At 43.5% G+C, this 139,536-nt stretch overlaps 13 protein-coding genes across 25 annotated transcripts in view; 7 read left to right on the top strand and 6 right to left on the bottom strand.

The window, feature by feature from the left end:
* LOC132453948 (F-actin-monooxygenase mical1-like) overlaps positions 1-2,635 on the top strand; it is a 25,042-nt gene extending 22,407 nt beyond the window's left edge. For both annotated transcript variants that reach the window (XM_060047059.1, XM_060047050.1), the window contains exons 22-24: positions 1-27; positions 886-959; positions 1,395-2,635. The exon at positions 1-27 is cut by the window's left edge and continues 67 nt beyond it. In XM_060047059.1, coding sequence (XP_059903042.1) covers positions 1-27; positions 886-959; positions 1,395-1,594 — 301 coding nt within the window. In that variant the 3' untranslated portion in view covers positions 1,595-2,635. The remainder of the gene's footprint in view (positions 28-885; positions 960-1,394) is intronic.
* Positions 1-34,880, top strand: part of LOC132453960 (F-actin-monooxygenase mical1-like) — a 57,325-nt gene extending 22,445 nt beyond the window's left edge. The window contains exons 1-23 of one of the 4 annotated variants that reach the window (XM_060047070.1): positions 11,385-11,575; positions 13,607-13,916; positions 14,347-14,554; positions 15,836-15,943; positions 16,387-16,482; positions 16,736-16,891; positions 18,504-18,604; positions 19,277-19,534; positions 19,692-19,807; positions 20,268-20,394; positions 20,593-20,662; positions 20,954-21,101; positions 21,376-21,566; positions 21,817-21,923; positions 23,834-24,074; positions 24,553-24,623; positions 24,983-25,799; positions 26,554-26,678; positions 26,798-26,899; positions 32,290-32,383; positions 33,041-33,134; positions 34,005-34,078; positions 34,480-34,880. In XM_060047070.1, the coding sequence (XP_059903053.1) occupies positions 13,659-13,916; positions 14,347-14,554; positions 15,836-15,943; positions 16,387-16,482; positions 16,736-16,891; positions 18,504-18,604; positions 19,277-19,534; positions 19,692-19,807; positions 20,268-20,394; positions 20,593-20,662; positions 20,954-21,101; positions 21,376-21,566; positions 21,817-21,923; positions 23,834-24,074; positions 24,553-24,623; positions 24,983-25,799; positions 26,554-26,678; positions 26,798-26,899; positions 32,290-32,383; positions 33,041-33,134; positions 34,005-34,078; positions 34,480-34,607 (3,690 nt within the window). In that variant the 5' untranslated portion in view covers positions 11,385-11,575; positions 13,607-13,658 and the 3' untranslated portion in view covers positions 34,608-34,880. Of the gene's footprint in view, positions 1-11,384; positions 11,576-12,903; positions 13,007-13,555; positions 13,917-14,346; positions 14,555-15,835; positions 15,944-16,386; positions 16,483-16,735; positions 16,892-18,503; positions 18,605-19,276; positions 19,535-19,691; positions 19,808-20,267; positions 20,395-20,592; positions 20,663-20,953; positions 21,102-21,375; positions 21,567-21,816; positions 21,924-23,833; positions 24,075-24,552; positions 24,624-24,982; positions 25,800-26,553; positions 26,679-26,797; positions 26,900-32,289; positions 32,384-33,040; positions 33,135-34,004; positions 34,079-34,479 lie in introns of those variants that run through there. The other 3 variants (XM_060047094.1, XM_060047087.1, XM_060047079.1) reach the window with 3 other exon arrangements.
* An 8,326-nt stretch (positions 34,881-43,206) lies between these two features.
* On the top strand, positions 43,207-56,364 carry camk1gb (calcium/calmodulin-dependent protein kinase IGb). 5 transcript variants are annotated; one of them, XM_060046936.1, is made up of 14 exons: positions 43,333-43,471; positions 43,844-44,084; positions 45,865-45,976; positions 50,509-50,634; positions 50,894-50,968; positions 51,754-51,892; positions 52,021-52,144; positions 52,294-52,369; positions 52,612-52,724; positions 52,816-52,894; positions 53,142-53,229; positions 53,824-54,167; positions 54,456-54,552; positions 54,693-56,364. In XM_060046936.1, the coding sequence occupies exons 2-13, from the start codon at positions 43,943-43,945 to the stop codon at positions 54,511-54,513; spliced, it is 1,476 nt and encodes a 491-aa protein (XP_059902919.1). In that variant the 5' UTR covers positions 43,333-43,471; positions 43,844-43,942; the 3' UTR covers positions 54,514-54,552; positions 54,693-56,364. The 5 variants fall into 5 exon arrangements, with proteins under 5 accessions (XP_059902911.1, XP_059902919.1, XP_059902928.1 ...); XM_060046945.1 differs by having other exon boundaries at positions 43,432-43,570; XM_060046964.1 differs by lacking the exon at positions 43,333-43,471 and adding an exon at positions 44,221-44,441 and having other exon boundaries at positions 43,942-44,084.
* Positions 56,365-58,788: 2,424 nt separating this feature from the next.
* On the top strand, positions 58,789-65,615 carry taf8 (TAF8 RNA polymerase II, TATA box binding protein (TBP)-associated factor). Its single transcript, XM_060047018.1, has 8 exons — positions 58,789-59,592; positions 59,849-60,005; positions 60,113-60,211; positions 60,402-60,464; positions 60,589-60,713; positions 62,744-62,891; positions 63,280-63,422; positions 65,143-65,615. Exons 1-8 carry the CDS (start codon positions 59,548-59,550, stop codon positions 65,281-65,283), a joined length of 921 nt encoding a protein of 306 aa, XP_059903001.1. The 5' UTR covers positions 58,789-59,547; the 3' UTR covers positions 65,284-65,615.
* LOC132453936 (protein pitchfork-like) lies at positions 65,524-67,459 on the bottom strand. Of its 2 annotated transcripts, none has more exons than XM_060047029.1 (5): positions 66,867-67,459; positions 66,632-66,730; positions 66,421-66,554; positions 66,216-66,333; positions 65,524-65,792 (listed from the first exon to the last, which is right to left on the bottom strand). In XM_060047029.1, exons 1-5 carry the CDS (start codon positions 67,035-67,037, stop codon positions 65,727-65,729), a joined length of 588 nt encoding a protein of 195 aa, XP_059903012.1. In that variant the 5' UTR covers positions 67,038-67,459; the 3' UTR covers positions 65,524-65,726. The 2 variants fall into 2 exon arrangements, with proteins under 2 accessions (XP_059903012.1, XP_059903021.1); XM_060047038.1 differs by having other exon boundaries at positions 66,421-66,530.
* Positions 67,460-67,702: 243 nt separating this feature from the next.
* On the bottom strand, positions 67,703-71,549 carry LOC132453909 (V-type proton ATPase subunit S1-like). The gene is made up of 10 exons (XM_060046996.1): positions 71,380-71,549; positions 71,108-71,228; positions 70,632-70,706; positions 70,312-70,505; positions 70,183-70,220; positions 69,957-70,042; positions 69,532-69,761; positions 69,368-69,403; positions 68,973-69,210; positions 67,703-68,502 (listed from the first exon to the last, which is right to left on the bottom strand). Exons 1-10 carry the CDS (start codon positions 71,499-71,501, stop codon positions 68,290-68,292), a joined length of 1,353 nt encoding a protein of 450 aa, XP_059902979.1. The 5' UTR covers positions 71,502-71,549; the 3' UTR covers positions 67,703-68,289.
* Positions 71,550-72,573: 1,024 nt separating this feature from the next.
* Positions 72,574-79,725, top strand: gdi1 (GDP dissociation inhibitor 1). Its single transcript, XM_060047007.1, has 11 exons — positions 72,574-72,867; positions 73,684-73,791; positions 74,008-74,107; positions 74,366-74,500; positions 74,609-74,807; positions 75,283-75,414; positions 75,531-75,630; positions 75,894-76,065; positions 76,370-76,514; positions 76,650-76,704; positions 76,980-79,725. Exons 1-11 carry the CDS (start codon positions 72,823-72,825, stop codon positions 77,130-77,132), a joined length of 1,344 nt encoding a protein of 447 aa, XP_059902990.1. The 5' UTR covers positions 72,574-72,822; the 3' UTR covers positions 77,133-79,725.
* itih6 (inter-alpha-trypsin inhibitor heavy chain family member 6) lies at positions 79,427-91,364 on the bottom strand. Of its 2 annotated transcripts, none has more exons than XM_060046908.1 (17): positions 90,988-91,364; positions 90,243-90,278; positions 89,156-89,310; positions 86,842-86,952; positions 86,436-86,683; positions 85,969-86,138; positions 84,822-84,938; positions 84,529-84,700; positions 82,439-84,160; positions 82,206-82,238; positions 82,066-82,083; positions 81,931-81,978; positions 81,812-81,841; positions 81,579-81,623; positions 81,357-81,470; positions 80,696-81,079; positions 79,427-80,583 (listed from the first exon to the last, which is right to left on the bottom strand). In XM_060046908.1, the coding sequence occupies exons 1-17, from the start codon at positions 91,099-91,101 to the stop codon at positions 80,297-80,299; spliced, it is 3,804 nt and encodes a 1,267-aa protein (XP_059902891.1). In that variant the 5' UTR covers positions 91,102-91,364; the 3' UTR covers positions 79,427-80,296. The 2 variants fall into 2 exon arrangements, with proteins under 2 accessions (XP_059902891.1, XP_059902900.1); XM_060046917.1 differs by having other exon boundaries at positions 85,969-86,135.
* Positions 91,365-91,676: 312 nt separating this feature from the next.
* Positions 91,677-98,921, bottom strand: LOC132453900 (6-phosphofructo-2-kinase/fructose-2,6-bisphosphatase 1-like). Of its 2 annotated transcripts, XM_060046973.1 has the most exons (14): positions 98,491-98,921; positions 96,990-97,115; positions 96,705-96,801; positions 95,800-95,866; positions 95,539-95,613; positions 95,351-95,407; positions 95,070-95,191; positions 94,413-94,620; positions 93,839-93,985; positions 93,024-93,128; positions 92,537-92,666; positions 92,328-92,390; positions 92,169-92,233; positions 91,677-92,027 (listed from the first exon to the last, which is right to left on the bottom strand). In XM_060046973.1, the coding sequence occupies exons 1-14, from the start codon at positions 98,630-98,632 to the stop codon at positions 91,968-91,970; spliced, it is 1,464 nt and encodes a 487-aa protein (XP_059902956.1). In that variant the 5' UTR covers positions 98,633-98,921; the 3' UTR covers positions 91,677-91,967. The 2 variants fall into 2 exon arrangements, with proteins under 2 accessions (XP_059902956.1, XP_059902966.1); XM_060046983.1 differs by lacking the exons at positions 95,539-95,613; positions 95,800-95,866; positions 96,705-96,801; positions 96,990-97,115; positions 98,491-98,921 and adding an exon at positions 95,630-95,754.
* Positions 98,922-100,049: 1,128 nt separating this feature from the next.
* On the top strand, positions 100,050-101,902 carry birc5b (baculoviral IAP repeat containing 5b). Its single transcript, XM_060060644.1, has 4 exons — positions 100,050-100,297; positions 100,692-100,801; positions 100,910-101,027; positions 101,591-101,902. Exons 1-4 carry the CDS (start codon positions 100,172-100,174, stop codon positions 101,684-101,686), a joined length of 450 nt encoding a protein of 149 aa, XP_059916627.1. The 5' UTR covers positions 100,050-100,171; the 3' UTR covers positions 101,687-101,902.
* Positions 101,903-109,067: 7,165 nt separating this feature from the next.
* neurod4 (neuronal differentiation 4) lies at positions 109,068-111,941 on the bottom strand. Its single transcript, XM_060046896.1, has 2 exons — positions 111,761-111,941; positions 109,068-110,846 (listed from the first exon to the last, which is right to left on the bottom strand). Exon 2 carries the CDS (start codon positions 110,838-110,840, stop codon positions 109,767-109,769), a length of 1,074 nt encoding a protein of 357 aa, XP_059902879.1. The 5' UTR covers positions 110,841-110,846; positions 111,761-111,941; the 3' UTR covers positions 109,068-109,766.
* A 10,173-nt stretch (positions 111,942-122,114) lies between these two features.
* Positions 122,115-130,396, top strand: zgc:153867 (uncharacterized protein LOC337226 homolog). Of its 2 annotated transcripts, XM_060046882.1 has the most exons (6): positions 122,115-122,245; positions 122,628-122,655; positions 124,622-124,765; positions 125,032-125,205; positions 126,418-126,495; positions 129,811-130,396. In XM_060046882.1, exons 1-6 carry the CDS (start codon positions 122,243-122,245, stop codon positions 129,837-129,839), a joined length of 456 nt encoding a protein of 151 aa, XP_059902865.1. In that variant the 5' UTR covers positions 122,115-122,242; the 3' UTR covers positions 129,840-130,396. The 2 variants fall into 2 exon arrangements, with proteins under 2 accessions (XP_059902865.1, XP_059902854.1); XM_060046871.1 differs by lacking the exons at positions 122,115-122,245; positions 122,628-122,655 and adding an exon at positions 122,696-122,867.
* Positions 130,397-134,006: 3,610 nt separating this feature from the next.
* LOC132453845 (complement C1q-like protein 4) overlaps positions 134,007-139,536 on the bottom strand; it is a 12,278-nt gene continuing 6,748 nt past the window's right edge. Inside the window, 1 exon segment of the mRNA XM_060046860.1 lies at positions 134,007-134,584. Within this exon segment, the coding sequence (XP_059902843.1) occupies positions 134,405-134,584 (180 nt within the window). The 3' untranslated portion in view covers positions 134,007-134,404.

Here is a 139,536-nt window from a genome sequence, read left to right as displayed (position 1 = left end):
TTCTGAGGAGTCTGACCTCATGGTGGCGTAAGTAGAATATCAATGATAAGAATAAGAATAATAATAATGAGGTTAATGATGGCGATGATAATCATTTGAAGCAGATGTTATGAAAAGGCTAATAAACAGGGCACATAAAATAAAAAAATGACATGGAAATATATAAAATAGTCAAGGACAAACTAGTTCGTAAACATTTAAAAGGTAAAACACAAAATAAAAAAGAGGTGTAAAAAGAACGAATAATAATAAAGTGAAAGCGTTAAATCCAGGCATGTGAAGAAAGATACAATTAAGAAGTATGAAAAACATAAATCCAGATGAATAACTGTTACCCTTCTGGACACACATGCAGCAAGTCAACAGTGCGTGACTGTGCAGTCACCCTGTGAGCACAACACTGTCTGTGTTGAGGGTAAAAATAGGCAACAGCATGGTCACTGTTTCCTCTTGGAGGGAATGAATAACACGCACACACGCACAAACACACATTGCACCCTGTGAGTCAATGTTGATTGCTGCACAAATGTTTCAAAGGTAGTCAAGTATTGAGCCACCATTTAAAGGTCACCGCCCACAATCAAAGTTAGACCTCCTTCCCATCACTTTGAGACACCTTCAGTAAACACTGCCACATTTGTATCCTGAAAATACTGATTTTTTTCCGTAGGGCTGGAAAATCACAACCGTGATCAAACTTCTTATCACATTGAAGGAGATAATATAAATATAAAAAGCTTATGGTTCCTAATATAGTCCTCCAGCCAGGAGTTTCTCTTGCGTGAATATGAAGGCTAATGGTTGAATAGGATAAGAGCTAGGCTAACCCTAGCCCCTAACCCTTTAGCTGTAAATAAGCCCTTCTGTTGTGGTGCTTTCTTGCAGGTCTCGACAGCTGGAGCTTGAAGACCAACAGGGCATACTGGAACTGGAGCTCAGGAAGTACATGGAACTGAGCGGTATGTCATGCTTAATTGGGGTAGATTGATTCTAAACAGGTCATTCATATTTATATTGTTTATGGGCTTCGGCTGTGAGCAGGCCTTTATGCCCTTGCTTGGATCTGACGTATGAAACAGATGCAATATGGATAAAATCTTTATAAGACTGGTCGGATTTATTGTGATTGCTGCTGTTTACAAAATAACACGTGATTCAGACCACTTGTGCCTGCAATGTTAACATTATTTTTGAATTAGAACATAATATGTTCTAATGCAATGTAATGGTACAACAAAAAACCTTGATAATAACTGTAATCTTCCTGTCTTAATTGTGTGTGTGTGTGCATGTGCTTGTATGCGTGTGTGATTGTGTGTGTGCATGTGCGTGTGTGATTGTGCGTGTGCATTGGTCTTTTTGTGTGTGCGGTGCGCATGGCGCGCGCGTCTCAGACTCTGAGAAGACGGCGGAGCAGCAGGCGGAGGAGGAGCGCATCCTGCAGCAGAGGATGGAGGTGGTGGACATGAGGGACTCCCTGGTGGCCTTCCTGGACGAGAAGCGTCTGAAGGAGATGAGCGAGGAGCAGGAAGCCTTCACCCTCAGGGAGGCCAAGAGACACTCCAAGGCGGGGGCTCAGGTGCACTGGGAGTAAAGGGGCTGGGGGGGGGAGCACCAAAATAGAGAGAGGGAGACACACACACACACACACACACACACACACACACACACACACACACACACACACACACACACACACACACACACACACACACACACACACACACACACACACATTTGGGAAAGGGAGGGGTCCTCTTGCCAGTGACATGATGACAAGCTTCTACAAAAAAAGATGCCAAAGATGGTCCTCACAGGGGGGGAGGGGAGAGAGTGGATGGAGAGATTCCCCCCCCCCCAAACCAGGTTGTGGCGTGTGCACACCCAGATCCCCAGGGATTTGGCCCTTTGAGAAGCATCAACATTCTGTAGGACTGAAAGAAATAATGAAATGAAAAGATGCCAGGATATTTGTATATAAAATGAATGCCATAGAGATCCTCATGTTGGAAGTGTCAGAGCCTGTGTGGTTTTGGATAAGAATGCGATGAAAAATAATCGCATCTGATGTATTACTGCGAGAATCAGTGCTTCTAAACGCTGGGGCGTGTTAAACACAAAAACTACTATTGTTCTTTTTCTATACTACATAGAAGTCCTTCTAGCGGTGACCTGGTCTTAAAGAATATATATTATGTTCTAAATATATATAACAGATGATGTGACAAAGCGTTTAATTCACAGATACTTTTTTATATCTTCATCGTCATTGATGTAGCGGTTCCACTTTCTTTGCTTTTTCAGATGCATGTTTCTAGCTGCTCTCAGGGCTTCAGTTCTCCTGATCTAGTCTTAGGTTTCTTTCACTGATGGCCTTTAACTGTTAGGCGGCTCTTAAGGCTGAGCTAACCCTAGGAAACACAGAGGTTTACAGAGGAGAAAGGGGAAGCTATTTTATTTCAGCGATTGACTATGAGGCTTCATTTGCAGACCAGAACTTTGTTGTTGTTTCTGGTGCACAAAAAATATTTTCAAGCTAAGGAGAAAGACCATGTCATGTTCTTGAAAAGCCTTAAATATTCATTCTGTCAAAGATCACTTCACAACTATATAAAAATAAAGATCATGCACTTTGTGGTGTTTAGATTTTCTTTTTTTTGAGCTGCATCATCTATTTACGGCCTTTGGGATCTGGTTGTTTTATTTCAGTGTTTATGCAAGCTAACTAACTGTCACTCGAGGGCTGTCCTTTGATATGTTATTCAATCGGATCAGTTACCCCTGCTTTTCTAATTATTTACCACTAGGCTCACAGCATCACTTCAACTTCTAAACTCCAGTCCGGATGGGAGAGACTATACTATAACTCTGCATACTTGTGTACTAATAACTTTTGTTATTAGTGTTTCAACATTGAAACAATAGATCATAAGGTTGTATGCTCACACATAGTGGTCCACTCAGAGCCGGCCCTAGGCATAGGCAGTATAGGCAAATGCTTGGGGCGCCGTCACCCGCGGGGGGCGCCGAAAACGGGGAGAAAAAAAAATATATATATATATACAGCAACATAAAGTCATAGCAAAGGCTATTAAATAATGGAGAAGCCTTTTTTCTGGGTGCCTGCCTGGCTCGTTGCTCTGTACCTGCCCTCTGTGAGGGGGGCGGGGTCAAGAGTGTGCAGTTAAAGTGTATTAATGTTAATATTTCACACCTTAGCTTTCACATATCATTCATAGGCTATATATACATTCATTTCACTGCACTTTACTATTTTTTGCACTGTGGTTAGACTGAATTGCATTGCAATGACAATAAAGTTGAATGAATCTCATCACATTTTCATTAGTCTATATTAGTCTCATGTATAGCACACCAAGCATCTGTTTTTTTATTAAAATGTAACATGCAGTCGTCACATATACTTCTCTTCTCCCTTCAGATGCACTTTTAAAATATTTCAGTACCACCCCCAGTGACACAGCATCAGGTGCTGCTGTCCCGTCTACCTCTGCACAGCCCTAATTTTGTATTTTTTTTAAACTTCAGATGAGTGCTTGTTTAATCTCTGGTTAGAACCAAACTAGATAAACCATACTACATTTAATTGTATTTACTATAATTTGAATCTGAACTCTATCTATTATTTTGCTTATGAATGCCTTTAGTAAACATCATGCATTTCTTTGCAGTATTTTGTGCATACTTATTGTATGAGTGATTCATTGCTTGTTACTTGGTTTGTAATACGTTTTGTGTGTTTAATTTTCTATCTAAAATCAATGAGTCTCAAAGACAAAGCTTTGTAGCTTCTCTGAGTTTATGAACATTGGTAGTCGAATTTATTGTGCGATCCAACGGGGTAGGGGGCGCCAGCAAAAATCTTGCCTAGGGCGCCAAATTGGTCAGGGCCGGCCCTGGGTCCACTCAGTATCAAGCACATCCATTATAATAACAACCCTATCCCTCATAAAAGCCAACTGAATTGATGAAAACACCAGAAAATACTTTGGGAAATCAACTGCTGCTCCCTGAGAAACTCTGAAAATATGAGATGAATAAATGTAAGTAAAAAGAAGATGCAATCTCAGCAAGGCGTGAAAGGGGGGGAGGAGAGAGGGGTGACTGAGCCCCTGCCCCTTTGCCTCTGAATGTCCAAGGTGCCCTTTTGAGTGCCCCAAAAGTCGGTTGATTGGTCGACAGAATCGCACTTCCGTGCGACAGGGGGATAATAAAAAACAAACAGATTATCCGCAAGGTATTTCTGGACAACGGCGAAAGCTTCGTTTATTGAAGAAAATATTGCGCAAAAGTTTGCCATCCCTCTTAAACGTCCTACATTGTTGATCTTTGTTCATTGTGCGCTTTCTTCTTTTTCCTTAGATTTATTAGTAGGCAGCTGTCAGGCTGCTATGAGGTCACGATGCTAACGTAGCTGCCGGGGCTATCGCCATCCGGATTTAACGGAGTAACCCCTGACTGCAGCTCGCAGATCGAGGAGGAGCTAAATGTGGGCGGGCTTAAACGTTTAACCCCGCCATCATTGACTCAGTATCATGGTTTTACCCTCTCGGGCGCCATCTGGTGGCGGAGATCCGGCAGCACATTCTCAAACATCAATACAGCACAGCACAGCACAATGACTTACCGGTAATATGGAAAAAGGTTCATGCATTTGATAGACTGAGACATTCCTACTTTTAACTTGTCATTTCAAATGTCTATTTTAGTATAGACACATATTATTTCGTACACTCAATTATATTAGCTAATTCAAATAAACCAAAGACAGAAGACTTTGCATCATTGATTTTTATTTTCACCCAAGGCAAGAAATTTTGATCTGTAAAGAAGAAAAAAAAAAAGCTTCCATCTATGTTTGACAAAGGCAAGTATCAAGGTATTTTTCTGGCCCATAGCAAGCAATGTACACGAACAGAGAGCGGCAACTATGAAGGTATTATTGTAGCAAAAGTCTTTAGCACCTGTAACTGCAGAATTTGAATGCGTACACTAAAGTCACAGTAAATTTGAAGTCGTATATATTTATTTTGCATGTGTACTCTAAAGTCACAAATGTGTAACAGTACATTTGTAGTCGTAAAAAATATATAAATATTTTTTATACCATTGTAAACACAAAATAGGGTCTACGAGTACGCTAATCTGTGTTACAGGTGCACAAATCCTTTTGCTACAATTATTGCAGCGCAGTTGGTGCAAAACACATTCGCACACCCGTGTTTCATAATCTGAGAACATGCCCAAAAGGTGTGCATTCGTAAACCCAAATTTGAACAAATGCATCAGAAGTTGCACATCTGTGAACGCTATGTTAATTCAGCATTTTAATGAGCGAGCACAAAACCATTTTACAACTGCTCGAATCTGCTCCTGCAAGTCTCAGCTGTGGGGTTTTTTGCAGGTTGTTTTGCAACACCCCTAGGTGGTAAATGTGTAGCAAAAGTATTCGTATCCGTAGATGACAGAGCGTCCGTGAGCGGGACAAAATAGTCCCGCCCATAATTTCCTAATCCAATGAAAATCGCCGGCAGGGATGCATTTCTCAAATTACAGTGACGGCTGGTGGTGATTTTGGGTGGGTGGGCTAAAGAATGCATTACATTTATCAATACTTCACAAGGTGACGCCATGAGGTCACCTTTATATCTCTGTTCATAACTTTCATATAATGTGAATGATTTTTAAACAAGATTAAGGTGTAGAGAAAGGCATTTCTTTATTTGAAGCACAATTATAAATAAAAATAAAAATAAGGTGTTTAAAGTGCTTCACTGAGCTGAAATTCAACATTTCGAACTAAACCATTAAGCAAAATAAAACTTTTTTTGTGCTTAAAGTATTACACAATTAAAATGTTGACTGGTCTCCCTTTGCGCAAAATGCGGCTGTAGACGATCACACACTCTTTGGTAGAGACGTCTGTGTCGCCGTCAATCATGAAGGACATGTAGGCCTATGTGGCGTTTCCGACGTCCGCAGCTGTCTTTTGCTTTAAGGTGTCGCCCATTAGGCCTACTGCAATGAATTGTGCACATGCCATCTCATTGCTATAGGCCTACGTCGGGTTGATGTTTAATCCATTTCTCTTCATGAGAATAATTTCGGATTTAAATTGAGAATGGCAACTCCTCTTTGGCAATGTTGTATGCAACATTAAATGAGATCATTTCCGATTCCTTAGAGAACCTTATTGTTACTGCCTGTCGCTGAAATGCAGCTTGGAGAGGGGCCACTATCTCTACACACTTGTCACGTCATGTTGGGTCATTTAGACAGCTTTTTAAATGTTTCGATACGAAACGTAGTTGACCCGCTTACAAATGCACTATTACCGGCCATATTCTGACCGCACTCCTGACAGTAAATCTGTACATCGTTTGGTTGATGTGTCCCCAATCTTTTCACTTCCAATTTTTCCTCCAAAGACATTAAAGAAAACCGATTAGAAAGTAAATAATCCACTTCATTCATTTTCATGCTAACGCCCGCCATACTGCACTTGCGCTACTGTGCTGTGATTAGTCGAAGGACACTGTACTGTAGCTACTGTGCTAGGTCAGCCTTTGGGCTAAACTAATTTAGCCCAAATGGGAAGCATATGAAGGGGGCGTGTCAGGGCACCTGTCAATCAAACGTCAATGGAAGCTTACGCTACTGCGCTTGGGCTGAATACATTTAGCCCATTCACAGGAAAAAAAACGAAGATATATATATCCTGGGTTTTTCTGTCACTTTTTGGTGCTGTTGCTCCTTTAGGTTCTACCAAAATTTAAAACAATATGTTCTAAGAATTTAATAATATATTTTCACTGTAAGAGGGCTTAGCCCTGTTAGCCCATTTATACCAGCCGTCCCTGACTGGGACCCATCGCGTGCCAGCCATGGAGCTATAAAGATCGCAGCATTCTTAGCGCGGTACGTTTCTTTCTGGAGAAGTGAAGAGGGCGTCTTACTGAACGGAGGTGGGTATCCTACATTATGTAAAATGAAATGACTTAGTTCAAGGGAATTCTCCCCAAAGTAGGCCTATTGCATTAACATTTCTGAATTTATGTTATGGCGACCATTAAAATACATTCAAGGACATTTGCGGCATGTTAATGAAATACTTTGGGGGGAATTCACTTGAACTAAGTCATTTCATTTAACATAATGTAGGATACCCATCTCCGTTCAGTAGGACGCCCTCTTCACTTCTCCAGAAATAAACGTATCCCGTGCTGAGTATGCTGCGATCTTTATAGCTCCATGGCTGGCACGGGGTGGGTCCCAGACAGTGTAATTTGAGAAATGCATCCCTGCCGGCGATTTTCATTGGATTAGGAAATTATGGGCGGGACTATTTTGTCCCGCTCACGGACGCTCTGTCATCTACGGATACGAATACTTTTGCTACACATTTACCACCTAGGGGTGTTGCAAAACAACCTGCAAAAAACCCCACAGCTGAGACTTGCAGGAGCAGATTCGAGCAGTTGTAAAATGGTTTTGTGCTCGCTCATTAAAATGCTGAATTAACATAGCGTTCACAGATGTGCAACTTCTGATGCATTTGTTCAAATTTGGGTTTACGAATGCACACCTTTTGGGCATGTTCTCAGATTATGAAACACGGGTGTGCGAATGTGTTTTGCACCAACTGCGCTGCAATAATTGTAGCAAAAGGATTTGTGCACCTGTAACACAGATTAGCGTACTCGTAGACCCTATTTTGTGTTTACAATGGTATAAAAAATATTTATATTTTTTTTACGACTACAAATGTACTGTTACACATTTGTGACTTTAGAGTACACATGCAAAATAAATATATACGACTTCAAATTTACTGTGACTTTAGTGTACGCATTCAAATTCTGCAGTTACAGGTGCTAAAGACTTTTGCTACAATAATACCTTCATAGGCAACTTACCTCTAGGCAGAAAAGCGCGCAGTATCATGGACTCCGTATTTCCGTCTGAGTCCATGATGCTGCGTGGAATTTTCCTTAAATGTGGGCGGGGTTAAACGTTTAAGCCCGCCCACATTTAGCTCCTCCTCGATCTGCGGGCTGCAGTCAGGGGCACTTGGAGTAAACCCCCCCCCCCCACTACCATAAGGGAACTGTCGGCGGTGGAAACGCGAGCCGTAGATGAGCCGCGCCGAACCGCACCTTCACTACTCCACCAAGCCGCACCGAACCGACCCGCACCCTCCGGTGGAAATGCGCAATAAGTAACAGAACAGGTCCACTGACACTAGGCACGCATTCGGGCAGCAAGTAGCCTATTGGAGAAGCCACGCACCAGGCAGAAATGACACAAGGCCATATACAGAAAGCCAGGGCTGGCTTCAAGAAGTGAAATGATCAAACGGCTTACCGTCAGAAGAGTTGCAGGCGAAGGGTTCTGCTGCTCAAACGACTAAGGCCCCGTCCACACGAAGCCGAAACAAGCGAAACCGTTACGGTTTCGATCTATCCGGTTTCGCAGTATCTCCGTAAAGACGAAGCCAAGCGAAACCGGGTAGATCTGTAGAAACGCTGTAGTACACATTCCAGGCCCATAAGGGGCGCTGCTTCTGCTACAGAAATCCTTGTTGTTGTGAGTTCTGAGACTCCGCGGGCTTAACAGTCATTGGCTAGAGGGTCGAGGGGTGGGTCGATGACGTCATGGTTTACGGTTTCAGTCGGTTTCAGGCGTCCACACGAATCCAAAACGAAACCGGGTAGATTTGAAACCACCTCCGAGGGTGGTTTTAGAAGTTTGCGGTTTCGGTCAGCGGATTCGCCAGCTTCGTGTGGACGGAAGGCCGAACCGTACAAGACCTTTGCGGTTTCGCCATGAAATCGGCTTTGTGTGGACGGGGCCTAATAAGTACTGTATCTTTCCATTCGATTAAATTCAATTTTATTTGTATAGCCCTTAATCACCATTACAGTCTCAAAGGGCTTAACAGGCCAAATATCTATGACACCCCCCTTTACCCAGGCCCCCACAAGGGCAAGAAAAAACTCCCTTGAAATTAGCAAGGTAGAAATCTTGAGAAGAAGGGTAGTAGGGGATCCCTTCTTCCAGGGATGGTCAGGAGTGCAATGGGTGCCATAATTGACAGACAGGTAAATACATGCACATCATATTAAATTGGTGATGTGTTGCTGGCCGGTTAACCATGAGGAGAGTCCAGGCATCCAGTCCAGTCACCGCAACACGCTAGAACAGACAGAATAGTGAATAAGAACGGAAAAGTACATTGTGAGGATGTATACTGTATGAACAAAAAGTACAAACAAACAAACAAAAGCACAAACAAACACAGTGGTCTTCACATCGCATCTGTGTCGTTTTCACACTCCTATGTTCCAAATGCAAGATTGTATAGATGCGTTTGAACGTTGCTTTGAATCGAGTCAGCTTCCCTGTTCACTGGTGGCAACCTATTCCTTAGGAAGGGGGCTCGATAGGCAAACGCTCTCTGTCCAGCCAATTTCTTTTTAACCTTCGGCAGTGAAAGAAGGCCAGCTCCCGAAGACCGGAGGGACCGAGAAGGACTATAAGGAATGATCAGGTCCTTTAGGTAGGATGGAGATAATCCATGCAAGGCTTTATAGGTTAGCAGTAGCACCTTAAAATCCCATTTGAAAGTTATTGGTAGCCAGTGCAAAGAGGCGAGAATAGGTGTGATGTGATCAAACCTTCTCGTTCTGGTCAGCAGTCTAGCTGCAGCATTCTGTTCAAGCTGTAGACTTTTTGTGGTAGAGTTTGGTAGTCTCGAGAACAGTGCATTACAATAATCCAGTCTTGATTAAACAAATGCATGAATCAGTGTCTTTGCATCCGCTGCAGATAACATTGGTCTGTTTCTTGTAATGTTTCTCAAATGGAAAAAGGCAATTCTAGTTATGCTTCTAACATGTTGGTCAAAGCACAGTTGAGGGTCGAACAGGACACCAAGATTTTTGACAGATGGACTCTGGGATGGCGAAGCTATCCAACCACCGTGAGACATCCTCAAATTCTCTCTGGTCCTGCTTTGAGCCGATAATTATCAGCTCTGTCTTCCCAGTGTTAAGCTGTAGGAAGTTCTGTGACATCCAGCTCTTCACCGCAGCCAGACAGGACTCAACTTTCTGGATCTGGGCCGAGTCCCCTGAATCTACAGGAATGAAGAGCTGGAAGTCATCCGCGTAGCAATGGAAACTAATTCAGAAGCTGCGGATCACGTCGCCCAAGGGAAGCATGCAAAAAGTAATGGACCAAGGACCGACCCTTGTGGTACGCCAAAGCGTAGTTTGCGGTGCTTCGATTCCGAACCCTCATGGAGCACAAATTGTGTTACTACCTGTGAGGTACGATTCAACCCAGCCAAGGGCTGTACCCCTGAAACCAACATAGTGCTCAAGACGGTGAAGAAGAGTGCTGTGGTCGATCGTGTCGAACTCAGCACTCAGGTTGAGCTTGTATTTGTATCCAAAGCAAGAAGGATATAATTTACAACTCTTGTCACAGCAGTTTCAGTTGAGTGGAAATTCCTGAACCCCGACTGGAAAGGTTTGAAGAGTTTGTTCCTTGTCAGATAATCAACGCTTTCAAGGTCAAGGTTCAACTTTATTGTCCCCGTGGGGAAATTTGTCTTAGGCACAGTGCATCATTGCTTTCTTAACATACACAGAGTACAACAGAACAAAAAAAACACAACCACAGACACAAACACAACCAGAAAAATCAGCATTTTAACATTGAGAACATGGAGCTTGATAGACTTAAATTGCCCCTTGCTGTATAACATAGAAATCTACAGTATGGTGATAAAGTGCAAGTGTTTATTGCACTAGAACTTATGGATAGAGTGCTATGTGCTAAATTGCTTAATTCTAAAGTGCTATGTGATAAAGTGCTATGTGCTAAAGTGCAAACCTATTATTGCACATTGTTCGTCAGCTTAATGGAGGCTGGGACAAATGATAATTTAGGACGGTTAGATTTGCATAGTGGCACACTGAGTCTTCTCCCTGATGGCAGGGTTTCATATTCAGGGAAGAGTGGTGTTGGGAGTTGGAAATTATTTTCTTTGCTTTTTCCTAACTGCCTGCTCATAGATGCTCTGTATAGGCTCATATTCTTTGCATGCATAGCCTAACCTGCTATGCATGCACAACCAAAATTATGCAATTTCCCCATTCATATATTTTATTTCATTTAAGTTACAGTTTGCACATTTAATATTAAAACTTAAATTAAATTAAAATTAACTAATAGGGTTTTTCTTTTGGCAATGCTATGACCTGTGGTAGGAAGGTCATTAATGACCGCTTGGGGGGGCACGGCCCAAAAATGCCCCACCTCAACACCGAGCAAAGGTTAGAGCAAGGGTAGAACAATAAACAGCTGAAAGGCAGATAATTTTTATTAGTACATGGAACCCAGCTATGATATCAAGGTCCATAGAGAGTGGAAGTAACTTAGAAAAGACACCTAATAAAAGTAGCTGACAAATGTAGAAGCACCGAGGAGTTTGGAGCCAAGACTTGATAGAGACCAAATTACCATGAACGATGTGCTATAGTATAAGGTAAGCAAATTCACTTAATTTGCAACTTGTCTCCTGTGTCAGATTACATTTTAAATGCTGCCTGTGTGTAGCCGTCTCAACATGGCCGGGCTATTCAGAAATGTGAGTCTTGTTCACACTTGTTGTGTTTCTGTGTAATAATGGTTTGTGTCTGCCAGTGGCTTAACAAGGAATTAATTACAGTGGGAGATTATAATGTTTCAGAACCATAAATTGTAACCTAGTTATATCTAGAAATTATGGATTTTATTTCCCATTGAGCTATTAATGACCCAATTTAAACATGGCATATCAATCTTCTGCTGGACTGTTCTCCCTCACTCCTGTCCTCTCTACTCCCCTCCTCTTATTTGCATGCCTTCTCTCTACTCCTCCTTTACTCTCCTCTCCTCATCTCCTCCTCTTTCCGTGTCTGCACTGTGAGTTAACTTCTAAATACAGCAAAGCAACTACCATCCCAAAATCGACAGAAAGGGATAACTACATCTGAGCAGTGTTTCCCCTAGAATTTTTTTTAGGCCCGGAGGTAAGAGCTGATAGTGTGATTTGTTATACATCTTTCACGGGATGCTAGAGTATTTGTTGGTTATTTCCATATAAAACACTTGCTTAGCCATCACAAGTTGATAATGATTCAATAAACACGTTATTAACAATAAACTAATTTTATTTACAATACACTCATTTTATTTACAATACACTCATTTTATTTACAATACACTTATTTGATTATGAACACAGTGAGCATGGCTGGTTGCTACACTTAATCTTTCTAGGCTTTTGGAAGAATGGCTCTGCCATGCTAATGATGATATAACTTAATGCTGTCAGATTGTCCGTTATGATGGGGCATCATCTGCGCACGCGCGACACCGCATTTATTTATTTATTTTTTTAGTGGGCAGAGTGGTATTTTCACTTTCAGAATATAAGATACAGATCATTACAGATCACATCTTTCCAAAAACTCTTTACTGAGGGGCAATGCCACATTAGATGTATCAATGTTCCTGCCTCTCCGCAACCATGCCAACACAAATGGGAGAGGGACTTGTCCATTTTCTTTAATCTGCTTGGTGTTTTATATGCCCTGTGCAAGAATTTGAAGAATTTTGGGTCCCACCCCCTAGCCGGGTTTGAAAATGAGGAGTGCTTGTAGTTTTTTAGAGCCCCCCTCTACACTTCCTGCTTTAAATGACGCAAAAGTGTGGTAGATACGGATTTCTCCCGCCTCTGGGAAAATGATGGAATGATGCAAGACCATTAAAAAGTATGACTGGGTTTCTAACGATAAGATGCTTGATGCAAATGGTTGAAGACAAAGATAAGTAGGGATCATTCATGAATGGCTTAAAGATTTGTATAGAGGGATGTTGATTCAGCAAGACCAATAAGTCTTTCAACCGAGGGGTTTCTGTACAAGTAGATAGGGTAAGCGCGTGTTGCATTTCTAAAACAAATTAGCACTTGCATGCTTACCAATGTTTAAAATGGTATTTTTAGCAATACATTTGTGGAGCACTTGTTAAAAAGTGCTCCATAACATATGTCTGTCACACAGAATGTACTTTTGAAAATAAGGCATTACGGGGGGGAACTGACTGAATATTTATACATCTGATACCAGGTGGGTACAAGTAGACAATACTAGATCATTACATGGGATAATTACAATATTATTATTGTATTTATATTACATTATATTGTATTGGAAGGGTAAAGGTGTGTTCCTGACCCGCCTCCAAGTTGAAATGATTTAATCTTTGACCAATCCAGCCACATGACCACTGGGACCAACCATTAGATGATTAGCTCTAACTCGTCTTTGTCAAATTGTTCCAAAGTTCAGCCATGGTGAGTTGCTTGAATCTCGAATAATTCTTGGCAGCTTGTATCCAAAACTTTTTCTGGCTGGAGACACAGCCAGAAAGACACAGGCTGGAGACACAGGCTTTTTGATTAGCCCCACTGTGTTGATGACCTGCCCGATATCATTCTAACCTTTATGATTTTCTCTTTCAATTTCTACAGCTGACCACCAAAGCAACTAAAGTAAACCAAGGGAAGACGCCTTGGGGTCTCTATGGCGAACCAGGAGCCCACCGACCCCTCGCATGCTCTGTTCGACCTCTTCGTCACGGCTGAATCCTGCAGGGATGTGCAGAAGCACTTTTTGGCGCTGTGCGAGCAGCTACAAGTGGATCCCAAGGACTTCAGGGTCTTTTACTCCAAGCTGAAGGAAAGGCTGAACTACAGGAAGGCCAAAGACCTGTGGGTGAAGATAGATAAGAGGGCGTCACACAAGGACTACCAGCAGAGGAAGGCCTGTGCTGAAAACAAGGTAACGGGTTCCCCTATGACTTAAGCAACCACTTTGGATTTCATTTCTCTATAGCCTATAGAGACCCATGGCTGGCAATGACTTTACTTAATTTGACTTTAGTGCAGCGATGGACATTTTCACTCTGTTTTATATTGATTTGTATACGTTTGGCCACCAGTGTCTGCATATCTACCAGAATCGGTTGACTTGCAACTGGTGGGTTGCAGGTAAAATCGCAGATGATCTGAAAGTGCGTGCATGTGTTTGGGAAGTGCGAGGTGTCGTCTCTAAAGTGCTTTCACATGGTGATCACTCTAGGTGCGTTGACACTCTATGAAGTGTGAAAACCAAACTAAAAGGTTCACACTGTGACTATGAACACAGTGCTACAAGTAGTAGTAGTTTGAGTTCTACCGCTAGGAGTTATGTTCTCGTTCTTCTTGCTCAGTGTCTGGTGCTGGGGGCCGGACCATGTGGGCTGAGGGCCGCTGTGGAGCTGGCCCTGCTAGGGGCCCAGGTGCTGGTGGTGGAGAAGAGGGCGTCCTTCTCCAGGAACAACGTGCTGCACCTGTGGCCCTACACCGTCTGCGACCTCCGAGGGCTCGGAGCCAAGAAGCTATACGGTCGATTCTGCACCGGGACCCTGGACCACATCAGTGAGGAAACACTGGGAATAACTGGGAGCGTGTGTGTGTGTGTGTGTGTGTGTGTGTGTGTGTGTGTGTGTGTGTGTGTGTGTGTGTGTGTGTGTGTGTGTGTGTGTGTGTGTGTGTGTGTGTGTGTGTGTGTGTGTGTGCGCTCGTCACATGGTGTGGTGACATGGGACCATGTGACCATGACACGTTACCAGGTGACCGTCAATCATTCGGTAGATGAGGACTCAAATGTGGTCAACCACAAAGAAGAAACTAGATTACGCGTCACTGTGAGCTTGGAACCAATTGTGTGCATAGACCTGTTGTCAAATATTTAGTTACTGAGGCTTTTCAAACTGTAGCCAGGAGCTAGGACGTTTTTCACACACAATACCAGTCGTGATATATTATCAATATTGTTGATAATACTATAATCGTATTGATTAGAATAATATAATAACCATTATATCATCATTTAGAATAATATAATAACCATTATATTATTCTTATGATAATATGTATCATAATAATGTATATGATAAAAGTTATTTAATTTATAATAATAATCATCATAATAATCTATATGAACATGTATCCTCATCCTCATCGTCATCCGCTTATCCGGGGTCGGGTCGCGGGGGGAGCAGCTCAAGCAGGGGGCTCTGACGGGGGGATCCCGAGGCGTTCCCAGGCCAGTGTTGAGATATAATCTCTCCACCTAGTCCTGGGTCTTCCCCGAGGTCTCCTCCCCACTGGACGTGCCTGAAACACCTCCCAAGGAAGGCGCCCAGTGGGCATCCTTACCAGATGCCCGAACCACCTCAGCTGACTCCTTTCTAAGTAAAGGAGCAGCGGCTCTAATCCGAGTTCCTCACGGATGGCTGAGCTTCTCACCCTATCCCTAAGGGAGACGCCAGCCACCCTTCTGAGAAAACTCATCTCGGCCGCTTGTACCCGCGATCTCGTCCTTTCGGTCATCACCTAGCCCTCATGACCATAGGTGAGGATAGGAACGAAGATCGACCGGTAGATCGAGAGCTTTGCCTTGCGGCTCAGCTCTCTTTTCGTTACAACGGTGCGGTAAAGCGAACGCAATACCGCCCCCGCTGCTCCGATTCTCCGGCCAATCTCACGCTCCATAGTACCCTCACTCGCGAACAAGACCCCGAGGTACTTGAACTCCTTCACTTGGGCTAAAGACTCATTTCATACCCGGAGGTTATAATAATTAGAATGTCTATCATGATAATGTATATGATCATTTGTTTATAACTAGCTGTAACATCCCGTGTCTCTGGGCAGGTATTCGCCAGCTGCAGCTCATCCTGCTGAAGGTGGCTTTGGTCCTGGGGGTGGAGGTGTTGACTGCGGTGGAGTTCCAGGGTTTGGAGGAGCCCTCCGGGGACAAAGGTGCCACAATGTGACCTGTTAGCCTCCTTACATAAGACTGGCTTATTGTTGCTATCGAGAAAACGTTGAAGTGTAAATCAGTAACGTCATTCTGCCGCCATGTAGAATATTCAATTCAATTAAATTGTATTTGTATTGCCCTTAATCACCATTACAGTCTCAAAGGGCTTAACAGGCTAAGAATTTATGACATACGCTTATGGGGTGATACTCATGATACTTCCTCTCTTCGAAACCAGCAGGTGACCCTCATACAAACATAGAGCAATCGCTGGCTTGCTTTTAGACAAATTCAGGATTTTACCTGAAAAAAGATTCAGAAACATGAATGACTGCTACATTTAAACCATAAATGCACAAAGTGTTTGTTTTATAGATACTACGATACCAACTGTATTGTAACTGTTTTTTTCTTCTATTTAAATGGCGCTTTGTCATGTCAGGTTGGACTGCAAAACTGCATCCTAATCTCCATCCTACGCTGGCCTTTGAATTTGATGTCTTTATTTCTGCTGGAGGGGGGAGCTTTCTCCCTGATGGTGTGTGAGACACACACACACACACACACAGACACAGACACAGACACACACACACACACGCACACGCACACGCGCACACGCACACGCACAGACACACAGACACAGACACAGACACACACACACACACACACACACACACACACACACACACACACACACACACACACACAGTAAGGAACATTGATCACTTATTCCACTTATCAAATACAATGGTGTATTAACTTAAATCACTTCCATAACGGTCTCTTTGCAGGCTTCAAGCAAAAGGAACTCAGGGCGACTCTTGCGATCGGCATCACGGCCAACTTCACAAACAGACACACTGTGGCCGAGGCCCGGGTGGCAGAGATCAGCGGAGTGGCCCGCATCTACAACCAGAAGTTCTTCCATGATCTGCTCACTCAAACAGGTGACTAGCCCAGTGTGTGTGTGTGTGTGTGTGTGTGTGTGTGTGTGTGTGTGTGTGTGTGTGTGTGTGTGTGTGTGTGTGTGTGTGTGTGTGTGTGTGTGTGTGTGTGTGTGTGTGTGTGTGTGTGTGTGTGTGTGTGTGTTTCTTTCCAGTATTCTATGGTATAACAATATATTCTGCTCAACAATATCTGAGCAGAACTTACACAATCAATATTGCTACTGGCCTGCTGGAGGTGGTAAAGTGGGGGTTGTAGTGGTGAAACAACTGACCGACTGGATGATTGAATGGCTAAATATTACACTCATCTGAGAGCGAGTGCACTATAGGGATCGGAAGACGCGCGGACAGGAAGGCTGTTTGTGACTGGCAAATGTTGTTGTATCAGAAAGTAGTTCGGCCACAGACTAGCAGAAACCTTCAGGACTACAAAAGATGAACTAAAAAATGTTATAGTAAATTTTAACACTAGTTAAATCACACGTAGAAAAGGGTAAACTTTCCAAACTGATAAGAGCTGCTGTGGGTGAGCTGTCATCATGCATTAACAAAAAATGAGCATCTGGCTATAGCCCAGCCTTCTAAGAAAATGTCCTTCGTTTTGTAGGCTACGAAAGATTAAATTATTCGGGTAAAGCTCAAGTGAGGGAGGCTGGGTCCGAGAACGTAGCCTAAAATAGGCTATACCAACTCTTTAAGTTCATTGTGTCAGGTTGAGATGGGAGAAGTTGGTTTAATGCATGTTACGCCCAAAACACAGCTATGACTGACAATTGATTGTAAAGCATGATTTCTTATGGAAAAATGAATTCCATCTAGGTCAGACTAGGGGGCGGCAGGCATGTCACATTGCAATTTGGGGATGAATAGGACCAGTGGCGTCACTATGCTGTTTTATTCGGGGCTAAAGCCCCGGATCTAATTTGAGTAGCCCCAAATCTTTTATGTTAATATTTTGCTGGAGATGACCAGTGATTGGACTAAAAGCTGAGCTGCTTCCCTTGTGAGGAAGGGCCGGATTCTGCGGATGTTGTAAAGTGCAAATCTGCAGGATCGGGCGACCGCAGTGATGTTTGCAGTGCAGGATAACTGATTGTCCAATTGTCCACACCGAGGTTTCTGGCAGTTGGAGAGGGAGATACAGTGATGTTCTCGTCGGTGACCAGTAAGTCCATTAGGAGGAGCTCGGTTTTGTTGAGGTTAAGCCTCAGGTGATGGGCAGTTGTCCGGGTGCTGACGTCCGCCAGACATTCCGATATGCGTGTTGCAATCAGGGTTTTATCAGATGAGGGGAAAGAGAGAAATAGCTTAGTGTCGTCAGCATAGCAGTGATAGGAAAAGCCGTGTGATGCAATTATCAAGCCCAGAGATCTGGTATAGAGGGAGAACAGAAGAGGCACCAGTACAGAGCCTTGAGGGACACCAGTTTCAAGTGTGCAAGATTTGGACAAGGAGCCATTCCATGTCACTTGATAGGTGCGGTTCGTCAGGTAGGATGTGCTAGCTGCCCACCCTTTTCAATTCCAATCCAGATTAAACTGTTTTTTCCTTTGCCTGCGAGAGTCTTATTGTCTCTCCTCCCTGTCTCCTCTCCCCCTGCCTCTCTCCAAAGGTATTGATTTAGAAAACATTGTTTACTATAAGGACGACACCCACTATTTTGTGATGACTGCCAAGAAAAAGAGTCTGTTGAAGAAGGGGGTCATTAAGCAGGTAACACACACACAAATACGCACACGTACAAAGCCTCTCTCTTACTCTCTAGCCTCCAGCTTGGAGCTGATTAACTGATGCTCTTAATGATACATTTAATGTATATCATTATATAAAATCCCTTTTTTTATCTAATATATATACATAGATGCATGTTACAATGAGTATTGGGGGGTCACCCTACACGTAAGCTGCAGACCACGGGCAGTGAACAAAGTAACTTTTGGTTGTAAAACACGCAAACCCTTAAACTTTATTCGCCCCTAGTTTTCTAAACGCTATCCTGCCAGGGGCCCCTTGACTCTTTCTGGCCCCCTTCGGGCCCTCTTTGGGCCCTCTTAGTGGGCTTCTTCCCTAGCCAAAGAAGGGTTTTACAGGTTCTAATCAACCAAGCCATCATCCCTCGTCCCCCTATCCCCGCACTCTTTTGTTCACCAGTCAATCCTCGACCTGAACAAGGCACATAATCCCAGATCAGATGTACGCTGATGGGCCTTAGATGTTTATTACATTTTATTTTTGGGTCCTGTCTTGATGTCCTGTTTTTGATGTCCTGTCTTGTCTGTGATGTTTGTAAATGGTGCTGCTGGGATGCAGGTCAAATTTCAGAAGTACTATCGTATCATATCGTATCGTATCGTTTCATATCGTATCGTATCGCCCTCCTCCCAGGACTACAGCGACGCTGAGCAGCTGCTGGCCCGGGAGAACGTGGACCATGACGCCCTGTGGCGCTACGCCTACGAGGCGGCCAACTTCTCCACCAACCGCCAGCTGCCTGACCTGGAGTTCGCCACCAACCACGCGGGGCGGCGCGACGTGGCCATGTTCGACTTCACCTGCATGCACCGCGCCGAGCACGCCTCGCTGGTGCGGGAGCGCCGCGGCAAGAAGCTGCTCATGGGCCTGGTCGGGGACAGCCTGGTGGAGGTGGGTCCGTCCGTTCACCTGCCACATCACACACGCCTCACCCCGGTTCAATGGACACTGGCAGCTACTTCTGCCAGACATGTGTTCTAAAGGAAAGAACTATAGGCAGAAGGTTTGGCATACATTCTAATGGTCTCTTTGTGTTTTGGTGATGCAGCCCTTCTGGCCCCTGGGAACGGGTATTGCCCGGGGTTTCTTTGCTGCCTTTGACACTGCGTGGATGGTGAGAAGCTGGGGCCTGGGAGACCCCTACCTCAAAGTGCTGGCTGAGCGGTAGGAGACAGCACTCGAGTCATCAACACCAATCAAATACAGACAACAATAACACACACACACACACTCTCTCTCTCTCTCTATCTCTCTGTCTCTATCTCTATCGCTCTTGCTGTCTCTCTCTCTCTCTCTCTCTCTCTCTCTCTCTCTCTCTCTCTCTCTCTCTCTCTCTCTCTCTCTCTCTTCCCATCTGGGATTAATAAAGCAATTCAATCCATTTGAACCTGGAATCCAAAAGTAAACAATTTCGGATCCTTAACATTTCTAAAATTATTAAAGGTAGAAGATGTAAGATTAGTAGTTTACATAATAAGAAATGACCTTTATCATGAATGTTCAGAATGTGTAAATGAGTAGACACTTTAGACTTTATTTGAACGACGTCTACGTATCGTAGACCATTTAATTTGATTATCCAGCTCTATCTTATACAGTATCTCTTCCCCCTTGTCCCACACAGAGAGAGTGTCTACCAGCTCCTGTCCCAGACCGACCCGGGGAACACCAACAAGAACTACACGTCCTACAGCATCAGACCCTCGACGCGTTACCGGCACGTCAACCTGTCCGCCATACAGGTGCACCAGGTCAGACTGCCCCCCCCCCTCCTGAACAGAGTGTGAACAGATTTGTGTTTATTGGAGTGACACAAATTGCTGCGTGGTTACAATTCCACTACAAATGTAGTGACAAAGGTTTGTCAAAATGCATTGATCAAAGCTCCGTCTTGACTTCTGGGGAGGGTCACCCGTCCACCGTTTCGATGCGTGTCTGTCATTTTTTAGGTACAGCACCTGTACCACGTCAACGACATCCCTCCGAGCAAGGAGAACATAGACGCTCACCTACGACAAGGTCAGCGCTCGGTTGTTTGTTTTATTTGTTTCCCTTGTTGTTGTCAAAAGTGGGCGTGTCCATCTAGATGTGTGCTGGATAGATGAGCAACGTTTGTTACAGTCCACAGAGTAGGTTGGTAGACTGATCTATCCAGCACACATCTAGGTGGACACGCCCACTTGTGATGTCAGAAGAGGTAGAGTTTCAAAACGGCTTGTAACGGCTAATCACACTCACAACTGTTGGTATAATATGGGACCGTTAAGATTCGTCTACCTCATGTAAATGTCTTCCCTGTCCTGGTCCCAGATTCGGCGGGTGGTGTGGAGGATCTGTTGAGGTGGTGTCAGAAGAACACGGCGGGCTACGCCGGAGTAGAAGTGAAGGACTTCACCCTGTCGTGGACCTCGGGCCGAGCTCTGTGCGCCCTGATCCACCACTTCAGACCCCAGCTCATGTGAGTCCAGTTAGCGCGCGGCTCGTAGGATAATCTCCTTGTAGAAACAACACAGCTACTGTAAGAACCTTTACATGGACTGTTTTAAAGGGATGAGACCCTGTGCATTCATCTGTTTATCTGGTTCCTAATTTGTTAGTTTGTTAATTTTGAGATAACCCACAGATGGAACCCTGGTTATAAATGGGGAGATAAGGAATTAATTAATCATTTTTAAAATGGTAATTAATAATTGTCATTTGGTTGTTCCGTTGTGATCCTCGTCTGGTCTCAGTGACATGTCGTCTCTGAATGAGTCCGATGCGGTTCACAACCACCAACTGGCCATGGATCTTCTGGAGCGGGAGCTGAGCATCTCCCCGGTGATGGCCGCCAGCGCCATGGCCAGCAGTGGCCTGATAGACAAGCTGTCCATGGTGCTGTACCTCACCCAGGTCCACGACGTCCTCACAAAGAACAAAAAAGGTATGCCTTCAGAAATGGATCTCTGGCCCTCCTAACAAGATCCCAGCCGCGATAACAATTGAAACAATAATAAAATAATAGAATTTTTTGTTTTATAACAATATTGAATGATCATTTGCATACCCCATATTATTGATAATGATTGATTCTGCTGCTTATTTTGCCGATAGTACAATGATTGATTTTGTGTGCAGCACCGCAGGGAGACTGGTTTGTGTGTGTGAATCCCTCTCCTTTTGTGGACCACCAGAGCCTGCAGACGTCCTGGACCTGCCCAAGCCCCTGACTCTGCCGCGATTGCTGTCTGCCGTTTACTTCCTGAGCAAGCTGAAGCACAACTCGCTGCAGAGACCAAAGGTGAGCCCACTGTTTACACAGCACACGGTATCACCCCTCTATCAAGGGTTCTTGTCAATATGTCAACCAGAGGTAGGATTAAGGTCTTGCTTCTGGTGTTTGCGTCAAGACCCTCGTGTGTGGTGAGGTTGGCTTATGTAGAAGAGACAGGAGAAAGCCAAACACATAATATTAGCGGAAACATATTAAGTCATAATAATATTAGCTGTGTGGTCACCACCAAATTGTATGTAGATTTGGATCTTACCAAACTCTGAAACAGTTAAACAATTCAAAAAAAATAATAATTATGCTCAGATTTAGACGTTATCATCATCCATCAGCATCGACAGAGAATCATCTTTAGATAATTTTGTTAATAGAAATTTTGACTAATTCTGTCACATTGACATTTTCATGTTTATTAAAGGGATACTTCACAGATTCAGAACCGGCGTTCTATCATTATAAAATCGCTATTGTAATATGAAAAAAAGTTTTTTCCCCCTCAGTCTAACCCAGTCATCCCTTGGCCCAGCTTTCCTGATCTAACGTTCTCCTGAGATGACGTCAAATGGTGCGTTTGACGTCATCTCAGTAAAACTTTGCTTGCCTGCTAGAAGGGCAAAGGACTACAAACTACTAATTTTTACTTGATGTCATTATTAGGCTATTGATCATAATTTCAGCATATCACTCTAATGTACAGTCATTTCTTATCAATACAGTTAATATGTTCATTGTTTCTGTCTTCAAATGTGTTATGATATGCGCATGCGCCGAAATCGTATGCATCCCAATAGGGTGGGAAAACCGCCCAATCTGGCAACACTGCCTGAAAGTCCTCAGAATGTAGCCCAATAGGGCGGTAAAAAAAAAACAATCTGGCAACACTGCTGAACGTCAATGAGACCAACTGAAACAAAGCCAATATTAAACTTAAACTGTGATTCTGAAGAAAGAATAAATGATATCGAAATTCTGTTTAGATATTATTGAAAGTACGACTGAGTAGATTTGTTACATTTTTGAACGAAGGTAAAGGGTTGAACAATGATTTAGTTACGATCTCTTAAGTGTGAGAGGCTGGCCAGACGGCTTCAATGGGACCAACTCAAAACGCAGCCGATATGAAACTAAAACTGTTATTCTGAATAAAGTATAAACGATATCGAAATTTCATTTTGATATTATTGAAGTGTCGATTTTTCCATGCTGGCTGTTTTTTTTTCATCTTCCCGCAAGTGAATGCGTCTTGTGTGTCTAGCCCTCTAGGCGGGAAATAGGTTAGATATCTAAAACAATAAATGTTTTTGACTCAAGACATGTCGAATCATTACAAGTCAACGAGGCAAAGTCCGAGTCAAGTCTCAAATCAATAGCAGTCAAGTGTAAGTCGAGTCGCAAGTCATGCGTAATTTTGTCAAGTCGACTTTTAAGTCATCAAAATCTTGACTCGAGACTCAAGTCCACATCTCTGGTCCAGGCCATCAGAGCTAATTACCCAGCACAAGATGGGCAGTACCGTGGCTACCAGGAGACAGTATGAGAAGATGAGCTGTGACTATTTTGACACGTTTTATTTTTGTAAATAGTTCATATTTTTTCATGAATAAAACTTCAAATTCATGTTGGTTGTACTAATTTTGTTTACCAACCCAAGTGCTGTTATACTAACTAGAGTAGGCCTACTGTATAAGATAAACACTTCAACATGGGAGAAAAGGTTGAGTAGAAATACTTGATATGCTGAGCTACTGTAATTAGCAAATATGTTTATGCTGTACAGTAATATACAAGTGATGCGTTCGAAAAAACGACAGCAGAAGTCTAAACTAGTCAACTTATCACAGGGAAACGCATACGACTAAACTGGAGAAAAGAAAATTAAGCATTTTTCTCTGACTTCCAACTTCCTTTGCTTCCCTCAGCCTGCAGCCCCCCCTGTTGCCCCGGAGGGGAACCAGGGCTCCGGTGTGATGGGGGACATCGAGACGGACGCGGCCCCGGCACTGGGCAGCAGCAGCGAGGACTGCTACAGCTGTGGCCAGCGGCTGTACCTCCTGGCCCGCGTCAACGCCATGGGGAAGTTCTTCCACCGCCACTGCTTCACCTGCCACAAGTGTGGACACCCGCTGAGGCTGGGCGGCTACACCTTCCACCAGACCACAGGTGGGTGGGCCACCATTGATCCCTCACACATCGCGGGCTTCAGGGTTTGTATTTGGGGGTTTACGCTCGACACGCACAGATTGGGACGGTGTGTTGTGATGATGAGAATTTCAAGCATTTCATTGTAAGGGATGAAAAGGATTGCCTGCCCACTCGAGGGATTGCTTCTGGGATTCGTTGGTCTTGTTCGTCTTTCAATAGTTTTACATTTACCTAAGATAACACATAATTGTTCCTCATGCATAAGCCCAAAAAAGAGGAACATTAACAGCCGCAGCACCTGTGGTATTAAAGTGCTCAGTGGAAGTCTATTCCTGGTATAATTACACACCACCGTGTCATTTATGTATCCGCATGAATTATTTGGGACATGAAGAATGGCTTCATCGTTTGGATGAATACTGGAGTACTATCCGTTGAAAAGGGCTGCGTTCCTCGTGTCACCTCTCTCCACTCCTCTCCCGTCTGGTTCACACAGGGACCTTCTACTGCGAGCTGCACTCCGAACACCTGGGCCCCGAGAACGGATCCGAGGACTCCTCTGATGAGGTGGGTCCCCCCGGGGAGAGAATTACCGCCGCCTCTCCAGACTAACGTGACTTAACGTCGACCGACAGTCGGAATTAAACGCGCCGATATGTACGAGCGCGCCCTGCCGCGGGATATGATGATGCTCATCAGCTGCTGCAGCTCTGTGGAGTCGGCGCTGGAAAGCTAAAAGAAATATGAGGAAAGCGAGTGAGCGGAGTCAATTAATTCACAGAGAGCAATTTTGTACCAGTGTGGGAATTGTGGGCTCAAATGCCTTCCTAACGGCGCATGGAAGAGAAACGAACGCAGCACAGTTATTGTATTTTCCTCATTACCCTCTGTTGTTGTTTTTACTTTGTCGTTTTGGATTGGTCCAGGTGTGTGCAGGAGGAGACGGTCCAACGGATGAAGAGAACAGCACTTCTAGTGATGAAGACGTTCCCTCCCCCTCAGACGAGGATCTAGAACACACGCTAGACTCTGGACCCACACGGCCACATCCAGTCCAGGGAGATCAACACCAGACCATCCCTGGACCTATAGGGAACCCCCAGTCCCCTGCAAAGCCCCCTCATGCTACCGGGATGGTGGCGCCCATTGAAGAGGAAGAGGAGGAGGAGGAGAAGACCACCATGCCCAACGCGTCCCCTCCTACCCCAAAGCCCCGCGTCTCCAAGAAGAACCATCCCAGCCCGCAGCCCTCGCCTCCGGTCCCCAAGCCGCGAACCCTCCACCTGGTCGACCCCCTAGCCGACGACGAGGACCCCGGAGGGTCCCCTGAGCACCAGGACCGGGGGTCCCCCTGCCAGAAGGACTCCCGGCCCAAGCAGTCTCTGCGGAAGCTGCAGCTGTCGGAGGAGGAGAAGTGCCAACTGGTGAACCTCCAGAGCTTCAGCGCCGACTCGGACTCGGAGACCCCCGGGGGGTCTTCCAGCTGCTCCTCTTCGTCCGCGGCCACGGCGGGGGGGCCGAGCCCCCCCAAGCCGGCGGGGCAGGGCCAGGGCCAGGACCCGGGGCAGGAGGAGGAGGAGGAGGACTACTTGAGCGGCAGCACGTTGCAGCGCGGGAAGAGGAACCGCCGCTGCATCCGCAGGAAAGAGGAGCCGGGCGGCCAGGCTAAGACCAGGGTCCACTCCAAGGTCTCCCCCAGAGACCCCCAGCTCAGCGTCCTCACCCCCCACCCGGGCAGAGTGGGTGAGTAACGCCAGCCCACCCCCCCCCCCCCCAACCCCCTTCTAAACCAGCTCCTTTATCTGCTAAAGTAGGCAACGTTTTTTGGGGCTTAGCATAAGCGGTTAACAAGAGCTAACTGTCAGTCGGCCAAAGCCTCTCTTGCCTCGCTCTTACATGCACACACTTATAAGAACGGGTATGGATGAGAAAACTGGGAGGAGATGCTGACAAACCCTTCACAAAAGATTGGCGTCAAAGTCACACCAAAACATTTGTCAATGGCACAAAAACACTATTATTTAATTTAAATAGTTGTGCTGTAGAATGATGATTGTCATTTATTACTAGAATAACCCAATCTAAGGTTTATCACAACAGGGTAAACTGATGAGATAATGATACTAGATTTGATATATGATATGTTGTATACCATTCGCCTGATGCGTCAGTAGATTTACATTGTGTCCTAGTCGCCTGATAGGTCAGTAGATTTACATTGTGTCCTAGTCACCTGATAGGTTAGCTTTGCGTGGTGTTTCAGTCGCCTGATAGGTCAGTCGCTTTACATTGTGTACTAGTCGTCTTGTAGGTCAGTAGTATACTAGGGCCTTTCTGATTGGCTCAAACCAATAGAGTTCGTAGAATATGAGTGACATGTTATTTCGGACTATGGAATTCATGCGATTAGAATTTACAGTATTAAAAGGGAGCAAAAATAATGGACTATACACACATCAGGTCATCGTTTTTCATCTTTTCCTGTTCTTGTCCATAGAGACAACTTTCAGACATGGCCACAGCACTTCAGAAGATGGGGATGATGAAGAGGAGGACGATGATGACGACGATGAAGAAGACATGAGGTTTGGGAGTTACGACATTGAATTCCCTGATGAGAAGGTAGGCTAGGACTGGAGCAAAGGTGTTCAATTTGGCGCTAACAGTTGCTACTTAAACTATTATTTCAAACTGGCACAAACCCAAGCACAAATACACTGCCTTTCCATTTGCCGGCCCAGCCCTCTGACCCCGTCGAAGCAGAGAAGTTGGAACTGAGGAAGATGAGGACCCTGGAGCGAAGAGCCAAGATGACTGAACTACAGCGCTTCCGTAATGCCCAGGTCAGCAATTATTAAATGCTCATAAGGGACATTCAGCACTATTGCTTTTGTAATTACGACTATTGCAAATAATACCTATACGTGAGGTGTCCGCGCGGTAGTAAAAGGTTGTAAAAAATACAATTTTAAATGAAGGCCCTTGAAAGGTAGTAAAAGGTATCAAACGCAATTTGACTTGGTAGTACATTTTTCACCACCACCTCAATATAATATGAGTTTCCATTTTTTTGTTTACATGTTTTAACTTCATCTAGCCTAAAAAATACAGTATACGGTGCTAACAGGACCTGAACTGAGTAGCCGTTAGAGTTGGCGTCGCTGGTTGCTATAGCGACGCCGGTGTTACACCGAATTCTGCGACCCACCGAATTTATTAAAGGTGCTTAATAAATACATTTGATTGATTTGATTAGCATTTTACAGACCCATACAATGGATAGGGCGTTTAGTAGGGTCCTTCACCGTTGCTTCTTTACCCATAAAAAGCTACAGTCATGGTTAAATTCCGCAGATTTACCTTTGAGCATTTCCTATTATAGGCTACTGTGTAAAATGCTGTTTAGAATTAATGTTAGTATCAAGAAAAGAAAGACCCACCGGAGATCTTATGTTTTATTTATATTTTTTGTTATAATGCACACGTGCATGTTGCAGAAAATGTGCAACTGCGCCCCCTGGGGCCACACTTTTCGGTGGGTCGCAGAATTCGGTGTAACACCAGGAACATTTTCCGCCTTTTCCCCTCAGAATTCTGTACGGCTGAGTTTCTAGCTCTATGAGAGAATGGGTAAATGCAAGTTTTCGCAAACATGGGTTGACGACCCGACATTTAAAGACACTGAAACCCATGATGGGAAATGACCGAGAAGCTTTTTGCTCGTTGTGCAAAAAAACGATCAATGTGACATGGAACGGTATTAAAGCGATTAAATCACACAACGCATCGAGCATTCACCAGCAGCGGCTTCGTGCGAAGGGGGGGCAGCACTCTATTAGAGGTCTGCGGGGGACACAATATTCACTCCCGCTCCCGCCTTGTACAGTGCTGCTCTCACTGCTGCTGCTCCCACCCGCTCCTGCAAAGAGCTGTAATTTTTAGTCCCGCTCCCGCCCGCATCTATGATATTATATCCCGCTCCCGCCCGCAAATGCCCGCAAGGATGGATGTTTACTTTCTGTCTCAGGAAAGGCCTGTCCATTGGCTTGGAAAAAACGAGCGCGCACATAATTCATCAGGCTACCAGCATTGGTAACATATTTATTGGTAAGCCTGCATGTTTTCAACCATACAAAACATTAAATAGGCCTCAGTAACTGAAACACGAAACACATATTAAAAAAATCAAAACTCTGCAGGTCAGTACCAGCACGTCTAAATGAAAAATGAAAGGTAAAAGAATCAGCTGCTGCTTCAACCATGAAGGAAAAGTTGTTGGAAAAGTAGGTTTTGCTTATTGATGAGGGCTTCATGATAATTTGTATATTTTACTTTACCCTCATATTTGATTTGCGGGAGTGCAGTTTATCATACCGCACCCGCAAATGCACCTCTATCATCACGCCCGCGCCCGCAATGAGCTTTAATTTTTTGTCCCGCACTGCACTATTTTGCGTCGCGTCCCGCGGGAGTGAAGACCTCTACTCTCTATGTCGTTGTTTTGCGGTGCTAGCAGCAGCAGCACTAGGGCTACAGGGATCGCGGCAGTGTCACATTTATACCTTATAATAAGTAGTAAGTGGTGCTTTGCATACCCCCCGCCCCACTGCTTGATGTCGTGTTGGTAGTAAAAAAATATTGTGGAGGTAGTAAAAAAGGTAGTAAAAGGTAGTAAATTCATCTCTATTGCCGCTTTTCCACTGCATGGTACCAGCTCGACACGACTCGACTCGACTCGACTCAGCTCGCCTTTTTTGCGTTTCCACCGCGATAACATGGTATCTGGTACCTGAAGTGGCTGCTTTTTCTAGTACCGCCTCGCTCTAGGTTCCAAGCGGCTGAGCCGATGCTAAAAGGTGACGTCGGCAGACGGCCGGCCACTGATTGGCCAGAGTGTGACGAAGTCACGAGAGCGACATGGCAACCATGCTGGTAACAGCCATAGCAGCGCCGCAGCCAACATATTCCACTTCTTCAACATGCCAGCTAATAATACGAACACGAATACCATCGCATCGATGTTCTCCATTGTTGTTATGTGGGTTCTGTCCTTGTGTGGGTTACGTAGGTGTTGTTTGCGTCGCGTACAAAAATTCGTCACGGCCCTTTCGCGCAGCCGACCCCGCCCACGTCCCGGAGGTACTATTTGCGGTGGAAAAGGACCCGCGCTGCTACCGTGTCGAGTCGTGTCGAGTCGTGTCGTGTCAAGTCGAGCTACATGTGCGGTGGAAAAGCGGCATATGATTCCTGCATATACCCATTCCTATAATGGGCTTTACCTTAGCAGGCTCGTACTATAGCTTATGGGGTTGATAACGTAATTGAATAGTTGTCTTTGCAATTTCTCTATCAGATTTTGCGTCGAAGACAGATTAGATATTTAGATGCAAAAAGCAAACAATACTCGTTGGCAATTGGTGGTCAAATATATTTGTAAATAAAGTACGAACAAAGATTCATCACAACATGCATCGACAAACAACAAAACAGGCATGCAATACAATAATCGGAGGCCTCAGATGGGAGTTCGCCCTGCGTCTTACTTCACTCTCTAAAGCAGAGGTCTTCAACAGGGGGTCCGCGACCCCTAGGGGGTCCGCGGAGGTACTGCAGGGGGGTCGCGAAAGTTTTGTTTGATTAGACATTTTTTTTATATTCCCCCCGCATTTTTTCCACAAATTGAAATGCCTTTAATTAACATGAATCCAACATACTAGCTGCGTTTACATGGACACTTTTGATCCGATTTCTAATCGGAACAGATCTGTTCCTATCATGTACTATATATATGGCATTTACAAAAGTGGTAAGCTTACGTTCGTATGTCTCTCGCGCTTGGGCTGAAAGATTTGGGGAAATAATCGAATTGCGATTATTTTTACCAATATTGAGATTGCGATTTAATGCGCGATTTTTTATAATTTCATTAAGTTCCTTATGTTGTGTAGCCTACTATTCCCTAAAAAATAAATAAATCATTCTTTAGTATGATGACCAACACAACATTGGAAGCAGTCAACATGAAACTGCTCTTTCCTTTAGGCCAGGCCGATGTGTTGAGATTAATTTATATTATAAACTTCTTTATTTAACTATTGAATTGTAAAATAAAAATAAATGAATCGTACTGATTTGCAGTCAGTAACGGTAACAAATCACTTTATTTTATTTATTTTTTCACAGCCTTTGCGATTTGCATACCGTGTTCTATTACATCGCGATTTCGATTTGAATTCGATTAATCGTTCAGCCCTATCTCGCGCCCACCCGTCACATCTGGACTGGCTGCGACATTTTTATGCATTTGATTGTAATGAAAGCCCAGCAGGAGAGAGTTTTTCTCTGCCTGCTCCTTCAATTAAGAAGGACAGCACAGCGACGTAAGTTTCTCGTCCGGTCTTTATATCTACCCCCTCCTCCGCCGCAAACAATACGTATTTGGATGAGAGTACGCAGCCAAGACTGTTGGGAGAGAGAGAGTGCTGTTATGTAAGGGATAATGTACAGAACGCCGGTCATTATCGGGAAAATAAGCGATCAGCAGAAAAATAGTCCGCCAAAGACGTTGACGTCGCTTAGCAACCGGACACACTGGGGTTGATAAGTTACTGGACTAGTGGAGTGGTAAGAAAGATACTAACATTTGAATAGCTTTTATGCATGATAAAACAGACATTGGTGATCTTGGCAGGTATCAGTTTATTATGTTATGTTATGTTTATGAATGGCAGTGGCATGGCCACCCTACTCACTGTACCTTGCACATGTTTAGAATAAAAAAAAAATGAACATGAACCTGTGTATTATTTGAATATCTTAGTATTGAAAGCAAAATAACAAGGTACATTTATACATGGCACTATAGGAGCAGTTTAATATACAACCCAATTTAATACAATATATAAGTAGGGGTCCCCGCTCCATCTGTCCATCAGTTTGGGGGTCCTTGGCCTGGAAAACGTTGAAGACCCCTGCTCTAAAGGTTTGCAAGGAGAAGTCCACTGAGTGGCTAAAGTCACTCAATGGACTTGTATAAGAACTCAAGGAGTTCTTATACACTTAGATTGGGTTCTTGAGGGCAGCTGTCCCCCAATAAACCAAAAGCCTTTGTTAACCAGATGGTAATCTATTGATTGAAGTTCCTCAGGATGTCATAAATAATAGGGCCGCGGCCGTGCTATATAACCCTTTGTTTCCCGGCGCTCCCTAGGGGGTTGAAGAATATGCCCAAACCCACAGAAGATAACACGGGAACAGAGTGAGAACAGATTACATCACCAACCACAAAGGTTTACATTTTAGACGACCCTGAAAGAGAGCAGGATGGCAAGAACATACACGGAATAGTGAACAAAACCTAAGTTCAAGAAAAACGTAACAACATGTAGATTTTCCATCACATAATGCGATAACATAATTCATCGACACAGTTAAAGATTGTAAACAACCATATTCCAATTGTCTCTTAATATATATGAATATTATGCCGCAGAAAATGTTTTACTCTACAAAAGTTTGTGAAATATCTCTTCACCTACCCCAATAACAATACCCCCTTACTCCTTATTCCTATGGTTACTTAAGCTTATAAACTTATTTTTTTAACTTATTTTATTTTCTCTTACGTAACTACTTTTATTTTATTACTCTACAATGCATTTTTTTACTATGCCTTTATTTTATTTTACTAACCCTTTATTTATTTATATTTTATGACCATTTTTCTATTTGAAGCACTTTGAGTCTGCTGTGTGTCGCGTTTTTGAAGAAAATAGTCCAATCCGGGTCGCTTTGAACTCACTTTATTTGTTAAAGTATTTCGTAATGGTAACTATGAAGCAAAAGGGAGGGAATTGTATCTAACACGCGTGGAGAGAAGTACCGTAGAGCTACTTCAAGCCCCGGGGCTTAGGCCCGAGGCTCTCTGCGGGTCTCCCTATGTCTCTCTGACCTCAATCTGACTCCTACTATGGTTAGTATCAAGTAGGCGTGGCCTGTGTGACGTAGGCGTGGCCTGTGTGACGTATTGGCTCCGCCCTCCTCACCTGTCCAAGGGTGCTGCCATCTGTGGCGGGAGTAGTTATTGCAGCTTGTGTGTTCGATCCTGCTTCCTAGTGGCTATGTGTGGGGGCAGCTTATGTGCTTAAAATACGTAACACGTGTGTATGAAAAGTGCTTCATAAATAAATTTGCCTTGCCTTGCCTTAACGGTTTGACTTTTGACCCCGGGCAGTCCATCCAGAGGAGGCTGGAGGAGATCGAGGTGACCTTCAAAGAGCTGGAGGAAAAAGGCGTGGTGCTGGAAAGAGCTCTGAGAGGGGAGCCAGGTGAGAGAGCAGCCACACAAGTCTTACTCATCTCAACCAAACTCAGAGTTGTCCTGCGTGTGGAGTCATGATCAGGGAACGAGGACCACTGACATCCTGCTTGTTGTGAGGCAGCTGTTAGTCACACCAACAACCTCTGACTTTGTCCCAAACCCTGACAGGAATACATTGTCCCTGTGAGGTTTAGGGTTTCTGTTAATTCATGTATAGACTGGCTAAGTCACACCCACCTCCCATCTGGAAAAAATGTCATGGTCTCTTTACGCCAGTTAGCTAATGTTGCAATGCCTCACTTCCCTTACAATGTTGTACCCATGACATTTTTCAAGAAATTATTGTTGAAAACAATATCTACTTTAGATAACTTTTCACTGGATACATTTCATGGAGATTAATATTGAATTAAAAAATTTTATGAATTTGAGGCACTCAAATTCACGAACGTGAGCCACTCTTTTGGTTATTTTTTTTGTATGCCCATAACAAAATCAATGTTGTTGTGTAAGAATCTTTGTATCAATAGTGTGACTGTTGCTCTTCTCAATCTAACCCACGCACACCCTGATCTTATACCGTACTCTACCATACTAATGCCCTTACACACACGTGGCTCTATGTTTGCTAATGGCTAACACCATCCTCTGAACCTCTCCACAGGAAGTGGAGGTTCTCCTGAGATGATCGAGCAGTGGATACAGCTGGTCCACGAGAAAAACGCAGTGGATTCTGAGGAGTCCGACCTCATGGTGGCGTAAGTAGAATATCAATGATGATAATAATAATATTAATGATAATAATAATAATAATGAGGTTAATGATGACGATGATAGTAGTAAGCTTTATTCATATGATCTTTTTAAGCAGATGTTATGAAAAGGCTAATAAACAGGGCAAATACGATAGATAGATGACATGGAAATATATCTAAAATAATAAAGGTCAAACTAGTTGGTAAACATTAAAGGTAAAACACAAAAAAAAAGAGGTGTGGAAAGAACGACAGAAAGATAAAATAATAATAAAAGTGAAAGCGTTAAATCCAGGCATGTGAAGAAAGATACTATTAAGAATCATGAACAACATAAATCCAGATGAATAACTGTTCCCCCTCTGGACACAAATGCAGCAAGTCAACAGTGCGTGACTGTGCAGTCACCCTGTGAGCACAACACTGTCTGTGTTGAGGGTGAAAATAGGCAACGGCATGGTCACTGTTTCCTCTTTGAGGGAATGAATAACACGCACACACGCACAAACACACATTGCACCCTGTGAGTCAATGTTGATTGCTGCACAAATGTTTCAAAGGTAATCAAGTATTGAGCCACCATTTAAAGGTCACCGCCCACAATAAAAACACTTCAGTAAACACTGCCACATTTGTATCCTGAAAATACATAATTATTTCTGTAGGGCTGGAAAATCACTATTGTAATCAAACTTCTTATCACATTAAAGGAGATCTCAAATAAAAAGCATATGGTTCCTAATATAATCATCCAGCTAGTTTCTCTTGCGTGATTATGAAGGCTGATGGTTGAATAGGATAAGAGCTAGGCTAACCCTAGCCCCTAACCCTTTAGCTGTAAATAAGCCCTTCTGTTGTTGTGCTTTCTTGCAGGTCTCGACAGCTGGAGCTTGAAGACCAACAGGGCATACTGGAACTGGAGCTCAGGAAGTACAAGGAACTGAGCGGTATGTCATGCTTAATTGGGGTAGATTGGTTCTAAACAGGTCATTCATATTTATATTGTTTATGGGCTTCGGCTGTGAGCAGGCTGGGATACAGGCCTTTATGCCCTTGCTTGGATCTGACGTATGAAACAGATGCAATATAGATAAAATCTTTATAAGACTGGTCGGATTTATTGTGATTGCTGCTGTTTACAAAATAGAAAATAATATGTTCTAATGCAATGTAATGGTACAACAAAAAACCTTGATAATAACTAATCTTCCTGTCTTAATCGTGTGTGTGTGCATGTGCTTGTATGCGTGTGTGATTGTGTGTGTGCATGTGCGTGTGTGATTGTGCGTGTGCATTGGTCTTCTTGTGTCTGCCTGTGTGTGCGGTGCGCATGGCGCGCGCGTCTCAGACTCTGAGAAGACGGCGGAGCAGCAGGCGGAGGAGGAGCGCATCCTGCAGCAGAGGATGGAGGTGGTGGACATGAGGGACTCCCTGGTGGCCTTCCTGGACGAGAAGCGTCAAGTTGTTTCAGGGTGAACTACAAGATAGCAGGATGGGATAATTATGTGAATTGATACAAATCCACCAGTGGCAGCATTGTACTTTGAAAGCTGGTGGGCAGCATGTCTTGTACTACAAGGGCAGAAGGAAAGGGCCTACTCTTGATTTGTAAAACTAAATAAAAAAACCTGGGCCTATCATTGGGCCTATTTTTGCCCTCAATGACTGAAGCTATTGGTTGTAATTTGGCTATGTTCATTGTCAGCTACAATTGTTTCAAGAAAAATAAAGACACAATACCAAAAGTGATGCCATTTAAAAATAAAATGCATCGTGCTCTGAATCATTCGATCACATCCTTTCCCCAATATCAAACAGAACGGTCAGAGTAACAAACAATTAAAAGAACAACAAGATCATTATTTCACTACTTGAGGGGATAACCCCTCCCTCCGGGCTGCTCCACAGCCAGGGCTCCTGCTTATTGGTTCATAGCGCAACCAGGGCTCCAGCCTATTCGTGAATAGACGTAGGCGGGATCCTGATCCCTTAGCTAGTCACACCCACTCAGAGGAGGACTTTTCTCCTCTCTCCCATTGAACCCCATGTTATTCACCGGCCGCCAACACTTTCGGGGAAATGAAGGCTGCGGGAGGAACGTCCTCCCTAAAGTAATTGTCAATAGGCGATAGGGGGGGCTAATGTCCCTTTACCCAGGGAAACAAACATAACATATACAAAGGCATTAAAGTAATCCTATTTAAGGGCATTAATTCATTAAAGTAGGCTGGACGATCTGCATTTTTTATTCTCAACAATGTTAAGGAGGATCTTCCTCCCTCTCCTCACTAGCGAAGCCTCCACTGCTGGAAGTTAAGGGGCTGGGGGGGGGGGGGGTGCACCAAAATAGACACACACACACACACACACACACACACACACACACACACACACAGAGAAACACACACACAGAAACGTTTGGGAAAGGAAGGGGTCCTCTTGCCAGTGACATGATGACAAGCTTCTACAAAAAGCCAAAGATGGTCCTCACAGGGGGGGAGGAGAGAGTGGATGGAGTTAGATGGAAAGAGTTCCCTGCAGTGACCTGGTCTATATTATGTTATAACAGATGATGCGACAAAGATGTGTTTAATTCACAGATACTATTTTATATCTTCATCGTCATTGATGTAGCGGTTCCACTTCCTTTGCTTTTTCGGATGCATGTTTCTAGCTGCTCTCAGGGCTTCAGTTCTCCTGATCTAGTCTTAGGTTTCTTTCACTGATGGCCTTTAACTGTTAGGCAGCTCTTAAGTCTGAGCTAACCCTAGGAAACACAGAGGTTTACACAGGAGAAAAGGAAGCCATTTTATTTCAGCCATTGACTATTTCAGCTGCATTTGCAGACCAGAACCTTGTTATATTTATTATATATATTTATATATATTTAATTATATATATATATATACATATATATATATTTTATTTTTTTAAAGCTAAGGAGAAAGACCATGTCCAAAAATAAAGATCATGCACTTTGTGGTGTTTATATATATATATATATATTAAGCTGCATTGTCTATTTACGGCCTTTGGGATCTGATTGTTTTTTTTCAGTGTTTATGCAAGCTAACTAACTGTCACTTGAGGGCTATCCTTTGATATGTTATTCAATCGGATCAGTTACCCCTGCTGTTCTAATTATTTACCACTAGGGGGCAGGCTCACACCATCCCCTCCCTTCAACTTCTAAAGACCAGTCCGGGTGGGAGAGACTACTCTGCATGAGCTGTGTTCGAAATCGTTCTGGGAAAAACTTGATCAAGGAAATGTAACATTCAACATCAATAGAGTGGCGAAGTCACGCCCCTTCCGGTAGGGCTCATGGGACCTATGAGATCGAAAAATATGAATGGGTGTCAATGGAGAGAAAATAATTATTTTCTGGTCCCGGTCTTTATATGCCCTGGATTACACATATGTTGTTTGTGGATTTAAAGGATAATTTTTCATGCAAAGAGTTTGACCGTTTATTGTGCAATTGTTCAGATAAAGGCTGTAGAGAAAACACAACGAGAAAGACTACACGGCTCGTATGTGACGTCACGCTCCCTGCGACTGGCGTGGAGAAGACCGACAATCTTCCCATCGGCATAACTGAAACTCTGCACGTGCCCCGATTTATAATGGTTTTCACCTCTTTCGATGCTTTTATCCTCCCCTTGGAAAAAGCGGTGAAGTGGGGCAGAGAGATCGCCATCTCTGTGCCGAGTTCCAAGGGCGGGTGTGGTGACGTATATCATATGCGTCGAGAGCAGCGAAGAGCTGTAGTTCACAAAGCGGCCTCACATAAAACCTAAAATTATCAAACTTCTTCACGAACATTTTTAGTTTTCTTTGCATGAATAATTATCCTTTAAATCCACAAACAACATATGTGTAATCCAGGGCATATAAAGACTGGGACCAGAAAATAATTATTTTCTCTCCATTGACACCCATTCATATTTTTCGATCTCATAGGTCCCATGAGCCCTACCGGAAGGGGCGTGACTTCGCCACTCTATACAACCTCCAGCTTTCCTCGTGAGTGCCCGGTTTGTTTACATGATGTGGGCGCATCTGTCTGCGTCACACAAATACCCGGCGCATCATACTGACGCAAATTTCATTTAGAAATGTTCAGCGTAGTGTCCGAATTCTCGTTTGTTCGTTCCCTAACACTGTTGTTTTTTATTGGTCATCATGAAAAAAAACATAAGGGGTAACACTGTTGTTTTTAATTGGTTGTCATGAAAAAAACAAAAGGGGTAACACTGTCGATATTTATCAAATAAAACATAGCCGTAACACTGTCGTTTTTCTTTGGTCGTCATGAAAAAAAACACAATGACACACTTTCATTTTAATCAAATGAAACATGAGGGGTAACACTGTCGTTTTTATCAAATGAAACATAAGGGGTAACACAATGACACACAATGACACATTGTCATTTTAATGTCACTGTCGTTTTTTATCGGTCGTCATGAAAAAAACATAAGGGGTAACTCTGTCGATATTTATCAATTAAAACATAGGGGGTTACACTGTCGTTTTTATCAAATGAAACATAAGGGGTAACACTGTCGTTTTTTATCGGTCGTCATGAAAAAAACATAAGGGGTAACTGTCGATATTTATCAATTAAAACATAGGGGGTTACACTGTCGTTTTTATCAAATGAAACATAAGGGGTGACACTATCATTTTTCTTTGGTCGTCATGAAAAATACCATAAGGGGTAACACTGTTGTTTTTTATTGGTCGTCATGAAAAAAAACATAAGGGGTAACACTGTTGTTTTTTTATTGGTCGTCATGAAAAAAAAACATAGGGGGTAACACTGTCGTTTTTATCAAATGAAACATGAGGGGTGACACTGTTGTTTTTCTTTGGTCGTCATAAAAAAAACCATAAGGGGTAACACTTGTTTTTCTCTGGTCGTCATGAAAAAAACCATAAGGGGTAACACTTGTTTTTCTCTGGTCGTCATGAAAAAAACCATAAGGGGTAACACTGTCGTTTTTTATTGGTCGTCATGAATAAAAACATAAGGGGTAACACTGTCGTTTTTTATTGGTCGTCATAAAAAAAACATAAGGGGTAACACTGTTGTTTTTTTATTGGTCGTCATGAATAAAAACATAAGGGGTAACACTGTTGTTTTTTATTGGTCGTCATGAAAAAAAACATAAGGGGTAACACTGTTGTCCTTGTCAAATAAAATATAAGGGGTAACACTGTTGTTTTTCATCAGTCATCATGGGAAAAAAACACAAGGGGTAACACTGTCGTTTCTATCCAATGTACATTTCTCGCTAGAAATAATAATAATAATAATAATAATAATAATAATAATGCATTGCATTTATATAGCGCTTTTCTAGACACTCAAAGACGCTGTTTACAGGGAAGGGGGAACCTCACTAACCACCACCAGTGTGTAGCACCAACACGGGTGATGCACGGCAGCCAATCTGCGCCAGAACGCTCACCACACACCAGCTTGAGGTGGAGAGTGAGGGAATTAATGAGTCAGCCAATTATACAGGAGGATGATTAGGGGGCCAGATTGAATGAGCCTGGTTGGGCCAGGAAATGTCATTAGAAACACGTTTAATGGTGTATCTGTCCTAAAATATTGGATTTCCCATTCAGATAATAACGATTAATACTACGTAACAATTTCACCAAATGCTAGGAGAACGTATCGCCCCCTTTTGGTGCTATTCCCCCATTCATTTCAAATGGAGAAGAAAGCGTGTTCAGGGTGACGCTTTGCTCGAGCAAAGCGTCACCCTGAACACGCCTTGCGATGTGGACAAACGTATCTATTTTACGCCTTGGCGTGATACCGGGTTGGGCACACACACACACACACACACACACACACACACACACACACACACACACACACACACACACACACACACACACACACACACACACACACACACACACGCACATAGCTGGGCAATACATTTGACCTTTTACATTTCTGCATTTTTAGCAATGCTTTGCGCTTTTCATTCGGCTGTCACTTTATTTGTTTCCAACCATTTACTTTTTCTTAAATGGTGAGCATGTTTACATTGTTTACTCCATTTAGACTTTTGAACTTTTGTTCAATTCCTTCACTTGATTTAAGCCATGTTACGTTTCTTTAAGTCTTAATCAATGTGGCTTTATTAAAATATATTTTCAACCTCACTTTGTACTACAGCACTCACCGCATTTTCTGCAGGAAATGCATTTTCTAATTCTGATTGCTGTAGTAGGCTACATGCCAAATTTGGTAGGATGCTACTTACTACAGGTAACCCTTTGGTAATATCTCTCATTTAACTTCAGTGCATCATGGTGGGGTAAGTTGAATGACTGCCAGTATGTTGAGAGAACTGTAGGTGTTCGACTGATTTCATTACCATTACCATTATTTTCTGATGCACCTTTAAGTGGGGAGAGAGACACAAGTGAAATAGGGTTTCATTGTCAGTCTTGCCCGTCCAATCAGAGGGCTTTCCTTCGTTTACATTCACCATCAAAAAAGGCTCGCAAGTCATTAATCCACTGAGCTCAAATCCTTTTTTTTTTCTCACTCTCAAAAATGCATTGTGTTATTTTATAGTGTAGTGTATGTTGTAGGCCTACACTATGCAATCTTTAATAAATTCCACTTTTATGTCATAAATATAACATGCCTTTGATTACATTTTGTATGGTGCATCTAATCTAGGTCTATCTTATGTTTAATCAAATGGGCTTTGCCCACCCGTTTTTCTCTGTGCCTCACCCATTTGAATATTTCTGTCTACGCCACTGCTTTCATGAAATATTCAGCCTTTTTTTTGGAATAGTCATTACTTTTATAAATGCATCAATATGGAAAACATGTTTACGCAAATGTTCTTGATGACACGGTCCACTTGATGAATGTTTGGGGTGTCGGATGTTGTGTGTTGCAGAGAGCCAGTGTATGGGATGTAAGAGGCGGGACATTAGCCATTAACACATGCCAGCGTAAAAGCCGAACCACTTACAGAAACGGCCTCATTTTGAGAAAATTCTGCATATTTTGGAACAGAATATGCAAAATACCTTTTGACCTTATGGAGGAAGCTTGTGGAGGCTGGAGTTTGTTTTTCAGTGTCCATAAATGGAACGATAAAGGTTATTGCATTTAATGAGTTATGTTAGCACTGCCCACCAGATGGTAATCAGGGGTTGATTACATGACAATAGCTCTTAGTTAATTTAACTTTTGGGAAGTTAGTTTGTTGTTGGATATTCGACAGATATTTGCATATTCATTTCGGGTTCATCAGCGGTTCCTGCCGAGGTTTCAGTCCGTTTTGGCAGACAACCATTAGCGGTTGCTGCAGTGCTGTCAGTCAGTTTTGGGGGACAACCAAGGGACACACACTTGCTCCTGACTGGCTGCCTTTCAAATAGGGACCGTCAATAAATTACTCCATTAATTTCTTATGGAAAATGCTTTTTGCTCAATTGCTTCCATGGTATGGCACCAAAACACCCCAAACCAATGCAGAACTGTTATACTTCGTGCTACTAATTAGACACACAGGATAATATAATTTATTGCACCTACAATTTTATTTGATCTTCTAAAGAATCCCATTCATTTCCTGCGGAAAATGGCTTTTTTCTCAATAGCTTCCATGGTACCAAAACACCCCAAACCAATGCAAATACTAACCACACTTTTGGTCAAATATTTACAACGTACAATAATATTCAGCTTCATACATGGTGGGGGAGGGGGTGCTTATCCTGTATAGCAACAAACAACGCTGGGTATGAATAACTGATGGGATTGTTCGGTAGGGCCTCAGCAGGGTCTGTTATTCTACACTGAAGTGTCTGCAGACTGAGCTGCTGCCCATGTGATCCCGTCCACCCATTAGGTTACATAAGGTGTGACCTTTGTGAGCACTACCAGGGCCACGGGTTAATCCCACAACAGAGACTTTGGTTGCATAATACGAAAAGCATCTTTGTATGTTTTTCGTCTCTTGTTTTGTTCGAGGATAAGATGATTATTCACTGCATTGGGCACTTTTATCAGAGTCATTTAAACAAATATTGGATCGATTGAATTGGCCCAGAAATTTTTTATAGTAAATACATTTTTATGATTCATATCAGTCCATCTATTATTAATCATACAACAAAATACACTTGGGAATAGATTCTGATCAAAAAAGTCATAATAATACACAAAAACCATACACAAACAAATCTGAGTAGGCATTTTTTTTCTTAGATTTCTTCTTAGATTATTCTAGAACTCAGCGATGCAGATATTTATGCTACTGGTTTGGGATCAACCAAGTGATCCTATAGGGTGTATAGGCTGAGAAACGGTTTCCACTGCCCTTAGCCCTCTTGGATAACTCTTTCTTTAGGTAGAGAGAGGGAGCTGTTGCGTGTTGGTGACAGTCATTGTGTGGGGTACACACATGCTATAAGGTAGAAACAAAACAAACACGCGAGACAAATGGCATGGCATTAAGAAGCATCATCAATATAAGCTGGTCACAATGTGACCTTACGTTTTTTGAGGTTTTAGAGGAAAGGATAATTTATTGAGTTAAATATACGAGATTCTAAGGTTGAGAAAACCAACCATCATGTAAACTGTGAGATGAAACCTCTTGAATGGAAGTCATTAATAGTGCAAGCAGTGTAAGCTGAGAAGTGAGAGGTGATTAGAATACCACTCCCCCAATACCTTGGCTGGATAGGATGATTGCATTTTCCTCTTTTTCATTCCTATACAAAAAACGCTGGCCTTGTAGAGGTTTTACGTCTAATCAAACACTTCAGCACACATAGAAGTCCTACATCTGTTACATCATGGCTGCACAACATCCTTCATATCTGCTGAGCAATACCGCACTCAGCGCCCGTTTGTTTCCTCCTGCTGCAGTCCAGCATACTGCATCACAGACCCCCCATGAGGTCTGTGTGGCCACTGGCCACCACTCCCTACACATGTTATTGCCGCATTTGGTTTGTCTTTTGGCCTGTTTTGTTTGTGCTTATCTTAATCAAAATTTATTACAATAGCATTAGTAATGTGCTTTTTCAGGGCACTCAAAGCACTTTGAGTAGTGTGTGTGTGTGTGTGTGTGTGTGTGTGTGTGTGTGTGTGTGTGTGTGTGTGTGTGTGTGTGTGTGTGTGTGTGTGTGTGTGTGTGTGTGTGTGTGTGTGTGTGTGTGTGTGTGTGTGTGTGTGTGTCAGAGAAACAGACAGATACTTGTTTCATGCTTTTTCTGTGTCTAATGTCCCAATTGAAATGACCTCACAAAGCAGTATCCATGACAACATCAGCCACTGTTTCACTCGATCTTATTCTGCGTCCACGGTAGAGCTGACACAGGTAGGCTGCCTGCACAGGCTATGATCATACTGTGGGAGTGGGTGGTCAACATTGTGATCAATAGCCAATCATTTTGATCAATAACAATCATTATGATCAATAACAAATCTTTATGATCAATAACAAATCATTATGATCAATAACCAATCATTATGACCAATAACGATCCTTATGATCAATCATTATGATCATCAATAACAATCATTATGATCAATAACCAATAATTATGATCAATATTCATTATGGTCAATAACCAATCATGATCAATAACCAATCATTATGATCAAAAACCAATCATGATCAATAACCAATCATTATGATCAATAACCAATCATGATCACTAACCAATCATAATGATAAATAAAAATCAGAATCAATAACCAATAAGTATGATCAATAACAATCAGGATCAATAATCATTCATTATGATCATTAACAATCATTATGATCACTAAACATTAAGAATGATGAAAAACAATCATTATGATCAATAACCAATCATTGTAATCAATAACCAAACATTATGCTAAATAACAATCATGATCAATAACAATTATGATAAATAATAATTATGATCAATAACCTATCATTGTAAAACTTCTGTGAATTGCTTGCATGTTTATTCTCTACTGTTCTGTCTCTATAAAAAAAAATAGAAAGAGAGGGGGGGGGGGGGGGGCAGCTAGCGCACATCACACAATCCTTTATAAAACTGCACTTGTAGGAAAGAAAACCTGAACGTGATGCAGGGGCAACAGAAACAGAAGCGAGTCCCTGTCAGCACTTGCGGCATTCTTCTCAGCACCTCCTCTCCGCGTTCTCCAATGCATGTAATCCCTGACTTGACCACAATTAGGCCTCCTTCTTCGGCCCCCGACGAAGTAATCCGGGTAGACTTTAACAAGCTTTTGACAGGAGAGTCGTACCTCAGCTCTTCCAGCGCACAGCCTCGAGGTGAGTTTTAATGGAGCTATACGTTCAATGTTCGATGCCTTCTTCATTCCATCCCATCCATTAAGTCAATGAATGCGAATAGACGGGACATCGAAAACGGTAATTCTGTATAATTATTGGGTTTGTTATGTTTTGATACTAAAATGATGGAGTTAAAAATATACGAGTGCTGCTTGGCTTCCCCACAAAACTGCATATTAGGGGGACACGGGGAATTTGTGAAGGCGCGCGCGCGCGTTGGCTATAGCATCCTAAAGAGGGCATTTATTTCGAAACTCAAATATGTTTAAAATAAAGGCAATTAGACTTGTTGCATGTTGTCATCGTCACAGTATCCACGCAGCTTGGTAATAGTGATCTGATCATTCGCAGTCTTGCTGCTGCAGAGTGCTTTTCCGCGGATGCTGCAGCCAACGCCGTCCTGTGGGGGGCTAGGTCTTAAAACCCGTCGGAGGACCACGTCCGCACCCCATGTCTCTCGCCACGACGATACAACCCCCGAGGCGCTTTTCATCCTTACACGCGGTGTATCAATGTTGGCCGTCATGCATCGGCGGAAGTTCTTGTGCCGGTAGTGCAAAGGCGTGGGGCTTGAGTTGTTATAAACCTACAGGTAAGGCAGCCAGGGGGATGGTAAGGCTTCTGTTGTTGTTTGTAGTCAAGATCAAATAAAAATGTGTTTTTAAAAGTACGCAGAACCAAATGCAATCGTTTAAATCGATCGTCACGCGTGTTTGTATATGATACAGTTTCCGCTCCTGAGATCCTCTGCTGTCGACGCTTGTGCAGAAACGGCAGCACGTTGTGTTGTGGCGGGAAGGGGTTTTACTGCAGCAGGCTTCCGCGAGCTCCACCATCAGCGCTGGTGAAAGAGAAGAAAAGACGCGCGCGCGTATTTAGTCCGGGTGAGCCGCGGAGGGGAAACTGGAGATCAGCAGCAGCAGAGCCGACCTTCTTGTTCCTTTGACTGGTAGGGTCTCCATTATTCAGCGGGCTTATGGCGATATTGCTAGATGACTTACTAATTAATTAGCCAACTAAATTATTACTAATGCATAATTCATGTTTTTTACGAGGATGGACGTCGGTTTTTCCTTCGAGTTTACATTTACAATTGATTTTAAGGAGGGATTTGATTAAAAAAACGGAGAGAACACTCGAAGTTAATATGCCCTCATCCTTTATTGTTGCGACGTCATTCAACATCTCGTTCTTGACCATGAGAAACAGAACTTGTATAAGCTGTCATTTAAGTTTTTTAAAGTGGGCTCGTGAAGGCGTCTTAAATTATCTAGGTGGTGGAAGGGCCCGTATTCAGATCAAAGAGAAAATAGGCCACCGGTCGATTGAGGGCAAGTTGACTCTCAATCGAACTTCACTCATTTATCCTGATTAAACACCTCAATATTGGTCAAGTAACGTCCATGTTATTTTTTCATGGATATATTTGGTGTGTTGCATATTATTCCGAAGTTTGCGAGCAGCTTTTTGTAAGTTTGCTTTTGACTCGAACTTATAACTATATATTAGCCATGGCAAGAATTGTATGATTCCAATTGTATGTATTAATTGTCTAAAGAAGGGAACAAAGTGTTGTATTTCCAGTCCTTGTCCCCGAGCTGTTCAAGCTGTTCAGCTTGCAGCATAACGGACTGATCGCCTGTTCTTAAAGTTGTAGTTGGCCAGATCTAGCTTCCTGTGTTCCAATTAGAAAATAGGCTCTTAACACTGCAACCCTTTGGTCTGCCAGACAAATTTTGAGAGTCTGATCTGAACTCATGTTCTCCTGCTAAGTCAGCTGTGTGCCGTTTTGTAGCAACACAGAAGCACAGCACGCACGCATCCATCCATTCACTTTCCCACTTGAATGAGGAATTGTAGAACCCAAGATGGTCTCATGTTCTTCAGGCTGAGGTTGAGAGGCGTGCAGTTGTAGCTCAGGGAGGATGATTGCTGGACTTGGGTGGGCATCCGTGGCCTATTGGTTAAGGAGTTGGACAAGTAACTGTAGGGTGACTGACTCGAATCCCAACTCGGACATGAAAAATGTGGACGGGCGGAGTATTAGTGCAGCACTCTCCTACGTCCTCATCTACGGCTGAGGTGCCCTCAAGGTACCTGAAACCCCCACCTGCACTGCGGCTGCCCACTGCTCCGTGTATGACGGTGTTCATGTGTTCACCGCCTCCCGAATGGGTCAAAAGCAAAGAAAGAATTTCCCACAAAAAGGGACAATAAAGGATAGCCTAACTTGTGTGTTTAGATTTTGTCTTTTTCTACGGCTTTTCTTTTTGTTAAATTCCAGCTAGTGAGTTTGGTCTTGTCTTTGGATACTGTCCAGACTATCAGTGGTGACAGTTTTTTTCTTTCCCCGGTCCCTTTTGTTGTGTCAGATATCCCCGTTGAAGCACATGCAGAGATGGGCCGCAAGGAAGACGACTATGTGTGGAAGAAGGACACAGATAACATCCAGAATGTCTTTGAGCTCATGGAGGAGTTGGGATCGTAAGTAACGCTCCTGACTTTATCAAAGACATAGTTGTTGTTGTGGTGTACTGTGAGCATACTGACATAATGCTAGGCTGTATCTGTTGTTGGGGTACTGTATGAACACTAACATAATGCTAGGCTGTATCTATTGTTGGGGTACTGTATGAACACTAACATAATGCTAGGCTGTATCTATTGTTGGGGTACTGTCTGAACACTAACATAATGCTAGGCTGTATCTATTGTTGGGGTACTGTCTGAACACTAACATAATGCTAGGCTGTATCTATTGTTGGGGTACTGTATGAACACTAACATAATGCTAGGCTGTATCTATTGTTGGGGTACTGTATGAACACTAACATAATGCTAGGCTGTATCTATTGTTGGGGTACTGTATGAACACTAACATAATGCTAGGCTGTATCTATTGTTGGGGTACTGTCTGAACACTAACATAAAGCTAGGCTGTATCTATTGTTGGGGTACTGTATGAACACTAACATAATGCTAGGCTGTATCTATTGTTGGGGTACTGTATGAACACTAACATAATGCTAGGCTGTATCTATTGTTGGGGTACTGTCTGAACACTAACATAAAGCTAGGCTGTATCTATTGTTGGGGTACTGTCTGAACACTAACATAAAGCTAGGCTGTATCTATTGTTGGGGTACTGTATGAACACTAACATAATGCTAGGCTGTATCTATTGTTGTGGTACTGTATGCTCACCAACATAATAGCTGTATCTATTGTTGTGGTACTGTATGCACACCAACATAATGCTAGGCATAATATCTAAGTGCATACTGACATAAATCTGGACTGTATGTATTGGAAAGACTGAGAATGATGGAGATAAGGATTGTTTGTTGCATTTGTAATGATGTTTATTGAAGTAGACTAAAACTTTGAGAATCCAATTTACGTTTTAAAGTTCGCTCTAAAATATAATTTTTAGCATTGCATTTGACAAAGACCTAGCCCCAGACGTACTGGACTCTTCACAACTTTACTGATGTCCCCCTATTATGAATGTATTACATGGACGTGAATTGATTTACACAAGAGACATAACCCTTACCTTTAAGCCGAGTTTTAGCCAGGAGACACTCATCCCTCAGGTTTCACTTAGCCTAAGAAGCTCGTTCATAAATGAGCTCATCTGTAATAGTGTTAAAGCTAATTCAGTAAAAAGTACAAAACTGTTTTTTTTGTTTTTTTATGAGTAAGTTTTCAAAGCGATAAATAAGCAAAAGCAGGTTTTGAGTGAGAATTATAAGGTATTGTTTAGATAAGTGGCAAAGATGGGAGGACGGCAGTGCTATAGGTCAATGTCAACTGCTATGCTGATGGTGTATGCAACCTGTCAGTAGTGACCCAATAACTGCTGTAATTGAAGTGTACAAAGTAATAACAGTACATAATACTTCATATTTGGTTGTGATAAAACAGAATATTTCAACATTTGAAGTCAGTACTTAGTTTATTCTGAATTTGAACCATATATTTTGATTGTATTTATATCATATAATATTCAATGTCAGGAAAGATGCTGAGAGTGATGTTTATGTTCTCATTTGAAGTATGTAAATTTATGTTATTTGATAAGTTATAACTATGGTTCTATTATAGCTTCTATAATATACAATAATTATTTTAAAATTTACCATTTTTAAGATGTTTGAATCAGAGTTCATGCTGTTCCTAAGGCTGGGGGGATCTTCGTTTACATATCAACTTAGCTAACATAACAATTACAACATCTCAAGGTGATAAGAAGCAATGCAGTATAGAGTTGATATGTTCCTCCACAAAAAGATATGCAACTACTTGTCCAAATCTACAAAATGTATTTATTTACCTTAATGTAGTTAACCTATAGTCACACACATTGCTTTCGGTGATATTTCTATCTTTTATGACGTTATGAGTTAAAGGAAGCGACTGCGCCCTCCGGTGTACTGCTGACGTGTTTACTATCCCCCAGTGCCTGAGGAACACACCAAATGAGGCCTGTCTCTGTAGGCCTCATCAAACCACAAGATATTCCTCCACCAAATTGTTTCCGGCTGCTTATCTTCAGATTTAATTATTTATTTGTTTTTGTGATGATGCTGCTCTCTCCCTCAACAGGCCGAAACCCTTGTGGAGGGTTCAATTTAAGTCTTCTTGCCGTGCCTTTGTACATAAGAAGAGCAGACCCATAATTAGTGTTATGAGCGCCAGCTATCTTTGCCCTATCACACCGCCTCTGGGAAAAGGGTTTATTCTAATGTATATTATGTATATCCTATCATTTGTCAACTTTACATAGACTTTAATTAGACGTGACTAAAGATTTTATGCGTTTCTACTTTCTTTTTCTCTCTGTGCAAATATTTGCAAATCAAATGAAAACTTTTGCTTCACTTCATATTATTATTTTCTAAAACATTAAACCTGATTCCGGTGCTCTAAATAGAGTATGTTTTATAATAATGGAATCCATCATCATGTAACCATTATAGTATCACGTAATGCCATTAGGGTACTTCAATCATGGGGACGTTCCCCCTTGTCCCCTACTTACGCTCCAGTGCCCCGGTTAAGCCCTCCCTGCCTCTTTGAAAGGTCGCTCAAAGCCACAACCCCTACTGCACATGCTCAGTGCCTAATCCATCTACCTGGGACACCAACCGTCAGGGCCACATAGTTTCCATTGCGTAAGGGATAAAGGGCCTAATCCACCTTAATGGAGCAACTATTTCCAGACAAGGCTGAAGATAGCATGGGGACGGAACATGATGGAACAGAACAGGGCCCTGTAATCACAACAGCCATGGGAGGGCCTCAACCCTGACCCCCTCAACTAATGGGAGGGCCTCAACCCTGACCCCCTCAACTAATGGGAGGGCCTCAACCCTGACCCCCTCAACTAATGGGAGGGCCTCAACCCTGACCCCCTCAACTAATGGGAGGGCCTCAACCCTGACCCCCTCAACTAATGGATTCTCAATTGGAACCGTGGGAAGTTTTGATTGTCGCACCATTCAATCTTTCAGAAGGCATTAAAGCATATTGTCAAGGAATATTAAAGGATTTAAGGATCAGGAACTATTATGCATATTGGTTAATGGATAGGAGAAACATTCTGTGCTTCTCTTAGGAAATCAGAGAGGAGAAAATCGACGTTAGAAAAACAGAATGATCAGGGAGGTCACAGTGGGACGATAACATGTTATTTACTAATCATGAGAAGAAAAAGAGACTTATTGTGTAGAGGCAGGGAGTGGGGGTCATCTGCCAGGCAGAGGCATTGGAGCCCAGCTTTGAAGGTCTTGTTTAGCATACTTCGGGTCATGTGTTTTCGTAGAAGAGGGATTTTGAGTTAGATACACAACGCAATATGTATTTGTAGCTATAAGTAAAGGTATGAGTATTTAATAGCTGTCTAAGGAAATATAATGTAGAATATGATATGGTAACATTAAAGCCAGTAGCGGTTCCTGGCAGAGCTCACCAGGGAGGCAAACATGGAAGTGAATTCATGAACGAGTGCAGTGCACCCACACATGCATGTCTTTTCTAAAGCGTAGGCCTACACAACTTTTGAAAAAACATACTCGCGTGACGCGTCGTGTGGAGGCGCATTAGAGAGGATAATAACTAAAACAAACTAGGCACTTAACAGTGTGTCTGCAGAGTGCAATGCTTCTAAACTTTTAATCAAATGTGCAGACAAAGTTCAACTTCCCAAGGTAAAGTTCATTCATGGTGCGTGCTGCCTGAATGTAATGCAAATGAGCCTTCTGGTCTGTTGGCGCGCAGGCGGCAACTGAAGGCTCATTTGCTTAGAACGTTAATACAAAAAATAGCTGATTTGTGATTGGTTGCAATGAGAAGATGCAGCTGACCGCCCTTCCTATGTTTAACATGTTATGGTTGACTATTCTCAAAGGCGGCAAAAGTGAGTTTTGGCCCTCTTTGTCTCCCTTCAGTGGCTAGCCCCGGAGGTGACATAATCAATTCACTCCTTCTCTGAAAGGCCATTTTTTTTCAATTTTTTCAAAATTTTTATGTAATTATTCAGTGCTAAACACACATTGTACATAGATTAAAAAAAAATGCCCCTGGTTAAGGCTAGATCAGGCTTGTCCTCCACACATATGAACATTAAAAAAAATAAAACATGAGACTAATTCACTTTTAAGGAAGGGTTTGTATTTTTTAATCTCTCTGTAAGAGCTTTGTAAAAACACTGAAATCTCACTGCTAGTACTGTTAGTAAAATGCTTTTAGAGCTCTCAATTTGGTCGGGACAGGTATTGGATGGATGGGTTGGATGATGGACCTGGACTTTTACTGTTCGGGGAGATTGGGCTAATCCCCACGCCATGCAGGCAGGTACACGTCTGGCCTGACACAATTACTAGCCAACTAATCAGTCACCAGGAGACCCTTCTCTAACGAGAAGGCAGAGCGTCACCCAAGAGGGACGCTGCTGGCTGCTGTGTTGGCAGTAGGTCTGTTGACAATGTGTTTGTGCGTGTGCTTTCTGACAGGGGAGCCTTCTCAGAGGTGTACATGGTGAGGGAGAGGAAGACCGGCAAGCTGTTTGCCATGAAGTGTGTGAAGAAGAAGCAGAAGAGGGACCTCAACCTGGAGAACGAGATCGCTGTGTTGAGGAAGTACGGAGCAACCTTGTTCACTTCCACTTCCACATTCTCCCAGTACACACGTTTCATTGCTCTGATCTATATATCTGTAATATCCTCATGGCTGGATATTTTATCCACTGTGTGCAGGGGGTGATTAAACAAAGTCTTTCTCTTTCTGTCTGTCTCTCTCTCTCTGTCTCTCTCTCTCTGTCTCTGTCTCTGTCTGTCTGTCTGTGTGACTCTGCGTGTCGCTCTCTCTCTCTCTTCGTCTCTGTGTCTCTCTCTCCAGGATCAAACATGAGAATGTTGTGGGACTGGAGGACTTCTATGAGAGCCGATCCCACTACTACCTCATCATGCAGCTGTGAGTGTCCTTGTTGTTCCTGTATTACTCAGAACTAAGCAGTAGGGGTGGGAAAATAATAGATTCTTTGATGCATTGCAATTCTCTATTGAACGATTCCGTATCGATTTAGATAAATAAATAATCTAAATTTTAATTTAAAAAAGTAGTAAGCAGAGTAATTTGAGTAATTATACAATTATTTCATTCATCTTCAATGTGTATTGGCCAATCTGATTTGTCTTGATACGATTGCGATTCAGCCTACGCATAGCATGCACGCAAACTCACAGCCAGACACAAGAACTACGAACAATTTCTTATTCTTATAGTTTACTAAGAGCTTTTTCTTTAATGACATAGAAAAAAAAGATTAGAAAGAAAAGAAAACTAAATCTGTTTAGTTTTTACATACTTCCATAGTGTGTTGTAATGCAAGCTGCATTGATTATTGGATTGTTCATAGAAAGTCATATTTGTAACAAAAGCTTTTTCTCTCATAAAATATTAGATAATGTAATTCATCTGTTGATGTCTTTAATGATCATCACAAAAGTAGGAAGTGATTAGCAAACTGAGTAGCAAATTCAGATGTATGAATATTTTTTTGAAAATCCTGCACGGAAATGTACATAAAAAAATATGTGCATCGAGATGCATCGATAATCGTTTTACAATCGAATCGTTGACCTCTGAATCAGAATCAAATCGTGAAGAGTCAAGAGATTCCCACCCATACTAAGCAGTACCCTGCTCGGAAACACAGACAGAACCAGTAATTAAAGATGGCGTCTCCTCTATGACAGTGTTTCCGGCGGTGAGCTCTTTGACCGCATCCTGGACCGAGGCGTCTACTCGGAGAAGGACGCCAGCAGGGTGATCCAGCAGGTGCTGCAGGCGGTCGGCTTCCTGCATCAGAGTGGGGTGGTTCACCGTGACCTCAAGGTAGGGCCCCGCCCCTGAGCCCAGCGTCTCCTTAGATAGAATCATCATTATGAAGGCTAATCCAGGGTGACCTGGGAAGTAAGAGGGCCGTAGAGTGAGGCTTCCTACTCTCACCTCTCCCCGTGTAGCCGGAGAACCTCCTGTACTACAGCCAGGATGAGAACTCCAAGATCATGATCAGTGACTTTGGCCTTTCCAAGATGGTGGACAACGGCATCATGTCAACAGCCTGTGGGACTCCGGGATATGTGGGTAAGAGAAAAAAAAACAGCCTTGCTTTGTATTTTACATTTTATTACATTTTATTATGTTTTTATTACATTTTTTCTGAATATTATTAGGATTATTATTGTTATTGCGTCATGTGCTTCTTGCTTACGCTATGGTTTCCTACGCATCAGCTCCAGAAGTGTTGGCCCAGAAACCGTACAGCAAGGCAGTGGACTGCTGGTCCATCGGTGTCATCACTTATATTCTGTAAGTGTCACTTCTCCTGGATATGGAGTAGACCATAGCCCCTCCTAAGCAAGGGCAGTATACCGGTAGTGGAATTAGAGCGCCATCTAGTGTGTATTTATATCTCTGTACGAAAGGCCCTTATTGAATTCTAGCACCATCTTGTGGCACCGCATATTTTACAAGCATCAACACTTCTTATTTTCTTAGCCACATTATTGAGGCTACTTATGTTGTGATGACCTTGTGTTTTTTCCTCCTAGGCTCTGTGGATATCCCCCTTTTTATGAAGAAACCGAGACACGGCTTTTCTCCAAGATCATGAAGGCACAGTACGAGTTTGATTCCCCCTTCTGGGATGACATCTCTGACTCTGGTAACTAGATCTCTTACAGTTTACAATTGGTAGAAATATAAAACATATTTTTCCATCTGTTTATTAATTGATGAATGTATTTTTTTTTCAGCTAAAGATTTCATAAGCCACATGATGCAAAAGAATCCCAGCATGCGCTTCTCTACAGAACTGGCTCTCCGCCACCCCTGGTGAGTGTTCATCATGATCAATAGTCTAACCCCTAGGAATTAGAAAGTGGGCTGACTATGAATGCAATGTTTATCGCAACAATGATTGTGTAATCCATTGCTAAAAACTTTTTAAAGATATCAGATAGATATCAACTCTTTTTTAATTTGAACTGTCTATCTTTACAAAAACCAGTGAATGCATTTGTTCAGCATTGATTATATTTGGCTTTATCTAATCTAAACCTAAGCATCTCTGTCCATCAAGGATCATTGGAGAGACAGCGCGGAGCCAGGACATCTACCAGTCGGTCAGTGTTCAAATCCAGAAGAACTTTGCAAAGTCCAAGTGGAAGGTAAGTTCTTAACAAGCTCACCAAGGGCCGGGCGCCTGAGTGCCTTTAAAGCCATGTGATCACTCCTCCCTTAGGAAGCTGTGTTCTCCATAGATTCTGTTCTATTCAGAGTTCTTTATTGAAGCTAAACTAGTAGACGATTTGTCTAATTGTAATTTGGAAAGTTAACGTTATTTTGCTTGCGACCATTTCATTAGACGAGAATAGACCTGACGTGAATAAACTTGAAAAAATGCAACTCGAGTAAGACTTGAACGCATGAAGTCATCCGTGAACATGATTTTGTTGGGTCACGTCAGATCGCTTTTTACCCACAATAGTGGTGAGGACAACAACTCCCATGATCCCACGCTACTTCACGATGTCATGAAACTACATCGATTGTTATTGTTTTGTTTAAGAGAACCCTAGTGTCAGAAATGACTCAAGAACATGTACACTGCTCCCAATAAGTAAAACGACCAACCTTAAAAAGCTTCTTCTTGGTATTTCACCCTATATCCAATTCAAAGCATAGACAGTATTGAGTATTCACATAAACAAAACTCGTGTCCCCCGCTGACACCTGCGTCTCCCCTCTGTGTGTTCCTCCAGCAAGCGTTCAACGCCACCATGGTCATCAACCACATGAAGAAGCTCCAGGCGGCCAACTCGGACACCGTCGCCAAGAAGGCCGACGTGCCTGACATAGTCGTCGACGTCTCCTCGCCCTGCGGGCTACGCAAGAGCCCAGACCCGCCATGTGCGGGCCCCACGGTGCGGCAGGTCAACGGCAACGTCCCCGGCACGGACCACATGACCCTGCCGCCCAGCCCCAACGAGCTCAGGAGCACCTTCCCCCTGAAGACCTCCCAGAGCCACATCGAGCCACACCACACGCCCAGCATAGCCACGCAGGGCAAGCACGCCTACCACTCGGAACCGGCCAACCTCAACGGGTGTGTGTGTGTGTGTGTGTGTGTGTGTGTGTGTGTGTGTGTGTGTGTGTGTGTGTGTGTGTGTGCGTGTGTGCGTGTGTGCGTGTGCGTGTGCGTGTGTGTGTGTTCGCTTGGTCTAGTCTAGTCATCTGCAGACCCCAGCTTGGCTCAATACTGCACAATTTAGGAATCGTATCATTGATCTCTCTCTCTCTCTCTCTCTCTCTCTCTCTCTCTCTCTCTCTCTCTCTCTCTCTCTCTCTCTCTCTCTCTCTCTCTCTCTCTCTCTCTCGTTCTCTTTCTCCTCAGGTATGGTAAAAACAACAGTGGCAAGGTGATGCAGACTGGAGTGTGTGCGGTCATGTGAAAGTCCAGACCCAACATCGAATGATGAACACTTTATTAGGTAAACCAGACTAAAGGATTTATGACATCAAAGGGAAACAGTCAGCTAACCCCAACCCTTATCTTTCCCCTAACCCCTTAGTCAGTGAGTCATCCCCGCCCAGGGGTCTCAACCTTGTGTGTTTGTACACTTTCTTTCAGGTCATTCTCCCTGAGGTGGCACAGCGTGAAGCTGGGTGGTGGCAGCTGCTCGTGAGGCTGGGTTGGTTGCCTCCATGGGTATTATATATATATTTTGAATATACTTTTTATTTATCCCCATGGGGAACTTCATTCTCTGCATTTGACCCAACCTATGCCCAGAGCTAGGCGCAGTGGGGGCCTGCCTCACAGGGCGGCCCCCGGGGACCACCTCGAGGTGTGGGGCCCTTGTCTTGTTTAATGGCCGGGCGGGAGGGTTAACCTGGATGTTTATTTGTCTACTCTTCTGCGAGTAGAGCGGGGCCCTCACACCACCGGTATTCAGATTGAACACTGAGCCCTCAGACCAACGGTATTCAGAGTGAACACTGGGCCCTCAGACCAACGGTGTTCAGAGGGAAGAGTTGGCCCCTCAATCCAGCAGTGTTAAGAGTGAAGAGAGGGCCCCTCAGACCAGTGACTTTTGGGGGGAAGAGTTTGACCCTCAGACCAGCGGTATTGAGAATGACACTTGGGCCCTCAGACCAGCATTTTACAGAGTAAAGAGTTGGGCTCATTAAGAGTGAAGAAGCCCTCAGACCAGAGATCTGTGAAGCCTCTCCCAAAGCACATACGTAACACAACCTCTCACACACATACACACACACACTCACAGTATAAGCTTAACAAATTATGATGCTTCACTGTTAGACAGTGTAATGCTGAGTTTCCATCTGTGCTCCCACTTGTTGCAGGGCTACAGTTCTACTGATTTCTCTAGACGTTGCAAACACAATCCCTGACATTTGTAATGTAAAGTGTGATCTTATTTAAATGTTGTAAAAAAACCTTGCCCATAGAGATGGATACCTTGAGCAATTTCCTTGTTTGAAATGTTTTGAATGTTTGAACGTTTAAGTGGCAATCTCAAATATTTTCATGTAAATATTTGATATGTTTGTTAAGTCACCAATTATCGCCGAATGAGATAACACAATGTTGAGTCTACTCTGTAACCCCTGATGAAAGCCCTTCCGTTTGCAGTATTATTTTACGAGCTGGGTGTCAGTGGTGACTGTTACTCTGGCCAACGCTACCACTTATCGCCAAGGGTGTCGCCATAGGGTACAAAAGATTAATCTTCTAGATTCCAGATTATTTAAGACTATGACCATTAAATATGATAAATGTCTTGAATTTTTTTTGCCGTTACTTTATAATCCAATTGCATGTTTATCCTTTGTGTGCATGTTTGTAACCCCTTGAACTGAACCTTTTGAAATATCTATGGCTGTGTGGGATCTGACCCTTTATAGTTTTTAGTTATACTGATGATAATGGTACTGTTTTGTTTAATTTATGTGAACGTGTGCTACTATTTCAAATAAATATAGAAAAAGGCACGATACAGACAACAGCTAACCCTCATATCTATGAATTTAGCATTTAATTATTGCACTGCATCAAATAATATTGCAATTTTGACAATTCAATTCTCTCTATCTCTCACCAATTTGGGAATATATATTTGTAAACATCTAGGTATCACTGAGGCCATTCTAACAAGGTGGTACTCTTTGGTTCTGTGTTTTTTTGTGTGTCATGAGATGTGTGTGGCTTTATATTGTTCAAACTGATTAATTGTATTAATGAGAGATGCACAATGCTCGTCGAATAAAGACAATACACGTTTTATCAAGCATTTCTTTCACATTTTCTTCCAAAAAAGATCTGATTATTGATTTTCCAATAGGCTAGGGGGGAAGGGGTACATGATTAACATAATTGATCAAACTGATATAATACAAACCATACTTACAAGTTATAAGCATGTTGTGGTAATTGCTGTACACTGACAAATTAACTAAACATTGTGGCGATATTACATTTACAAAAACACTCAAACTATTAGCATAATTAAAGTTCAATATATTCCCACAATGGGAAAAAGGGGCTCAAAATTATTTTGATCCTACTCTTGTTAGGCTGATGAAACGGCCTGCAAAGTGACATTCATTTCTGTTCCTCACAAACTTCCTAATTTCCTGTTTGATTTCTGAAAGCCAGCCCCTGAAACAGATCTCTTATTCAGGCCACAGGTTGCAGGTAAAATAAATAAATGACGTTTTATTTGGGAGAACACGTCCTCCACGTCCTCCACGGACTACACACTCCAAAAGTAGGTAAAAGGTTGACTTTCATCATGCACTGACAAAAAACCTGACACCAGTTGAAATGTCAACATGAAACATCATAACATACGAATGAATGCGGTATTGGCACTTGGTATATGAACATCCTTATCCTTACTTAGTATATTGTTTCTCTTTTTTTTCTCTGACAAATGTACTTATTCCAAGTCGCTTTTGACAAAGGCGTCTAAATGCCAAAAATGTAAATGTAATTGATATACTATCGTAATATCACAAGAGACATGGGTAATATTCCATGTCTGCATCAAGCATTGATCGATGACCCATGGCTGTCTGTAACAAAGATGAGTCATCATTTCACAACACTCTTGCTCTGACTCCTCATGCTTTCCCTAGTGGGGAACCAGGGCGAAGGGCAAAGCATGTCAAAATGTCTCCCCTAGCAACGCATGGATTAAAATCTGGTAAACTCCATAACCAGACATCATCGCGCACGCATGGCTTAGCACTTGTCTGCAGAGATATTCAACTGATCACTAACTGGTCTATAGTGAAATGGCCCATCAATAATGAGAGGACATCTTCTCAAACCCCAGAAAGCAGTAATTTAAATGGTTTAAAGCACCCTCTTCCTCTGTGGGATCACTGGGTTTGCCGACAGGCCTTGCATGTGCATGCAGCGTGTGTAGAGGGTTCCTTGTTTTTCTTTCCTCTACACTTTGAGCTGATGTCACTTATTTAGGCCGGGCTCCATGTGGGGGGAATTCCTTTTGGGATTCATATCAGGTTTAACCTTTTGCTGCATGGATAGATATGGAAATAAGACATGCTCATGACGTATGGAAATAGGCAAGAAAAAAAAAAGCAATGATTTAATCACGCATGCATAAAAAACATGGAAATAAGCCAGGAAATAGAAAGACAGCAATGATTTAAACACACATATATAAAAAATAACATGGAAATAAGCCAGAACAAAGAAAGAAAGCCATGGTTTTATTCAGAATGCACGTTTCCTTAAGGTTTTGCTTTTTGGCAAATTTGCTGTAAAATGTGTGTTGCATAATCCTTGTTGTTTTAGGATTTACGTTTGCGTCACTTATCAAGCGCTTTAGAATTTGATTTCATTCCTAGACATGCATAGGAAAATTTCCTCTGCCTTTGACCTCGCTCACCTGTTCAAACGCAGACTTGTGAATATTCATGAGCTGGCTTGTCAGTGGGTGTATACCTGGGGTCACACTGTGTGTTTATATTCTGGATCCTTTGCTTCTCCTGCAGACTGCTGAGGTTTGATAAGTCAAAGCCTACACACCAACCTCCAGCATTCAACATCTGCAGGACCCTTACACTGTAAGTACTAGTATGACCTTACTACTTTACTTATATAACGTTAAATTAAGCATCGCATCAGGTAAAGGATTTGACCTATATATATATATTTATATTTAATTAAAGTATAATTATATAATGTATAATTGTGTGTGTGTGTGTGTGTGTGTGTGTGTGTGTGTGTGTGTGTGTGTGTGTGTGTGTGTGTGTGTGTGTGTGTGTGTGCGTGTGTGTGTGTGTGTGTGTGTATTCTTTTAAAATATATTCTTGCAATTTCGTCCCTTAAGTAAGATACTAAACTAGCCTTCTCTGCAAGCGTTCTTGAAATGCTTATGTAATGTATTGTTTGGTCTTTCCCCAGCAGACTTCCTTGATAATCAATCATGGGAGTTGTTTCCGATCTCATCCCGTTCGCTAAAGAGATCCTGAGCCACAGGCCATGCCGGGGAATGCTGAAGGTCTATCTGATGGGCTCCATGCTGGTCCTACTGGGGGCAGCGGGGGGGCTTGTGGAAACCTTACTACTGCCGTTTCTAGAGAGGAGGCCGCAGAAGGAGGACAGTGAGACAGACTTTCTCCTCATGGCGACTTTCAGACAAAAGCAGCAGCAGCAGCTGGTGAAGTCAGCCTAGGAGACCACAGCCCGCCATCTGCATGAAGTCAGCCTAGGAGACCACAGCCTAACATCTGCATGCCCCCTCGTCAACTCTATCGCTCTGTTGACAAGAACCTAAATGTCTGTCGTGTTTTATGAGTCTGAATCTACTGTGTGTAGAGAGCGAGTGGTGTCTATATATAGCATTGATGATTTGCTGCTGGGCAGCAAATGTTCAAAAGATTTTGTCATAAAAAATAATAAAACTCTTTATATTTTCTTTAAGAATGTGAACTTTACATAGAGAAAAACATTGTTTGCCAGTGGTTATATAAAAACGCAACAACCCCTTTTCAAACTAATAAGAAATCGATTGGATAAAGAATAACGGTAAATCTTGGAAAACTAAATAAATAAATCGGTCAAATTAAGATTCTGTATTACAGCAAACATCTACATATCTCAACTATGAAAATGTGTCACTTTATAAAAGATAAAAATTGGAAATTCAACTCCAATACAGCTAAGAAGAAGAAGTATGGTTTGTATTATTTGTTGTTGTTTCCAAAGGCTTCAAACAACAAAAGTGTAACTATTCTAAACCACTAGATGGCGGTGATAAAATATATCAGCAAGTCAAGACCTCAACTTCCGTCTGAATAGCGGAAACGAAGTCTATGTATATGTTATGTTTTCCATGTTTACTAGTGTCACATTAATCTGCATTGAATGCACAACGCATAAATTGCACTAAGACAGCTAGACACTTAAAACATACCGACTTCATTTATTTCCAATGGCGGATCCGGCGGTGGCACCGGGAGGTTACAATGCAGGAGGGGTGAGAAGGCTGCCCAAAACTTGGAACATCTATAGTTTAGTTTATATGGTCTACCCGTATGAACGACAACTCACGACATGACACCGCTCTCCCAAGATGTACTCTGCTGTTTGACTATCCAGACCATACTGTATAGCTTTCTGAAACAAAAGATTCGCCATGATCTCCAAGCCTTTTTACTATTCTATCATACAGACACGCATTGATGAGGGGGTTTTGTTTATCTGATTACTGGCGTTGTGTTCTCGGTTCTCAGCGGTCGAGTAGTAAAACAAACTCCAGCCCAGCGGACAACTATCACATGGCGAGGCGTCGCACCCTGCAGGTGGCCGTCAGCGCCCTTCTGACGGAGTGCGGATTCGAGAGCGCAGAGAAGGCGGCTGTTGAGTCTCTAACTGAGATGATGCAAAGTTGTATGTGTCGTTCCTTTGTAGATTGAGGGCGAAGCTTTGATGGCCATGTGTAGGCCAACATGGTGCTGGGATTTCAATAATGCTATGCACTGTCTTTTGTTCTCCAGATATAACAGAAATAGGACGCTGTGCCAAATCTTACTGCGAGCATACTGCCAGGAGCATTCCCACACTCCCCGATGCAGTGGTCACACTCATTGAGATGGGTACGAGAAAATGCATTACAATCATAATCGTAACATAAATGGGGCTACAACTAACAATATTGTTTGTGTATTTATTAACATTTTCAATTCACGTGGTAACAAATGTATTGTCTATTGACTGAGTAATCAACGGTTTCAGCCATCTCCATCAATGTATCAATCTGAGGAAACTCTATATTCGTCCCTGCAGGGTTCAATGTTGACACTCTTCCTGTCTATGCAAAAAGGTCCCAACGGATGGTTATAACAGCCCGTAAGTATCCATTATCTCTAACTATTGGTTATAGAGATTCAAGTCTACACCAATGACTACCATAGGATTGGACTTGGTCCCAAACTACTGGGGTCACCACTGGGTTTTGTTTTGTGATTCTCAGCTCCGGTGACCAACCCTCCCATGACTCCTAAAGCGCTGACGGCAGGACAGAAGCGCCTGCACCCCGCATATATTCCCAGCCACTTCCCAGAGTTCCCTGACCCCCACACCTACATCAAAACCCCCGTGAGTCAACCAATGTCTTCATACTAATACTTCTAACTAGGGTAGAAAACTTGGTTTATCTTTGCGGCATGTGAACATAAAATGCATCACTGCATGCAAAATATATTTTCTTCCCCCAATGTGCGATGGTTGTTGTTCTTGTACACTACAGCCTGCTTTGAGATTTAAAAAGAGAAGTCCTATTTTTGTCATTATTTACACATCATGTTAGAGAAGTATTAAAGTATATCATAGGCAGGGGTGTTTCTTATAACATGCTGATGATGCGGTTGCACAGGGCCGCCAAAGCCACCAGGGGGCCCCCAGACTGGCATTAAAGCCTCTTTTTTATTAAAATGACCCGTCTCTTGGTAGCCAATTGAGTGAAAGCACCTTTTTATTCTCCAAAAATAAAATAAATATGCAACAATCTATATTATTAAGACCCTAGGCTACAATCAAAAGGGGAGCTGTGTCAATATAAATGAATGCTGGCAGTGGTGGCTGGCTATTATGTTAGAGCACCGCCCTCCCTGGTGGAAAGGTCTTTTTAAAATGACTTTCTTAAAATAAACAAATTACTTGGTGTGTATGTTTCAATGCACAATAATGTTTAATATACAGAATATAAATAATTATGTTTTGGGCTAAATGAAAGATCCCCTTCACCCCTTTCCTCTCAATATCTCTTCTTGGGCGATGGAAACATTGCCCAGGGCATTGTCAGTGCAGCAGCTCAGCCAAGTACTGACACAAGATGTACACATTGCAACATCAATTTTGCTACCTGTGTCCTTGAATCCGATGCCTTAGGCTTAGGGCAATTCATTACTCGCCCCAGGCAAAGTCATGCAGTGGTCGATTATGGACACCTGACATTATTGACATTGACAATGATGAGCTCACGTAAGCAATAGACAGGATTTCAGCTGCCCCCGAATCAATTATAATAATCTCTCCTCCAAAATCTATTTGAGAGGAAACTTTTGGTGGAAAGAGCTTCTGTCATATTCTTTTTGCGATTTCGAAAATATTTTTTAAATAACTGAAGCGTTACTTGGTAAGACAGCATTAACATGTCAGCATAGTTCCTACAATGTGAAGCAGAACAAGTCTTCCTTGAGACTTAGCCTTTACAACAGAGCCTTCTGCTGTAGCTGGAGCCCCCGGCTGAGCTCGTGAGGAAAGCCGTTGACAGTGCTCCTTTCATGGGCTCGGATTTCACACAGAGTCGGGAGTGTTGCACCAATACAGTTCCCTTCTAATTTAAAGTGATGGTATTGGCAGCCTATATTAATCTAAAGGAAACTGGAAACACTCCCTTTGGTATACTGGTACACTAATTTGTACTAATGTTACATTAATCACCTTGATCCCAATTCAAAACTCCTTCAATAAATCCCTGTCAATAATGAGAGAAAAGTATGATCTACTGTTGATTAACAGTTGCATAGGCTGGAGTTGTTAAACTGAATGGCGTTTGTGAGCTTTGTTGGGAATAGAGAAAGAAGGATGCAGGAAGTATATTGTTTGTCGTAGCAGCTTTTAACGTCTTTCTAATCGTTGTTTTAATACGTTGCATTTCCCTTCAAGATGTCATCAAAAGCTGTTTGACTACTTAAAACCCTAACACATAATACCTGCAGTCTTTAAAGTGATAGCCCATGGGCCACATGTTCATAGCTCTAAGCCATATAACAAGTTGCAAAAAGTTAAGTACAACATGGCAATGCCCGATCCAGTTTGTTCAAACAGTTAATACATTATTTGTTCTATTAATGTAACGTTTTTTTTCTTATGGATTATATTGTTATAAAATTATACTGATTATATTCCATAATATAGTAAGGTTTTATATAGGGTCTGGTCGGCAATGCTGTTTATAAACCTGGCTGCAAACATTTTAGAGAAATTTGTAGAAAATAAGGTACTGGAATCGACCTGTTTGCTTGTAAAAAATCCGGTAGTTGGAATCACCTGTAAAAAAAAAACAGATGGGTTCATCCATACAGAATTCTGGTTTAAATTTGTATTTTTTTAACCCGCTCTAGACTTTCAGGGAGCCGGTGTCGGACTACCAAGTGGTTCGGGAGAAGGCCGCATCCCAGCGGAGGGACGTGGAGCGGGCCCTCACACGCTTCATGGCCAAGACCGGAGAGACTCAGAGCCTCTTCAAGGATGACATTACCGCATTCCCACGTGAGACACGCTTCAGCCCCAATTACCCTCTCCCCCTCACTCCCCGACCGTCAAACGTGTGTGTGTGTGTGTGTGTGTGTGTGTGTGTGTGTGTGTGTGTGTGTGTGTGTGTGTGTGTGTGTGTGTGTGTGTGTGTGTGTGTGTGTGTGTGTGTGTGTGTGTGTGTGTGTGTGTGAGAGAGAGAGAGTGATTTCTATATGTACATAATGATGTTTAAGTTTCCCTGGAGCAACGAAAACATGTGACCTACGCTTATCACACTGCTCCGAAGGGACGAGCTCGTTCCAAGGATTACATGTTTGAACAGCTTATTTGCATTGTGTTGTGATTATGTTTTATGTGAAGGTGGGTCAGTCTAACCCTCCTGTTATCTCCCTCGTGTGCTCAGTGATTGCGGCGAGGCCGACCGCCATCCCCTACCTGAGCGCCCTGCTGCCGTCGGAGCTGGAGCTGCAGACGCTGGAGGAGACGGACTCGTCGGAGCAGGACGACCAGACAGACAGCGACAACACGGCCGGGAACGGCCTCAACGTGAGTCTAGGGCTGCTCGATTATGGAAAGATCATGATCACGATTATTTGGGTCAATATTTTGATCACGATTATTCAAATGATTATTATTGAGTTTGAAAACATGATCAATTTTTTTCAGCATTCCTTGCCCAAAAAACACATTGTATCTGAGAATTTTGGTATTTCCCCTTATAAAATTACACAATAGGTTCAAATAGAAATTTTTCTGATCGAAAATAATGCAAAACAAATTGGTATCCAGCTCCAATTTATATGATACATTTAATAGAAAAAAGTTAAACTCGATCATAAACGTTTTTTGATTTTTTGACACAAAAATCTTAATCGCGGTCAACATTTGATTAATCGTACAGCCCTACGTTAGTCTAGCCACCACTGCTAACCTTGACTAAATGACCAGGACACTAGAATCTCTATCTTAGATTTGTTTCTCTTCTAAGGATCCAGAGTCTGTGTTGCATTTTGCAGTGTAAAGCAAGTGCAGAGGATGTGGAAAAACTTTGCTTCCATTGTTGAGATTTTATCTGGGTCTCTCCCATGGCTGAAGGGGTCGTATGTATAATGGGGTGTTTGTTGTTCAGGGCAAGATTTTAGATAAAGAATGGTATCATCTCCATCTTCATGCAAAAAACACTCCATATTTTTACACGTGACATTATAATTGTTATGGATTAGTGATGAAGCGTATTGCTAAATACAGGCCCCAACAGTAATAGACCGCAGTCGGGCAGTGTTTAGATCAGGCATTTTAAGTTTCAGATAAATGCATTGACCTCATCCTGTCTACTGTTCTGCAAGAGACGGCTCCTCTTAAGCACATTTGGGAGTTTAAGTTGTAATCTACAGGAAATAAAAAGGTTATGAATTTCAGAGAAACCAGCTCATATCTTACTTCTATAATAACAGGCCTGTCGCTCCAGTTACTCAAGTTAGTCATGTGCGCATGTGCCAAGCATCTCACACAAACACACCGCACGTCAAGTCACTGAGGTAAGACGTTATTTTTTTAAACATAACTGCTCCGCCATCGATCGACACACGCACAGCTAAGAACACACACGCACTCGCACACAACGCAGCGTCACTCGCCCAGGTAAGACGTTATGTCTATAGACTGTAGAAAATGCGATAAAAGAAGGGAAGAGACAATTTCTCACCGTGACAAGCAACGGCAGGTCTTTCATTCAATTCAAACATCGTGCCGACCGGCATTTCAACACGCGTGATGTGATCTTAAAGAGACATTGTCCCTATAACACAACGAAAACATGTCAATAACAAAGTAAGGTGAAATATGTCTATAGAGTCCAACACAAGACTACACTTTGTTGCTCAAATGTAATATCACCCACCTCCTTGAGCCTCCCCAAATGTCTTGCGATATTGACATCCCGCTACCCCCCTGCGGACTGTTTGTTTTATTTTTCCTACGTTTTGTGTGTATGCTGTGTGTGACTAGGCTACTGCTGCCTGTCCTGGCCAGGACACTGGAAGGGATGTTTACTCTCAATGATGATTATTATTTTCAACTAACCAATAGTAGTTTTACTATTTTTTTTTCACTTTCATTTTAAAATGTCAATGCACCTTTCAGCCCTGAATAACAGTAAAAGCTATTTAAGTACATTAAGTACATTGTACCAGTTCTGTTCCAATGTAGTAAAGAAGTGATGACTGATGTGAAATTGCTTTCTTTCTTTCTCTCCATGCCAACTCAGGACGACCCGAGGGCCGACAAGGAGAATTCCATGCTGCCGCCGAGCAGCGTAGTGCCGTCCGTCAAGGCCAGCGAGGACAACACGATCGATAACCCCTACCTGAGGCCCGTGAAGAAGCCCAAAGTCAGGAGGAAGAAGTGAGCCAAGGCCCAACACAACTGCGACCAATAAGACTTTTTGCCCCCGTTCCTCCCTAAATCAACTCCACCTGGAAGCAGAGGATGAGATTTAACCACAACTCTGACGGCTCGCTTGGCTCCTGAAAGGATACAGTGGCAATTCAATTTGATGGCATCTAGCGTTGTTGTCTGCAGAAAATTATATTTTTTGGGGATTATTCTCCCATTCCCTTATATTAACTGACCTCATGGCTGCCATGCATATGGTTTAATTTCTTTATTTTGTTTTAGACATTTGTCAGGTTGGCTTTGGTAAAAACAACAAAACATTTTGAAATAAACAGTTAAGATCTGTTTTTTCTGTGGCTCATTGGATACATGAGGGTTAGGGTTATTACTACACTAACCCTAAGTGATCGTTAAAGGAAGTGATTTCCTGACGCAGGGGACACCGCTGAAGGCCGTTCAGAAGTACATTCTCAAGTAGGCTACTCTGGCCCTGTGCTTCTTGAAGTCCTTGTCACACTGGAGCTGAGGAGACAAAGGTAGGTATTAAACATGTAATATCAATACAAAGATGAGTTGGCTTTCAATCAAATATAGCAATAAACTGCGCTTTTTCTAAAGGTAGGCTTAAAGCAAGCACCACTAAAGATTAATTCATTTAGCAATTGATGAATTTTTCAACTATTGTTAGTTCAATATAGAGGGAAGCTGGAACCATTTTGTTATCCGTTTTGTGAAAATGAAGGTAGAAAAACAAAAACATTTGATTTCAAGTTGGAAGACATCAACGTTTTGTTTTTTTTAAGTGCAAATTTCAAACTTCCAGAACGAAGTGCAATAAACCTACACATCAATGTTTGACAGTTGTTGGGGTTATTTATTTAACTAACCCTAACAATCAAATGGCATGTTTGATTATTGTCAGCGTTGGTTCGTTTTTTAACTCACCTCTGCTCTCAGCGTTTTCTTCTTAAGCTGAGGGAATTTCACCCAATCTGGAGACCCAAAGCTCATCGGCCAGACGACCTTCCGGCCGATTGCTACTTCATGAGAATATGTCCCAGGGCTGCATTGTTAACATAAAACACCTATCAATATTAACGCCTATCAATCACCAAATGCCATGCTGTTATCATATTCCTTTGTCACACACCCTGGCATGCTGAGGCTTGCATCCGGCTTGGTCGTAACCCTCACTGCCGAGGAATTGAAAGGCGTTTTGCCAGGCGGCAGGATTCTGGACCGGGATTGATCCTGCTGGTACTTTTGAGGTGAGGGGGTCACTGTCTGTGATATGTGAACATAAATTATCATACTAAATTAAACATTGAATCGGCTTGTGACCGTTAATAAGTATAGTATACCCTGTTGGCCTCTAAAAACCGCACGGCGGTCCTCGCAGAGAGGACGTATCCTTTCTTGCACATCGGCCTCTTCTGGATGTCGTACATCATGCTGCGAAACTGATCAGAGAGCTTAAGTTAGCGTAGTGTTCCATATCTTGCGATCGTGGTAATATCAACATTGTGCACAATCAACAGGTTGTATTTTTGTAACCCCCGGTTCATTCATTATGCGTGCAGACACAAACCTACCAACCTCATGGTTCTCATAGCAGCCCGGGCCGCGGTGCGGCTCTTCCTTGCGGAACATTTGGTTTCCTAGACGGTTTGGTGCAAAGTTGGTAGGAAAGAGTTTCCTATCCTGGGATGTGCCGAACCCAACGCCCCGGCGGCGACCCGGTTCATCAAGTTTAGAAATGGTTCCCATATCGCCATTCAGGTTTACTTAAAAATGTTCTGAGAAATTAGTTACAATTGTACTTGCATCGCGAACTGCGGCAATGTTACCTCCCGTTGTTTAGAATACCAGTAACTATAGCAACCAGGTTATGCAAACTTCCTGGTTTATGCAAAGCAGTGCCTGCCTGGTGCGTGAATCCGGAAGGTGTTCAGGAAAATTGGATCTCTTAACTCAACTCAAAATACTTAAAAGTGTATTCTCCGTATTTGTCAATGGATGGCTGAACAGGAGATCGCATAATTAAAGTGTGGGTTCTAGATAGCTTGGGGCAATTTTATATTTCAATAAAGAATCGATTGTAATTCGATGTGAATAAGACAGTTGAACGTATAACCTTTCCAATAGAAAGATACATGGTTAGCAATTCATGCAAATACGTATGCAACTTCACTAGTCTTGGGGAGAGGTTCAAGATTCAGAAGTCATGGATGTTTGTACAGTCTTACAGGTATAAGTCATATCTTTATATATATTTTGAGTTGCCATATGCTTAATAGTCTGGCATTAACTTGAAGTTCACATGGGTGTTCTTTGGTTTAAAGATCTAGTTTATGAATGGCAATTGCAGTGGATAATTCTCAAACACAAATCAAAGGGTGTAAAAGTGAATGAAAAAATACATTGAAAGAAACTTTGTTTCAGGCATGTTTCTGTAATGGCTCACGTAAGGCATTTAACATGGCATTTCCACAAGGCAACTATTTCTTAAGGCAATCAGTGAGCACATTCTTATATAAAGATAATTCCTCCATCAGTAGACTTTAAATTTAGCTTGGCATCAGAATCTAAAATAATAAAATGACAACCCACAACGATAGCAACATTCAATTTTTTACCCAAATAGCGTTCATTGACATAACTACATACAACCACAAGCGATTAGACAAATAATACATCAACGCTAATCACCACGTGGCATCTTGGCACTTGTGAAGGAGTAGGGCACAGTGGAATTTTCCTTGGCAAAAATCAAATGGAGCACACAGTACAGTTACAACTGTAACATGCAATGTGTGTTATGTGTTGTACCACTAAATTAAAGGACTGCTGAGGAGTGGATGGCAACTTCATTCCACAAGTTAGGCAATTGTTGGCAAATTCAAAACTAATTCTAAACAGTTTCAAAGAGTGAGGCCCTGAGTTGGAATGCATTTTCTCATAGAGTAGCACCCCACCGATCATAAATATACTTTGAAGAGGCTTTGGGAGTACGGCTGCATTAATCTGTCAGGGGCACGGAGATGGAGGGGCCTTTGGGATCGTCAAATCGGTCCACGGTGTTCACCTGGAGAATCATGCTCAGGCCGTAGGTGAGGATCCAGAGCATGAGCAGAGTGGTCAGAAGCCCCATCCAGATGCCTGCACTGAAGAATCCGGCACAATCGCTGGCATAGGAGAAATCTGTTCCATTGGCCAAACCAAAGCCCTGGATCTGTTTTAGACAAAACAACATCAATGAAGGAACAAGTCATGCTTGACCACCAAAGAATAAATCAATAGGGCGAGATTTAAAAAAAAAAAACGATTCGATTTTCCGGTTCAAATCCATCTTCATTTGAATGTAGGGTTTTTGAAGGAATACATCAATACATTAAAACCCTGGGATCCTTTTATAAAATGTTGTGCCGTTTTTATATATTTAGTAATTGATTGTGTTTTTATGGACAGGACAGTGAAGAGAGACCGGACTGTAGGTTGTAGAAGAGAGGGAACGACATGTAGCATAGGAACTGGGAGTATCGAACTCGGTCGCTGCAAGGCTGCTGCCTACATCTATTTAATTGAAAATCGAATCCTTGGGAATCCAAAATCGTATCCGTTCGAGACAACAGTGGAGATACCCAGCCCTAATTGAGACATTAGTGCTTTTGTGAAATAAGTGCATGAAAATGGCATAAGTACCTGGAAGTCTACGAAGTTGACCATCCAGTTAGAAGTGTTGGGGTCGGATTCCCCCCGTATCAGCAGGGGATCACGGAAGCTGTTGACGGACATGCAGTGGAAGGAGTACTCCGCGGGGGCATAGATCCCCCGGCTGCCATTGAAGGACACGGACCCATTGGGGGACTTCAGAAGCACAGAATCCAGGGTGAACCAGTGCCGTGCCGATACGGGGTATAACTTCTGACTCATGGTGAAACTGGGGATAAAAACCAATGGCGTTTGAGTACCTGCGGCGTGTCCAACCACAGCAGATATTCTTGATGAATGAAAATGTGATTGATCCTAAGACAAGGATTCAGGTTTTGTTTATTATTTGACATAGATACATAACAACTATGTACACATCTACTCACCTTAGAACGATTCCAGATTGGTAGTTAAGGACAAGCCTAAAACACAAACAATTCCAACTTCATTAGATCCCCCCCTTGCAGATATATTGTCTTAACATAGGCTGGGTAGTATTTAAGGTTATTTTTTAATAATTAGATCTGTATAATCAAATGGAGACACTCACACTGAGTTAGTCCCATTGCAAAGGGATCCGTCAAATGTAGGGGTCTCCTTGGCGAGGTCAATCCACTGAGGGCTGGGGGTAAAGCTCACAGAGAGGTTCTGAGCCCATAGCATAATGCAAGGGTTGTTTGAAACGTTGAACATAATAGGAGCTGGGACATCTGTTTCTGGTGGGGATTGAAGCAGCGAGCGACCCTGTGGCTGCTCAGACATCAAGGTCTCTGGAATTATCTGTAGATAAAAAAAAAGAAATTTCTTACCCTGTGACATTTGTGTTTTGTTCTCATTGGTTTGTACCATTATTCCTGCTACTTTACAGCCATATAGTCCATGCTCTTCTCTTTAAAGGAAGTAATCTTTAAATTGGTTTGGAACACTTAAGACATGCTTAAATAATCTGTGCAATATCTAAAAAAAAGCTCCTACCCGAGATGGCTGGAGTCCTGTGTAGATAGCAGTGTAGAGGAGGTTTTTGGCTTTCATGATACTCAAAACTTTCCCAATAATTTGATCTGTGAGTAATATTGTTATTAATTACAATTCAAATTAAAATAATTGTTGATCTTCAGTACATGGCATTCAGTGACTAAAGAAAAAGTTGATAATTGTTGTTACTTAAATTCCTAACAAATGCATTGTGTATATGACTCACCATTACTGCGGAACACTTGATCACAAGACTCGTGCAACCTGAGAAATTAAAGCAGAAACTCTAGTTCAGTTGAGATCAAAAGGATTTAAGACGATTTAATTGCGTTTGCTCTAGAAATACCAGACTCACCCAGTACAATATGGCAGGGTGAAGTACATTAAATTGCTGACAGCTGGGTCGAGCTGAAGGTCTGAAAGGGTATCTGGGTCGACCAGCACCGGTGAGACACCGAGTGCCTCTTGTAGCAGAGCTGGTGCATCGCGGACAGCGGACCACTCCACAGCAGGAAGAACCAAGGAAGAAGGAGAAGAATGCATTGCAGCCTGGGGAAGTAACAGCGAGAGACGTTTAGAAGAATGGATACTGCTGAAGGGCAAGCAGTATCTCAATGACAAGAACCTTGTCATTAAGAAACAACCCAAACCAGGGGACTACTGTAACTACTGTACCTCAAGGTTGAGGAACGCTCCATCATCCTTGTTGCCAAACACTCCTCCATATATTGTGAAGTCATCTTTGCTTAACTGGATATAAAGAAAATAAAAGTAAAAATGGGGGTCATCCATTGTTTCACAATGTATACAGAAATAGGAATTTCAATAAATGATCTTTAAACTATACTGCACAAGTATAAAACACAATTGCATTGCTAGCTGAAGTAAAAGGTAAATCTATCATATCTACACATTCCTAAACGCAGTAAAGAACTTATAATGAAACGGGGAACTAACTAAAAAGGGAAGCAATGGAGCCACTTCACGGAGCCACTTCACAGAGCACACGGTTCCGCTTCAGAAAGGCTGAAGAGAGTTCAGCTCCCCCTGTCTTCGTAAACCAAATTCTAGGCACCGAGTAACAAATGATATGCTATCGTTCCTTAGTAGCAACAGCATCGACGATGCAATCATATGTTATGATATCAAACCTTGTCCTGCAGGAACAGCAGCACAGTGTGAGGTCCAGAGTTGAACACAGAGGAGAGGTCCGTGGTCAGCTGGCTGCTGGACACAACATGACCCGCCGCCGGAGAGGCCAGGGATGGTAGGCTACACATAAGACGGAGACGTTTTAATGCTAAGAAAATACAATGTTAAAAGTAGCTTAAACGGAACCAACTTGACTGCGTTGGCATATGCTGTCGACGATGCCAAATACTTTTAAAGCCTTATAAAGTCGAGCCTCTGAATAAACAGTTACCTTTCAGTCGACCACAGTAAAAATGGCACTTGTACAGTCGATCTTCCTAGTGCGAAATATGAACATAAATAGGCAATAAAAGCCAAGAACCGAACTAGGGTAAATCGCTGTGATCTCGCCATTTTCGTTTTCCGCAACTGATGGTCACATGATACGCACCAGCTGACTGTCATGTGCTGCTGGGCCACTCTGCTTCCGGCTGATACCGTTCAGCTCGCCCTGCCGAAAGCTCCACTTCCGGCCCCTTTCGGCCAGCTCACCCTGTACAGAAGCCAATAACTACTTGTTTCGGAGACTACGGCAGCAGCTGCTTACTCTTTCCAACATCGTATCGTAATTCGTAACTATGGTGAAAATGTTCCGGTCGACGACAGTAGTCACAAACTCACAGCGGAATATGGCATAGGCTACATCCCACTATAATTATTGACGCTGCCTTACGATATGTTATTAAGCATAGCATATGTTGTAGTATTTAAACACATGTGGGATCTAAATAAAGAAAATTATGTATTATTGCCCTAATATTTAAATAAATAAATGTATCAAGCAGGTGCGTCATAACGTGTGTTGTCACTATGTGCTCTACGTGTTTCCTTTGTCGTGTCCTGGTCGGGGGTCTGGGGTACCTGGCAGCTGTCCATGGTGCTGATATTTGGACCACGGAGGTCCACGCCTTCGCCCTGTTCTGCGATCATTGCTTAGTTTATGATCGTGGCTGATCGATTAATAATGGCCCTAACAGATACGTACATGTTCCTATTGCCATTTTAATATACCACATACTGCAAAGGAAACATATGAACCATGGAGTAAAACTATCCGACATAGCTCTGATGGTTACTTTAGTTACGGTAATTTGGTTGAAAAGGTTCTTTTCTGGTCAGTGAAAACAACTCCCTTCCGCCAGTGCCGTGGTGGCGGAGGGATATACTTGCATCCATGAATTGCTACAGCATCTATCTCAATTGAAAAGAACAGAAGGAATATATGGAGATTTAGACAAAGAGCCTATTTAAGAGACAATGTCAAATTATAAGAAAAATTATTATACCAACATTATAACCTACCAAATAACTCTTTAAAACAATTTCTGAAAGGGGATTACAGCAATCGAAATCATCACTTTCTATAATGTGGTGTGAATGGGAAGTGTCGGAGGATGGGCACTATTTGCAGCCGCGGCAGAATACCATTCCAGAGTGTTCCACGTTTAGGGCCATCTTTGGTCGTCCTCGCCGGTGACAGTGTGGAATATATTCCGCTCGCATTTTTGTCTAATGATAAATAAATACTATTCAACTTAAAGTGAAGTCATTGAACACACTTGGGCAAAGAAAGCGAACTGCGCTCATTGCTTGACTCATTGGCAGCTTTTTTTCATCAACTCCCTTCAATTTCACTGGTCTGAAGAGGGCGAGACAGGAGTGGCAGTGATACAACATGGATGAGGAATATGATGTGATCGTTCTGGGCACCGGACTCACAGTAAGTGACGAAGCCTTTGAGGCTCTATTGAAATCATATATGCTTAGATGGCCTATCTGGACTATTGGTTTACTTCGGCCCCGCTAACGGGTTACCACCCAATGAGGCAATAGTTCCTGCATCCCTGTGGATGGGCGAAACATGATGAAATATTGTTATGAAACATGTTAACATCAACATATCAATCAATGAAGTCTGTATGCCACAATGGAACACGTCTGGCAATTATTGACGGCAGCCAATGCGCCGTTCTTTGACACCGTTTAAAAGAGCATCCTAGGCGTAACCCTATATCACGGTACCGATCACTGAGGCCTCTCTCTAGTCTAGGATGTGCCAAAGCTCGGGTAGGGTTTGATCAGATTAATATGAATGTAACATTTAACTTGATACACTGAATAGTTTGGATTGTTTGTTAGTATTTGCTTTCTTAATAATGGGATTCTTATTTCTATAGCCTGCTTTCAACCCTTTTTTTATAGTCGATATATAGACCTATGCGGTAGCGTTTGCACAAATGATACATTAGCCTTCTATAATAAATAGAATAATTATTGTTATTAGCTTTATTATTTTGTTATTATTATTATTATAACAGCTGATACATGGTAGACACGGATGCGGTCATTTGGCGCATGCGCACAACCTTCATTCACCTTTCTGCATCCTTCTGCATTATATTTGACTAATCCACCTTTCTTAACCTATACATTGCTACAATTGATATTCAAATAGGGCTTTATGTTTTTACAAAGATATTTTTTGTATATATATATATTTCGATTTTTTAATTGTAAGTGACATTTTTCTCACCAGGAATGCATTCTGTCTGGGATTATGTCTGTGAATGGGAAGAAGGTGCTTCACATGGACAGAAACCCCTACTATGGTGGAGAGAGCTCATCCATCACCCCCCTAGAGGAGGTAAAAGCTGCGGTCCTCGCTGTGATATTCTTTAGGAGTAATAAAAATAATCAATACATTTTATGATCCCTGTTACATCATATTAAGTCCTGTAGGCTGTTGCTCGCTATTGTGTGTCAGGGGTTGCCATTTTGATTGAATAATGCCCTTGCCTTCCTGATGCAGCAGTATTACAATTGCTAGCTATTTAGGCTGATGATGATGTTTGTCTTTCAGCTTTACAAGCGCTTTGGCCTCCCAGATAGCCCTCCAGAGTCAATGGGCAGAGGAAGAGACTGGAATGTTGACCTGATCCCAAAGTTCCTCATGGCCAACGGTCAGTATTGCATTATGTTTGCATAACACTGTCTGCATTGACCAAAGAAGATAAATAATTGACATAGCCTATATCTTTACGTAGCTCCATCCTCCAACATCTAATACAATTTGAATTATTGGTTGCACATCTTGATTGACATGGTAGCTAATAAGGTGATGAAGAAGTGCTATCTTATTACTGACTACTATATGATTATAAAGCGGTTATTAACCGAACGTGGCCTAACTGTGTGGACGTCTAACTGGATGAGTTCAGGTCAGCTTGTGAAGATGCTGCTGTACACCGAGGTTACCCGCTATCTGGACTTCAAGGTGGTGGAGGGAAGCTTCGTGTACAAGGGAGGAAAGATCTACAAGGTGCCGTCCACTGAGACCGAGGCGCTGGCTTCGAGTAGGTTCCCCTGACACTCTCTCCGGTACAGTTTAGGACCACAGATGCAAATCAAAGGAAAACGTGATACCTCTTGCAACAGCTGTCTTTCTCTGTTTGGTTCACCAGATCTCATGGGAATGTTTGAGAAGAGACGGTTCCGCAAGTTCTTAGTGTTTGTGGCCAACTTTGACGAGAACGACCCCAAGACCTTTGAGGGGGTGGACCCAAAGGCCACAACCATGAGGGACGTGTACAAGAAGTTTGACCTGGGCCAAGATGTCATTGACTTCACCGGCCACGCCCTGGCCCTCTACAGGACGGACGAGTAAGGGCAGCACTCGCATGCTACCGGCGATGGAATAATTTCAGAGTTTAGAGACCGATAGCTGTGGTTGTTTCACTCACAGTTCACAGTTTTTTAGGTTTATTCTTTAGGTGCTTATTTCAGTGTGTTTGGTCTAACCAGAGGTATTAATTTGAGGAACATTTTGTTTTGCCATGTTTTTAAAGCCTTGTTAGATAACGATGATATACTCACATTCAACAATGCCAGATTTTCTCGGTCACGGTTTCACCGGAGGCTTAATATTTAAAGGAAATAACATCATAGCATTCAGCCGTGTCTGGAAATAGGCAAAATAATCTTTAAGGATCTAAATGATTATTTGAGGAGTCTAGCGCTCCATTTGCTTCAGGCTTAAGACACATCAGAATCACTGAATAGGAATATGCTCAGCTCTGGGTTACTTTTATCATGTTTACGTACTTACCATCCCCTGCACCTCTCCTCGCTCCGCCAGTTACCTGGATGTCCCCTGTCTGGAGACCGTGAACCGCATCAAACTGTACAGTGAGTCGCTGGCTCGCTACGGGAAGAGCCCATACCTGTACCCCCTGTACGGCCTGGGGGAGCTGCCACAGGGATTCGCCAGGTATGTCACCCCCATCTTACGTACAGCTATTGTTCATCGGTACTCAGAATGCTCATTATCGCATATGTAGTACCGGTGTTTTTGATTTTTGATTTAATTATTATTTGTGGCCACAGGTTGAGCGCAATCTATGGCGGCACTTACATGCTGAACAAGCCAGTGGACGACATCGTGATGGAAGACGGTCATGTGGTCGGCGTGAAGTCTGAGGGAGAGGTGAACTGATTTGTCTTTTCCTTTGTATTCTGGATCAGCAAGTGCCATGTTATATCTCCTGTGTCTAATGTAATGCTCAAAGTTACTTTGTAATGTTTTTTTGTTGTTTGAGATCCTAGAAATGTCTTTCAATAAGTCACACCCATTCCCTGAACGTGGGTGGGCGTGTGTGATTGTCAGAATGACCACAACATGCTGGGGTTTTGGCTGCGGGTGACCCAGATCCATCTCTGCTTTGGTTTGTCTCCCCCCCATGGATGCAGGTGGCTCGTTGTAAGCAGCTCATCTGTGACCCCAGCTACATCCAGGACCGCGTGCGCAAGGCGGGCCAGGTGATCCGTGTGATATGCGTCCTCAGCCACCCAATCAAAAACACCAACGACGCCAACTCCTGCCAGATCATCATCCCTCAGAATCAGGTCAACCGCAAGTCAGGTCAGAGCAGACACCTATTCCCGGCTTATGCTGACCAGATGAGCCATTTAGTGACAAACACAGCAACGCAGCATTTTGTCTTCTAAAGGATAAAAAGAGAAATGAAGAAGCATTTCTAATGCGGTCATTTTGAGATTTCCGCCTAGTTACATTTTCATATTTTTTTGTTATGACTATTTTTGCTCTGTCATTGTCTATACTTGGTAATGCTCGCCCCCAATTATGGTTTCCAGCCTTTCTTTCCTCTGCTCTTTTGTCTCCCCGAGTCCACTTTGACCTTTGCTCCCCCCTCTCCTCCCTCCAGACATCTACGTGTGCATGATCTCCTACGCCCACAACGTGGCGGCGCAGGGGAAATACATCGCCATCATCAGCACCACGGTGGAGACCAGCGAGCCAGAGGCGGAGATAGAGCCAGCCCTGGAGCTCCTGGAGCCCATTGACCAGAAGTAACACACTGCATTATGGGAAACATAGTCATATCTGGGCTATTGTCAGTCATGTCTCAGAATACACTGCATTATAGGATACAAATTCATGGTATTGTCAGTCGTATTTTGATTATGGTACTCGTTGTTTTCCAGGTTTGTGGCTATAAGTGACCTTTACGAGCCCACAGATGATGGCACTGAAAGCCAGGTGAGTGGGAACACGGTTTCACCTGTATGCACATGAAATTGACATGCTGTATTTATATATATATTACACTTTAGACATTGATGTTGATGAAGCCTCGTGAGACTATTCAGATACACACATTTGTGTTTCACAATGACCTGCAGAGAGAAACAGAATGTGAACTCAATAATGATATAATGATATAAACATATAACATATATCTATAAATATATCAATATAAATCGATGCTAGGTATCCAGGTAGTATAGGTGTAATAACTCAAGTGTTGTCGCCAGGTGTTCGCCTCGCGGTCCTACGACGCCACCACCCACTTCGAGACCACCTGCAACGACATCAAGGACATCTACAAGCGTATGACGGGGAGCGAGTTTGACTTTGAGAACATGAAGCGCAAACAGAACGACGTGTTCGGGGAGGATGAGCAGTGAGCGGCCGGGGGGGCCTCTCCCGGGAGAGCGGGGGGGCCAGAGAGGGGGGAAAAGGGTTTGGCAAAAGAGGCAGAGCCTGAGGTAACGCGTTGATGTGGAGCTGCTTGGGGAGGGGTTTTAATTGATTGGGCGGTCCAGGCTTGGGTCTGCTTTTGTTGGCTCTGCACCTCCCCCCATGTCCCTCTCTCTCTTATAGGTGTTGAAACACATACTCACACACACACGCGAACACACACACAAACACGTTGTTCATGTTCACATCTTATCTGTCACTGAAAAGCAGGGTTGATGAGCTCATTATTATTCCATCGTCAAATCTGTCATTTCCCCTCAGTTCTCCACTAATACTGGGACACTAATGAGCTGTTCATGTTCGCTCCAGAATATCATTCTTGATACGGACGTTAGTTGATGAAAAAGTCTAAATTGCAGAGGATTGATTTGGGTAAATGAAAATGGCTTGGCGGTCACCTTATTGCCGGGTGGCTTCCACTTCACATGCATGCATCTTTTACACATGGTAGTGTTGTACATAGCATTATATCACTGGGATGTGAAGGCTGGACCATTCCACGCATTTTCAATGCCAACCCTGCTTTCTCTCTCTGTCTCTCTTTCTCTCTCTCTCTGTCTCACTCTCTTTTTATCTTACTCGCTCTTTTACCGGTAGACTCCTTCTGCTTGTTTTGGCAAAATACTTTGGTCAGGCAAAAAAACGTGGTGAGCAGCTCTTTATAAACGGGCTTTCCATCAACTGCTGTCATGTTCCCTGTGCTAGCAAGCAAGCTAAAACTGATTGCTAATAACTGTCCTACCCGCCCCCCATCCTCTCAAAACATTTTCCGTTGTTTACGTGTTACGTGTGATTGTTGATTTTTCGAAATCGAGAATAGATTCCCTTTTAACACTTAAAATTATTCAAATTAAGAGTTTTATTGCTATTCTATATTGGTGCACATTTCACTTGCTGAAGTTATGAAGTTTACAGAGCTGAGGTTGAAACACCGGTGGCGTAACCTGAAGAAGGCGTGAGAGAGTGAGAGAGATGAGAGAGCGTACAGAGGACCTGCTAGTTCTTAGTGAGGTGGTCTCGAGGAGGATTTGTAACGTGATAAACATACATATGTAAAGTTATCACAGAAGGAGGCCTCTTGTAACGGAAGGGAATGTGCCAGGGATCACGGAATGTATGTCAGGAGAGTCTTGGATATTTGACCTACTCGCAAAGTTTCACTTTTGAGTGAAGAGGGCGATGACTGAAATTTCAGCTCACAGTGAAAGCACCACATTGTGTCTTGGTTGTTCCAACCCCTTGTGTTTTCTGACCCAGATAGCCATTCCTGTAAAGATCTTAATATTGCTGCGAAGAACTGGACGTACACTTCAATAACCTTAAACAAGCCTGTAGCCAAGCAGGGGGCTGGTAGGGCCACGGTGAGACATACCACCCCACACCACTGAACCAATGTAGTTGATTTGGTTTTAGCCTTAATTTGGGGGTCAATACTTTTAGGCTAACAAATTGATTCTGTTTTGTTTTTTTTAGAAGTCATTAGCTGAAAATCTGCCCCTTGTTCAAAAGGCAACTACCTGCTGATGTTAGACAATAACCACAGCATGGTCTTCAGTCTCTCAGAGGTCCATGCTGCTGCGTGGTTGCGTACGTTGAAAAAGAAAACCGAATGAGGTTTTCATTGCACACCTCAATGAAGAAACCAGGAATAATTATTTGAGTCCGTACATGTCATTGAGAGTTGTGTCTAGTTGTGGCTTTCGCTCGTCAAATAAAATTGAAGAGTTTCTCTCACACACTAAGCAAGGCTGAGGCTGTGGCTTACCAATTCCCCTTAACAACACTAAACAACGTTTAATTCATGTTTTTATTTTTTGTGTCTTATTGTTATCTATTTATTTGAATTCTAACGATGCGCTGGTGGAAAGTCAATGTCAAATGCTGAATATGCTATGCTATTAGTATATGTTATAACTGAGAAAACCACGTTTTCAATGTGATGCACTTATTATATATAATTTCTTTGTTTGTACTTTTTGCTGTGTCATGTGTTTATGTTTACCTTCTCTTAATTAATCATTCCGGTGTTGCATTATGGGACATTCTGTTAACAAACAGGTTTTGATGACAGTGGTTGGCCGAATTCTTAGCGACCTATACAACTTTATTCACAGCAGTTTCACATTATGCTCCGTTCAACATTGTGTGTGGTCTTCATCTGGAATCATATTGCATATATAAAAACTACAATATTCTTTGAGTGTATTTATGTTTGGAACCCACCACTTCCTCACTTTCAACTTTTTATTTTTATTTATCAAAAAAAACAATGCCTAATGTGTGGTTATACTGTTTCAATTTCCATCCAGTTTGGCCTTTGGAAATTACTTTTGACAATATCCTTCAAGATTGGCAAAAGAAATAGTTCAGGCTGAGTAGTAGACAACTTACAGTCCTTGTTTGACCACTAGTTTGTGAACAACGCCTAATGTCTTGTGTAACAATTAAGATGAATTTAACTATGAATGAAGTGATACAAAAATAAAAAAAGCACATGGCAAACCTGGAAACACCCATCAATTCCTGTTGGTTTTCTTTCCTTACATTGGATTGAGTGAACACAAGTCCTTTACACCAGTGTATAATTTCCTTATCAACTTTATAGTTATTTATACATATATACAGTACATACATACATAGCCTACTGTACATGCATGCAGTAATCTGTTATATACATTTCCAAGCATGAAAATAGAATCGCTTTTTTTTAACAAAGAACACAAATATACCATGTAAGAATAATAACTTCTCTAAATAATAATTATTCATATATAAATGCATTCTGTGTGCAATATATCTTTGGAGTTTGCTTCAGCAAACGTACTCTTATATCTACCTTTGGTATCTAGGGCTGGATTGTGTTAGCTCATCCCTCACTTGTCTGAGACATCGTTGGTTCAGCCTTATAAACGCCCGTCTCCTCTCCGTCCTCTCCTGCATCAGCCTCCGCTCCAACCACCAGCATCGCCCGGCCCTCAGGGAGGCCACGCGTGACTCATCGAGGCAGGGCTGCAGACCCGTCTGTCCCGCTGGCAGCCTGCCGTCCCCAGTGTTCTGTCCTTTGCCCCCTCTGCTGACCCACCCCCGTGGCTCACAGGCGCTCCACCACGTAGCTGTGGTACGGGCGTCCCAGGAGCCGCTCCACCTCCGCCTTGGGCACCACCCAACACTTGGCGCCGTGGCGTTTCCGCGCCGTGTCTTTCAGGCTCTTGTCCTGCAAGGTGACCTGCATGCGCGTGGAGCCCAGCCGGAGCTCGCCCCTGGCCAGCACTCCCTCCTTGGCGGGGTGTTGGTTGTGGCTGTGGTGGGGGTGGGGGAGTCCTGAGTCAGCCCGATCCGTCACCATGGTAACGCTCATATCGATGTGCTGAAACTGACCTGAAGAAAATCCGGGTAGGGACGGGGGGGGGGGGAGAGATGGTGAGCAGGTTTATTATAGGATAGGAGAAAGGGAAAGGGAAATGTTAAACATCATGTGAATGAGGTCTACCGAGTAGGCCTTCCGTGGTAGAGGAGAGGCCGCGCCCGTTTGCGATGTAGAAGCCGAGGTGGGACACCTGCAGATAGCTGGGGTGTTTGTAGTGGTGAAACAGAACCAGAAAACGAACATCCTTGGCCATCTCAATCCAGCAGTTCCGCTGCTTGTCCACAGCAACACTGACACCCTGTCTGGTCACGAACCCCGGCTGATTGACAGACAAGATGTCTCGCCCCTCCCCTTCCACCACCACAGCATCCAGTGTGAGAATGATCGTGACGCCAGAAGACCCGCCCTTGGAAGAGGAGATCACCAATTGGTGGAAGTAGGTGCGGGGGCGGTCCTCTGCGCCAAGTTTGAACGGAGCTCCGATTAAGTGTCCGTCAACAATGATCCCTGTTAGGGTAACAGAGACAAAACACTTTAAATAGGTTAATGATTCTTTGATTTAATTAATGTCAATAAACAGAAATACATCTATAAGCCAGCAGCATTAGAGCATACTGCTATGTCTGCATTTTTCCAACGATTGTTGACTATTGCTTAGTCAACTATCTTTAGCATCTTATACAGAATTAATGGCAAATGGCCATCGTAGATTACTGGTCTTATCAATCCACTTTATCTCAAATTAATAATTTACCAAAATGTCCAGAAGTAATATTGACTGTACCTCTTTCTGGGTCCTCTAGAAGTCTCAGAACATCCTTGGGCCGTCCATCCACAGTGAAACAAAGGTTCTGGTGCAACTTAGGCAGCTGGACCACAAAATGAGGATCTCCATCCACTACAATAGTCAAAGTGTGGCCAATCAAGAAATGTTAAAGTGAACAATAATTGTATTCTTTTTTTTTTGTGTGTGTATAAAATATGAAATGTAATCAAAGCTACTTACCTGACGAGGAAAACACCCTGACGGAACTCAGTGTCGACGGAGACCCTAAAAGAAAAGTACATTTAACTTAAGGGCAGAACTCCCTCCCCAGCCCCAAGCACTGGACCCAACGCTCAACAGGCATTGAACACAGTAGCTTGATGATCACTACTAGTTGTAATACCCTAGCTGCCGTACCATGAAATATATAAACACAGCATTTGATATATATCGAATAATAAGAAAACACGTACCAAATGATTCGGTGTTGGCTGTGTCCTCCCCTAAAAGACAACATCATGTATGTTATTTTATTTATTTATTTACCTGGTTTTAGAGAGAAAATGAGTTTAAGTAATTGACGTGTACTTACAGGAATCATAGTTGATATCATAGTCGTAGTCATAGATGGCATCGTAATCTGGTCAAATGCATTCAAACATTAATAAACCTTTATAAATTCTAAATCTCAGAGGCAAACTCTTGTATCATGATGAGAAACACTCACCTTTCACCAGGTCCATATCTGTACAAAAAAGATTGAAGAAAGCAAAATAAAGATTATTTGCAACAAAAAAACGGTCCAGACGTTACAATATCATGTAACACTCTCAATGTAAGATATATAGCTGTAGGCCATTTCCTCACCTTTTCTCTGAATCTGAATGGAGGTAGAGACATCTAGTGGAGAGATGAGGAAAAACACAAATGGGGAAAACGGATGAGGCATCGTTCATTTTCATGCTGCCTCAAATGTGTCTTTCTTTATATACGACCCATTGCTGCCTGTGACTTCTTGGGGCACAAAAACAAACCTCCTACCGTATGAATACCATGAATAATACATTTGACATTCGTCCCCTGCCATGGAGTGCACCTACCCAGGAGTCCCGCGGCCTCCCAGGGCTTAGGCCCATCGGTGACTCCCGGCATGGGCGCAAAGGTGCCGGACAGAAGGGTCGCCACCCTGACCTCCATGTCGTCCTCAACGTCTTCCTCTGTGTCTGTGGTGTCGTTGTCGTCTTGGAAACCGGGCTCCGGCGCCGGAGTTGGGCGGGCGTCCAAGGCGGACCCCGGGCCGTTCATCACAGTGGGGACCTCCAAGGGGCGGGCCTCCATCACGGCGCCGTTCTCCGCCTCAGAGGTCGGCCGGGGGAGTCGGGCAGGAGGCGGGGCTGTGCTGCTGGGCGGCGGGGGCTGGGCTGTGAGCGGTGGGGGCGGGGCTAGAGCCACGGCATTGACCAAGCTCAGCACGGGTGCGACGGTGGACGTGGTTGGCGTGGGGGAGGTTTGTTTGGGGGTTTTGTCCGTCGTCAACGGCGCGGTTGCTGTTTTTGCTGCGGTGGGATATGGGGGGGTGGAGGTTTTCCCCGGAGCGGGTGGATGTGCTGTTTTGTAGAAGTGATGCAGAGGATTGGAGGCCTTTGGGGCTCTACGGGAGTCCGGGGCAGCAGGGGGTGGTGTTTTACCTGATAGCGGTGCTGGGGGGGTTCTAACTGAACTGGGACTCCCAGTTGTCGTGTGTTTCTTGCTGGACGAGGGAGTCGTGGTTTTCGTCGCCGTAGGCAGTGAGGGGGACCTCCTGGGCTGCAGCATGTGGCCGATGCCCGGAGGAGGGGGTGGTGGTTGAGGAAGAGGCGTCTTAGCCCTTGAGACGTCTGGTTTCGATTTGTTAGTCCGTGGATTCGATGGTGGGTGGGGCTTCTTAGCATTAGCATGAGCCGGCGCTTTGCTCGTAGTAGTAGTAGTAACAGTAGTGGTTGAGGGGACGGGCTTTGAGGTCGTCGTGGTCGCCGTGGTCGTGGCTGGCCTGCGCGCTGCCTGGTCCGCGTCGGGCTTCACGACCACGAGGGAGGTGACGGGCGTGACAAAGTTGTACTCGAGGGAGAGCTTCGTGGCCTTGTCCGTGAGAAGCCTCTGGGTGGCCTGGTCGGTGGCGTTGAGCTTGGCCTGCAGCAGCTCTTTGATGGTGAGGTACGCCCACAGCCGACGCACAAAGCTGGAGATCCCCGCCCGTCCCCCCACACTCCCCGCCACATCGTTCCCCTCGGCTCCGTGGGCGGCGGCGGCGGCGGCGCGCTCCGCCTTCACCGCCCGCTCGGCGCCCACCGCGCTCAGGGACACCTTCAAGCCCCCGGGGCCCGGCCGCAGCCTCCCGGCGACCACCAGCTCCGAGCCCTGGAAGTAGTGGGGGAAGAGCGAGCGGCTGACGTCAAACGCCCGGTCGTCCAGGTAGGACAGCTGCACGTCCGACAGCAGGGGGCTGGCCACCTCGTCGTAGAAGCCCTTGAGCTGCAGGGCGGCGTCGGCGTCCTCGTACACCATGCGGGCCACGCCGCGGTTCTCCAGGGCCAGCCGCCTCAGCAGGGGGAGGTCGGCGTCGTCCCCGAAGGCCAGGCCGAACAGGGAGGCCGAGCCCAGGGCCGTGTGGGCGTTGCCGAGGATGACGTCGCCGGTCGTCACGCCGACGGTCGCCTCGCCGTCGGTCAGGAAGATGACCAGCGGGACGCGGCGGTCGCTGGAGGACGCCGGACCGGGGGGGCCGGACGGACGGGGGTTGACGAGCTGGGCGGCTGAAAGCAGCGCTGCGTTGATATTGGTCCCTGGGGCCAGGGGAGGACAAGGAGGGAAATGAAAGAAAGAGGTTTAATAAAGAAAGAAAAGCAGAAGAAATAAATAAAGTTACAAATAAATAAAGTTTGTAAAACGGATTATGATCGTTAAAGGTGACGCATTATACCGCCAGGTGTGAGTGGGATTAGCCGTTACAAGCCGTTTTGAAAATATGCTTCTTCTGACTTCACACGTGGGTGTGTCCACCTAAAAAGGCTTGTAATGGTTAATCACAATCACACCTGGTAGTATAATATGTCACCTTTAATTAGACTAGAATACTGAAATTACACTTTAATAATCAACAAAACATTAGAAGGTAAGGGTCCCTTAAATTTTACCTAGCATACCAACTCACATCCCTCTGCAATGATCCTCCTCACAAAATCTTTGGCGTCCCGAACGTTGTGGCGAGTGGCACGCACCGTCCGGCCCTTCCTCCATGTGTGAACCTTGTCTGAGAAGGTGATGATGTTGAAGTGGTCGGCCTCTCTCAGGTCTCCCAGGATGGTGTGCATGGCCTGCTTTGTCTGGTTACACACAGAAGCACAGGAATGTTATCGAACTGTTTTATTATCATCGCAAGCAATAAAGCGACTCCAATACGATCAAATCTAACAGATATTTTGACAATACATTTATTTATTTGACCTGTTTTATCTTCGTGCCAATCATGGAGCCGCTGACGTCTATGACAAATATGACGTCCTTGGGAACCACAGGAAGGCCCCGGGGTGCAAAATAATGCACAAAGTAGCCGTCGTATACCTGGAGAGAGCCAAGGAGACAAACTGGCTAATTAATAGTTGGCACTTCATGCAGACTTTCACTCATCTCAAAAAATACTGTAGCGACCCTGGGACTCTTTAAGAGTTTGTGTTTTATGTGTTTGCTAATGTATATCGTTGTCCGTTATATAAGTTGTTCCATGTGCATGTATTGGAATGTTCTAGCTGTCAATCAGTGTGGGTGGCTAATCAGCAGGTCAGCTGGGGGAGGGCCTTGGTTAGAACAGAAATATGAGGAGATGCGCGTTGAAGGTGTCAGAGATCTGCGGAGTGAGTGTTTCCGTGACAGTGTTAATTTTGTCAGCTATTTTAGATTTAGTCTTAGTCTTAGACGAAAATGCTTATTAGTTTTTGGTCACATTTTAGTCATTGTTTTCCTCCGTAGTTACCAAAAGTCCTTACATTTTAGTCAACAGAAAAAAATAATTAAATTAGGCTAACCCCTGATATATGGACACCTGCTAAATAGTTCCAGTCAAATAGAGTACCAAAGGGAAAACGTCACGTTGTCCTGGCAGACGGATTTTCAGTTCTAAACAACCGAACGAGAGATAGCGTTTACCATTGCTTCCATATGTTGTTGCTTTCAAAATGAAAATAAATCAATTACAAGAGGTGAAAATCACTACCAATCGAAACATGTCGAGGCGTTCATGCATTCCACTGGGGTATTAAAAGGAAAAGTTCCTAAACGTTAGTTTAGTTTTTTGTTTTTTTTATATGAAGACAATCTATTCTCAATACTACTTACATCATTGGTAAATGCAACTCGTATATATATATATATATATATATATATATATATATACGGTATATTAGACAAATATACGTGTGTGTGTAAAGTGCGTGTGTGTGTGTGTGTGCCGTTTGGCGTTGGTTACGGCCTCACAGTAACCAGGTTGGTACTAATAAATACTCGTACAGTACTAATGACTGGACCTTCCTAAGTCAGCGGTGAGGTCATTATAATACAATGTAAACAGAAAGGCAAACTAAATAAAGGTGCGGACCTGGATATCCCCGATGAGGTCTCTGAGCTCCACATCGTACTGGATGATAAAGTCCACGTTGAGGCCCCGGGAGGAGACGGCGTTCTGCTGCTGGAGGGTGGGGCTGTAGCGGACCCGCGCGTAGCCCGCGTTGTGTTCCACGTGAGTGGATGGAGGGACGCCAGCCTCTGCTCCAAGTCAGCACAGAAATGACATCACCATTAGGTCCAACAGACTAGGTGTTGCGAATGTTTGAGCCACATCATGAGCAGTTATGCGGTTAGGCCAACAGAGAAGGTCAAGTGATCTTATCACAGTGGAGGGACTCTGTGGAATGGAAAAATGCTAGTATATTAACTAGTTGCCTGTTAATAAATCCAATTCTGGAGCATCTAAACAGTGTGCAGCAGACCCTCCCTTTTTTCTGACATTCAATACTATTGTCTAGCATTAGAATTACAACGATATGATGGTTTGACTTGTTTAACCTTTGACGGTGTTGGACATCAGCCGGCTGGTCTTCAGCGGTAGGACCCTGAGGAAGCTGATGCCCGTTCTCTCCTCGATGCTGACGTCCAGTGTGAGGTTCTGGACCGGCTGCCCGGGTCTGAGCCCCAGGCTGAGCTCGTAGTGCCCCAGTCGCCGCGGGAGGAGCTCCTCATAGGTCAGGGAGAAGGACATCTCTGCCCCTGGTGGCACGCTCACTGCAACGCGGAACTTCTCTATCTCCCGTTCCCTTTGATGATCGCACACAAAACAACGGAACAATCACGCTGGATGACTCCTCTGACAGTATGTGGCGCTATTACTATTATATAAATGAAAAACAAACATACGTTGGACATTTGTTGAAATGGGAGATTAATCACTCATCCATTTCTATCTCCTACTGACTTTGTAGCCACAAGGCCGGCGGTCTTCCCTTGTTTCTTGGCGGCGTCGTACATCTTCCTGGCCGCCGTGCGTTCCTGTACCTGGGCCACGTGCACCTTGCCATCGGAGGTGCTGATGGGAAACAGGAAATTTGGAATAGGAACCGGTTCTTTGTCTGAGCCCCAGGCGTCATGATAATAACGTGGGGTTTAACAACGAGCCCCGCCCGGGGGGCTGCCACTAGAGACCCGCCGTGAAGGGGTGATCGCTTGAATCGGCCACAGTTTGCACACACAGTTTGTGTTTTTACACCGCGGCAAATCCTCAGAACGCAGCGAGCTGCCGCCGGTTGGGGGACTTAGCCAACACACAGGCATGCGGTGTGCGTGCCGCGAGTGCCGTTTGTACGGGGATTTATTTTTTTCTCAAATTAGAAAAGGTGTGTCTTGGAAAAAGGTGAGGTCATCAGGCGGCTGAGGAAGAGGGAATCGGAAGAGAGCTCATGGGTCATTTCCCTCGGAAAACAAAATCTGTGAGTAGGGATCTAACAGCGCAGTTCCAGGGGATACCCTGCCCTCCCAAACACACACAAGCACACTCACACTCAAACACACACACGAACCCAGCACTACCAGAAACAAGCACCCACTATACACATCCAGTTGGTCGATTTTAATTTTTTCCCCCTCGTCACCAAGGTGAATATATCATGTGACAGGGTGCTAAATTAAGGTCACGCTGTTTCTTTTGAACAAATATACCCCAGGGAGGCAAACCATCCAGGGCTCATCAAAAATGAAGCTGGCGGTCTTGAAGCAGGTCTTGTTGGTGACACAGCGCCATGAGGCAGGGCAGGGCTGGAAAACGGAGGGCTTATGTTTGCATGTGTGGCAAGCGGGGGAACAGGCTGACCTCCAGACTGAACACAGGGCTCTCAGTCCAACACACAGGAGCTCCACGCAACACACTCTCCCACAGCCTCCTCTCCCCCTTGCTGGCCCCCAAGGGCATGGTGTTACATGGCAACACGTATGGGTGTGTGAGAGTGTTTGCGCGCGCGCGCGCGTGTGTGTGTGTGTGTGTGTGTGTGTGTGTGTGTGTGTGTGTGTGTGTGTGTGTGTGTGTGTGTGTGTGTGTGTGTGTGTGTGTGTGTGTGTGTGTGTGTGTGTTAGACATGAGCGTGCATGTATGTGCTGCAAGTGTGTGAGATGGAGGGATAAAGAGTGAGAGATTCTGTGCCCATACAACTGATAGGCTAGTGAGAAAAATAAGTCAAAAAAGAGAAATGTGTGTGAAAGGTTGTGTGTGAGTGCTATGTGTGTGTGTGTGTGTGTGTGTGTGTGTGTGTGTGTGTGTGTGTGTGTGTGTGTGTGTGTGTGTGTGTGTGTGTGTGTGTGTGTGTGTGTGTACTGTATGTCGGCGCTGGCCGGGAGCCTTGGTAAACTGTACAGAGGAGAAAGTCAGAGGAAGCTTGGTAAACTCCCGTCATTTTCTCGATTACATTTCTGGCTTCTGTTTACAAAGCCCGCCATTCATCTTGTGGCCAGCTCCCGCTCCCAGCCCGGCTCCAGGCCGTGGTACGGCCGGCCGTGTTGACTTGTTTGTTTGGTTTATATTTAGCGTTGAAGAAATAGCATAGTGGTTTCGAGCCCTCTAAGCATTGACTGGAATATTAGCTCCTGTTTAAGTTGCTGACATCATTTCTAGACTCTCTCCATTGCCACTGGGCGCTTACCTAAATGGTTATTTCGTAAGGGGACGTTGTTTGTTTTGAGTCATGATTAAAATATTGTTTTCTTCTACCTTCGGCTCAGATGGGTTCTGGTTAGGGCTAGGGTTAAGCTTACCCTAACCATAACGAACATGTTGCATATTTTTTTTATATATATATATATTATAGAAATCAACATGAAAATATGTCCCAGAGCTGTCCGCATGTAAGCCTCCTCTAAGCAAAACAACAAAAAGATATATTTGCTAGACATTCAACACTTATTGAATGTTTATTTAGGAGTCACCGCTTGGGACAGAAACCCTGGCCTGGGCCTGAAAATCTTCCACCTAACAGACCGATCAGAGGTTTACAGCCGCGGTGCACTTCGCCTTCAGTGTCATGTCGACGACCGTTTTATGTGCTGCACATGGATAGGGTGACTCAGGGTGTCTTTGACCCAATGAAAAAAATCCCAATACAAAACAACAATGCCGTGCTGAACGGGGCCACCTGAGAAGCTCCCATTGAACATCCCACCAGCGTTTCCCCCGCCCAAACTGTCATTGGACGCGACGGGGACGGGGGGGATGGGCGGTGGGGGTCGTGCAGGCGGCGACTCACATGGTGAAGTTGGAGATGAAGGCGGAGGCCGGCAGGTCCACCTCAAAGGCCGCCTCCTTAGTGACGGGCAGCGGGTTCCACACGGAGCTGCGGACCGTGGTCAGGGCGTAGCGGGAGACCAGCGCACACCGGACGTGGTAGTCCGTCACCTTCACCTGAGAGCCCCACATTGTCAGGAACTCAAGCTCAGAGACGGTTGGGCAATATAGAGGACAAATGTTTGAAATACTTTCTGTTGGTCATAGACCAACTGTATCTGTATTAGATGTCGTTTCGGTCCAAACTAGAATACGTTTTGAGTTCTGCACTGACTGGCAACAAAGTCCATCTCTTACCTGACATTTTCTAGAGTCCACGTAAGTTAAGGGATGTTTTATTGTGATACACGTCTTATTGGTGCATAAACCAGTCACACACCGCCTGCTATCTTCTTACTGTAACTAGTGTATTCATTTCCCCGCCATAATGGTTACACTAGCTAAGCTCATAGCTTTGCCATGATAAGTTAAGACGACATCACAGAGAACGTCTCGGCAGGGTTTCCCCCCCCCCCTCCCCCCTATGTTTACCCGGGTACCGCATGGCGCCTGCCGAAACCCCTCTGGTCAACGCTGCCCACAGCTTGGCGGGGCCGCGGGTCAGGTCAGCAGCTGTCAGAGCACCCTGCCTCTAATGGGCCCTTACAGAAGCTGCTCTGCTGCTGTTTCCACCATAACAATGGCTACTGGGTTCACATTCACATCTCTAGAACTAATGTGCAAGGAATATACTGGAATTGTCCTGAAATAGCTGAGATTTACAGTTCTTCCATGTTTGATGGGTAGAAGTTAAGTCCTTATCTGAAGGAAGGCTTTTCTTTACTTTGAGTAGGGCCAAAACACCAAGCAATTTAATGTTGTTCGTTCTTTTGACTAACCAGCATCTGATGAACATTTAATGATATGAAACGATAACTACAATGGCAATGATAACAATCCTAATTTTACTTCTCATCAGCGGCTGTTCCATATCCCTCATATCTTATTGAAACACCATAACGTGTAATACGAGTGTATGATATTCCCGAGGAAACCCCAGCAATACTTACCATGGACTTCGCCGGTTTGCTTTGACGCTTTGCTCTCTGAAACAGAAATGAGCATGGAGTCAGTCTGTTTACTGTTATTTCATGAATATTGTGCTTGTAGTAAAATAGCCATTTAAGACTTAGTGTTTAGCATTATATTCATTTTTACTGATGTTGAAAATGGGAATTTGACAGAAAAGTAATTTACTTATGACACTGCATTTGCAGTTCACTTTTTAGCAGAACCAGTCATTGCAATCTCAGAGGCCTGTGTGAAGCCCTGATGGTTGGTTATTAAAGTATATGTATTAGTGTACAGAAGGGTAGCTGGATTTCATGGTCTGGGTTCATATCTTAATCTTGCATACAATCCATGCCTTTGTCGGTGTATTGCTCAGGTTTTCAAAGTGGCCTAGACCTGAATAATAACGAAAATGGTATTTGGATTTTGCCTCATGTTAAGCAGTAATAAAGCAGCCTACAGTTTGCAGGATAACTAACTTTTATATAGCCTAGAACCATAAGTTTGGTGTTCACCGTAGACTCACGATTACAATGATTTACAATGCACAAAAAGTAGGCCTACTACATTTTTTAAATCATGATTTTTATTGACATATTTCGCCATGCATATACTTATGAGGGATTCGGTAATTCACGCGTTAAATCACATCATTCGACATTCTATGTTGTAAGGATGCCTTTATCTACGAAGACTTATAGTTAGCGTGATAAAGTCCAATCTTAAAGCTCCACATGGCCTCACCTGTAGATGCTCCTCCGCTCCAAGATGTTGGCCTACCTTGTATCCCCCTGATAATCCCTCTTGTACACAACACGTAAAAATGAACAAAACGCATTTGATATGAAAAGACATCATGTCCGTATTAACATATCATATGCTGCAGACGAATATATCCAAGTCTCGATGCCACTACGAAGTCGGCGGGAATGTGAAGCAGCGTGGCGAGACTGGGGAAACAAACCCCACATTTAAACCCGAGTTGTTTTAGCAGCGAGGGGCAGGCTCTCACCCCAGAGCCGCTCCGTTTCAACTGTTGGATAACTTGCTCCGATGGGTGATTAGCTGTAGCCTACCACAGCCAGCTAATGAGGTTTCAAACGCAAGCAAAACAAAGTGTTTTCCAGAAGTTTAGTCAGAATATTGTTAGTCCTGCTTTGGTTGAAAACAGCAGCCACGCTTTAGTATGTGGGTCCATTCTGAGCGTTTCACACACTGCTGCCATGGTTGACTTTAAATGGGGGACCACAAAAATGTGACATTGATGTAAAAATAACATGCATGTAAACTATTTAGAGATGCCTTTCCCCTTTTTCATCGTATAATTTCATGCTTTGGAGAATGACGTTATATGATGGCAAAATGGTTTTAGAATAGAGTTCAAATACACATTAAAATCTATGTAAGCTTTTTTTCCCTAAAGAAAGGCTCGGTGACAATGCTAGAGTATTTTTTTCTTATTTCAATGATTACAAATGTATCAATATGCCAAAACAACAAACATCCAAAATTCATTATTAACATGGCGAAGGCTAAGTGGTGATTTGTCTGTAGATTATAAATATTGTATCGAAGGCCTACCATATATTTGTTGTTTGTTTGGGAACTGCTATTTTCTAACATTAAGGCAAGACCTGGACTCCCATTGTGAAACAATGTTGAGAATAACATCGCAGCTAATGGGTATTGGGTAAGTCATTTTAGTCAATATTTCCCAGTCGTCATCATATGTGATCAGGGACGGTCTGCAGGGCATCCGCTGGTTCTCTACTGACGTCGACGTTCTAGAAAAACAAGAAAAAAAAGACATAACTTTTTACATAGTTTACCTGTCGGCAAGGTGTTATCAAGTCCTGCAGTATGAATTCAGACCTGACTTATGTACAGAATAGTGGTATAGTATTATAAAAATATAACATCCGTACCGCGGGTCGATCTCGGTGTGTGTTCACTGCTTCAACGTTCAGAAAAAAGGGCTCGACTTTACACCCTGTAAAAGAGCACACATGAAGAGCTTCAATTGGAGAACCTGGTTGTTGTTCATAACTCCTACACACTGACGGGGCAGATCATTGGCCGCTTACCGTAGGCTTGTGGGGTGAGCTTGAGCACCGTGTGCAGAGGACATCTCAGATAAGGCAAGTCCCCTATTTTAAACAGGTGAGTGAGAGGCAAAGTCAAATTAAGTTAACAATCCAGGATTAATGAGGCGTCTGGCATCCTACACACAGAGGTGAAATCGAACAGCAGGAGGAGGAGCCAACCCTGGGGGTTGGCTTTTTGGCCCTAGTACCTGAGGATTTATCCAGGAAGTAGGCCAGCAGGCAGCGCATGACGGCCTGGTGGCACACGACCAGCACATTCTCTTGCCTCTCCAGCTCCATGATGACTGGCTCCAGACGGTGAACCATGTCCTCGTATGACTAGCGCACGCCAGAGGGACAGATCTCATTACTGTGTGACATTCATCTACATCTTCTGCAGGCATTCATCATTTGAAATGGAACAGAGAGCATGATAATTCAATAGAAGTAACCACCTACTTCCCCAAAATAATGCTCTCTATTCTCTTTCAAATGATCAATTTGAAAGGGATAAGGAGGATTAGGCTACATCCTAAATGGTAAGAAGGTGGAACGTCTAACAAACGTTAGGAGGAGTAGCACATACTTCCCAAGGGGGAAAGGTGGTATATCTACAAAACATTAGTAGGAGTAGGACCTACTTCCCAAGGGGGAAAGATGGTACTTCTATACGACACAAGGAGGAGTAGCACCTACTTCCCCCTTGGGGTAACGATAGCGAAACTTGTCCTGGTCCCTCAGTGCAAACTCCTCTGGGAAGTTCTCCTGTATCGCCTCATAGGTCAGCTCCTCACACACGCCCTGGGAGAGACAGAGGGACGTATTTTATTTCACCTCAGACAGAATGATGCTGGAGATATGATGGTTGGTGTCTTTTTACTTTTGTTGTAATTAATGTAGTATTTGCAGAGTTTTGCAAACTCCCCCTGTAGTTAAACCAGTACCATAAAGTGAAAGAACAAGTGAACCTGCGTCTCAGGGTAAAGTAACAAGCAAGAGAAAATAAAGTAAAAGAACAGAAGAGCAGACCTGAACAGGTCAGAACAGGTGAAACAAGGTGAGTAAAACATAAGAACAGAGTGGATTGGGTGGTGGAGGGGTTAGTGATAAAGAGGAGAGGGTTATTTAAAGGCTGTGGGGAAGAAGTGAGTTTGAAGAGCTGATTTAAATGCAGTGGTCGGCCTCCCTCATATGTCTGAGAAGATAGCTCCGGAGCCCAGGGGCAACGGCCCAGTACAGAAGGATCTGTACCCCATGCATGACCGTGGTGTAGGGATGGAGGAGCTCAGTGAGATAGTGGAGCAGAGCCATGCAAGAGCCTTGCAGGTGGAGAGGAGAATCGTATACTTTTTGGATGCTATCCACCAAACGACCATCAGATTTATTACACAAGATGGATTTTTAATGAACTGTAACTGCTTTACTAATATTGAATGAACTTTATACGCAATAGAAAATATGTATCCTAAAATCGTAAAGGATGTTAAATGGTGATATACGTTCAGACTCACAGCATCAATTTCATTGAGGGCCTTCCACTGTTCATACTGGGCGCCCAGAGCCTCTGCCGTCTGAATGGTCCGCTTCATGTGACTGGTCCACACCTTCAGGTCACTGATGTTCTGGCCCTCGATGAAGCCGGCCAAAGCCTGTGCATACTGAAGGTTGTTCAACACAATGATTGGTTGAGAAATATAATGATAAAATATGAATAATAATTAAATATATCATTATTTATTCATTAGTCATAAAAGGGACTGAATCAACACCCTGCTTAATCTCCCTCCGCTTAAATACCAAATGTTAACAAACAAAGAGTTACCTAACCTAAAGTTTATACACCTAAAGTGAACTACCCTAAACTAACTTAAAGTTACCTAACCTACCTTTTACTAACCTTAATTTCCCTTACTTAAAATGAACCCACCTAAAGTTAACTCACTTAGAGTAACCTAACCTAAAGTAACCAAACCTAAAGTTAGCTAACCTAAGCTAATGTTAATTAACTCTCTTAAGTTAGGTAACATTAGCTTTGATGGGTCCACTTTGGGTTAGGACTGGCCTGATGCTAACCGTGTTACTGACCCTCTGGCCCCGCGGTGACAGCCCTGAGTCCCCCCCGATACGTCCCAGCAGGTTGAGTTCACTCTCCCCGTGGCGGGTCAGGTAGATGGAGCGCGGCGTGACGTGGATGTTCATGAGGTAGTAGACGATCCGGCTCTGGATGTGACCCTGGACGCGGTTCACCAGGTACCTGCTGCCCACGTTGAAGATCTTGATGTAGGACAGCCTCCTAGCGCACATTACAAATGAGTACCAACCTCAGTGTTATTCTCATCAGTTAAATCAATAGTGCAACCAGATAATACATGATAAGATAATGTATTAATCCCGGACAGGAAACTGAAGAACTTAGTTCTTCAGAAGAAATGTAAAATGAGAAAATCACCAATAATGTATACCGAAAATAACTAGAAGCAATGCAAACTAAAATAACAAAATAATATAAAACCTCATAAACAAAGATAAAAAGAGAGATATAGATTGTACACCCTACATTACTTGATTAACACAAGTGTACAGCTACATTATTGCAACTATACAAGGAATACAATGGTGTAACGGTATATTGCATGGTAAACATTAGAACATTGCATCATTTTAGTAAAACTGGCATTTTACTACAACATCCCCTTTTCCTATCAAATGCTTAATTTTGTCATTATTGTTACATGGCAGTACCTGTCTGTCTTATCATCTATGGGGACATAGGTTGCTTCATAACATCCAATACGCTGAATGAAGTCTTGCATCGCCTCCTCTGTGTCTCGATCGGCGTAATCCGGACTTCCTAACTTCACTTGCTGTGAACAGAAGTCAACCACACACCCATGGGATTGACGACAACAAAAGGGCAGGAGATCAATTATCAAATAATTGTGCATGCAATCGCAATATTGCGTGTTAATTTGTGTCATACAAGGTATAAAACATCATGCCCCTTTATCATTCATCATCATCACCTGTATATTCTCTGCAATGATGTCAGGGTCATTGCACATCGATTCCACAAAGAATACCTTTTCGGGGAAGGAGACGTGACAGTTACATTGGTTTGAACAGCACACTGGCATACTTTGTCGGTGTTACATAATTGACGCCACCTGTTTTATAGCCATCTAAAAGCTAACAATCTGTTTAATTTGCTTGCCTTGTAGCCCCTCTCCTTTGCAAAGCACAATATAAGCGCTCTCCTCTCTTCGGTCGTATTAGTGGCATCAAACACCTAGAAACACACTCACGTTAGCATGACATCTTCATACACCATCGTGGGGATCAGTATGAGCGTAGTTTTCCTCTTGATTGAACACATCAAGACAAGTACGGACAAGTCAGAGGGCTGATGCTGGTCTTTGGTAGCTAATCATTTGATCTGCATCAGCTGGACAGCCCTGTTTGTCCTCCTACTCACGGCCACTTGTCCCTGTTCCTGAGTGAAGTACGCAGCCAGGTCCTTCAGGGCAGCTGCCGCACATGCCCTGACAGACAGATAGACAGACAAAAATGGAGTCAAGGTCAGTCTCAATACCAATAGACGCACACCGAAGGATTTGTAAATGTTTTTCAGGATTGAAATATAAATTACTTTCTCATTTATATTACGGTTGCGGTTACGGTTGGGGGCCTATGCCCTCGAACGCCAACTTCTTTTCTTGTCAAATCTTTAAAGCCTTCCTTTACTTTTGACATTTTGCTGTCCATGTCATTTGTTTGGCCTCTCGTGACTGCATGCTACTTATTGCACTGTTCTATAATGTTAACGTAGTGATTGGCCAATGAGCCCAGTCCCGGAAAACGCACGCAACACGCTCTCAGTCGCTCTCCGAATGACCAAGCCCAAAAAAAAGCACAGACAGAGCCGGTTAAGAGATAGACAGAGCCGGTAAAGAGATAGACAGAGCCGGTAAAGAGATAGACAGAGCCGGTAAAGAGATAGACAGAGCCGGTAAAGAGATAGACAGAGCCGGTTAAGAGATAGACAGAGCCGGTAAAGAGATAGACAGAGCCGGTAAAGAGATAGACAGAGCCGGTAAAGAGATAGACAGAGCCGGTAAAGAGATAGACAGAGCCGGTAAAGAGATAGACAGAGCCGGTAAAGAGATAGACAGAGCCGGTAAAGAGATAGACAGAGCCGGTAAAGAGATAGATAGGGCCGGTAAAAACGTTATGGATTTATTGATTGTCCACAAGCCCTATAATGCGTTGGCCCACCAGGGTTTGTCCCGATATGCCCGATGGCCAGTATACCCACGATAACATTAACTCAATGTTTGTTTTATGATGTTTCAAAAAAGCTATTATGTGTGTTGGTCTTACTTGCGGATTGCCATTCCTTCCTCGTTGTCCACTCTGAAGAATTCAAAGTTCTTGTAGGTCTGAACAGCCTCTCTGCGGTACTGGCCCACGTTAAACACTGTGGAATAATACACAAAAAAAAAAAACATACGATCCAGTTTAACATTCGAGAGTGGGAACAAGAGAGACACACTGCTACAATACTGTGTTAGACGATGAGTGCTTATGTTATGCTTATGTTAAAACCCAAAGTTTTGGGTTTCTCTACGTGCGTATAGATGGCAGGGATTGGTTTAGAAAACAGACCCTTGGTGGGAACTCCGATCCAGTTGAGGTATCTGGCAAGCTTCTTTGAGATGTAGGTCTTTCCCCTGGCTGGTAAGCCCACCATCACTATCATGGTGGGAGCGTTGGTGAACTGCGGCACGGACGCTGCAATCACAATATTGATTTTATTTTATAAAACCACACAGGGTTTGGGTTAGCTCAGGTCACTATACTAACGACATTGGATGCAGAGAAAATGCAACGTTTTTTCTTGCACTCTTGCTAAATAAAGAAGTAAATAAATAAAGGAACTTGATATCTTGGCATCAACCAAATGGTGAGGTTTGGAAGGTGTGTGTGTGTGTGTATGTGTATGTGTGTGTGTGTGTGTGTGTGTGTGTGTGTGTGTGATCTTCATTAAGATAAGAGCCGGTTCCAGTGTCTCTAAATTAGGGTACAATGCATCATGTGATGAGTTTGTCTGTGTCTGTGGTTGGTGGTCTATCTCATGTATCTGTAAATAAAGTACATAAACATAGAAAGATAGAGACAAGCATATTTCATCTTTTTAGCAGATACTGTTCAGGCTATTATAAGTATTCTCGATGGTGAATACAACAACCTTCTAACATTCCTATCTCAAAAATACTAAAATAACATATAGGACTACTTAAAAAAATCTAAATAGGTATTATATCTAAATAGGTATCATACATACATACATACATACATACATACATACATACATACATACATACATAACTCACATACATACATACATACATAACTCACATACATACATACATAACTCACATAACTCACATACATACATCCAGTACGGCTTGGGACCCTGCTTGACTCTTTTTCTATTTGTCACAAATCAGAACCCTAATCCCCTGCCCTACCTGCGTCAATCCCTCTGCTTAAAGGCACCCAGTGCAACTTTCGAGGCTTAAAAATAAACATTCAATTTCTAGTCTTTTTTACACGTAGTAAGTTTCAATAACTCCATACCATTACATACCGACATTTAAGCAGCAAAGATGAGACGTCGTTGAGTGGAACAATGCCGCCATTTTCTTTATTTTTTGTAACCTACAATAAATAAAGCAGGCTTCCAGTCAATGGAAAAATGGCTTCTCCCCACCGGCGATTGTTGTTGTTTACGATTTTCTATCAGTTCTCACCACACAACGACGTCTCATCTTTGCTCCTTGAATGTCGATATGTAATGGTATGGAGTTATTGAAACTTACTACGTGTAAAAAAGACTAGAAATTGAATGTTTATTTTTCATTGAATGTTTACATAAAGTTGCACTGGGTGCCTTTAACAACCAATTAGTGTTTATGGCCTGAATACAGGCAATTCGGCCTATCCTTTATATCACATTGAGGGAATACGATAGCGTTCTCAACAATTCTGCTGATCGATACAGATGTTGGACTAGAAACAGAAGCACGAAGCTAAAACCGATAAGAGAATATTGCTACTCGGACAAACTTTTTGCTAAGAAGTTTGCTCGTGCCGTTTCACTCACATCCTCTCCTTCGATTCAAGTTGCTGCCCATCCACGGTACCCAGATCTTTAGAAGCGGCGTCTGTGTGAGTTCTTTCTGCTGTGGGGAAGAGTTAATGTCGAGAGTCATGAGGCCGTGGTCGGAGCCGCCGGCGGGCTCCATGTGTGCATCAGAGCGAGTGTGAATGAGACCGACACCCGGTCTGTGTACTGCCTGTGCGCATCACTGGCTGGTGTTGCTGAATGGGCTTCCCTAAACTCTATTTAGGTCAGCTGACCGTTGCCAAGGAGAAGAACACGGTGAACAGGAAGGGGAGGTAGTGTCTGTCTGCCTAAATCTCGCTGTTCATGTCAGTCTGAGCAATCCGACAGAGAAAATGAACACGACATGATCCAAACTATACTTTACTACTGTTATCCTAGTCGATACACGCTACTATTGCACAACACTGAGCATCGTCATGTTGTTGACACATCTTACCACAAGGGGGCGCCCGCCGATGGTAGTGCGCCTGGCGTGAATACCATGCCAGTCCTTTTGGTTGGGGCAGAGATTAGCTGCACCTCGTTAATTATTGAGGCCCTGTCGATGAATGATATATTATCCGTTTGCTGCCGTGGCTCCTGCACATCCGATTAACTAATCGAAACTAGCAATATTTGAAAAAGGGAATCAGTTATCATACGATGTGTTGGACAGCTGCTCACTGAACGTGTGTTCCCAATTCCCGTACACGAAACACACACACGCACACGCACACACATGTTAGTCTACACACAGTAGAGCGTCCCAGTGTAGACCTGGGACTACATGAAACCATCCGATGGACAGTCAACCCAGCATGATACGCATTACATGTCTGTCTGTCTGTCTGTCTGTCTGTCTGTCTGTCTGTCTGTCTGTCTTCTGAGAGGGTTCAATTAGGAGGACAGCAGGTTAGCACATTTCAGCAACTTCTGCCCAAATTGTATCATGTCTGTCTGCGTCTGTCAGTAATAAAGGGTCAGTAAAGTGTGCTGCAAATGTAACACAACTCCCCCACATGATCCCTCCCCCACATGACATCTGCACAATATATATTTTTTTTTTCAATTGTATTTATTGTTAAGGAAACTAATCTATGTTGACTGTGTCTGAATTGATTGATTTTTTGCAGCCAAATAAATTTTGTAGCCTACTACTGTTGTATAATAATATTGGGATACGATACCCAACCCCTACTATTATTAACCACATTATCAATGTTGCAGTTAGGTATTTTGTCTACTTTGGCTGTTGGTGAAGACCCGAGAAGCTGTGAAATGGGAAGACGACCAGCGTCTTCCAGTCTATTATAGCAGTAGTCTAGCTCACCAGCAGGGAGACATTACTCTCCTTATGAAAAGGTATGGGCTGTTTGTGTTTGATTTTACGATACATAGCAGGCTCTTTAATCAGTGTGCCCAAATGCAATTTCCACGCCTTGCGTGTACTAGAAAGGATACGAAGACAGTCTCCACTGAGATACGGGCCTCCTCCTATACCTAAAAGTGTCACATCGTTGGACTTAAAGGAATGTACTTCGCGTGACGTCACACGATTTAATAAACTGCACCTGCGGAAAAGATCACGTCAAAAACGCTGCACTGCAGAGGATATTAAACGCAAATGTGTCCAGAGTTTAGCAACCTGTTGGAGGGAAATTTATAATAACATAGTCTAATGGCGAACATAGAAGTACTCAAAGAAAGATTTAACTCATTTCATCAAATGTACAGCCAGGAATCACGAATTCAAAGCTTTGTGGATTGGCCTTTTCGAGAGGAATGCATGTGCACGCCGGAGAAGGTAGGATAAAAGTTGTTGTGAGTCTACGAAATACTTAAAAAATGCGTCTTAACTGTGTTGTCCATAAGAAGTAATAGGCCTGTATAGTTTGACTTAATGGCACTTGAAGACTGGGCAATTATTTTTCGTTAGGCTATTGTGAGCTTTATGTTTACAGCTAGTTAGCTTAGCTATGAGGGTTAAGGGTCAAATCTTCTTGAATCTACGCTTCAGGCCGCTCTGACCTTTTCTTGTTCGTAAAAAAAAAAAAGACAAAATGTGAATTAAGGCTAAGACGCTGCTTAGCAAATGAGCCAAAACATTTGCCAAGAAGTCTTTCTTTCATAGTTCGGCACTATGCAGGAAAGGCAATGTTTGTATAATCGTCGCTCATGTTTACACGTTCCCCATGCAGATGGCCACGGCGGGGTTGGTGCACTGTCCCAGTGACAATGAGCCAGATATTGCCTGTTGCTTCTACTGTCTCCTAGAATTGGAAGGCTGGGAACCAGATGACAACCCCCGGTGACAAGAATCAAATATATTTAATCTTTAATATATTTAATATATATTTAATTCAAATTCATGTGCATGAAGAATTTCATGCTGTTCCCTCTCCTGTCTCTACTCCAGCATAGAGCACATCAACCGGTCTCCCAACTGTAGATTCCTCACCACAGGCAAGGACTTCTCTGAGTTAACCGTGGCTGAGTTACATCATATGGAGCAGGACAGGCTGAAGATCTACCTTGTATGTCTGCTCTCCTTTTTAGGTGTATGTAAATTATGATCAGTGGTGGTAATATTTGACCAGTTAAAGGAAGCCTTCGGGATGTCTCAACTGGACCCTACTTTCTGATAATTTTGGGTCTAAAGGTGTAATGCCAATAACGGCTGATTGGTCCAGTACTAAGAGAGAACACTGCAGCCGTAATCCGTGAAAACACGTTTTCAGAACAAGGCTTCTCCTTGAGCGGGACTGGGTTGGCCACTTTAAAAAAACAGACCAGATCAAACAAATGTAAAGGATCAAGTTTTATTTCTCGGTTTCTCGACCCTTTCCAAAAATAATCTCAGAATGTCTGTGGCAAAAACAAGCACTTTTTAAAGGGCGTACATTAACTGGTGTAATAAACCCAAAGAAATATGTTGCAGCCCTCTTTTGCGGATAACTGCTGCAGCATTCTCCCCCAAAACTGGACTTATTTAAGTTTTTTTTATGTTTAAAACTAGACTATCGTAATTCTTTTTTGGAAGTTTTTCTTTAACCATTAATGCTTTTTACATTTTTGTCATTCAATTATTTTCTTTTAGAAAAAGGTTTGCCATATGAAGCTGGCCTATTTGCGTGAGGAAATTGACAGGACGCTTGACAACCTCAAATCTATGAATTACCACCGTCCAAAATAAACTCTGGCGCTTTTAATTCACTTTGACCACAAGATGGCGCTTTCTCCATGACCTGTCTTTCTTGCCTAGTCGCAGGAGCAAAGTGAACTGAAGTTGTCCTTTTAAGATTCAAACCATAAGCACTCATGAATGAAATTGTATACTGAGCAGAATTTCAATCTGGGTAATGTTACTGCCTTTTTTGCCTTTTCCTCAATAAAACACTTTTTCTCAACATGCCACCATCTCGACCACCTCCTTTCAAACCTTGACCCTAGACAGATGGCCTGAAGCCCCTCCCCCTCCACACCAACTGTTGCCCCATCACATCTGTTACATAGTGGAACGGTTCCCTCACTACGACCACTCACGACTCGCAGTAGAAATAGCAGTCCTGGACCACCGACCTTCAGGAACCAAAGCCAATGATGTAATTAGAAAGATGACCGGAGTTGTAATGAGGGAATAGTTGGCTTATTTATATATTTTATTTTAGCATTCAAAACATTCATAAATCTTTATAGAAAAACGATACTGCACATTTTCTGATTCCAGCAGGTTTTGGTTTCATTTATTTCCTCTAGCTAAATATGTAACGTACACCTTAAACTCCCAATTGTTGAGGATGGATTGGTTTAGAAACTAGTGGATTAAGGGCTGATTTATAGCCTCTGCTTGTAATGTCATCGCCACAGCTAATTGGAGGGAGACTGTTATTGGCAAAAATAAAGGTAACCTGTTCTTGGTTTGCAAAATAATTAGCAACCATTGTGAATAGGACCCACAACATGTGTGATTAGTTTCACATTAAGCCTCAAAATGAGGCCGCTGTGAATTATTTAATCTGTTTAACCCATAAACTGTATTTAGACACGTAATTACCGAAATTGCAAATGCAGCCTCAATTTGATTGTATACCGTGTGAAGTCTCCTTTCATTTGAAAAATAAGCAGAGGTTGCCTTGAAATGATTGTTTTCCAGATGGACACAGTGTGGGAATTGTATCAAAGCTTTGATTTGATTGGAAGGTAGTGGGGGTCGACCAGATTCCACAATCCTATTTAAGAGATTTAGGGAGCCTAATTCCTCAAATTAGATCCCTATTATGATATTAACCAATTGAAATCTGTTGTTTACCCTTTATTCCCAGCTATAGGCTACCCTATAAGTAAACCTAGTGGCCTTCTCCTTCGATCTCCTAATTGATAATGTTTCCTCTATATTCGGTATGTAAATAGCGACAGAGCAGATGGACAAATGGACAGATGTTACCAACAGAAAGTTTACAACCTGAAACTATCATTAGACCCATCTGTTGCTCCTTGTGTTTGTCCCGCCCCCCTATCCATCCTCCAATGGCTGGCCTTCATCCTCTCATCAGCATCTATCTATCTGAAGCAGCATGTTGCATCTAGCCTGACCCGTTTGAACCATTCCTCTTATCAACTCTTGTTTCATTTCTTTAAAAGACATTGAAAAATGCAACCCTTAAAATAACTAATTATTTGTTATCAATGTTTTTATTCAACAGCATAGGATGATGTTGAGCTGTAGTGACATGTTAATAACTTAAGGAGCACACTGTCTTCACCAAAGTGTTGCTAGATTAATACAGTCTGCACCACATTGCGGCTGCTATATAAACACAGTCTTCACCCGTTGTTAATGTTCAATTTGTTAAGAATGTCTTTACCTCAGTAATGCTATCTTAACAATGTCTTCACCACAGTGATGCGACTAAATCTAACCTAAAACCTGTAATAATACCCCCCCCCCCCCCCCCCAAAAAAAGAGTACCCTTCTGTTTTCCCTGTATAACTCCTCCATCTTTTCTCTCTCTCTCCCACACTCTGTCTGTCTGTCTGTCTGTCTGTCTGTCTGTCTGTCTGTCTGTCTGTCTGTCTGTCTGTCTGTCTGTCTGTCTGTCTGTCTGTCTGTCTCTGTCTCTCTGTGTCTCTGTGTCTCTGTCTCTGTCTCTCTCTCTCTCTCTCTCTCTCTTTTATATATATGTGTCTCTGAGAGCAGTGGTGCTGGCGGTGTCCCTCTGGCCCTCCCACCTTGTCTGGTTTCTTTATGTGTGCCCTCTTCCAAAGGGACCTCCATCTGTTCCCTCGCGCGGCCCATTGTAGTGTCTCAAAGCCTGGGCAACTTCCACAATGCAGTGGGCGTGCAGAGGGGGGGCCCGGGTAAACACGGCAGCATCCCGATCCCATTAGAAGCTCTTTAATGCCCAACTCCCGAGTACTTTCGGAGCTCTGGGTGGAGAAGGCCCAGCCCTCTACCCCCTGCACACAATGTCATCTTTCACACGCACTCCCATAGGTATTGAGTGTGCTGTTTGACCCTCTAGCCCTAACCCACTCCCCTAGGTATTGAGGGGGCTGTTTTGCCCTCTAACCCTAACCCACTCCCCTAGGTATTGAGGGTGCTGTTTTGCCCTCTAGCCCTAACCCACTCCCCTAGGTATTGAGGGGGCTGTTTTGCCCTCTAACCCTAACCCACTCCCCTAGGTATTGAGGGTGCTGATCAGCCCTCTAACCCTAACCCACTCCCCTAGGTATTGAGGGTGCTGATCAGCCCTCTAACCCTAACCCACTCCCCTAGGTATTGAGGGTGCTGTTTTGCCCTCTAGCCCTAACCCACTCCCCTAGGTATTGAGGGTGCTGATCAGCCCTCTAGCCCTAACCCACTCCCCTAGGTATTGAGGGTGCTGATCAGCCCTCTAACCCTAACCCACTCCCCTAGGTATTGAGGGTGCTGATCAGCCCTCTAACCCTAACCCACTCCCCTAGGTATTGAGGGGGCTGTTTTGCCCTCTAGCCCTAACCCACTCCCCTAGGTATTGAGGGTGCTGATCAGCCCTCTAACCCTAACCCACTCCCCTAGGTATTGAGGGTGCTGTTTTGCCCTCTAGCCCTAACCCACTCCCCTAGGTATTGAGGGTGCTGATCAGCCCTCTAGCCCTAACCCACTCCCCTAGGTATTGAGGGTGCTGATCAGCCCTCTAACCCTAGCTCGGTCCCATGGGTGTCGAGTGTGCTGATGTCCCCTGCAACCCTAGCACCAACCCACTCCAATATGCATTGACAGCTGACTGGCCCTAGCACCAACCCACTCCAATATGCATTGAGAGCTGACTGGCCCTCGCAGCTTCATTCCCCCTTTTCTTTTCTTCTTACATTAATGACCAAGCTGTTATCATCATACCTGTTGACATCATACCACGTCCTACATGTAGGCCTATTTGTTTGTTGTCCTGTATTTATGTGTGATTGTTGTCCCACTTGAATGTGATTGATGTTCACAGCGAATGCACTTTACAGACCAAGACAATTTTCTAATACCTCCTTCCTTAAGGATTTATATGAAATTATTATTATTACTCACAATTTTCCCACATTTCTTGTGGATTTCCAATCAATGATGGTAAATATAGTCAATTGAAGCAATCAATTCCTCAAGGCATGGTCAATTGCCCGATAAAACGATTTGCTAGAGAAAGCAGTGCCGGCCCTGCTACTACATGCACCTACCAGGATGCACTGCGAGCAAGCAGAGGGGAACCCCCAGGGCCCCAAGACCCTGAGGGCCTAGGGTATTCTGGATATTCTAATTTTATTTTATTAATTCATTATTTTCCATAACTGTCTAAACAAAATGTTTCTGGGGAAATAAACCCTTATAAACGGCCTATCCAATTTTTCTTGCAACATGAAGGCTTATATGAAAGAAGCTCCTTTGTCAGCCAAATCAGAATGATGCTGACTCTGCAATTGTTGCGAAGGAAAATGCTATGCAGCTCTGTGATTGGTGGGCCGAGCTCTGTGAATGAAGTAATAGTAATTCAATGAGACTCATTTCAAAATGACAGTAAAACTGACCAAGCATATCTTCCCTTGTTAGCACTAACTTCATGACAAGTTCCGCCCAATGTGAGGGACACGTATCGAATAACTGGACATAAGCTTATGGGCGTGACTTGGTTGACTTCACGATGGCTGCTAGTGAGGAGGACATTTTGTTAACTTTACCGTTTTCTAGGTAAGAGGACTAAAGAGTACGCTAAGCTGGTAGTTTTCTTTTTTCCCGACGGGGAAGGGGAGTCAGAGTCCCAAGGTCTAAGAGTTTAAGCTTACTGATCATTTAATGTAACATTAGCAGCAATTGTAAAGACAAAACAAAGTGGTCCTTGTAATTGCAACTTGTCTTTGAAGACAACTCCTTATGTCAGAGTTACGATACTCTTGGTAACCAATATGATATCACTTTCACTATTCCTTGTTGGCCGAAATGAGTCTGCAAAACCACTGGTCAGTGGCCCTCTCGGCCAGCTCTGGGTAGTCTTCTACAGTTTATCTCTGGTATCCTTAAGAAGGTATCCAACACGCCTCTATCCATGTGAAGCCTAAAGCCTTCAGGCTCACACACACACATTTCTATCGCGTCGGCGACAGTATCTAACAAAAAGTGCCCATCCTGCATCTGTTTCAGCAGATTGAGTCACATTCTGTTGGCATCGGATGTCAATTTGTGCAACGGCACCACCAGTCGTTTACTCTCGGCAGCTCAGGTTCTTAACTTACTGCGCCTGCCAGGTTCTCTAACAAGACTGTCACCGAATCCCTTTTACCCCTTAGCCCATTACCCTCTTTTTCCCATAGTCTCAGATCTCACAAATCAATTTTAAATCAATATCTTAAGTCTGATGGCAGACGATGGGTGAACGGGGTGTTTGACTTTCTTTCCCTTCATATTTATTTAAACCAATCATGTTCCTGGAGGAGGGTAACTCTGAGCGCTTGATTGGCATACCAAAGCTCTGCCAGCAGGAGTAAACGACCCAGGCCCAGGGCTGTCTTCCCCAAGAGGTTCTGCTACAACATACTAGGACTGCTTGATCCCAGATTACAACCACAGTAATGTTAAAGGGTTATTTGTACATAACGTTCTGTGTCCCAAATGATAATCCAACTACAACCAACCGCCAGCCCTCTGTTCACACAAACCAAAATATAAACACGTGGCACAGAGAAGTTGGTACGCCCGCTCAGGCTGCAGCTACCTCACACTGAGGCAATGGTGTAGCAGTGAGTAGAAATATGTGTCATTCCTATGGCCAGTGGAGGAGAGGATGAGGAAAGGAGGAGAGGATATGAATAAGAAGCCAGGACCCCTGTTCACCTCTCTTGCCCTTCTCTTTCCTATTCCATTTTTTCTCTCCATCTCTCCATTTACTCTCACTGGCTTTACCTCTCTCTCTCGCTCTCTCTCTCTCTCTCTCTCTCTCTCTCTCTCTCTCTCTCCATCCCTCCCTTGCTCCCAAATATGGCCCAGTTGTCTGTCAGCCCCCCGTAGTTCCCCCAGCTGTCTGCTTCCCCCCCTCCCTCCCACACTCCCTGGAACGAGAAGCTGTGCAACAATAGAGGCCAAAGGTCAAGAGAAGGAACAGGCTGCGTTCACAATGAACCAGTGGCGCACGCTAAAACACTGCTCCCCTTTTCCTCCCTGGCACATAAAGACAGGCCTTAAGAGAGGTGGCTGCAGAGGGCGAGGTCTGCACTCTCCTGGAGCTGGAAAAGACTGTCCTTACAAAGAGATGGCTGAAGGAGGTCAGCGTTAGGGGGCGGCTCCCAGGCGCCTTCCTCTCCTCTCAGGTGGCGTCAAGTGTGTGTGTGTGGGGGGTGGGGGTGGGGGTGGGGGGGGGGGGGGGGGCACAACGGTAAACACAGTCGGTCTGGGGGGCCACTGCAATAAACCCAGTAGCGCGCGTCCTCACTCGCACCCACCACTCCATCGCTGCACCCTGCCACCCAGGCCTTTGTCATCCTCAAGGGCCACCATGTTCTCCTACAGTCAATTAAGTCATAATTGAGACTTTTGCGCTTGGTAGCAGACCAATACAGATACAAAACCTACATTCCCTTCCAGCCAATATGAGCAGATATGATATTTAACAAAAGCAGATATTATATTTAATATGAGCAGATATGATATTTAATATGAGCAGATATGAGATTTAACATAAGCAGATATTATATTTAATATGAGCAGATATTAAATATAATTGAAGCAGCCTGTGATGTTTATTGTATGAGGTTTGTGTACCACATACACATTGCTTTATAAAGAAATAGCCATGGGAAGATTTGGATAAAGACTAGATGGTACCCCATTGTATTGTGATGGATTGCATTTAAATCAGTTCTTGCCCTAGAGTGTTTTGGCATGTGTCGCATGGGAAAACAGAGCATGTGTGGAGCGGAGAGCCAGGGTGAGGATTACACCTGTTTCCCTGAGCAGTGTTCCCATGCCCACAGCAGCCTACCGCCTGACCTGGTAGTGAGAGACCCTGCAGCATGCCTCCAAATAACAGCAAACACACACACACACACACACACACACACACACACACACACACGCACACACTCCCTTTCTCTCTCTCTCTCTCTCTCTCTCTCTCTCTCTCTCTCTCTCTCTCTCTCTCTCTCTCTCTCACACACACACATTTCTCTTTAGCTCATTCGCTCCCTCACGCAGACACACACACACACGCACTCTCTCTCTCTCTCTCTCTCTCTCTCTCTCTCTCTCTCTCTCTCTCTCTCTCTCTCTCTCTCTCTCTCTCTCTCAAACACACAAACACTCAATTGCATTTCTCTCTTTCTCTACCGCTCTTACAAACACGCACACACACCACACACACACACACACACACACACACACACACACACACACACACACACACACACACACACACACACACACACACACACTTTTGCTCTCCTCTCTCTCAAACTGTTTTGTATTACATTTTTCAACTGATTGTTCAGAATTTAGATTACGGTTATTTCTCTTATTACTAATATTGTTAGTATTTTGCTATTATTAGTTGTATTATTACTAATATTATTATTAATATTACTATAATCACAATTATTCTTATTACTTATACCATTAGTGTTATTATTATTACATTATTATTATTAGCATTATTATTATAAATGTTATTATTATTACTACTATTATTCTTTTTATTATTATTCCTACTATTATTATTATTAAAACAGATTTTCAGAGACAGATCCAGTAAAAAAAAGTAAACCCTAGGAGTAAACCATTATCAACTGCTTGGTGCTGCAATTATTGCTGGATTTGTATCTCATATCATTGATAAGATGGTAAAGCTTTCCCAATGGAAATGACAAATCACCATACACTAAATGTATTTTGTTAGTTTGATGTAAATTATTTATGGATCGTTGTTATGACAAACTGTTACATAAACTGATGCAACTATTAGATCCACTTTTAACTGATTCATATTTTGTGAAAAACATAGCAGTTGAGCATGTTGAGTTGATGTTAAGAACATCGTACCGATAATTAATGGAACAATGAAGGGTGAGCTTCTTTACAAAGAAATAGTATTTAATATAAGAATATCTATTCAATTAAGTGCGAAACAGCAACATATTTACAACAGTACAATCATGACAAATATTGTATAAAAAAACAAATACCAAAACAAAAGAAATATACCTGAATCACCCAAATAAATAAGTTAAATACATCATCATCCGTATTGATACCAGAGGCTAAAGACTGGTATCAAAAGGACAGCTAAACAAATGGTGAAGAGAAGAAAATAAAAGAGGAAAATAGTTATCAAAATAAATATTAAATACAGATATAAATAGATGTGTATTCTTCATATGGCAGGAAGACATTGGCTTTAGGTCTTGGTACACAATTAGTGCACAATTAATCTTTGCTTCAAATTACTTTTTTTGATCAGCTTTCACAATCTGAAGGTATGCAGATCTCAGGCCTTTCTGTTGTCTTGTACAACACCCACATCTGTGCAGCTGGGGTATTACAGCTGATTTGGGCCAGATTATCCAAAATAACAACCACAAAAAGTTTACAAAACAAAACATCATATCAAAATAACTTATATAATCATTCCAAAATAAAGATGGATGCATTTCTACTTCAGGTAGACTGGGATGAGGTCTCTCTCTCTGTGTCTCCTTGCGGACTCTGTCTTTTCATGGTGTGTTCGCGGCCCCCGGGACCGGACTGTAGCAGTTCATCCAGGAGCTCATTCACTGTAAATGGCTCCCATCTGCGAGGGGACCATATGGGACGGAGTGAAGGAGTCAAAGGCCATTTCCAGTGGGAGCTCGTAGCGTGACGGCCGGAAGAGCACGTGGCCCGCTTGGCCCCCCGGCAGCCCCCCCATGGCCGAGGAGGGGTAGTGGTGGGACGAGAGGTAGTGGCCGGCGTGGGGGGCGGTGTAGGTCCTCTCCCCCTCGATGGGAGAGGGCTCTTGCTTCAGGGAGAACTGGCCGCTGATGCTGAGCGGGGGGGTGAGGGGCCCGTCGTACGGGGGGCTGCCGCCGCTGCACTCGCCCGAGGAGGGGTGGTCGTAGGATGGGCCCTTGAAGCCCTTGACGTGGAGGAGATGGGAGGCCTCCAGGGAGCCGTAGGGAGGGCTGGGGAGACCCGGGGAGGGGAAGCTGAGGTGATGCCCGGCCTGGGGCCCTCCGACGCCGGCCCCCGGGACGCCCCCACACTTGTCCTCCATCTGGTTGAGCATCATGGGAGTGGCCCCCAGCTGCAGGCAGCCGGCCACCAGGTTGCTGGTGGGCTGAGACAGGCCCTTGCACAGCATCTCCATGAAGCCCAGGCTCTCCGGGGAGCGCCCGCTGTCCAGCACCTCCGACAGGGCCCAGATGTAGTTGCGGGCTAGCCGCAGGGTCTCGATCTTGGAGAGCTTCTGGGTCTTGGAGTAGCAGGGCATGACGCGCCGCAGGTTGTCGAGGGCGTCGTTGAGTCCGTGCATGCGAGAGCGCTCGCGAGCGTTGGCCTTGACCCGCCGGACGCGAACCCGCTCCTGTCTCACTTTGGGCACCTTCTTCCTCTTGGGGCCGCGTCGTTTGGGAAGCTCCTCCCCGTTGGGCCCGATCATCTCCTGGTCGTCTTCTTCGTCTTCCTCCATGTCGTCGCTGCAGAGCTCCGTGGAGCCCTCCAGGCCGTCTGTCGTCAGCCCACAGCGCCCCCTCATGTCCGAGCTGTCCTCTCCGTCCACGGAGCTAACGTCGTCGTCCAGCCAGCCCAGGGAGCTCACCAGCTCAGACACGTCCCCAGCCTTCCCGAAAGGTTTGGTCATCATTGTGATCTGGAGGGCCGGAGAAGATTCCCTTGTTAATTAAAGTGCTTTCATGGACATTCGTTCATAAGTTATTAAAAGGAAATTTAATAAAAGGAAAAGGGTGTCGCTGTCTGTTGTTTTATTATAAATTCTGCGTCTCGTAAAACAAAAAGGACGACTTTTTTTTATTTTCAGCACTAGTCTGTGGACAGTTATTTTTCGACGACCATGAACGAAGAGGCAGACTGGAGAAGCGAAATGACTATTTATAATGTAGCCTATTTTATTCATCAATGTAAATAAATAAGCTTTTCGTTTGTTCCCTGCTGTTATATCATATGCCTATTGTAAAGAGACGCGGTCAATCTGGGACGTGATGGGATTTACCCGCACAAAAAAACAGAAGATTAAATTTGGGCAAATCGTGGGAACAAGTCTCCAAATAACATTCAAAGATTTAAATTGTCTATCTCCCATTTGATTAAATTTGTTTGGCTTTCTCGTTTTCGTTGGAAAGGAAATTAAGTTTAAAATATCCTTACTTAATTGATAACTAAAACTCATCAATGTTTATAGGCATGATTGCCTCAATCTGATTTAAATGTTTTTAACTGACTTTCTTTAAGGTGGCACAGTTTATTCTAGCCATAATTATTTTCACGATACATCTTATCGCATTTAGTAAACGTTCAAATAATGCTATATCAAATGATTACCTTACAATTCGAATAAATAGGTAATATATATTTACCATTGTTATATCATAGTTTTCTGCAAATATCCAAATATCAGAAGTATCAAAACATGCATCAACCCTGGAGTGCAGTTTGCTCTCACGGATCAGAGACGTACGTACACATTTGCACACATAGGCCTATATGTCTCATAACCATTATGTTATCTGTGGCTAAAGCAATGTAGGCAATGTAGTGAAAACTCACAGGTCTGTTATTTTCCTCAGCTTGCTCGTCGTCACTCTGCTCAGAACGTTGTACGCAGTTTGAGTCAATCCTCACAACACCTGTCTGTCCTGCGCTCTTTAATCAGATCGCGTGGGCTTGTCATGTCACACTGACAGGACTGCGTATGTTTGTTGGCTTTAGGGCGCGTGGACAGGCTCCTCCTGCTGGCGCCCCGCCCATAGGCCCAGAACGCGTGGATGGCTCGTGGCTAAAAGTTGGACCAAACAAAACATGTTCTGATTCGCAACTCTGTTTGCGCGCTCGGGCACACACACACACACACACACACACACACACACACACACACACACACACACACACACACACACACACACACACACACACACACGCACGCACACCCCCCCCCCCCCCCCCCCCCCACACACACACACACACACCTTCCAAGCGACCTTCCAAGTGTGATTGCGCGCGTGTTCTTACGAGCGTGCGCTAACGTGACCGACAGAGACCTGACCTGATGCGCTCATCAGCGGATTTGCCATACAAACTTTGGTTTTCCAAGTATATTCACTATGACAAAAAAATTATGCAACAAGAAATATATCCCGGAATGCACTTTATTGCGCGTTGTTATTGTGGCAATTGATTGTCCCCATTTATGTTCAGTCAGTTGGAATTGATGAATTCTGCTTAATTAGGCAGTAGAGCCTTGCCTGGTGAAGGGACGCGTCGTGTAGGCCTATCTGTAAGTGATGGTGACAGCTTGCTGGGTGTATTGTTCTACCGGCCATTTAGGGTATCCTCGGTCTATGCGTCATATTCGTAACCGCTTTACTCATGGAGAAGGGCCCAAAACGCGAAACCATAGCGTTTCTAACTTAATAAACAGATAGACATACAGACATGAAGACGGACAGATGGATGAATGAACGGATGAAATAACAAATATAAACACGAGTGTAGGTTTATCTGTCGGGGCCATTAACCATCTCTGTTCTCTGTCTGATCCAAGTGAAAACAAAGAAAAACTACAAATTCCACGGTCCCCGCACAAGACCCTCATGCGAGGCGAGCCGCCTCACAGTGGGGGTCTATTGTAATGATTCCTCATCGTAAGGCGGGTCTTGCGAGTCGCACGTGTCCTTGCAATGATCCCATTGTGCGCGCAACGCTCCTCTTCGCTCTCTCTCTCTCTCTCTCTCTCTCTCTCTCTCTCTCTCTCTCTCTCTCTCTCTCTCTCTCTCTCTCTCTGAATTACCATGTCTTGGATTTAGGAAATGCTCACATCTCCAATCAGCGCCATTGCGTCAACGAATTATTTAACGATCCTAAACAGATGGCTTCGTATAGGAAGCAGAAAAAACTGTGTGTGTGTGTGTGTGTGGGTGGGGGTGTGGGGGGGGGGGCATCTGTTGCTTCGATGCTCACGCGCGTCAATAGCCTGAACAAGATCATGTCTCGTGCTGAAACAGCGCATTATCCGGATTACTAACGGCCCGTTTGCTACTATCGCTGCTTACCATCAACACACTGGAGTCTCGTGTCTATAAGTGTGTGTGTGTGTGTGTGTGTGTGTGTGTGTGTGTGTGTGTGTGTGTGTGTGTGTGTGTGTGTGTGTGTGTGTGTGTGTGTGTGTTTGTGCGCGTCTATGTGTGTCTGAGTGCAACAACCATAATGTGTCTGTGTCCCTAAAGCTCCATACACACACACACCAAAAGAGGAACTCAATAATTCAATAACTCTGGAACTCAATAACCCATTAATTCCGTACTGCCCCAACTCAGTAACCCTGGAACTTATTAACTCTGTGACTCAGTAACTAAGTAACCTAGTATGTAACCCATAAACTCTGTAACTCTGTAACTAAGTAACCCTGTGTATTACTATGTAACTCAGTAACCCTGTATGTTACCATGAACTCAGTAACTCAGTAACCCTGTATGTTACTCTGTAAGTCAGTAACTCAGTAACCCTGTATGTTACCATGTAACTCAGTAACTCAGTAACTAAGTAACCCTTTATGTTACTATGCAACTCAGTACCTCAGTAACCCTGTATGTTACTATGTAACGGAGTAACCCTGTATGTTACTATGCAACTCAGTAACTCAGTAACCCTGTATGTTACTATGTAACGGAGTAACCCTGTATGTTACTATGCAACTCAGTAACTCAGTCACCCTGTATGTTATGAACTCAGTATCTCAGTAACCCTGTATGTTACTATGCAACTCAGTAACTCAGTAACCCTGTATGTTATGAACTCAGTATCTCAGTAACCCTGTATGTTACCATGAACTCAGTATCTCAGTAACCCTGTATGTTACTATAAACTCAGTAACTCAGTATCCCAGTCACCCAGTACACCAGTAACCCAGTAACCCAGTAACCCAATACTCCAGTAACCGAGAATTAATGTTGTCAACAATAACATGAAGCTCCACCGGAGGTCCGAGTGAAGACATGTGCGTGGTTTGCTCTAGATTGTGTACCGTTACGCGTTTTATCTGTCTTTACAAACACTAAATAAATTTGATTCCATTTCATAGTGTTAGAAACCTGGGGCCCCCTGCTTGAGCTGCTCCCCCCGCGACCCGACCCCGGATAAGCGGATGACGATGAGATGAGCGTTAGAAACAATGGGTTTTATGTATATTTCTTATAGTTAGAAAGGATTTTTTGTATGATATTTTAAACTATACGCCAGTTCTCTACAACATTTTCATGATAAATGCATGACACAAAATGTTCTCCAAAATTAGTAACAGTACAACGAGAACCAGTTCAATCACTACCAGTACAATGAGCTTCAATACATTGAGTTCTGCTACAATAAGAACTCTACCTCGAGAACCAGTTCAATGACTCCCAGTACAATGAGTACCAGTGCAATACCAGTGCAATGTCTACCAGTACAATAAGTACCAGTACAATGAGTACCAGTACAATGAGAATCAGTCGTATCTCTCTTGTTATCTTTTTAAGAGCTGTTGTTATCGCCACCCAAATCCTTGATTTGGGTGGCCCCCCCCCAACCTTCTCCCTCTCCCCCAAACTCTCCCCTTTCCCCCACTAGCCCCTGCCTCTCCCTTAAACTCTTCCCTCCCCCCCACAGCCCCCGTCCCTCCAAATGTCTTTTTTACCCCCCCAAAAAAAGGAATCACACTGCCACAAGTGAGTTGTCTTTGGTTGCAGGTCCCTGGGGACGGGAGGGAGAAAAGACTTGGGGGAGATGGTGAGCAGTGCTGACAGATGGGTCCTTGTTTCTGTCTCTTTCTGCAGATTTTCCCTCGCCCGCTAAAACACAGACGCAGCAGACACACTCGCGCACCGAGACTCACAAACACAATGGGCATTAAAGCTCCACACACATGCTCCCCTGGACCGCTTCTGAAAGCTGAGCGGATCGCAGCAAAGATGGAGCTGTGTGTGACAGAAGATCTGTGGCCTTCTGTATTCATAGTTTGGGAACTTGTGTGTTTGTGTGTGTGTGTGTGTGTGTGTGTGTGTGTGTGTGTCTGTGTGTGTGTGTGTGTGTGTGTGTGTGTGTGTGTATGTGTATGTGACGTGTGTATGTGACGTGTCTATGAGGCTGACTATGAGGCTGACTATGAGGCTGACTATGAGGCTGAATATGGTAACTTAACAGTCCTTCCTGAGGGACCAATGGCCTCTCTGATTCTGCAGCTCACATGGGAACATTAGTGGTCTGACTTTCCCTCACTCACACACTCACACATACACATACATATTCACAGCCAAACACATAGATTAGCACATATACAAAGCTACACAAGCACACATGCTGTCTCTCTCACGCATGCACGCACAAACACACACACACACACACACACACACACACACACACATACACACACACACACACACACACACACACACACACACACACACACACACACACACACACACACACACACACACAAACACACAACTGCCACAGCCAGATGTACTCAGAGATATACCATAAACCAAAACAAATAAACAAGGCCCACCTTTACCTCAACTTAAATCTTAAATCAATCAATTTAGGATAAATCACTTTCCTCCTGAATAAACTAAATTCGGTAATTGTGTATCGTGTAATAATAATGGACTACTGATAATATTAGATACATTTAAGAGTTCAGAGTTTAAAGCTGAGGATTTAGAAATTGAGAGTCTGTCTAGATGTGTAAATCAAAGCCATATTATACATGGAGCCAAGTGCATAATTATAAGGATTCAACACCCGGCCGCCTGCAGCACATACTCAACATGACAAGACGGCTGTACATTCAAAGATACGTGCATGTTTTAAATGCAATGTTCCCGATAAACATAACAGCTTTACTAAATACTGATTTGTGGGTATCACTAATGCAGAGCATTTTAACGTAAAGGTTAAGGGTTAAGCTTAGTGTACATCACTTGAATAACGGGTCTGGCAAATGCTTGGTTGCCCAATATCATAATCTAACAGGAGTTTACAATGAATCATGTTTACAACTTTTCCACAAACAAAGTTTTGATCACATCTTGCAGCTTGGCTTCCGATTATGTCTAATCAACACCCACCCATATACAGTGTAAATCCTTACCCTTACCCTCACCCTAACCCTAACCCTTTCTGTGGGGCTCATACTGTCTCGTGCCTCGGGGTGTTACTCTCTAAGTGGGGTTTGAGCCATCCAACAATGGGGCCTGCGGTTTCGTATTCAGGATACTTTACGAGCTCCATCCCAGGGCATCTACAATGTTCTATATTTTGGGGTAGATGGGTGTGGGGGGGGGGGGGGGGGGCTGCAGTTAGAAGGGGGAGTAGAGGGGGGAGGTGGATCCATCTGCCACGCTGGCGGTCCTCTGGGAGACGGGCGTATCCCAGGGGTGTTCTGGAGAGAGCGGGAGAGACAGACAGGCTGAAGGGATTACACCCAAGCACTAATCACTAGCGGTAATCTGTAAGGGCCCCCCTGTACAAAATCCCTCTCTCAGCTCCCATTTTCTTTCTACATTTGTGTATATATGCTTCAATGTACTGTATGCAGCAGATATCAAAAGCTGTTGTTGTTGCCTTGAAACCTGACAAACACAAGGATCAATCCAGGTGTTATGTTTCTGCGTTTTAATTGGGGGAATAAAGGCAGTAGGTGTGACTGGCAGAGAGCCATAGTGCCTATGTGATCAGGTGCAGTGTCCCACAAGTGGCCTTGTCTGATTCCCACTGTGACCATTATGCAAATACAGCAACTAAACAAGCCCACAGCCCAAATTACTCCAACCGACAAAAACACTTTTTTTTTTATATATCGAATTCAACTGCTGTACATTTTATTTATTTAACTGTTTACGTTTGTAGGCCTATGTGATTTGAAACAATGTTATACCAATTATGAGTATATTTGACAAAATGTGTTCTTTAAGAGAGATGAAAGGCTTTATGGATGTGATCCGAGGTCTGATTGTTATTTATTTCTTATCCCACGCTGAAATAGTTCTAGTACTGATAGAGAATGAACCAGGTCACCGTAGGACAGATGAAGAAGAAGGAGGAGAAGAAGAAGAAGAAGAAGAAGAAGAAGAAGAAGAAGAAGAAGGAGGAGAAGAAGAAGAAGAAGAAGAAGAAGAAGAAGAAGAAGAAGAAGAAGAAGAAGAAGAAGTCACCAGGTGATGGTGCCAGAGAGAACTGGAGCATCCTGGCCTGCATGCTCTGCCCCCTGCAGAATGCCTATTGGCCAGGCAGCCCCCTAAGCTCTCTATCCCTGTCTTATTGTTTGGTGAGCCCAGCACTGTCAGTATTAAGCCCAGCTAATGTGATCTGGAGGCAGCTGGAGCGGTCTCGATTATTACCATGACACAGCCAACCGAGGGGTGTAATATCATTAAAAATAAATCAGGTGGTTTGGAGATTTGCCGTGGCGGGGGGTTTTCAATGGTATTAGTTGGGAGAAGTGCCATAATTTCATTAGTGAGTTGGGGCCCGTACAGGATCTGTTGAAACGTTTCCTTTAACGTGTAGTAATTGAATTTGTTCTCACAACAGTCCCTGCTAAATCTAAAATGTAAGAAATTATGATAATAAATTGTCAAATTAAGACACCACATTTTTTTTTATTTGATTTTAGAAAGATCAAGAATCAACAGCGGCCAATGGAAATAATACAGATAAAAATATATATTCTCAGAAACTTTTGTTTTTTGCAAAACATAAGCCGATGATGTTCTTTGGAGAAGCGCAGGAAACGCATCCGAATCATCTAAACTTGTCTGGAACCCTATAAGGTAGGCCTATTCAGTTCTTAAGTTATTAATTAAGTTATGCCGTCAGGGCGGCAGGCTGATCAGCTGACCTCGCTGGAGGTGGGGGAGGAGGGGGGAACAATTAATCAGAATATGAACCATGAAGACATTCCAAAAAAAACAAAAACGATTGATAAATCTCCTAACACATCTTTAGAGACAGAAATCTCTGTCTTCTGTTCGATATCTCCGATCTGCTGTCAAAGCGCCAGAAGTGCCGTTGGTCTCGCAGCGAGGGTCTCGTGTTGCTATTGTTCTTACGCTCGCGACACATAAACGGTGATTTCAAGGCCCATTGAGCGCGCGATGGATTGTGCCTGAAATCCATTGAGGGGAAGATAGAGCATCGATTAGTAGTCAAAGTAACCAGTAAATCTATAGCCTAAAAAAATCGTGATTAAACTGAGCTTAATAGTTTAGATAGGATAAATCCTCCTAACGTGAACCAAATATGGGCATTTTGATCGTTCCAAATGAATTAGGCCTATTTTAAGTTTTTTAATGATGTCAAACGATTGAATACCAAGTCACGTGTAGGACTTTGTCAAAGCTCCCGAAACTTAAAATGTAAAAGTTGGAATAGGTTATAATTAATATGCATACGTATTATCCATTTCCGAATAGACCTGTAGCTGCAGTTTAGCTGACTAATTTGTAACAGCTAAACATATTATATGGTGTATTCATATATTTTTAGGATTTACCGGGTTAGGCCTACACATTGTTTAAACGGTTAACGGCTATTTAAATAGATCATCAGACGAAGAAAAAAAACACTCAAATAGAAACAATCAACCACAAATAGGCCAATAGTTTATACGTGGTCGCTGCCCATAAATTGTGTTTTTTCAGATTGTATAACATTGCCCTCTTGTGGTGATTGTTAGAATTATTCTCCCCACCTAGAATGTCCCAACACTATTAAACATCATACATTATTAAATGTAAATAATTCAGGGGCTTTAAAACTCTTATATTCTTCATTTATTTAATTATCAATTCATTATTTTTTAATTACTTATTTATTTATTAATTTGTAAAAAATAAATTAAAGGTTTTACTTTGTTACTCATAATGTAGGCCTATGTCTGGTCAATTTAAATTGAAACTACATTTATCTCAGTTTATTATTGCTTGTGGATTCTTTGATTTAAAGTGAAATCTGAATGCACACTTCCTCTTAGAACAGAATCGATATGCAGATCATTTTAGCTTTGGCTTGTCTATCCGTGTACCAGCCCCAGCTGACAATACTGTCACAAAAGTTATACTACCAACACATACAGCTTGTCTCCTCCCCTGCTAGACATTGATGCATCCCCACCGAAGTAGCAGAGTATCACTTATTTTGTGGCTTATTTTTTCAGGAATAATTCAAAAGGAAAACAACAAGCTGTAACCCAAATGAACCATTGTCTTTCTACTGGCTCTATGTGGAGAGTATAAATAAGCCCACAGGGCAGGAAAACACAGAGACTCACCAAAACAGAACCGTCCATTATTAGATCAATGGCCAGCAGGGGATGAGACAGGCTGTATGTGTTGGTAGTGTAATGGCCAGGAGGGTAACATGACATGTCAGCTGGGGCTGATTCAAGGAGCTGAGTAGCACATACACATTCACACACGTCTCTTTCTCTAACTCGCCCACATACGCCTCCATGACCTAAAATAAAATAATTCATGATTCTCACTGGAGCCTATATATAACGCTTCTTACATGCACTCTCTGCCCACTCCTTATTTCAAGTCGATGCTCTTCTGTATTTTCTATCTATGCATTTGGCCTCCAAGCATTTGCGACCACCCCAGGGCATCACACGCAAAAATACACACACACACACACACACACACACACACACACACACACACACACACACACACACACACACACACACACACACACACACACACACACACACACACACACACACACAATCAAAAGACACAAATCCATGCACACCTCGCTTTTTTGCTCTCTCTCTCCCTTTCTCTCTCTCTCTCTCTCTCTCTCTCTCTCTCTCTCTCTCTCTCTCTCTCTCTCTCTCCCCTACCTCCCACCCTTCTCACACTCTCTCTGGGCCCACCCCTCCCTCCCCACCACATGATATGAACATCTGACACACTTTTCTCATAACCTCGGCAGATCTGCTGCTCTCCCTCCTCAACCAGCAAACTACCGCCACCAGCCAGCCAGCACACTCCTATACCACCAGCCATCCAGCCCACGACCACCACCACCGCCAGCCGTCCAGCCCGACCACCAGCCAGCCAGCCAGTCAGCCAGCATCTGGTCCAAGCAGGGACACCCACCACAGCAGACGGTATCCTTCTCAGACGCTGGGTTCCGGGACAGAAGAGAGCATGGCCCCGAAGAGAGAACCCTCCCTAAAGAAGAGCCCTTCCCCTGGGACCCAGCCGCGGCTCGGCCCCCCGTTCCCCTGCCTCCCCGTGAGTCCCGAGCATCCCAGAGCCGCTCCGGAGCAGAGGCCTAGGATGCTGCGCCCGTCCGACTCCCCGTTCGACCCCAGCACCTTGGAGGTGGGTGTCTGGGACCAACTTAGTGTGGGTCGATTCTCTTTAATCAGGCCTACGGGATACTATTTGTGACGCTATGTTTCCCCACTGTAAATGCTCACTGCAATCGGTAGTCTGTACCTCAGTTATGCTGCTGCTAAAAATACATTTGTATCAACAAAAATAGAGATTGGTTCCGACCACATCGAGAGAGAGAAGGGTTTTGATTGAACTTTATGTGGGAGCAAGCTCATGCAGTTTGACCGTTCATTTATTTCTGCTGGTGAACTCAAATAAGCTATTATTGTTTAGCCCCTAAAGCTAGAGATCCCAATGTGGGGCAGCAATGATAGGAAGTGTCTTCGTTATTAGGTGGCCTCCTTAGGGAGATGCTTCTCTTCTTCGGTTCTCTGTCTTATCATCAATGTGTTTTAAATTGCAGCATAACTGCCTGTATTCTTGACCCACATTAGGCTCGGCACACTTGCTTTAGCTTTTCTGTAATCATTACCTTTTTTCATGTAGGCCGATGCTGCTGCAAACACAATGAAGGTGCATGGTCTGGCCCTGTGCAGGTTTTTCCGGCAAATGGGTCTGGTAAAATTGCTTACCTAAATAATTTAGAATTGTGTTGAGCTATATGCCACAATTGACCAATTCTGAGACTAAAAGTAAATACATAAATACTAATTGTTTGGTCTAATGATCAAATAAGTAGGCTACATGTTCAAAGTATTGGTGAAGTACCGCCAATTACAACAAGGTTGGCAATAAAAACTAGGATTTAACTAAAACTCTCCCTAAAGAATGTAGCCTATAGCAAGACCGGTCTATAACAGTGATTCCCAACTGGTTCATCGCGACTCACCCATAAGTGGATTGCGAGGTCATTTTAAAGGCACCCAGTGCAACTTTATGTAAACATTCAATGAAAAATAAACATTCAATTTCTAGTCTTTTTTACACGTAGTAAGTTTCAATAACTCCATACCATTACATATCGACATTCAAGGAGCAAAGATGAGACGTCGTTGTGTGGTGAGAACTGATAGAAAATCATAAACAACAACAATCGCCGGTGGGGAGAAGCCATTTTTCCATTGACTGGAAGCCTGCTTTATTTATTGTAGGTTACAAAAAATAAAGGAAATGGCGGCATTGTTGTTGTTATCGATTTTCTATCAGTTCTCACCACACAACGACGTCTCATCTTTGCTGCTTGAATGTCGGTATGCAATGGTATGGAGTTATTGAAACTTACTACGTGTAAAAAAGACTAGAAATTGAATGTTTATTTTTAAGCCTCGAAAGTTGCACTGGGTGCCTTTAAGTGGGTCGCAGAGCATTTGCCAAACCTTATTCTAAAATCCTCAATATTGGTAAATGAATATTGTTTTTATTTTTGGGTCGTGACTTAAAGACTTATGGCACATGTGGGTGCTGAGGCTAGAGTAGTTGAGAACAACTAGTCTACCATACAGTTCACACATATAGCGTGCCAGCTATGCTGCTGCTGGGGCTGGACTACTCTGAGAGCTAGGCGTGTTGAGGTGTGCGGGGGGTGCGCGCTGCGTGCTGCGTAGTGACGAGAGTATGACGCGTCACCAGGCTGAACTACACTGCATGTTTTCCTGCTGTCACACATTCTTCGCTTTGCCGACATCCCGGACACAGCTCAGACACAGCCATGGTGGGTTTCTCTTGTGCTCTACTGTTTGCAGATGCGTCACCTGATAATGCTACTAAAGATCAGACCTCAAAGCAACTAATAATCTTTGCAACATCTGAGATGATGAATGTTAAGATGTGGTTTGTTGGCGTTGCAGGCTGACTGCTAGCGGAAGTATAATGAAGTTAGCCTGGTTAGCTGTGTTAGCGAGTACTTCTTTAAAGAAAACTATCAAGTTGTGTTTACTTTCGTCAACGTGGCTAAAGTAGTGATCAGGCCAAATACACATAGCCTAAACCAAACAAGTAATGTAGTAAGTAATGATTGTTTCCATCACTGGGATTACTTTTGAGTTGTGTGGCAAAAGGCTCATTTTCACTGAGCTTCATTTCTTTTTGAACAGTCGGACTTCTCGGAAGATCAAATCATTGGTGAGTCTTAAGTTGTGGCTCTGTAACCCTAACCCTGTCTCTAAGCTTTCCTTGCATGTCCCATCCTTCATCTCCGTACCCTGGTCCTGGTCTGCTCTTCGCTCCTGTAGGAACAGCTGAGGTTCTGTTCTTTTCTTTTCCTGCTGCTCAACCCTTTCCACTTCACATTACTTCTTCTTTTCAGATTGAGTTTAACCTGGATCAGATCCACGGTAAGTTCGTGGTACGGGCATAATGGTTTTCCTTATCAGGGGTGTGTCTGCATGTTTGCATCTGTATAAACACGTATCTAGGCATTTTGTCCGTCTAGTTTATGTTCACGTATAGTTGTCATTGTGCGTGTGTGTGCGTGTAGATCATGTTGTAATATGAATTGCATTAAATTGTGTTCACTTATGTGTACAAGCCTTCGTGAGAAAAAAAGAGCAGAGTACAAAAGCTTAGATATAACCAGCTCTAGTGTAAACCTAACCTTTTCTAATATTATAATGCATGCATTCTTAATTAAGTGTACTGAAGTTTAACATAAAGTTTGCTTGTTATCTGCCTAGATGATCATCCCTGGGCTTTTCCTTTTTTGGTGTTGAGTACAGTAGTGGAATGATATTGCTTCTCTGGTTTGTTTAATCACTATTGACATACTAGGCTGCATCCAGCCACTCTCCTCCTACTTTCCTCCACTCCTACAATACCAAATAAGGTAGTAGCTGGCTAGAGGGGAAGAGGGACATTCCTGAGAATCGGAACAATTCCACAAACAGGGTTAGGGATAGCCCTCGACTCTTCAACATAGGGCTTTAACTTAAATGGGCATCCTTGCCCAGCAAGTTATTTAAAAAAGTTATGCTTTAGTTCTATACTATAAGTTGCACATTTTGTTTGCGTTAATTTTTTATTATTTAAAATATGTTTCTGCAGCTGATATATCCTACTGACTTATGTTGAGTTTCTATTTTAATGCCGTCTGTTGACCTAAACACCTGAATGGATAATCGATTGAATAATTAGTTTGAGATACCCTTTTTAGCCCAAAATAAAGAGTAACACAATTATTTGTTTGTAAGCAAGCACCAAGGCAAGGATGGCTGTAATTTAAGTTGTATTTAAACTACTATCATAGTTAGTTCGAAAGTGTTTTAATCTGAATAACTAAAAGGCCATCTATGGTCATGAATGCCTCTTGTACACAGAGGGGATCAGGTGTACAATGTATTCTGTCTGGGTGTTCTTTCTCCTTGACAGGTCGTTTAACCTAGAATATAATAGACCATGGAACCTGGGAGATCATGTTTGCCTGACCTATGGGAGCATTAGCCTAGGATGCAATAAGAGATCAAGTTAACTTTCCTATTGGAGCTCCAGTGCAGGCTACAACGAGAGGTCATGTTAGCTTACCTATTGGAGCTCTAGTGCAGGCTACAACGAGAGGTCATGTCAACTTTCCTATTGGAGCTCCAGTGCAGGCTACAACGAGAGGTTATGTTAACTTACCTATTGGAGCTCTAGTGCAGGCTACAACGAGAGGTCATGTTAGCTTACCTATTGGAGCTCTAGTGCAGGATACAACGAGAGGTTATGTTAGCTTACCTATTGGAGCTCTAGTGCAGGCTACAACGAGAGGTCATGTTAGCTTACCTATTGGAGCTCTAGTGCAGGCTACAACGGTCGGTCCTGCTGGCCTGACCTATGGGCGCTGTGGTGCAGGCTACAATGCAGGCTACCATAATTGGAGTCAACTGATATCGGCAACTCTGGAGTCATCCTTAATATTAAGCCTGTCCAAATTAGTCAATTGATTAACAACCTTTTTGTGGATAATTGTTTGTTTTGCTTTTTAACCCATCCTGTGTCTTAGCCTTTTAACTAATTTCTTCTAAAATAAACCCTATGCACAGATGTCTCTCATTTCCTATTGAGAAGTGTCTATGCTCTACTTTTGCGTCGTCTGTGTATGATCCATGTGCAGAGTTCAAGGAGGCCTTCCTGCTGTTTGACCGGACGGGCGATGGGAAGATCAGCTACTGCCAGTGTGGGGATGTCATGCGGGCGCTGGGGCAGAACCCCGTCAACGCAGAGGTCCTCAAAGTCCTGGGGAACCCTAAGTCAGACGGTGAGTTGGACCCACATTAATAGACTACCATCTTGTCTTGGATTAAATCTCTTTTGGGACCTTCAATGGTTTCTGTGTTAAAAGCTTACAAGTTATTAGCTAGTTTTTTATTATAAATATATATGGAATTACTGCAATTACTTTCAAGTCGTATTCATTTTTATTCTGGACAGTATTCAAGTCATTTTACTACCCTCTTGTTGGGTTATTCAAGTAATGATGTATGATTAAGGAATTCCTGGCTGACTCCCATTTTCGCCCTACAGAGATGAGCCTCAAGATGCTGGACTTTGAGCAGTTCCTCCCCATGCTCCAGGCCATAGCTAAGAATAAGGACCAGGGCTCCTTCGAGGACTTTGTGGAGGGCCTGCGTGTGTTCGATAAGGAGGGCAACGGCACCGTAATGGGAGCTGAGCTCCGTCACGTCCTCACAACGCTAGGTACGCTCTACGTTTCATTCATCAAACTATTGTTAAGAGAGCTGTCCAGTACTTCCAATTAACTCAAAGTCTTGATAAGATGGTGTCTATTCCTTTCAACTAACCCCTGAATCTGTGATTACGCCAAAAGCGAAGAGAATTTATATATATGTATATATATTATATCTATACTTTTATTTTATTTAATTTTTTCATCTGAATTGTAATATTGAATATCTTCGCAAAAATCTGTTTAACTTTGCACTCCTCGGCAAGCAACAAACCCAGTTAAATCGGTGAATGGGGAACTTTTTAGTCGTGTCTTCTCATTGTCATTGTTCAGTGAACGCTGAAATTATAGGCTGGAGGCGGTGAGCTACGTTCAGACAGGTTCTGTGTGCGGAAATTAAACGTGAGCTTTCAAGTTGTCAGGTTGTCGGGTTCCCAGGCTCAATTTGTAGTGCAATGCTTCCAAACCTGGCAACCTATAGGACACGGCAGACCAGCAGAGGCCACTGCTGTTCACCTTTTTGTTTTCACTCTAGAGACCTTTAGAGCCCTCTCCCCTTTCATTCTGCAACGTTTTTGTTGATATTATGCTACATTTATTTCATATTGCTAATTTATTTAACAATGACACATTTCCGGAACAAAGCAGTTGCGATTTCTCGGGTTGATCGACTAAAGGTATGTGCCTGAAGTAACGTTAACTTCTAGGTCCTCTTCCACACAAGGACCTCTTCATCCATGTCAATATCTTGAAGAGCACATAGTCCACCCGAGTACCTCTAAAAAGGATTAGGGGCATAATAATATCGGCTGATGATGTATGTTGATCATGTTGCTTGTCCCACTTTATGTTCAGCCATTTTTATTTATTTATTTATCGAATATTGACTCCCAATTGCGTTTCATAAATAAATGCTTTTCAATTCTTATTATATTTAACCTCCAAAACATGTTCCGACCATCTGTATTCCCTCAGCATTGTGTTGTGCTCCTGGTGTATTGATGTAGTCGTGTGGTAGGGTCCACAGTTACCAGGGTGACGTATCAAAACATTAGCTTGGCCGCTAGACTATTCCACTCCGGGCATGGTTAAAGGACGGTTCATTGTGACCCTGACTGCGGGGGAACAGAATACAGATCAGGTTTCCACGTGGTCCCGTTGAGGGGGATCAAGGCAGAGATCGTGTCCACTCGCTCTGACATGAACCGGTCTCCTCCCTTCAGGAGAGAAGATGACGGAGGACGAGGTGGAGACACTGCTGGCCGGCCATGAGGACGCAAACGGCTGCATCAATTATGAAGGTGAGGAGCAAAACAACCTGACATGATGATGTCACTACGCTGACAGGCGGCCGTCATTCTACACCGGGAAGCCTCGGCTCTTTGTCCGACCACATTAAGAGGTGCTCCGTCCTGCCACTCCTTTGTGCAGTCCATAAACGTGCATGGATACTAGTTGGTGTCCATTTATATATTGAAATACATCCTCATGAAAGTCATTACCCCCCACCGCCCCCAATTCGGCTTTCCTTACAATCACTGTTGCCAGCAAATATAGCTTATGTAATCCCTCATCATCAATGAGTGGCTGACCTTAATGTTCGTATACAAGTGACGCTGACCATACTGTGTAATAGTTTTTCCTACAAAGGGGCCTCACCTGAGGCACGCTACTGCGTCTGTTTTCACTCAGAGCACCCTCCAGGCTTTCCTGCTTCTTTAGTCACTGTGAATGTTTTTTTTTTAAAGATCCCATGCCATGCTATTTTATGGATGCTTTAATATAGGTATTAGTGGGCCACAAACACAGTATTCAAAGACGTCCCCGAAATTCAGCCGTGGTGCAGAGTTACAGCCACTCCGAACCAGTCGCACACTGTTTCGGTGGGCGTGTCAAGGCAGGTCAAGGAGGGGGGTGGGGGTGTGGCCCTGAGCAGCTTGTAGCCACAGTACCATGCGCTCTGTTTACGGTGGATGTATCACAATGGCTCTTAGAAACCCATATTATACATAGATATCTATATCATATAATATATATTATCACCTGGCCCTGAGCAGCTTGTAGCCACGGTACCATGCGCTGTTTACGGTGGATGTATCGCAATGGCTCTTAGAAACCCATATTATACATAGATATCTATATCATATAATATATATTATCACGGCCAAAAGCTGTGTGAGCCTCCAGACGATAGGCTATTATGAATCTCAAACGACCGCGTCTTCTTCAGATTGATGTGGAAGTGGAAGAACCAGAGACGTCGGAGAACCCGACGAAGTCCTTTGTGATTCATTATATCGTCTGGAGGTGCACACAGCTTTTGGCCGTGATAATATGTATTATTTGATATAGATATCTATGTATTATATGATATTATTTAGATGTAGAGCCCCAGGACTGTAACGCAAGTGTTGTACACTTCCTTGTTATTTGGATAACCGTTCTGCTGTTGGTGTGATGGCGCATAACGCGTCGGACTTTCGTCTCGTATTTCTACAACGAGACTCGTAGTGGGGGTTATCTCAGCCATGGTTGAGAATGAATTGGGGTAAAGGAACTTTGGCTTTGACTCCCTGAAGTACATGAACCACGACATGGAGGAGAAGGGGATTGTTGGCCGCGAATGTATCCCGCTTGAGCCCTGCTTCCCGCCGCCTCGGCAGCGGTCAGCGCTAATCACCGCCTCCTGAAGCCGAGGCGGTGGTCCATCGGCAGCGAGGCTCCGGCGGGAGACGACCGCGGTCAACAATCCCTTTCTCCTCCATGTCGTGGTTCATGCCTACTTCAGGGAGTCAAAGCCAAAGTTCCTTTCCCCCAATTCATTCTCAACCATGGCTGAGATAACCCCCACTACGAGTCTCGTTGTAGAAATACCAGAGACGAGAGTCCGACGTGTTATGCGCCATCACACCAACAGCAGAACGGTTATCCAAATAACAAGGAAGTGTAGGCCTACAACACTTGCGTTACAGTCCTGGAGCTCTATATCTAAATAATATCATATAATACATAGATATCTATATCAAATAATACATATTATCACGGCCAAAAGCTGTGTGCACGTCCAGTCGATATAATGAATCACAAAGGACTTCGTCGGGTTCTCCGACGTCTCTGGTTCTTCTACTTCCACATCAATCTGTAGTAGACAGAACCGCGCGCTGCCTGCTGCCGGCGCGAGGCACCACCGCCCGGCTGCCCGCTGCCGGGCGGTGGTGCTTCGCGGCGGTGGTGCCTCGCGGCAACCGGCGGCAGGCAGCATGTCGCAGTTCATGTACTTCGATGTCGTTCTGCCATTGCATTCAAAATTCTGTAACTAGTCTGTTACTACGAACTAAGCAACTACCGTACACGTATTAGCATTTAGCACTAGCTCAATCACGACTCCTTCAGAATTCTTGTGGGTGGTTACGAACCAACCAAGTGGGCAGGGCCATGAATAATAGTTTGACAACGCTACGTCACAGTGTCACCTTATCCAGATCGGCTCATTTCTTCTGCCTTTTTCCTTTCATTGCCTATTGCATTCAGCAGACAAACTGCATAGATTTCAAACTTACCACAGCTCACAAACTTATTCAGACCTATGTTATTTAACAAACAATAGGAAAAATGTGATTTTAATGGCATGGGCTCTTTAAGTTCAATTTGAAAATGTGAATGGAACAGTGTTTCCCACAGACCAAGGACCAATGTGTGGTGCGCGGGGGGGGGGGGGGGGGGGGGCAGCACAGGCGCAGCACGGCGACGCGGCCGTCAGTGAGTGTGCATGTAACTCCGCGTTTACATGCGGACACATCTGATTCGCATAGATGTGGAAGAACAGCTCAATCGGAATAGAAAAGTATCATATATATACGCCTCAATCCGTTCGGAATACAATTCTATGCGGAATAGAATAGGTGGTGTAGTCCGCTATAAATACTTCCGATTAGTTTGGGGTTTAACTTGGAGCAGCTGCAGTAGTTCGCAATTGGTCCACTCCGTCTGTACTTTAATGCACACCGAACATTACCGCTGTCAAGGAATTTGGATTTATTGCCTGATTCACGTCTTTGATATTATCACTCCGTAGTAGTTACAGTAGTCCGGTAACTTATCAACCCCAGCGTGTCCGGTTGCTAAGCGACGGGTGACATCGGTGGGTTCATGTGTTAGCATCGTCGCTCTGTGTGTGTGTGTGTGTGTGTGTGTGTGTGTGTGTGTGTGTGTGTGTGTGTGTGTGTGAATGGCAGGGAGAACGAGTGCTATGCAGAGATGAATGGACGGAACGATTTTTAGATTTCCAAATCGCGTTATTGAAAAAAAAAAAATAGATATATTATTTTTTTTTAATAAAAAAAGACAGAATCAATTCGTGGCGCTCGATGTTGATTCTGTGGCGCCGCGCCACACAATGGTTTATGTATGGGAAACACTGTGGAAACACGCCTTCTGTTTCTGTCTCTCTCCTATGCATCTCTCACTCTCTCTATGCAGCACCTCCTCCCTGATAACCAGAAGTGTGTGGGGGGGGGGGGGTTGGACCGAGCTCCCTCCAGATGCTGTATTTGACGTCACCTGTGTGTGAGGAGATGTGATTTAACCTCTCTCTCCCTCTCCCTCTCCCTCTGCAGAACTGGTCAGGATGGTGATGAACGGGTGAACTGGTCAACACGGTCATGAACGGCTGAAGAGAATTCCTGTTTGTCACCCTCACGTTTTCTACCATCATATATATATTTTGTTGCAGTTGCCTTCCATTTAATGCTCATTGCTCACTATTCTTTTTTAAGAAGTGCCTTACATTCCCCTTGTTAAGACCCCAGATTACCCTTTTATCTATTGCTGCCTCGCCCATTCCTATATGTGACCAACATGCATGTACTTAGAAGATAATATATATATATATTGACATTCCTAAAGGCAGCGCGCAGACTACCTGTCTTTGGACAAACATTTGAATTTGATTATCGATGGCGTGTCTGTGTTGGTTCAGATTTTACATAAGGATAACGCTTGTTAGCAATTACTCCTACTATCGGACTAGACTTACTGTGGTGAAAGGTATTTCATCCATTTTCATGTCAGAGCTATGCAGTAGTTTAAAGTTGAAAAGCCATACAATCACTTGGGGAAATATGACAACTCCAAAGTTGTACATGTCCTAGTTCCCTTTATTCCATTGCTGCATTGAATTAAAAAAACAAATCTCAAACATTTGCTTATTTTCTTCTTTTTTTCTCATCTTTTATATCACATGAGGTAAAAGGAATTGACTTTAGAGCTTTTGATCGTTAATTAGACCTAATAGTATGGCTTCTACACAAACAAAACCTAGTAGAAATGCATGCTGCATGCAGCTAACCAAATATACTTATTCTATTGCACATTGATTTATCCGGGAATCTTTTTTTTCTTGTTACCTACCTTCAATCAATAACTTTCTTTTTAAAGTGCTAGAAGGGCCTAGAATCAGCCTGGGCACAATGCGTTTGTTGAATCGATTTAGTACCTTAACAATGACAGTAGAGGGCTCCCTTGCTTATAAAGTTGACTGGTCAAGGCTTGCCTGATGCTAGTTTCCATGGTGCTTCATCTGAGACTTTATTCCAAAATATGATTAATTTTAATTGACCGTTTTTTTAAACTGAGCTTCTTTCACTACAAAATGTATGCATATACTTATATCAATGTCTGTGGTTCCATAGTTAGTGGTAGTAAATTAAGTTATAAGTCAGAAGTAGTCAAATCAATGCCTGTTCGGCAATAGTAAAATAAACGAAATAAACGGACCATGGGTTGTTCAAGTATTACATTAAGTTGTATGTAAACAATCTCTGTTTTAATAGAATAATAAATTCAAAATTCAAATTTACACAAATCCAGGTGAAGATAGATAACCTTACTCGAATAGACATTGTCGGTCATAATTATTTCCAGCTGACTGGTCCATTTTGGGTTGAGGTGAGTTGGTGGGAGAGAGCCGGGGATGTGGGCAGCAGAATGCTATTTGGTGGCTCCCTGACCTTTTCTTCATTCTCCTCAAGCAGACACAACTATTTCCCCTCATTAGGCAGTGGCGCTGGAGGAGTGTGAATCCTGTATGTATGTGAGGCGAGCTTCAGGAGGGTGATCATAGTCCAGCCATGAATAGGTTGCCTGCTAATTACTCCGTGTGCGTGTGCGCTCGTGTGTACGCGTGTGCGTGCGTTTGTGTGTTTGCGATGGTGGAAGTCATGTCTATTGATTATTTTAATCCGTCTATTTGTGAGTCTGTGATCCTCATGCCTCTGCATTCGACAGGGGAATCACTAATGGGTCTCGCGCAGCCTTCCTCAGACCTCTCCTCCCCATCCAATTACCTTTCAGCAGGAATCCGACAGGGAGGGCTGGCTGGGGGGGGGGGTGGGTGGGGGGGGGGGGTGCAGCTCATTCAACCCACGGCCCGTCGGAAGGAACACATTTTTAACAGAACCTCTAAGACCAGAATGCCATTTCTCCTTACCTCTAATTAAACACTTGAGTGTTTCATTCTGAATCTATATCTTTAACATGGACATGAAGGGGCAGACCCAGCGGCTCCAAGAGCTTCACAATAAAATATCTGTTGCAAATTTAAGTAGTGTAATGTACACCCAAACAGGATAAAAAAAATATCCTGAAAAAATAAATAAAAATAAATAAATTTGTATATATAAATATATACAAATTGTATGCATCATTTTATTTTATTTTCCAGCCACATTACATCCTATTAATTCATTCCATATTTTGTCAACATACTAATTCTTACAATAATCCTTTATCCATACATTCTATAAATCCAATTGTATTGTGTTCTTTGCTTACATATACTGATGTGATCTATAAAAAAAGGTTGTTTATATTAGCTCATCCCTTTTGCATTTAATTTTTTCGAAAGATTCATATATATAATGTGTGAATATATTTATACTTATATATATATATATATATACACACAGTATATATATATATATATATATATATATATATATATATATATATATATATATATACATACAAACGTCATATATATGAATCCAATTACCTTTCAGCAGGAAGAGCTAATGGGAGGCGCAGCGCATCTGTGTGTGTGTGTATATATACATATATATATATATATATATATATATATATATATATATATATATATATATATATATATATATTCCGGCAGGTGAGAGGAATACATACAGTATACTATTGAACACTACATTTGTATTTCTAAAATGCTAATTATTTGTGGATATATACATTTATTATTGTCTTTACAGTAGAAAATAACAGTATACACTTGATTTACTTTCATGAGATACCCAACACAATCTTTACTATTTCTAAGGTTTTGAAACATTGGGTATTTTGTACCCAATGTTTTGTAAAATGTTGAAAGTGTTAATTAAAAATACGGATTTTTTCCAAAATCGTAAGTGGATTATTGACACTGATCGATGAATGAATATATTTTCCTCTCAGTCCTGTCTTCAGTCGTATAGGAAATCAATGGTGAACGATACTGTATAACTATATGTATCACCACTGCTCCTGTGGTCAGACATCTGGGACACGCCTTGACACTCTCTGGGTAGGTCCACCTCTGCAGAAGACCACAAGTCAGGATGAATATGACCGCACAAACACGTGGGTCCAACTGTCATTTTACCAGTTCCATTGATCTTGGCCCACTTCAAACGCACAACATTGAAAACCACACGTGCTGATATAGATATTTTTAATAGCAATTGTTGACTCTGTTAAACCATATTTGTCCGATCTCAAGAACACAGTGTGTGTGTGTTTATATATATATATATATGCTGCGGCTAATGTATAAATGATGGCAGTGTTATGATTAGTCCTGCAACAAAAGTTACATTTGATTGATCAGAAGTAGAATTGCATCTTCCTTGTGTGAACATCATTGCGTACACAAACACACACACGCACACACACACACACAAACACACATACACATACAAATATGGGAAATTAATAATGCGCTTGGCACTTAGAATGTGCTTCATCACACAGAGCTCAATATATCTTTCTAATATATATCAATAAGATAATGATACTATAATAAATAATATCAATGTGTTTTCCATTTTTTATATCTGTCACATCAACGTATGATGTCTTAAACAACAGGTTATCACACAGCCCTGTGATAACCTGTGCATTGAAAATATATCTAAGCCTTTATTCATGGAAATAGGCACATAATGAGCAATGTCATACTATTGCATTGTAAAAAGAAAAATATATATATAAATCAACACGTTTTTTTGATTTTAGGGTGGTGGGGAAATACAGAGTAGAAACACTACGTAAATGCTGGGATTTCAGTCTATATCACGTTTCAGCTGTTCAGTATTCTTGACCAACGTTGAACCCGGCACCTCGCTTTAAATCATCAAAGTACCTAGAGAAGGGTTTCATTGTACTGCATATTTCACAAGGTCAATTATGATGGAACACACAGGTAATGGTACGGTAGATATTTCAGACACACAACATGCGTTTGTAATGTGCATCTATACTGTACACCCTCTGCAATTTATATTTACACTTACAATAAATGCACTTGATCATGAAGATTGGCTCACTGTCAACACAATGCCGTCAAATTGCCTCTAGGACAATTATTTTAATACATACTGATTGGTGTGTATGTGTGTATGCTTGGGTGTGTGTGGGTGTGTGTGTGTGTATCTAAGTATGTCTGTGTGTGTGTATGAGTAAACACTCTTCATCTAGATTATGTCTGTGAGCATGTAAGTCAGGATGTATGCAAGACTACGTATGCACCTGTGTGTGTGTGTGTGTGTGTGTGTGTGTGTGTGTGTGTGTGTGTGTGTGTGTGTGTGTGTGTGTGTGTGTGTGGTGTGGTGTGGTGTGTGTGTGTGTGTGTGTGTGTGTGTGTGTGTGTGTGTGTGTGTGTGTGTGTGTATCTAAGTGTGTGTGCATGTGTGTGCATGTGTGGGGTTACAGTTAGGATAAGTAGTAGGCTTCAGCAAGGTTAGGTTTAGCAGTTGCCATCAGTCAGGGGAGATGAGAAAGACAGATAAGGTGGGTAAGGGTTAGGCCTCGGCCTAGGCTTAAGGTTAGGCCTAGGTTTAGGTTTAGGCCTAGGCTTGTGGTTTGCAGAGGGCTTCAGTCAGGGTGGATGAGGAAGCCAGAGAAGGTGGTTTTGTGTTAGCAGAAGCTTCAGTCAGGGTAGATGAGGAAGCCGGAGAAGGTGCTGTACTTGTTGGTGTTCCCTCCGTGCACCTTGCCCCCGTCCAGCTGCACCCACACCTCATCGCCCACATCCAGGTGCAAGATCACCGTGTTGGAGGCATAGTCGTAGTTCTGGTCCGCGTCCTGAGCCATAGAGCTGGCTCTCACCTGTCGGAATCACACACACACACACAGACGCATGCATGCACAGCACAGGTACGCACGCACGCACACGCACACACGCACGCACGCACACACACACACACACACACACACACACACACACACACACACACACTCACACACAAACACCACACACATAAACACATACAAACACACACACGCACGCACAGGTGAACACACACAGACACACAAACACAAACACCACACACACACACACACACACACACACACACACACACACACACACACACACACACACACACACACACACACACATACGCACGTACGCACACACACACAGGCGCACACGCACACAGATAATGTAATGATAGGGGAAAAGGAAGAAACTCATGAGCAGCTCTTAAATTAGATGCTGCTGCAAATGTCACTGAGAATTTATAGCAAGTATATATATATATTCTTTATAAATATATACAGATTTATGTATATATCTGCATACATATGAAAGAAGCCATAGCCAACCTAGCTTGTTGCTATAATTGCACTCTTGATCTCCGTCAGAGATTAGCAGCCCTTAACGGACGATTCGTTCCAGGCCTGCTGGTAAGGAGGTCCAAATGCCGGATGAACAGACAGATAGTCGCTCTGACCTCTGACCCCAGCGGGCTGGAATTGAATCCTGTGTTTTCTATCGACCGGCACCCCGGCAGCGGGCGCCCGGGATAGTACATGGAGATTTGATTGGTTGTGGGGATAAGCGCTCACACCGGGGACAACATGTTGTCTATTGGAAAACCCGCTCGGGCTACAAACAGCACCACTATCCTTGCCGTCTATTGACCTGTTGCCTATGATCTATGACAGCTCAATATGCATAATATTGAGCAGCCAGAGTCAGACGCTTCCACATTTGCATGCTGCAGGAGTTCTACTTATTGACTCGGCAGCAGTGGATCTTTACTTGTTTGGTTGCACATTTAATTGGGTTTACTCATCCAGACATTGAAATAAACCAGATTGAAATATGATAGTGGGAAGGAGAGAGCCTTCTATGCTACATATACGAAATATAAGTTTTATAATTAAAAGGAACACAGCTTTTACATCATCTTGTGTTTTTATGCCGAATAATGTGCATAACAATGCACACATTGTTTTGAATAGCATCAAATTAAGAGTGAATTGTACTTGACATTCATATCATTTACCAGATTCAAAGCTTAATCAGTGCTCCAGTGGTATGGATATACAGTATATATATATATATATTCAGTGCTCAGATGCAGTTGCCAACTGGTCAAAATGGATACTAGCATGTTGTTTATGTTTTGATGTTTCAGTAAAGGAGAGAAATACTGCGATATGAGAGGAGAGTTTATACACTTTAGGAGAGGACACTCTATACCCCACACATATACTTTTTTATTTAACATTACTATATTTATTATTATTGTTTATTATCAAAGACCTATGTAGGACGCCACAATAATTATGTCTGTACTGACTCCAATTATCAGACATAACACAGCTGTAGCCTCCTCTCTTTCGCCTATGTCCATCCGTCTGTCCTCACTAGGTGCACTCCCTGTCCATCTTTCCATCTGCAATAGCTGCATTCTCTGTCCATCTGTCCATCCTCACTAGGTGCAGACGAGCCATGTGTAACTCCATGACAGCAATGAGAATATGATTTGCGACTCTGGCTGCCGCCACGTCGCCCCCATCACTCTGGTGTTGTTTTCCCCACCCAAACGCTCCCCCAATTTAAAAACAGTCCATTTTACACCAACGCCATTTCATTTTCTTTTCACCTCCTCCTTTGCCCCTCGTGCACTTAAATGTACACTTTTCTGCTCAATTCCGAGGACACTTTCCTGCTCAATTCCCTGTACACTTTCCTATTAAATTTCATTTGCACTTTCCTGTTCAATTCCATGTCCCCTTTCCTCTACACTTCCATGTACACTTAAATGTACACTTCCATGCACACTTCCCTGTACACATATTGTACACTTCCGTGTACACTTCCCTTACACTATAACTACTGCTATTTGTATGTTAGATATTCAGCTGCTCTTTTGTTTCCTGCTCCCACCGTATATCTGTAGGTCTGCTCAGATTGCATGCAGGTCACGGATGCCACACCGGACATGCTGCGTGCTGCAGGCCAGCGGTTAAGCGCGTCCCTGTCCACTCTAAACCAGATTGATTAAGGGAGCGGAGCGGTCTATCTCCTGGGACAACACAGAGCCCTACTAGCAGCACACCCCGCCATACCCCAGACCATCGCCTCCAGAGGCTCCACTGCAGCCGCACAACTATTTCATTAGAGCTCCAATACTGGGGGAGGGGGGATCTATGTTACAACTGTAACGTGTCTGAGTGTGTGAGTGTGTGTGTGTGTGTGTGTGTGTGTGTGTGTGTGTGTGTGTGTGTGTGTGTGTGTGTGTGTGTGTGTGTGTGTGTGTGTGTGTGTGTGTGTGTGTGTGTGTGTGTGTGTGTGTGTGTGTGTGTGTGGGGGAGCTATGTTGTGTGTGTGTGTGTGTGTGTGTGTGTGTGTGTGTGTGTGTGTGTGTGTGTGTGTGTGTGTGTGTGTGTGCTGTGTGTGTGTGCATGTGTGTGTGTGTGTGTGTCTGCTGTGTGTGTGGGGGTATGTGTGGGTGTGAAATTGTGTTAAAACAAGTTTTTATGATTCAAAACATCCCAACTGCAACGGAATGATTTTAAGCAAGCAGATTATACCAGACTTGAATTAACTCGTGCTCAGATTTTCAGCAGTCAATATGTATAAAATATACCGAAAAAATCAATCACAAAAAGATGGGCTGAATATGAAATAAATAAGTAGGATGCTACACAAAATACAGCTTTTTATAAACAAAGCTTTAGTTCAAAAGAAAGAATGCTCATGCTATGAAACTACACCCCAATTGTATCCTTCCTCAAATATTGCCGCTATAATATATATATATATATATATATATATATATACAAAGGTCGTATTGTTATTCAGCCTGACATGTCTAGTGACAGCCATTATCCCATTTGCATCCAGTGATGCTTCTGTGGTGACTTCTTATTGACACCCAGCATATGTCAGGCTTCTCATTATTGTGGACACACAGAGTGATTCCCTCCTCCGGGCCGACTTCAATACCCAGCGTCTGCCCCCTTCTCAGGATACCGGCAGGCGGCAGCCCTCTTTTTGATCACTATATAATACTAAAGCCTCCGCTTGCCTTACCCTGTTTATCCGCTTCAATTAACATGCTCACAGACAATTAAAAGTGCAACTCATTGGCCTGAAATAAGCCAACGTCATTCTCCAGCATATGACAAGCTGATCAGGAACAAGTGAGTGGACCGTGACGGCTCAAAGTCATATTTTTTTACCAGAGCTTGAAATCCCTCATTTGCTAAATCAGCTGGATGATAAAGATGTAAGAGGGAGCGATCGCCGTAGAGGGTGGAATATAGAAGATGTGAAGACGCTGCAGAAGGGGATTCAAAGAACGGTGGTCAGTTCTACGCTGCTCAACACCAGCTAGCACGAGGCTGTCGTGGATACCGGCTCGGTCCAGTTCTGGGGGGCAGTGGACCGGCAGCGGACGGGAAGGGGAGGCAGAGGGAGGAGAGGGTTGGGGGCCGAGGGATCCAGGTGATGCAGGCGGGGCCGACAGGGGGGGGCGGGGGGTAGAGGCTAGTGGTTCCAGTCTGGCTCTAGGGTCTCTGGCTCACTTTCATTACAGGGTCAGACCAAAAGATAGACAGAAAGAAAGAGAATAAACAACAACAAGGGCAAGGGTGTTGGAGCGAGATTGAGAGGGCGGGGCCACGGACCAATGGAGAGAGGGGGGGGGGGGGGGGGGGCGAGCGAGGCTGTTTTGTGGGCCACAGAGATTGGGCAGAGTTGGTGGGGGGGGGGTATATATGAAGTCTTGTTTTATCCGCCGCGGCGCGCTCCACTGGTGATAAAGCTGACAGGACTCATTCGCTGTGATATACTGACCTCTTAGAGCGGAGACAATAGAAGAGTAGCCGTTAAACGTACCTTAGGGAACCCTGCACGTAGTGGGCAAGCCTTGTGTCGGGGGGGGGGGGGGGATATAATATTTATTGAATAGTTTTTCCTTCCCCCTCGGGGGCGGGCGGGGGGGGGGGGGGGGGGGGGGGGGGGGGGGGGGGGGGGTATGGGGATGACATGAAGACAAGCCACCGTGCCAGAAGTTTCCCTCCATTCACGACTGGCACTCTGCGCTACGAGCCGTAAGCCAGCGAGCGCTAAACGCTGTGGCTCTGTACACATGGAGCACCCAGGGAATCACAGGCCCCCAACCGCTGGGTGCTATCGCCAAGCAGGTCCACAACCATTGAATTTCTATGAGTTATAAATGAAGATCCAACCCTACTGAGTGCAGCCAATAGGTATCAAGACCTTTCCTCTTGCTCGCTGTACAACGGGCTAATTATATGTAATCTCCAGCGAACCCGTCTCTCTGTGCTGGTGAGGCTAATACCGGTACTGGTCATTACAGCCAGCGATGACATTTTAACACAGCTGTGTGAAATAGCGTGACCTTTAAGGGATCTATTAAAAGAGGCTGACAGGTGAAAAACCAAGAAAGACATAAAGGCACTAAGCTCAAATAATTGATACTATTTAACTTTTGCACTTTATACTTGGAATATCAAATATTAAGTTAAGCCCCGGGGGGTGATTAATTAGTTTGATGAACAGCACAAGACACATTAATGATGGAAAGGGTAGATGTTGCTGCTCTTTGACAAATTAATACGATAAGCTTTCCTCTCATTTGACATCGGTAGAGACATGAATTTAGTTAATAACATTTGTAACTACAACTGAATGTTAAGTAGCATTTGGGCCATAAATGTACTGAGGATTCAGGAATCAAGCGACGTAACAGAAGAACTGTAACATTAGGAGCATCCAGACAACCGCACAACTTTGTGTT

This window comes from Gadus macrocephalus, chromosome 1 (assembly GCF_031168955.1).
Source record: "Gadus macrocephalus chromosome 1, ASM3116895v1".
Lineage (NCBI taxonomy): Eukaryota > Metazoa > Chordata > Actinopteri > Gadiformes > Gadidae > Gadus > Gadus macrocephalus.
This window is presented reverse-complemented; position numbering and strand designations above follow the sequence as displayed.

Excerpts from the sequence above, each read along its gene's own strand:
- gdi1 (XM_060047007.1), top strand. The coding sequence starts at position 72,823 with ATGGATGAGGAATATGATGTGATCGTTCTGGGCACCGGACTCACA. Across the intron at positions 75,415-75,530 it reads CTGCCACAGGGATTCGCCAG|GTTGAGCGCAATCTATGGCG; the intron begins GTATGTCACCCC and ends TTGTGGCCACAG. Across the intron at positions 76,066-76,369 it reads TCAGGTCAACCGCAAGTCAG|ACATCTACGTGTGCATGATC; the intron begins GTCAGAGCAGAC and ends TCCTCCCTCCAG.
- birc5b (XM_060060644.1), top strand. The coding sequence starts at position 100,172 with ATGGCGAACATAGAAGTACTCAAAGAAAGATTTAACTCATTTCATCAA. Across the intron at positions 100,298-100,691 it reads GCATGTGCACGCCGGAGAAG|ATGGCCACGGCGGGGTTGGT; the intron begins GTAGGATAAAAG and ends TTCCCCATGCAG. Across the intron at positions 100,802-100,909 it reads GAACCAGATGACAACCCCCG|CATAGAGCACATCAACCGGT; the intron begins GTGACAAGAATC and ends TCTCTACTCCAG.
- LOC132453900 (XM_060046973.1), bottom strand. The coding sequence starts at position 98,632 with ATGGAGCCCGCCGGCGGCTCCGACCACGGCCTCATGACTCTCGACATT. Across the intron at positions 95,867-96,704 it reads GAAGGAATGGCAATCCGCAA|GGCATGTGCGGCAGCTGCCC; the intron begins GTAAGACCAACA and ends TCTGTCTGTCAG. Across the intron at positions 92,667-93,023 it reads ATCGTTACCCCAAGGGGGAA|TCATACGAGGACATGGTTCA; the intron begins GTAGGTGCTACT and ends GGCGTGCGCTAG.
- camk1gb (XM_060046928.1), top strand. The coding sequence starts at position 43,261 with ATGCAGGGGCAACAGAAACAGAAGCGAGTCCCTGTCAGCACTTGCGGC. Across the intron at positions 43,472-45,864 it reads TTCCAGCGCACAGCCTCGAG|ATATCCCCGTTGAAGCACAT; the intron begins GTGAGTTTTAAT and ends TTGTTGTGTCAG. Across the intron at positions 50,969-51,753 it reads TACTACCTCATCATGCAGCT|TGTTTCCGGCGGTGAGCTCT; the intron begins GTGAGTGTCCTT and ends CCTCTATGACAG.
- taf8 (XM_060047018.1), top strand. The coding sequence starts at position 59,548 with ATGGCGGATCCGGCGGTGGCACCGGGAGGTTACAATGCAGGAGGG. Across the intron at positions 60,465-60,588 it reads ACGGATGGTTATAACAGCCC|CTCCGGTGACCAACCCTCCC; the intron begins GTAAGTATCCAT and ends TGTGATTCTCAG. Across the intron at positions 63,423-65,142 it reads CGGCCGGGAACGGCCTCAAC|GACGACCCGAGGGCCGACAA; the intron begins GTGAGTCTAGGG and ends ATGCCAACTCAG.
- itih6 (XM_060046908.1), bottom strand. The coding sequence starts at position 91,101 with ATGATGTCTTTTCATATCAAATGCGTTTTGTTCATTTTTACGTGTTGT. Across the intron at positions 84,939-85,968 it reads ACCTCATCGGGGATATCCAG|GTATACGACGGCTACTTTGT; the intron begins GTCCGCACCTTT and ends GGCTCTCTCCAG. Across the intron at positions 82,239-82,438 it reads GGAGGCCGCGGGACTCCTGG|ATGTCTCTACCTCCATTCAG; the intron begins GTAGGTGCACTC and ends TCTCTCCACTAG.
- LOC132453909 (XM_060046996.1), bottom strand. The coding sequence starts at position 71,501 with ATGGCGAGATCACAGCGATTTACCCTAGTTCGGTTCTTGGCTTTTATT. Across the intron at positions 70,043-70,182 it reads TCAAGTGTTCCGCAGTAATG|ATCAAATTATTGGGAAAGTT; the intron begins GTGAGTCATATA and ends TATTACTCACAG. Across the intron at positions 68,503-68,972 it reads TCAACTTCGTAGACTTCCAG|ATCCAGGGCTTTGGTTTGGC; the intron begins GTACTTATGCCA and ends TGTCTAAAACAG.
- neurod4 (XM_060046896.1), bottom strand. The coding sequence starts at position 110,840 with ATGATGACCAAACCTTTCGGGAAGGCTGGGGACGTGTCTGAGCTGGTG.
- zgc:153867 (XM_060046871.1), top strand. The coding sequence starts at position 122,711 with ATGTCCCATCCTTCATCTCCGTACCCTGGTCCTGGTCTGCTCTTCGCT. Across the intron at positions 125,206-126,417 it reads TCACGTCCTCACAACGCTAG|GAGAGAAGATGACGGAGGAC; the intron begins GTACGCTCTACG and ends TCCTCCCTTCAG. Across the intron at positions 126,496-129,810 it reads CGGCTGCATCAATTATGAAG|AACTGGTCAGGATGGTGATG; the intron begins GTGAGGAGCAAA and ends CTCCCTCTGCAG.
- LOC132453936 (XM_060047029.1), bottom strand. The coding sequence starts at position 67,037 with ATGGGAACCATTTCTAAACTTGATGAACCGGGTCGCCGCCGGGGCGTT. Across the intron at positions 66,334-66,420 it reads GCAAGCCTCAGCATGCCAGG|CCCTGGGACATATTCTCATG; the intron begins GTGTGTGACAAA and ends TTAACAATGCAG. Across the intron at positions 65,793-66,215 it reads AGAAAACGCTGAGAGCAGAG|CTCCAGTGTGACAAGGACTT; the intron begins GTGAGTTAAAAA and ends TTGTCTCCTCAG.